The sequence below is a fragment of the Pseudoliparis swirei genome, chromosome 6, assembly GCF_029220125.1.
Source record: "Pseudoliparis swirei isolate HS2019 ecotype Mariana Trench chromosome 6, NWPU_hadal_v1, whole genome shotgun sequence".
NCBI classification, from domain to species: domain Eukaryota; kingdom Metazoa; phylum Chordata; class Actinopteri; order Perciformes; family Liparidae; genus Pseudoliparis; species Pseudoliparis swirei.
In genome coordinates, this window is record NC_079393.1 from 26,513,914 (window position 1) to 26,656,276 (window position 142,363).

General features: G+C 45.8%; 6 protein-coding genes and 1 long non-coding RNA gene across 17 annotated transcripts in view; 5 read left to right on the forward strand and 2 right to left on the reverse strand.

Moving 5' to 3' along the window:
* Positions 1-18,707: 18,707 nt before the first annotated feature.
* Positions 18,708-41,352, forward strand: LOC130194746 (aminopeptidase Ey-like). The gene is made up of 21 exons (XM_056415881.1): positions 18,708-19,008; positions 20,965-21,271; positions 22,387-22,529; positions 22,787-22,923; positions 24,037-24,163; positions 24,910-25,064; positions 25,477-25,590; positions 25,701-25,844; positions 26,004-26,069; positions 26,530-26,595; positions 26,719-26,891; positions 27,250-27,326; positions 30,220-30,353; positions 31,001-31,056; positions 32,666-32,813; positions 32,943-33,034; positions 37,294-37,401; positions 37,513-37,680; positions 37,796-37,936; positions 39,285-39,366; positions 40,716-41,352. Exons 1-21 carry the CDS (start codon positions 18,708-18,710, stop codon positions 40,863-40,865), a joined length of 2,889 nt encoding a protein of 962 aa, XP_056271856.1. The 3' UTR covers positions 40,866-41,352.
* Positions 41,353-44,362: 3,010 nt separating this feature from the next.
* On the forward strand, positions 44,363-56,135 carry dnaaf4 (dynein axonemal assembly factor 4). The gene is made up of 9 exons (XM_056415947.1): positions 44,363-44,572; positions 47,483-47,630; positions 49,526-49,656; positions 49,768-49,975; positions 50,057-50,202; positions 50,816-50,925; positions 51,009-51,162; positions 51,277-51,382; positions 55,503-56,135. Exons 1-9 carry the CDS (start codon positions 44,450-44,452, stop codon positions 55,619-55,621), a joined length of 1,245 nt encoding a protein of 414 aa, XP_056271922.1. The 5' UTR covers positions 44,363-44,449; the 3' UTR covers positions 55,622-56,135.
* Positions 56,136-57,699: 1,564 nt separating this feature from the next.
* On the forward strand, positions 57,700-59,842 carry mrps33 (mitochondrial ribosomal protein S33). The gene is made up of 3 exons (XM_056416012.1): positions 57,700-57,839; positions 58,768-59,016; positions 59,527-59,842. The coding sequence occupies exons 2-3, from the start codon at positions 58,802-58,804 to the stop codon at positions 59,630-59,632; spliced, it is 321 nt and encodes a 106-aa protein (XP_056271987.1). The 5' UTR covers positions 57,700-57,839; positions 58,768-58,801; the 3' UTR covers positions 59,633-59,842.
* A 4,275-nt stretch (positions 59,843-64,117) lies between these two features.
* Positions 64,118-96,513, forward strand: LOC130194766 (fatty acyl-CoA reductase 1-like). Of its 2 annotated transcripts, XM_056415929.1 has the most exons (14): positions 64,118-64,242; positions 71,427-71,542; positions 71,780-71,896; positions 72,431-72,606; positions 74,166-74,345; positions 75,619-75,796; positions 76,737-76,781; positions 77,155-77,282; positions 77,362-77,429; positions 79,283-79,454; positions 81,216-81,345; positions 82,296-82,423; positions 85,611-85,713; positions 96,076-96,513. In XM_056415929.1, exons 2-14 carry the CDS (start codon positions 71,471-71,473, stop codon positions 96,100-96,102), a joined length of 1,524 nt encoding a protein of 507 aa, XP_056271904.1. In that variant the 5' UTR covers positions 64,118-64,242; positions 71,427-71,470; the 3' UTR covers positions 96,103-96,513. The 2 variants fall into 2 exon arrangements, with proteins under 2 accessions (XP_056271904.1, XP_056271903.1); XM_056415928.1 differs by lacking the exon at positions 96,076-96,513 and having other exon boundaries at positions 85,611-87,364.
* LOC130194845 (uncharacterized) lies at positions 86,942-95,588 on the reverse strand. Its single transcript, XR_008831977.1, has 2 exons — positions 95,509-95,588; positions 86,942-88,156 (listed from the first exon to the last, which is right to left on the reverse strand). It is a non-coding gene; the product is annotated as an uncharacterized LOC130194845 (long non-coding RNA).
* Positions 96,514-97,060: 547 nt separating the features above from the next.
* On the forward strand, positions 97,061-101,674 carry poglut3 (protein O-glucosyltransferase 3). Its single transcript, XM_056415927.1, has 6 exons — positions 97,061-97,446; positions 97,902-98,099; positions 98,681-98,964; positions 99,041-99,245; positions 99,800-99,996; positions 100,942-101,674. Exons 1-6 carry the CDS (start codon positions 97,209-97,211, stop codon positions 101,383-101,385), a joined length of 1,566 nt encoding a protein of 521 aa, XP_056271902.1. The 5' UTR covers positions 97,061-97,208; the 3' UTR covers positions 101,386-101,674.
* Positions 101,675-103,881: 2,207 nt separating this feature from the next.
* The window catches only part of LOC130194743 (liprin-beta-2-like), a 119,448-nt gene continuing 80,966 nt past the window's right edge, over positions 103,882-142,363 (reverse strand). For 8 of the 10 annotated variants that reach the window (XM_056415871.1, XM_056415870.1, XM_056415874.1 and 5 more), the window contains 17 exons: positions 140,472-140,533; positions 140,143-140,370; positions 139,977-140,044; positions 139,185-139,250; positions 138,984-139,044; positions 136,560-136,737; positions 123,501-123,618; positions 122,952-123,062; positions 122,534-122,684; positions 121,338-121,449; positions 121,167-121,255; positions 119,933-120,064; positions 119,088-119,213; positions 118,759-118,947; positions 106,145-106,209; positions 105,465-105,822; positions 103,882-105,379 (listed from right to left, as the gene is read on the reverse strand). In XM_056415871.1, the coding sequence (XP_056271846.1) occupies positions 104,828-105,379; positions 105,465-105,822; positions 106,145-106,209; positions 118,759-118,947; positions 119,088-119,213; positions 119,933-120,064; positions 121,167-121,255; positions 121,338-121,449; positions 122,534-122,684; positions 122,952-123,062; positions 123,501-123,618; positions 136,560-136,737; positions 138,984-139,044; positions 139,185-139,250; positions 139,977-140,044; positions 140,143-140,370; positions 140,472-140,533 (2,666 nt within the window). In that variant the 3' untranslated portion in view covers positions 103,882-104,827. Of the gene's footprint in view, positions 105,380-105,464; positions 105,823-106,144; positions 106,210-118,758; positions 118,948-119,087; positions 119,214-119,932; positions 120,065-121,166; positions 121,256-121,337; positions 121,450-122,533; positions 122,685-122,951; positions 123,063-123,500; positions 123,619-132,798; positions 133,696-136,559; positions 136,738-138,983; positions 139,045-139,184; positions 139,251-139,976; positions 140,045-140,142; positions 140,371-140,471; positions 140,534-142,363 lie in introns of those variants that run through there. The other 2 variants (XM_056415873.1, XM_056415879.1) reach the window with 2 other exon arrangements.

The following is a 142,363-nucleotide window of genomic DNA, read 5'->3' on the forward strand; positions in this document are numbered from 1 at the left end:
CATTCATACACTGATGACAGTGGCCACCATGTCCACGGTGTTACCTGCGTGGTAGGGCCTGCAGGTAACTCATCATTCTCACCCCGTGGGAAGAGCCAACAGTAGCAATCTGGGGTTAAGTGTCTTGTCCAAGGAGACATTGACATGGACGACCCAATTCAATTCAGTTCATTTTGTATAGCCCATTCTCACAAATTACAAATGTTCCTCAGAGGGCTTTACCATCTGTACACATAGACATCCCTGACCTTTGACCTCACGTCGGATCAGGAACAACTCCCAAACAACCCTTCACGGAGGAAAAAAGGAAGAACCCTTCAGGAGAGAACAGAGGAGGATCCCTCTCCAGGATGGACAGGACAATAGACGTCATGTGACCAGAAGGAATCATTACAGAGCTACAACACATTCAATGAGTGTGACCGAGCGTATGAATAGTTGGTAGTCGGCATGGACCACGATCCAGACATCCACGATCCAGACCTCCACGATCCATCAGGCAGATGGAGGTAGAGAGGCGGAGTGGGCGGGGCATGGGCAGGGCCATGGCATAGTTGGTAGTCGTCATATTCCACTATCCAACCGCTGTGGGTCCGTGTAGAGCACGGTCATCTCTCAGAGGATCGCCGCCATGTTGACAAGTTCCTGGTCAAGACACTTAACCTCAAATTGCTCCCGCAGGTCCCTCCGGTGGGTAATGTCCGTGACTCTTGGTGAGCAGCTGTAGTACGCGATGGGTGAGTGATGAGATGAAGTGTTAAAGCGCTTCGAGTCGTCGAGAGACCAAAGCGCTGTACCAGTACAGTTACGATAAAGACACAGATCTTCCGATTGATACCGCTCTTTTCTCAAACGCTAGAGGGTAGAGTGTCATGTTTAGAAGTTTAGGATGACCAAGCTTCGGTATTTGCATCATTGATCCGGGACATGCAGAGTTTTAATGACGATACTTCTCTCCTCCTGTAGAGGTGGACGTGGTTCAGCCCTGAAACAAACCCTCTCAATTCCTGGGCGAACATCAAAGGAAGTGAACAGGAAACAGAACTGGTTTGACTTCACATCTAAAACGGAACACTTTTGGATGGAGTGAGCGTTGCATTTGGTCCGTCTATATTCCTGCAAGTACTTTGAAGTTATTGCATTTGTTATGATATGATATTTATTTGTCCCACAGTGGGGAAATTTCAAAAATCACAGCAGCGGTGCACATCATAGCATTAATGAAAATAAATCTAAAACACAATAGCAACACTAAACAACTAAATACTAGAACTAAATACTAAATATACAGAAAAAAAGAAAAAACCCATATATGATATGATATGTAAAGAGATTGTAAAGCACTCCAAGACAAATTTGTAATTTGTGAAATTGGGCTATACAAATAAACTGAATTGAATTGAATATGATATTCCTTTATTCGTCCCACAGTGGGGACATTTCAAAAATCACAGCAGCGGTGCACATCAGAGCATCAATGAAAATAAATATAAAACACAAAACAAAATACTAATACTAAATACTAAATATACAGGGGGGAAATTAAGTAAAGTGCTGAGTAAAGTGCAGAGTTTGCCAGGATCTCCAGCGATCTACTGCAGTTTCTTGTACAGTATATATATATCTCATATATAAATAGTATGTATATCTTCCTTATGTTTACCGTTTGTATTCCCATCAGCTGTAATATACTTAAAATCTTATTATTTTGTTGCACAATCACTCTGTTCTCTTCTTTATTGTCTTCCTCTTCGCCTCACAGTCGCTCTCGGTGGGACGGTGCTGCTCACTTCCCTGGAAAATGTGGTGAGAAGAGAAGTTAGTGGGAGAGGGTAGCCGTTGGGTTTAAGTATCCCGGCTCCTTTCAGTCCCGGAGGGAGACTATAAAAGAGGCAGTGAGGCATGTACGGCTGGATGTGCTGGCTTCTTCTACCTGAGAGGAAACACAGGACAGACACACACCAATGGGCGGTCACGTGCAGCGGAGAGAGGCTGTGAGCGGGGCGGTGACAATGGGCCCCCGGGGACACAGGGTGACCCCTGGGAGTCTATAAGTCCGAAAGGGGTTGGCCTATCATTCAGCAACTCTCTGAACAGATTTATAGGGGCAACACAGGCGGTTCATTACTGCCGAGGGAGAAAAAGGAGGAGGAGAGGGGAAATATAGGCCGTTGGCTGACAGAAGAGAAAATATAAGGAGAAGAGATGATGAACATAGATTTATATAGTTATTTAAAACAGTAAAATATGCTTCAAAAGTAAAAACCAAGGAGTTGATTGTTGATTTTAGAAGAAAGTAGAGGGAAGACACCCCTGTGTATGGCACAGGAGAGGAGGGCTCCACAGTGTATTTTCTCTAATGAACAAAACACAAACTCATTTTGCATGTCATGTGTGCAGTGTCTCTGTGGAGCCCGGAAATCAATATAATCAGCAGCAATAATACTGATTAGTTCTCAATAATACATTTCCATTTTAATTCAGTTTATTTTGTCTCGCCAAAATCACAAATTTCAAATTTGCATTTGGCTTTACAATCTGTACACATACCTTTGACCTCACATCGGATCAGGAACAAGTGTGTCCAGATGAACAGCCTCACAACACATTCAATGAAGATGAGAGAACTATGAATAATGAGTCGTAGGCATGGACCACGATCCAGATTTCCACAATCCATGAAACAGAAGGAGGAAGAGAGGAGAGGGGGGGGGGGCATCAGCAGGCCCACCAAGGAGGACAGCCTTAGAGGCAGGAGGCACAAAGAAGGAGGCAGGGCCATTGGGAAGGAGGCCTGGCCCAGGCCAGGGCAAGGAGTCAGGAGTCAGGACCAGCTTCAGACACAGCCAGGTCCAATGGACCCTATGAGACGTGAAGTCACTAAGACTCCGGGGAGGAAGCAGAGTTACTAATGTGTGATGAAGAGATGAAAAATCATCCTGAAGGAGAGAGAGGTGCTCAGTGTATCCTAAACGTCCATAAGGAGAGAGGAGAGGAGAGAGGAGCTCAGTGTATCCTAAGCGTCCATAAGGAGAGAGGAGAGGAGAGAGGAGCTCAGTGTATCCTAAACGTCCATAAGGAGAGAGGAGAGGAGAGAGGAGCTCAGTGTATCCTAAGCGTCCATAAGGAGAGAGGAGAGGAGAGAGGAGCTCAGTGTATCCTAAGCGTCCATCAGGAGAGAGGAGAGGAGAGAGGTGCTCAGTGTATCCTAAACGTCCTTAAGGAGAGAGAAAAGGAGAGAGGTGCTCAGTGTATCCTAAACGTCCATAAGGAGAGAGGAGAGAGGTGCTCAGTGTATCCTAAATGTCCATAAGGAGAGAGGAGAGGAGAGAGGTGCTCAGTGTATCCTAAGAGTCCTTAAGGAGAGAGGAGAGGAGCTCAGTGTATCCTAAGCCTCCATGAGGAGAGAGGAGAGGAGAGAGGAGCTCAGTGTATCCTAAACGTCCATAAGGAGAGAGGAGAGGAGAGAGGTGCTCAGTGTATCCTAAGAGTCCATAAGGAGAGAGGAGAGGAGAGAGGTGCTCAGTGTATCCTAAACGTCCATAAGGAGAGAGGAGAGAGGTGCTCAGTGTATCCTAAACATCCATAAGGAGAGAGGAGAGGAGAGAGGTGCTCAGTGTATCCTAAGAGTCCTTAAGGAGAGAGGAGAGGAGCTCAGTGTATCCTAAGCCTCCATAAGGAGAGAGGAGAGGAGAGAGGAGCTCAGTGTATCCTAAACGTCCATAAGGAGAGAGGAGAGGAGAGAGGTGCTCAGTGTATCCTAAGAGTCCATAAGGAGAGAGGAGAGGAGAGAGGTGCTCAGTGTATCCTAAGCGTCCATAAGGAGAGAGGAGAGGAGAGAGGAGCTCAGTGTATCCTAAACGTCCATTAGGAGAGAGGAGAGGAGAGAGGTGCTCAGTGTATCCTAAGCATCCATAAGGAGAGAGGAGAGGAGAGAGGAGCTCAGTGTATCCTAAGCCTCCATAAGGAGAGAGGAGAGGAGAGAGGAGCTCAGTGTATCCTAAACGTCCATAAGGAGAGAGGAGAGGGGTGCTCAGTGTATCCTAAGAGTCCATAAGGAGAGAGGAGAGGAGAGAGGAGCTCAGTGTATCCTAAACGTCCATAAGGAGAGAGGAGAGAGGTGCTCAGTGTATCCTAAGCATCCATAAGGAGAGAGGAGAGGAGAGAGGAGCTCAGTGTATCCTAAGCGTCCATAAGGAGAGAGGAGAGGAGAGAGGTGTATCCTAAGCGTCCATAAGGAGAGAGGAGAGGAGAGAGGTGCTCAGTGTATCCTAAGAGTCCATAAGGTGAGAGGAGAGGAGAGACGAGCTCAGTGTATCCTAAGCGTCCATAAGGAGAGAGGAGAGGAGAGAGGTGCTCAGTGTATCCTAAGCATCCATAAGGAGAGAGGAGAGAGGTGCTCAGTGTATCCTAAGCGTCCATAAGGAGAGAGGAGAGGAGAGAGGTGCTCAGTGTATCCTAAGTGTCCATAAGGAGAGAGGAGAGGAGAGAGGAGCTCAGTGTATCCTAACGTCCCCCTCAGCCTCTCATCCTCTAGCAGCATCTCTAGGTCTCTCCAGGTGAAGCTGGTTCAGGTCTCACTATCAGACCATCAAGAGGAAAGTCTTCAGTCTCCATGAGGTGACGGAGTCTCACTGAGGATGTGAAACTCCTTCTTACATTCATGTCTCTGTGAATCAGGATTCTCCATTGTGGCCACAACTATAAGACCAAAGCCAAACAGAGTCAGCGCCACACTGGAGGCCGTCCTCACGTCTCCCTCTCCACCCACGGGATCCGTGTGTGTCTGAGAGGCCGGCCCACATGTCTCATCAGGAGGTGAACGTCACAAGGGAGTAGTAGCTAGCTTGAGAATGTTTGACGAGCTACGATATGAAGAGCAACAGCTAGTTCTGTGATGTCAACATTTTGTAACACCCTGTTCCGTTTCTCCTGTGTTCCATGTCTCCTATGTCTCCTCTGTGTCTTCTCTGTCTTGATTGGTTAATTCCCTTCACCTGCCCTCAGCCACTCTTGTCTCGTTACTGTCTGATGTCGTACACCTGTGTTTCCACCCCTATATATTGTGTCAGTCTTTCCCTTGTCTGGGTTGGCTTGTTCTATCAGGTTCTTGTGACGGGGTGAGGCTCAGGCGCAGAGTGACAGGCTGGACGCAATATAAATAACAAAAAAAGCACTCTTTAATGAGGCAAAACAGTTTACAAAAAAACAAGGTCCAAAAGGGGCAGGCAGAGGATCCAGGTTCGGGGCAGGCCGGGTCAAACAGGCAGAACCAGGAACACGGACAGGACGACGGGAAAAGGACATGGAACTAGAGACGACAATCCGACCGGAGACAAGGCAAAGACTGACACAATATACAGGGGGGGAAACACAGGTGTACGACATCAGACTAACGAGACAAGAGTGGCTGAGGGCAGGTGCAGGGAATTAAACAATTAAGACAGAGAAGACACAGAGGAGACACAGAGGAGAAACAGAACAGGGTGTTACACATTTTGACGATTAGTCAAATTAATTTGAAGATTTTAAGGCTATTTTCATTTGCACTCGCTTTAAAATGCATTTACAGTTAATTTATTTTGAAACTTATTATTTTTAATGTATTTATTATGCGAGTGCCTCCTTTTTTTCTGTGGCAAGATCTACGTATTAGTTATTTGTGTGTTGAAGATTACATTGTTAATACTATAGAAGCAATTAAAATCTGTCATTGTGACTATTCATTTGTCATGCTTTGAAGAGCAACTTTGATGCCAACATATAGACTTCTGAAGAATTAGTCCAATTTGTTTTAGATTAAAAGCTTTATTTTCATTTGCACTCATTATTTTTTAATGTATTTAGTTTGTTACTTATTTTATTCATCACATTTCCATTTTATCAGTTTTCTGAGAGTCCCTAATTATTATTTATTTTCGTGGGGATAAGCCTGGCTTGAGCCTTGAGATTTGTTCTCTGTAATAATAATAAAAGAATTAAGCGTCTTTGAGTACGATGAAAAGCGCTATAGAAATTGTATGTATTATTATTATTAATAATAATAATAATAATAATAATGCATGTAATTTACTTCGCAGGGTATTCTAGACCTCTTGTTGCCCAGCAACGTTTTCCAGCTCTTCGTGGGGAACCCAAGGCGTTCCAAGCCAGACGAGATATATATTTAGTTCTATATCTCTGATTAAATAGTCTTCTGAGAATTTAAATTGAACATTTAATTTCTTACTTACCTGACAATATTTTTTTTAAATGTCATCTTCAAATGAGATACGGCTGAAAAAGATGTGGTTGTAAAAACATAACCCAAACTCCCACAGCGTGCCGTGGTAAACGTACCTGTAACTTGTAGAGTGCATTTTGTGCCTTCCGACCAATCAGAGTGCTTTAACACTAAATGTACCCGTTCACACATAAGAGCCCAAGAACACATCGACATGGACTCAGAGCCGGATCGAACTGCCGACCCACTCAATCACTGGTCATAGTAATGGAGTCAAACATGCAGAAATACACATTTTTAAATATATATATATATTTTTGTATAATGTTTTTCCTTTGGGGCCTCTGAGGTTTTTTTTTCTTTTTCCTCCTGATCAAGATACCTGTCAAAATGAAATGTACCACGGAGACGTTTTCCAGTGAATTCATGCTTCTCCACTTGCTCCAGGACAAAGACTTGCATTATTCTTTTGTCATAACACTTAAACTCTGTTTCTCGTCCGTGCTGGAATTGTGTTTATCTTTACCAAAACGGTTAGCCGAGTCACTCACTGACGACAAATCAAAGCCTCGTAATGACGCCCTTCTTTTGATGCTGAATTTCAACCATTCGTAATTCTTTTGGAAGCTTTTGGCACATTTGATTAGGAGATTAGGAAAAGCTGAACATTCGTAGAATAAGAAAATAAGAAAAGCGGGGTATTTACAGATTTCAATTGTGTCCTCTGACAGAGGGAGGGTGTGTGGTCGAGGTCCTCAAGTGCTCCTTCACCGTCACACTCACATGTGTGGCAGGATTGGAGCTTTGATCTTCTCGGATCAGTGGAATGACTCAACATCTTTTCTTTGGTTACACACTTTAATGCGTTTTTTCTAAACGACAAACTGCAGAAACGGAGACATTTATATCATGTTCAAAAGAGCGTCAACGGTACCAGGGTAGGAAGTTGGAATAGGAGAGAGGAAACTGAGACAAAAGGTTTCGGTTGGGCCAAAGAGCTCTGAACGAAACACTGAAAGTGATACCAGACAGGGTTGTGTGAAGGATGTGCAGATGAGGAATCGTTGAACAGGTAGTGGAGTTGTAAGACATTTGAGACGCATCCTGGGAGAAGGATCCTCCTCCGGAAGGTTTGTTTGCCATTTTTCCCCGTGAAGGGATTTTCTTTGGGAGTTTTTCCTGATTCGATGTGAGGTCAAAGGTCAGGGATGTCGTATGTGTACAGATTGTAAAGCTCTCTGAGGTGAATTCGTAGTTTGTGATATTGGGCTTTTAAAAAAAACTGAATTTAATTGAAGAGATAATAATTAGTGCTGTGAAAAATAACGCGTTAACTCAGTTAATTAAATTACAGGTTTAACTAGTTTTTGTTTTTTTACGCATTTAACGCATGCGCAGAATGAGCTTCCAATCCGTCTGTTGTTGGTCGTCTCTACAGCAGCATGTCATTCTGTCTCTAGTGTCGCGTTAACACGACTCCGATCTCCGTCTCGCGCGCCGCAGAGCTCGGATGCTGGCGTGTGCGCGAACATCGGGACGGAAAAAAGTCACTTGCACCCCCACCCCCCCCCCCCCCACCCTCCGTCAACAACTCTTCTCGGAGCTCTTGCCTGTCTTGAGAGCCCTGTAAATGTACAGGACTGTCTCAGAAAATTAGAATATTGTGATAAAGTTCTTTATTTTCTGTAATGCAATTAAAAAAACAAAAATGTCATGCATTCTGGATTCATTACAAATCAACTGAAATATTGCAAGCCTTTTATTCTTTTAATATTGCTGATTATGGCTTACAGCTTAAGAAAACTCTAAAATCCTATCTCATAAAATGTTAATATTTCCTCAGACCAAGTAAAAAAAAAGATGTATAACAGCTAAGTGTTTGTCAAGGCTCAGGAAACCCTTGCAGGTGTTTCGAGTTAATTAGACAATTCAAGTGATTTGTTTAATACCCTACTAGTATACTTTTTCATGATATTCTAATATTTAGAGATAGGATATTTGAGTTTTCTTAAGCTGTAAGCCATAATCAGCAATAAATCAGAATAAAAGGCTTGCAATATTTCAGTTGATTTGTAATGAATCCAGAATGCATGACATTTTTGTTTTTTTAATTGCATTACAGAAAATAAAGAACTTCATCACAATATTCTAATTTTCTGAGACAGTCCTGTATATATGTGATTAATCATGATTAATCCACAGAAACCTGTGATTAACCTGATTAAAAATTTTAATCGTTTCACAGCCCTAATAATAATCGAAAGGAATTAGGAGTACATGAATGTACACTGAAAGGAGTCCTGAGCATGGGCGAGAGCGCACATCACAAGGACTGCATTTTTTCATCAACGTAATATTTCAAATATCAGACACATCTTGTCTCAAAAAGATGCAGAAAAGCTGGTTCACGCGTTTGTTATTTCTAGACTGGATTACTGCAACTCCTTATTATCAGGCTGCTCTAATAAGTCTCTTGGGTCAACTCCTTATTATCAGGCTGCTCTATAAGTCTCTTAGGTCAACTCCTTATTATCAGGCTGCTCTAATAAGTCTCTTAGGTCAACTCCTTATTATCAGGCTGCTCTAATAAGTCTCTTAGGTCAACTCCTTATTATCAGGCTGCTCTATAAGTCTCTTAGGTCAACTCCTTATTATCAGGCTGCTCTAATAAGTCTCTTAGGTCAACTCCTTATTATCAGGCTGCTCTATAAGTCTCTTAGGTCAACTCCTTATTATCAGGCTGCTCTAATAAGTCTCTTAGGTCAACTCCTTATTATCAGGCTGCTCTAATAAGTCTCTTAGGTCAACTCCTTATGATCAGGCTGCTCTATAAGTCTCTTAGGTCAACTCCTTATTATCAGGCTGCTCTAATAAGTCTCTTAGGTCAACTCCTTATTATCAGGCTGCTCTATAAGTCTCTTAGGTCAACTCCTTATTATCAGGCTGCTCTATAAGTCTCTTAGGTCAACTCCTTATTATCAGGCTGCTCTAATAAGTCTCTTAGGTCAACTCCTTATTATCAGGCTGCTCTAATAAGTCTCTTAAGTCAACTCCTTATTATCAGGCTGCTCTAATAAGTCTCTTAAGTCAACTCCTTATTATCAGGCTGCTCTAATAAGTCTCTTAAGTCAACTCCTTATTATCAGGCTGCTCTAATAAGTCTCTTAAGTCAACTCCTTATTATCAGGCTGCTCTAATAAGTCTCTTAGGTCAACTCCTTATTATCAGGCTGCTCTATAAGTCTCTTAGGTCAACTCCTTATTATCAGGCTGCTCTATAAGTCTCTTAGGTCAACTCCTTATTATCAGGCTGCTCTAATAAGTCTCTTAGGTCAACTCCTTATTATCAGGCTGCTCTATAAGTCTCTTAGGTCAACTCCTTATTATTAGGCTGCTCTATAAGTCTCTTAGGTCAACTCCTTATTATCAGGCTGCTCTAATAAGTCTCTTAAGTCAACTCCTTATTATCAGGCTGCTCTATAAGTCTCTTAAGTCAACTCCTTATTATCAGGCTGCTCTAATAAGTCTCTTAGGTCAACTCCTTATTATCAGGCTGCTCTAATAAGTCTCTTAGGTCAACTCCTTATTATCAGGCTGCTCTAATAAGTCTCTTAGGTCAACTCCTTATTATCAGGCTGCTCTCATAAGTCTCTTAGGTCCCTCCAGTTGATCCAGAATGCTGCAGCTCGTGTTCTCACTAAAACTAAGAAAAGAGATCACATCACTCCTGCACTAGCTGCTCTGCACTGGCTCCCAGTAAAATCAAGAATCACTTTTAAAATTCTTCTCCTCGCCTACAAAGCCTTGATTGGTGATGCACCATCATATCTTAAGGAGCTTGTAGTACCATATTGAAAAGTTAATACAGCTGCTGGAAATCCATTTGACCAAAACATATTTCCAATTCAATGGAGAATATTTCCTCCAGGGTAAAGCCTTTAATTAAAAAGAGATCTGGCCTCTGCAAACATCTTAATGGCTGAATGGGAAAACTCAGCTTTAGCTGCATCTCCAAAGAAAGCCCTGATAATATTATACCATCAGGGGCAGCGGGACGCTGGTCTGAGGGGTCTGACATGTTTGAACAAGCACAATGTCCCCTTCAAACTCACACACTGGACATTAAGGGCTTCTTAACGAGACAGTAACACACACACTCTGCTCTACACAACTAGTGCTGATATAAACTCACATCACACACTGGACATGAAGGGCTTCTTAAAGAGACAGTAACACACACACTCTGCTCTACACTATCAGTGCTGATATAAACACACCTGTGCAGGCCTAATGAAGTCACAGCTGTTGAGGCTTCACAGAACAAGGAGCAAGCAGCAGTCAACATGCTGTTTGCAACTCTGGCCAGCAGAGGGCATTCTAGCTCTTTTCTTGGAGACTCAGGTCCTTCTGCAGACCAAACCTATTGTGGTGACCTCTGACCTTTCTCCCCATCTACAGTGCAGCTTGTCAGAGTGATGAGAAACAACTTCAAAAACCACAACACAGGTATGTTTGTTTGGCTTATCTTAGTTTCTTGGATAGAGAACTGTTTGGAACCCGATTTAGGGATTATGAACGGCCAGTGAGTTTATGCCAATAATCAGAATATGTCATTTATACTTATCTCATGCATATTTGACTCCGTACAGAAGCTTTAACCATGAACTAGGAAGCTTTACATACTGATTCAGATCCAGTACTTGCTCAGTCATTTGTTTTACTGGTAATGTAATCCGTCATCTGCAAAGAATTATTCATAACTGTATTTGAGTCACTCGTGAAGTGTAAATAATGAATGGCCAGGGAACGCGTCATGTATCTTCATTGACTTTACTTTCATTTACTCTGCATGTTTTCGCTCTCACTCCTATAAAATGTCCGCATGCGTCTTTCTACACTACGCCCCTTTATATTCAAGAAGGGTGCCCAATAACCCATAAATCAACTACCGCACCTTGACCAGCCCTTCATCCGGATGACTCCTCAGAAGAGCTGGAGGAGGATGGAGCTGGTCTAAAGGGACTGAAGTGGGAGGCTGTAATCACATGATGAGAGAGGAGAAACAGTACACAGGTAGATGTGATTATTTTTCAATTATAATTTACACGGACTCCGGGAATACAAGGCACTTACTAACCAGACTAACCAGACAAACCAGACTAACGATGACTAACCATGACTAAATCTTACTTATATACTTGCAGTGAACTGATGATTGAGTCCTGGTGGGCATAAAGGAGATTTCAATCAGCGTGGACATCAGTTTGAATCTATGTTGACCACAGAAAGAACCCGAGGTCAGACAACTGAAGGACTTTTAAACCAGACCGGTCGGATTAAGTGGCTGCTGAACACGCATGCACACAAGGGTGCATTTTTTTTAAAATAGAGTAAATATATTTGAATGGAATTTCTACATTAAGCTTATAATATTAGGGATGTGTTTGTAAATCAATATTAAACACTTTTGCTTTTCTAAATGCTCATTATTTAGCTTTATTAACACCATAGCTGTCATACATGTGTGTACCCTCTAGGGGGCGACATATCGAGCTTTAAATGTAACCAGTTTATTATCACATTTTTGCTGAGACCATTTAACTGAAACAGTTCAGGAGCATTTATTTACAGTAAGAGAGCAGCACTGAAACAATCTCAATGCAAAGCTTTTTTTGTGGTGCACTTTTAATGTTCATGGGACTACAGCTGTGTTGTGCATTGTGTTCTGCTGCCTGACACCACCTGATGGGCCGCTACGTTCCACATGCTCCATCGTTTCTGTTCACGTTACCTGCATTACGCAACTGTGTGTTCTCTGTGGAGAAAGACTGCATTCAATTCAATGTGTTGTGTATAGCCCAATATCACTGTGGCAGCGGGGGTGTTGAGGCTTGGCTGCAGAGTGGGTGGAGCGGGGGGGGGGGTGGTTCAGAGAACGGTGTCTGATTGTCATCAGCTGGACTGATTGGTAATCAGTCCAGCTGATGACAATCTGTGTTTGTGTATCTGCGAGGCTTTGACGGCTAGAAACGTGTCACAATCACAAAATACTAATTTGCCTCAGAGTGCTTTACAATCTGTACACGTAGACATCCCTGACCTTTGACCTCACATAGGATCAGGAACAACTCCCAAGAAATAGAAAAAAAAATTCACGAGGAAAAAAGTGAAGAACCCTTCAGGAGAGCAACAGAGGAGGACCCCTCTCCAGGATGGACAGAACAATAGATGTCATGTGACCAGAAGGAATCATGACAGTAACAACACATTCAATGAATATGACAGAGTGTATGAATAGTTGGTAGTCGGCATGGACCACGATCCAGACCTCCATGATCCATCAGGCAGATGGAGGTAGAGGAGGAGTGGGCGGGGCATCAGCAGGGCGGGATAAAAATTCATCCGTAAGTAGAGAGAGAAGAGGAGAGAGGTGCTCAGTGTATGCCATTTCAAAAAGACAAAGATCTCAAATCAATTGTTTTCCATGCATTGAACATTCTGGTTGAAATCCAGAATTCTGCAACTATATCAGGAATGTCATTCTTTGGCGAATGGATTTTTCATAACCAGCATCTAACAGGCCTGAGGGTTTCAGCATGAGCTTTATCATTCTCTGGATATTCTTACAAGTGATAGGTAACTCTCACTACAGCAATAAAGTCAATAGTCTTCAGGTCTGTGATTACATGAGTTAATAACTTGTTGAACACTAACTTAACTTCTGAAGGCTAACTAGTTGGCCATTGACCAAGCGGTAGAACGAGTTGCGAGTGAGAATGTGTGTCTTAACGCAGTGTCACCAAAAGGCATAACCAAATGTCCATGTTACACACAATATACATTACTCTCGTTTTTATTGACAAAGTTATTTAAATTGGAGCAAATGGGAGTGGAGTATAAATAAGAGAGGGACAATGATTTTTATCTCTTCTATGTTGTAATTTCTGTTTCCTGGCAGTAAAGTTACATTTCTTCTTCTTTTCTCCTAATAACACTGAATCCAAACCAAACCTTTGGTAACTAGCTTTTCTGAAGGAAGCAATAGAATAATAAAAATGAGAAAAACAGTTTCTTTTTGCCTGATATTTACCTTTTCCATATAATTCTTCATTGTTCTTTACAACTTCTACTAAAACACTTATCACTGTTGCATCGAATGACATGTTCTTGAATGCCACTAAAAATAAAAGATACTCCGCGACAAGCAATGTAGTTACTCATTCGGCCGGTGACCTGACCATCAAAGGAAGTCGTGCTTTTATTAGACTACAAAGAGCACAATAGCCAAGGTGATTTTTTTATAGACCTTTTTATTGTAACCTTCACCGACTGGATTCTATTCTCCGGAATCACATCATGCTTCCCAAGAACTTGTAAAACTATTGGAACCCTCATTGAACATATCATTCTTAGTAGGAAGTACATGATGCAGTCTTTATCAGTCTATATCAGTCTATATCAGGGAGTCGTGTGACAGAACCACGTCTTTCTCGTAGTTAAGTAAATGCTGACATGTTAGTGCATCTTAGACCCTGTTTACACGATGGGAAAACGCATATATTTTCATGCGTTTTGGCCTTTCATTTACACAAAAACGATCATTTCTAAAAACTCCGGCCAAAGTGGAGATTTCTGAAAACTCCGTTTTTGTGTTTGCGTGTGAACGAGGTCAAACGGAGTTTTAGGTTGTCAAACGTCACAGTATGCGACTAAAAATGCTTCACGTCATGTGAGCGTCCTATGTTTACAGTTAGTTTGCTTAGGTGCGCCCGAGTTATTTCCTCCTTGACATGAGGATACTCCTCGGAGGTCTCGGACGGGTACTGTTCTAAGAACAATGCCAACATATCCCTATATTTAGTTTGGCATGATTCCCAATCCACATTATCGAGTGCTTTATTTGCCTTATAATCCAAGGCGACTCGAAGCAGCAGCTCCACTTCGCTGTCTGTCCATACAAATGAACCTCGCGCCATATTTACTCTCTAAAGGAAAAGGAAGTTGGTCGTGTTTTTCGTAGTTATTGTTGGTTTTGATAATTCTGATTGGTTTGCATGTCTTTATCCTTCTCGTTCCACTGCCGACTACAGGTTTGGCATAGTTATGATGGCGCCCGGGGGCGTATTTATGCAGGTTCATATAAACAGAAACTTTTTTGAAAACGACCTTGTGTGTACAACGTTATTTTTGAAAACGGAGGGGCAGAAATATTCATTTCTGTAAATACCCGGCTATGTGTAAATGTGGCCTGAGAGTTCCTGAAAAGAGCAATGACCTCACCGCCACTTCACTAGAAGGAATGTTCGATCCATTTGAGGGTTTTACAATGCTGTCAAGGTGAAGGTAGTGAACGCTGTTGTTATTTGCCTTTCTAAGGCTCGTTTAATCAATTTATCTTATTTTAGGAAAACAATTCATCTGAGCTTTTACCAAACTGCTGAATTCCTAAAATGTACAACATGGTTCTGAGGCCTGGTTTCTGTAATAGGACATCACTTACATGTCCCCTCAACATCTCTGACCCCGAAACTATCTAGATTGATTAATAGCACGACAGATAAGAAGCTTAATATACATTTTGATTATTTTCTTTGACGATAGCATTAGCACTTTTACTGAAGGTATCATGATAAGATAAGATATTCCTTTATTGGTCCCTGAGTGCGGAAAAAGGCAGGATCACAAAACCGGGTGCACATTAGAGCAATAGTACAATAAAATACAAAATACAATAACAATATTAAATATACAGAGGAATACAAATATATATACAAGGTAGTGATTAAAGTGAATTGAACAGTCAACAGATTAAAGTGATGAAGTGATCGGGTGTTGAAGTGTTTTAGTGATCTAGAGATCTACTGCAGTGTGTCCTTCAGGCTGCTGAAGGACACACTGCAGTAGATCTCTAGTGAAGACTGAAGGACTTGTGGTTCCTCTCCTCAGACACCGGGGAGGAACCAGCCGGTGGCTGAGGGAGCTGTGCAGAGCTGTGAGAGTGTCATGCATGGGGTGGGAGGTGTGGTTCATCAGTAGTAGTAGTGTTTAGCATGCCGCACAAACAACAATGAACTAGTGGAGGCGGCGAGGTGCTCCGTGTTGCCAGATTGGAGATGGTGAAGTATCGTACCAAAGGCTCAAAATGGTCGTATTTGGAGGATAATTATCGTGTATCTGGCAACCCTGAGATCGGTCGACCAATGACTGTTCTCTATTCTGTCAGCTCACGCAAGAAGGTGGAACGTAAGGGAGATACCATTTCCAAAACTTGTAAGGGGTAAATACTAGTTTGTGAAAGACCCAGAGAAACACAAATATCCGACGGAGCAAAATCCCGGACGTTTTTGGAATCCCTGCCGGACGCATTTTGTAGGTCTCAAAAAGAGGACATGTCCGGGGAAAAGAGGACGTCTGGTCCCCCTAATTCAGTTTACCACCGGCTCCTTGGTCTTACTGGAGTTGATGTGGAGGCGGTTCCGCTGGCACCATCCCAAAAAGTTCTGGTTCAGTTTTCTGTAGCCTACTCCCTGTCATCATCGGCGTAGAATGTCTACAGATGCTGCTGTAGGCTGAGAGGCTGAGGGGGACGCTTAGGATACACTGAGCTCCTCTCTCCTCTCCTCTCTCCTTATGGACGCTTAGGATACACTGAGCTCCTCTCTCCTCTCCTCTCCTCTCTCCTTATGGACGCGTAGGATACACTGAGCTCCTCTCTCCTCTCTCCTTATGGACGCTTAGGATACACTGAGCTCCTCTCTCCTCTCTCCTTATGGACGCTTAGGATACACTGAGCTCCTCTCTCCTCTCCTCTCCTCTCTCCTTATGGACGCTTAGGATACACTGAGCACCTCTCTCCTCTCCTCTCTCCTTATGGACGCTTAGGATACACTGAGCTCCTCTCTCTCTCCTTATGGACGCTTAGGATACACTGAGCTCCTCTCTTCTCTCTCCTTATGGACGCTTAGGATACACTGAGCACCTCTCTCCTCTCTCCTTATGGACGCTTAGGATACACTGAGCTCCTCTCTCCTCTCCTCTCTCCTTATGGACGCTTAGGATACACTGAGCTCCTCTCTCCTCTCTCCTTATGGACGCTTAGGATACACTGAGCTCCTCTCTCCTCTCTCCTTATGGACGCTTAGGATACACTGAGCTCCTCTCTCCTCTCCTCTCCTCTCTCCTTATGGACGCTTAGGATACACTGAGCACCTCTCTCCTCTCCTCTCTCCTTATGGACGTTTAGGATACACTGAGCTCCTCTCCTCTCCTCTCTCCTTATGGACGCTTAGGATACACTGAGCTCCTCTCTCCTTATGGATGCTTAGGATACACTGAGCTCCTCTCTCCTCTCCTCTCTCCTTATGGACGCTTAGGATACACTGAGCACCTCTCCTCTCCTCTCTCCTTATGGACGCTTAGGATACACTGAGCTCCTCTCTCCTCTCCTCTCTCCTTATGGACGCTTAGGATACACTGAGCTCCTCTCTCCTCTCCTCTCTCTCCTTATGGACGCTTAGGATACACTGAGCACCTCTCTCCTATCCTCTCTCTCCTTATGGACGCTTAGGATACACTGAGCACCTCTCTCCTCTCCTCTCTCCTTATGGACGCTTAGGATACACTGAGCACCTCTCTCCTCTCTCCTTATGGACGCTTAGGATACACTGAGCACCTCTCCTCTCCTCTCTCCTTATGGACGCTTAGGATACACTGAGCACCTCTCTCCTCTCCTCTCTCCTTATGGACGCTTAGGATACACTGAGCTCCTCTCTCTCCTCTCTCCTTATGGACGCTTAGGATACACTGAGCACCTCTCCTCTCCTCTCTCCTTATGGACGCTTAGGATACACTGAGCTCCTCTCTCCTCTCCTCTCTCCTTATGGACGCTTAGGATACACTGAGCACCTCTCTCCTCCTCTCTCCGTATGGATGCTTAGGATACACTGAGCACCTCTCTCCTCTCCTCTCTCCTTATGGACGCTTAGGATACACTGAGCACCTCTCCTCTCCTCTCTCCTTATGGACGTTTAGGATACACTGAGCTCCTCTCTCCTCTCCTCTCTCCTTATGGACGCTTAGGATACACTAAGCACCTCTCTCCTCTCCTCTCTCCTTATGGGCGTCTAGGATACACTGAGCACCTCTCTCCTCTCCTCTCTCCTTATGGACGCTTAGGATACACTGAGCACCTCTCTCCTCTCCTCTCTCCTTATGGACGCTTAGGATACACTGAGCACCTCTCTCCTCTCCTACTTCTTCAGGTTTCTGGACAGGTAAGAACTGAAACTGTCACCTTAAATTATGTCGTTAAATCAGCAATTCAAAATTATTTTGCCTTCTTTAAAACATTTGTGAAATGATTCCAACTGAAAGGAAGTAGAGATCTATGAATGGATCTTACATAACTCTTCTTCCCTTTCGGTTGTGACAGCTTTATAGCCATGTGACCATAAAATGGTGTTCATAAAATGGAATAGGATTATGGAAGACAGCCTCTCTGTTAAAGTCTAACTACGGAATAGATCACGCGATAAACCACTTGGAAATTATGGAGGAAGAGGACAACAACATTATTATTATAAGTATAAGAAATATAAAGAACAAGACCATCTGTGTGCTAAGAATGATAATTATTCCATCTCTATTCGATTCTCATAGAGATCAGAGGCCTGTTGCACCAGCTGAGCGTAACTTTAACTTGCCTCCGTCATTCAGGCGTCAATGATAAACTTACAATGTCACACTATGACATGTCCAACTGCCAAACAATAAACTTAAATATCAAACTTTGACATGTCCAACTGCCAAACAATAAACTTAAATATCAAACTTTGACATGTCCAACTGCCAAACAATAAACTTAAATATCAAACTGACATGTCCAATTGTCAAATGATAAACTTAAATATCAAACTATGACATTTCCAATTGTCAAATAATAAATTAAATATCAAACTATGACATGTCCAATTGTCAAATGATAAACTTAAATATCAAACTATGACATGTCCAATTGTCAAATAATAAATTAAATATCAAATTATGACATGTCCAATTGTCAAATAATAAACTTAAATGTCAAACTATGACATGTCCAATTGTCAAATGATAAACTTAAATGTCAAACTAATACTTGTCCAACTGTCAATGATAAACTTAAATGTCCCATTAATGCTGGAAGAGCTTTTTAGGAGAACAACATGAACAAGTGGTACAGATATTCTTGAAAAAATCTTCTTCCTCTGGAAACTATATCTCTTCTGGGCTTTTATTTTCAAGAAGGTAAAGAGTAAAATTCAGTAGTTACCAGTGTCAAGATATCTGATGGAGCCAATTTGAAGCGACCAGGTGAGGCTCAAACACAATCACACTGTTAATGTATCACCTGGTGGGGTAAAGGTGAGGGGAGATGCTCCCCCCATGGCTACATATAGCAGTGTCACCTGCCACACTTCACGTCAACGGTATAGCGTGGGGCAGACAGCATGGGGAAAGGTTTCTACGTTAGCAAAGCCGTTGGGGTCGTGGCCGTCGTCCTGTGTGCGGGGGCCCTGGCTACGATCATCGCTCTATCCGTCGTTTACTCACAGGAAAAGACTAAATCTAATCAACAGGTCTCGCCAACGAATGGAGGAACAACATCCAACCCCCCTGTCACACCGGCTCCGTCCAACGAGCTTTGGGACAAGTACCGGCTCCCCAAGGTCTTGAAGCCGGACCACTACAATGTCACCTTGTGGCCACGTCTGACTTTAAATACGACAACTGGACTCTACATCTTTACCGGTAATGGCTTTTCACTCATCTCTGATCGTCTGGGGGGAGATCACTTTCTCCATCCAAATGAGTTGCATCCACGTGGTTTTCAGAGTCTTAATGTATCCTCCTTAGTCGACGAGGATTTAAACCAGCAGGACTTCGAGGGCATTCCTCTTGAGAGGAAACGGGAAGGCGATAAAGACTGTGGTTGTCCTACTCCAGAAGATAAGGCGGTTTGAACTATGTGATGATTAGAATCTGATGCGCAGCTAGCAACTTGTATGCCAGCTATGTTGACATGTAATGTACATTGTGTGGTTCAAATAATATTAAGACACTTGTATAATTCAATTCAATTCAGTTTATTTGTATAGCCCAATTTCACAAATTACAAATTTGTCTCGGAGTGCTTTACAATCTGTACACATAGACATCCCTGACCCAAAACCTCACATCGGACCAGGAAAAACTCCCAAATAACCCTTCAGGGGGAAAAAAAGGGAAGAAACCTTCAGGAGAGAACAGAGGAGGGTCCCTCTCCAGGATGGACAGAACAATAGATGTAATGTGTACAGAAGGACAGATTTAGAGTTAAAATACATTCAATGAATATGACAGAGTGTCTGAATAGTTCATAGTAGGCATATTCCACGATGGAGACCTCCACGATCCATCAGGCAGATGGCGGTAGAGAGGAGGAGTGGGCGGAGTCTCAACAGTGGGCGGAGTCTCAACAGGGCAGTGGCGTAGTCGGGAGCAGGAATTCCACGACCCAGACCTCGATGATCCATCAGGCAGATAGGATCTATGCCGTCTCATAGGGTCCGATGACCCCATGAGACGTGAAGTCAAAAGGACTCCGGGGAGAAAGCAGAGTTAGTAACGTGTGATTGAGAGATGAAAATTCATCCTTAAGGAGAGAAAAAGAGGAGATAGGTACTCAGTGCATCCTAAACGTCCCCCGGCAGCTATAAGCCTATAGCAGCATATCAAGGGGCTGGACCAGGTGAACCTGATTCAGCCCTAACTATAAGCTCTGTCAAAGAGGAAGGTCTTAAGTCTACTCTTAAACCAGGTGACTGTGTCTGCCTCCCGGACTGAAGGTGGAAGCTGGTTCCATAGAAGAGGAGCTTGATAACTAAAGGCTCTGATAAGGTGGATAAGTCTCAGCTTTAAGAGGGTACATGTAAAAGAGAACAAGACGTGAAGAAGAAACACACCCTGTGCTGTTTCCTGACTGCATGTCATAGTCAAGCTGTCCATAACGACGACATTTATTTGCAAATGCATTCTTAAAATGGGTCACAAATAATGGTGTGTGTATGTACAGGGGCTTTATATTTGGTGTTAGAAAACATCACCTAGACTCATGCTGTTCAAAGTATGAAATAACCATAATCTAATCTCTTTTGAAGTTCATATTTATTTTTTATTTATTTTTTAAAGGCATGACACCTTGACAGTTCAATCTTAATCTTCGATAGAGCATTGGATTACATTGTGTGGTCATATAGTGTATATATACTTTACTAGCTGTCTTGTGAAAAATTCACACTACATTAAAACTGGAAGTGTTTTTGTAATGGGTTTGTCATAGTTTATTTAGCTTAAGAAATAGTACACTTGTCCCGTTAAAGGAAAACTTCAAAAAAGTCCAAATCACCAACATTTGGAGATGATTTTCCCAGGAAAGCAACAGCAACTAGCTTTCTTGTGAACTAATATACAGGGGTCATTGTCTCGGAAGTTGCTGAGGGTTTGCAAACGGACATTGTTTTGTTTTAAAGGCTAAAAAAAGGTTGGCAACCACTCTTCAACGTGACTCAACCTGCACACAAAGGTTATATTATTACATTCAAAGCCTGGATTCTGATTTTCAAATTTCCACCAACTTGTTCAATTACATTCAGAACATTTTGAATTTGAGCCACGGGGTTTCTTACTCCTCTTAATCACAGGTGATGTTATTCCATGTTGTTTTAGGTGAGTCCAGTGTGGCGTTTACGTGCACCGAGGAGACTGACCTGATTCTCATCCACTCCAATAAGCTGAACTACACCACGTTGGAAAATAAGCACTTGGCGAGGCTCACATCAGCCTCGAGTGGAGTCAAAGCCCCCTCAATCAAGCATTCCTGGCTCCAGAGTGAGACTCAGTACCTGGTCCTACAGCTTGATGGTAAACTGTTAAAGGACCACAGCTACCACCTCGACACAGAATTCACCGGAGAGCTGGCTGATGACCTGGGAGGCTTCTACAGAAGCCAATACGAGGAGGACGGCCTCATTAAGTATGTGTATTTTGTGTCAGATGATGCACATTGAAACATGACTTGCCCCAAAGTGAGACCAAGAAGTTTAGAAACATTAACCAGCAATGATGGCTTTTTTAGAGGAATAGCCTGTCACTTATCGGGAATTATATTAGAACTGACTTCATCAATTCATGTTAGATTCAGACTTTGTGATATCAGCCTGATTAAAGTGGGGAATGAGAAGAGACTTCAGGTGCGGCAATCGGTTTTCATGGTTTTATCCCATGGAGTGTTTCGACTAATTCTAAGTTTAGCGGGGAACACGAACAGCAAGCAGATCAAAAGAAAGACAGAAGTTCAGTTCAAGGGGGTCCATTCGTGAGAACTCTCATTTCTATTGGGACAGGACCGCTCCTCTGACCTCTGTAGCAGTCCGAGCTAATAGCACTCCTCTGAGCAGTCCTTTCACTTCTGTAGCACTGGCAACTTGTGGCACCTACTGACACCTACAGTATATCGAAGCAGACGAAAAGTGAAGATGTTTGTATTTATTATGTTATCATTCGAGCATAACCACGTAACTGTCTGCTGATGCTTAGATCCTACCGAACAATGTTTTTCATTATTATCGCCGATTGTTGTAAATTACGGTAGAAGAGGTTATTTGTAAAGGCTGTTTTTCTTTTCTTTTTTAAAGTTAACGGAATCATTAGTAAATCAAATGAATGAGAAACAAAACAGTGAAAAATGGTTACTCAAGGCTGTATAAAGAGATCGGGTCGCTCGGGTAACAGAACTAAAATCCGAAAACAGATTCATGGGCCGTCTTTCAATCAGAGGATCGGCCGTTTGATCTCGGCTCTGCTCGCCCTCGTCGATGAGTCCTTGAGCAAGACACCTAACCCTCAATTGCTCGCCGCAGCTGTGTCTCGGGTGTGTGATTGTGAGTCGTTTTGGCGAAAAGCGTCAGCTAAATGTTATGTCAAACTATCCAGTTGTAACCACATTAAGTATTCTCAAGAGCTGAGCAGGCCACGCGGCTCGTAGCTTCTTGACGGGTGCCGAATACGTGACGCTTGCTCGTCTTGCCGCCTGACTGATGCTGGCCACAGACATGCCACTGTCGGTCATCACTCTGGTTCTCCTGTCAGGATTGTGGCGACCACTCAGATGGAGCCAACAGATGCCAGGAAGGCGTTTCCCTGTTTTGACGAGCCAGCTATGAAAGCTATTTTCTACATCACGCTAATCCACGACCATGGAACTGTAGCCCTGTCCAACGGCCAGATGAAAGGTAAGTTGCACTGCAATAATAATCGGACAGGATTTTCCCCACAATTTCGGACAAAATCAATGGAATAAACGATGAAACCAATGCCGGGCCGGTTTGTTTGTGGATGTGACATCATTTTTTAGGGTGTTCTAAAACAGTGGACAGCTGGGTGTGTTAAAGTCACATGTTCATAGGAAAAAGGAAATTCAAACTTAATGATAGGGACTGAAAATTCAAACAATATACATGTTCAAATCTCTTTGATTTATCTTCTACAGAATCTAGCGATGTCACCATTAACGGTCAGAAAGTGCAGAAGACAACTTTTGAGCCAACTCTGAAAATGTCCACCTACCTCTTGGCGTTCATTGTCAGTGACTTTGCCTTCATCAATGATACCCTCGATGGAGTTTTGGTAAGTGACTTTAACTTTAAATGTAACCTAATGGATCTGATCGTGTGCTCACTTTGATCTTCACAATACCTGAGCAATATATATCGAACTAGCCAGACCACCAAGATATTTACAGACTTTGCTTAGAGATTTTTCATGAAACTGGATAATAAATTGTATTTGTTGCACCCTAATAGTTGGTCTCCCTTAATTAGTAACTTTGACAAATAAAATATTTATATTTCGAGCATAAAGTGGTCCCCCCCAGTGTAATACCCCAATAATTGCAGCAACTCTCCAGCCCACCTTTTTAAAAAATTTCCCAGTCTGCGACTTGTACTAGACCTCCACATGACCAGGGCGTTTGTAGGATTTAAGGAAAGGGGGGGCTAAGCCCCATGGGGAGTGGAAAAGTTAGGGTACGTTTGCACACCCAATTTCTTTTGGGGCCCCGGGTATCCATTGTTTCATATCCATTGTTTCATATCCATTGTTTCATATCCATTGTTTCCGACAGTTCATCAGAAAGTGATGTTGCTCTGTAGTTTTGCTTCATTCAGTGTATGATAACACAAGAGACATGATTCCAGGGTCATAGTGATATGTTATGCTCATTTGGACTCTGTCACTGAGAAAAATCCTAAGAATGTAAAGAATAGAGAGATGTCAAAAGTTATTTCTTGTATTTCAAATTCACTCTTTCACACGCTCACTCACTGGAGACAGTTTCTAACAAAATAGCTAGCTAGCTTCATGATAGTCTATTGGAGATATAAATAACGTATACATGTGAGAAACAATAGTTTAATTTATTGATATCATAAAAAACATTAAAATCAAAAGAATTATCCTCACTTATTTGGGGCGGGGGGGGGGGGGCGGCTGAAGAACATGTTAGAGGGGCTGAAGCCCCCCTGACATAGGCCTAACGACACCCCTGCACATGACAATGAGGTTTTTGAGCCGAGAGAGTGCAACAATGTCCAGATCAACGAGCATTTCAGGCTCAAGGCTCTGGACATGATTGTTTGTTAAATGTGCTTTCCACAACCCATACTTGTCTCGTCGGGCTCCACAGTTCTCTCATTCTAATCCGGCAAATGGTTTATCAGAATTTCTGTGATGTGGTTTTAGATTCGTATCTTCGCCAGGAAGTCTGCTATTGCTGCTGGTCAGGGAGAGTACGCCCTGAACAAAACTGGATCCATCCTGAAGTTCTTTGAGCGGTATTACAGTTCCAAATACCCTCTGCCAAAGTCTGGTAAGTCCACCACACACGATGATGTGAGGCAATGACTGTAAAACTCCTGCATTGGTTTAGTAGTTCTTGCAATCATGTTTAGTAGAATTTATTTATGTAGCCATTGGCTGCCACTTCCAATAAAACGTCAGTGTCAATCATTCTGAACAACATGTAAAATGCTATAGCTTCATCTTTTCTTTTGGCATAGATTTCTTATAACAAGGATGTTTGTGCATTGATCTGGGAACAGATCAAACTTATTTCACCCACAGTACTTTACATTCCCTATTTGTGTTACATTGTTACACATTTGTAATTCTGGGCAATCTTCTCTCTAGATCACAGGTGTCAAACACAAGGCCCGCGGGCCAAATCCGGCCCCCCACGTTTTTAATGTGGCCCCTGACGTCTTGAAAAGACGTGATCAAATTTTTTCTTAAAGAAATTTAAAAAAGATATCCTGTGCTTTTATTTTGAAGGTTTTGAATTAAATGGATTTATGTTATAATATTAAATAAATGCTCTTTTGTAGATTATTTCTACACATTAACAATAATCAAACGCAAAGAGAGTAATTTAGTGTTTCAGTAACTGGCCCTTTAAGAGGACGGCCATTATGCTGATGTGGCCCACGGTGAAAATGAGTTTGACACCCCTGCTCTAGATCACATGTTTAAACACTGGTGCAGTGATAACTTACTTTGTCAACTGATCGCAGTAACTCCACAGGTAATCAACCACTAATAATATCTCACATAATGCAGATCAGATAGCTCTACCAGACTTTAACGCTGGAGCCATGGAGAACTGGGGTCTGATCACGTACAGAGAGACGGCACTGCTCTACGATGAAAAGTTCTCCTCCAACTCCAACAAGCAAAGGATTGCCACCGTCATCGCTCATGAGCTGGCTCACATGGTTTGGATTTAACACTGCAAACTGCATCCCTCCACAATGTCGATTGTAATCTTGCATAACATATCCTTTGCAAGGTTTGGGTACACATGCTCTTGGAAAATTGATTCCCGACTCGCAAAATAGCAGTGTAGATTTTATAAGTCTAAAAAAAATTGAGAAAAGGCGAGTTATAAATGAACTAGAACCAGTGCCATGCAGTGGGATGATTTACTTCAAACGTGGCATAAACAGGCCAATCAAAGAGTCAGTAACTGCAATTCAGTAAAATAACTAATAGACAGGTTTTCAAAACCATTTTTTGGGGATTATAATGACTCAAGTCCAACTCACAGGTCTAAGAGCTCATGTCATACTTATTTTCAGTACTTTCTTGGCATAGCAGTCTCACCTTTTCTCTCTGCTGTCCCTTTAGTGGTTTGGTAATCTGGTGACCCTGAAGTGGTGGAATGACTTGTGGCTGAATGAAGGCTTTGCATCCTATGTTGAGTACCTGGGAGCCAACGAGGCTGAACCCGACTGGAAAGTGGTATGAATTCCCCGCCCACCTCATGGCCTCAATACTTACTGTAACATAAGGTGATGGTGTCATTGATTGGTGGAGTTTGGACCTTACAGTCTTGTTTTGTCTCATTATAGAAAGACCTCATCGTGCTCAGTGACGTCCACAGGGTGTTTGCCGTCGATGCTCTGGCCTCTTCTCACCCCCTGTCCTCGAAAGAAGAGGACATCCAGAAACCAGCCCAGATCAGTGAGCTGTTTGATGCTATCTCGTACAGCAAGGTAACCTCATACACACAAACCGTAACAGCACTTTTAAGTATCGAACATCAATCCATTCAGGTTATGCATTTAATTTCTCTTTATAGAAAACCATCGATACATCTAATTTCTCAATTTCTTTCAATGATCTTTAAAAGCATTTGAACTGTGTTTGCTCAGGGAGCTTCTGTTCTGAGAATGTTGTCGGACTTCCTGACTGAAGAGGTCTTCACATTGGGACTACAGGTATTGACTAAATGGAAACATACGCTTAAATATTACCTGAAGAAATACACCATGCCACTGTGAAAAGATGTTCTTCACATGTGGCTTGAAAATAAAATAGCCATTAATTATTACATTACATTACATGTCATTTAGCAGACGCTTTTATCCAAAGCGACTTACAATAAGTGCATTTCAACCTAGTGTACAAACTAAGAACAACAAGAATACAGGAAGTAACATTTCCTCAACATAGTCAAACTACAAAAGTACCATAAGTAAGTGCTATTTAAGTGCCACTGAAGTGCAAATCTGTGTTTTAATCCAGATATAATTAATTTATCATTAATCTGCCAGTAATTGTAATTCGATAGGATTATTATCTTAATGAAGAAAATACACAATGTGTAATGCTATGTTCTCAGTAAAGCTTTTAGATAAAGCGGTCAAAATAAGTCATTTCTTTCTGTCCGCCCTGCAGACCTACCTGAACGAATTTCAGTTTGGAAACGCAGACTACAACGACCTTTGGAATCATCTGCAGATGGCATGTTCATCTCTTTCGACTCTCCATTTCTGACATTGAAGCTAATGTGTTCATCAAAAGGTTCTCCGGTACCTGCTAACCTACTCTTTGACTTCACTTGTTCTTCTTTGTCCGATTCCACAGGCTGTTAAAAATCAAAGCATTATACTTCCAGACAGTGTCCAAAATATCATGAACACATGGGTGTTGCAGATGGGTTTTCCTGTGGTTACCGTAGATACCACGACTGGGGTTGTGTCCCAGGAGCGCTTCCTCTTGGATCCAGACTCTGAAGTCACGACTGTATCTCCCTACAAGTACATACACTGCCTTTCTTTCATACTTCCTTCCCACTTGACATATTAATTCAATATTTCTAGTGTTTGTCTTGCTGCTAAATACCATTACGCCTACAGTATAGGACAACACAATTTGGCATACTTTGTAGCTACTCCTTCTCTACTAAACTAGTATTGCCACTGAATTTATAGTACTACTATCTTTAATGATATTACACATTCTAGTATTCTAGATTATGCAACAAAGATGTTTTTCTACTCATGAATTCCTAAGAATTTTTCATTTTCATATCATTATGATAGAAGTGATTGTCAACATTTTGAAAGACAAAGAAATCTGTATGTAGATGTCATAAAACGGTTGTTTGCCCTACAGCTATGAATGGATTGTTCCAATCAAGTGGATGAAACCTGGACTCATCCAGGAACCGCAATGGCTGAAGAATAAATCGGGTAGGATGTACCGACACCCTGTGTACTTGTCTTTTAATACTTTATTCCAGGATAAGATATATAAAGATTATAATGAGTTTACAAGTTATGAAGTCATAATTCAATTCAGTGTATTTTGTCGAGCCCAAAATCACAAATTTGCCTCAGAGGGCTTTACAATCTGTACACATACGGCGTTCCTGTCCGAGGACTTCATATCGGATCAGGAAAAACTCTCGAAAAAACAGAAAAGACCCTTTGAGGCTCAGAGAAGGAGGCAGGGCCATTGGGAAGGAGGCCAGGCCCAGTTTCAGACACAGTCAGGTCCAATGACTAAGAGGCGAGAAGGCACAAAGACTCCGGGGAAGAAGCAGAGTTAGTAATGTGCAATGAAGAGATGTAAATTCATCCATACGGAGAGAGGAGAGGAGAGAGGTGCTCAGTGTATCCTAAACGTCCATAAGGAGAGAGGAGAGGAGAGAGGTGCTCAGTGTATCCTAAACGTCCATAAGGAGAGAGGAGAGGAGAGAGGTGCTCAGTGTATCCTAAACGTCCATAAGGAGAGAGGAGAGGAGAGAGGAGCTCTGTATCCTAAGCGTCCATAAGGAGAGAGGAGAGGAGAGCTCAGTGTATCCTAAGCGTCCATAAGGAGAGAGGAGAGAGAGGTGCTCAGTGTATCCTACACGTCCATAAGGAGAGAGGAGAGAGAGGTGCTCAGTGTATCCTAAACGTCCATAAGGAGAGAGGAGAGGAGAGAGGTGCTCAGTGTATCCTAAGCGTCCATAAGGAGAGAGGAGAGGAGAGAGGAGCTCCGTGTATCCTAAGCATCCATAAGGAGAGAGGAGAGGAGAGAGGTGCTCAGTGTATCCTACACGTCCATAAGGAGAGAGGAGAGGAGAGAGGTGCTCAGTGTATCCTAAACGTCCATAAGGAGAGAGGAGAGGAGAGAGGTGCTCAGTGTATCCAAAACGTCCATAAGGAGAGAGGAGAGGAGAGAGGTGCTCAGTGTATCCTAAACATCCATAAGGAGAGAGGAGAGGAGAGAGGTGCTCAGTGTATCCTAAGCGTCCATAAGGAGAGAGGAGAGGAGAGAGGAGCTCAGTGTATCCTACACGTCCATAAGGAGAGAGGAGAGGAGAGAGGTGCTCAGTGTATCCTAAACGTCCATAAGGAGAGAGGAGGAGAGAGGAGCTCAGTGTATCCTAAACGTCCATAAGGAGAGAAGAGAGGTGCTCAGTGTATCATAAATGTCCATAAGGAGAGGAGAGAGAGGTGCTCAGTGTATCCTAAACGTCCATAAGAAGAGAGGAGAGGAGAGAGGTGCTCAGTGTATCCTAAGCGTCCATAAGGAGAGAGGAGAGAGGTGCTCAGTGTATCCTAAGCGTCCATAAGAAGAGAGGAGAGGAGAGAGGTGCTCAGTGTATCCTAAACGTCCATAAGGAGAGAGGAGAGGAGAGAGGTGCTCAGTGTATCCTAAACGTCCATAAGGAGAGAGGAGAGGAGAGAGGTGCTCAGTGTATCCTAAACGTCCATAAGAAGAGAGGAGAGGAGAGAGGTGCTCAGTGTATCCTAAGCGTCCATAAGGAGAGAGGAGAGGAGAGAGGTGCTCAGTGTATCCTAAACGTCCATAAGAAGAGAGGAGAGAGGTGCTCAGTGTGTCCTAAACATCCATAAGGAGAGAGGAGAGGAGAGAGGAGCTCAGTGTATCCTAAACGTCCATAAGGAGAGAGGAGAGAGGTGCTCAGTGTATCCTAAGCGTCCATAAGAAGAGAGGAGAGGAGAGAGGTGCTCAGTGTATCCTAAACGTCCATAAGGAGAGAGGAGAGGAGAGAGGTGCTCAGTGTATCCTAAACGTCCATAAGGAGAGAGGAGAGAGGTGCTCAGTGTATCCTAAACGTCCATAAGGAGAGAGGAGAGAGGTGCTCAGTGTATCCTAAGCGTCCATAAGGAGAGAGGAGAGGAGAGAGGTGCTCAGTGTATCCTAAGCGTCCATAAGGAGAGAGGAGAGGAGAGAGGTTCTCAGTGTATCCTAAGCGTCCATAAGGAGAGAGGAGAGGAGAGAGGAGCTCAGTGTATCCTAAACATCCATAAGGAGAGAGGAGAGGAGAGAGGTGCTCAGTGTATCCTAAACGTCCAAAAGGAGAGGAGAGAGGTGCTCAGTGTATCCTAAACATCCATAAGGAGAGAGGAGAGGAGAGAGGAGCTCAGTGTATCCTAAGCGTCCATAAGGAGAGAGGAGAGAGGAGCTCAGTGTATCCTAAGCGTCCATAAGGAGAGAGGAGAGGAGAGAGGTGCTCAGTGTATCCTAAGCGTCCATAAGGAGAGAGGAGAGAGGTGCTCAGTGTATCCTAAGCGTCCATAAGGAGAGAGGAGAGGAGAGAGGAGCTCAGTGTATCCTAAACGTCCATAAGGAGAGAGGAGAGGAGAGAGGAGCTCAGTGTATCCTAAGCGTCCATAAGGAGAGAGGAGAGGAGAGGAGCTCAGTGTATCCTAACGTCCCCCTCAGCCTCTCAGCCTCTAGCAGCATCTCTAGGTCTCTCCAGGTGAACCTGGTTCAGGTCTCACTATCAGACTAAGAGGAAAGTCTTCAGTCTCCTCTACATGAGGTGGCTGTTTGTCCCCCGGACTGAAGGTGTCATTCGCGTCTGTGCAATCTCGACATAAAGGTTACATCCCAAGTCTCTTAATTGTCATTTCCTCGATTGAACCTGAAAAACTGTCCGAGTTGGCAGCAGTTTTTTTTCAACGCCACCCTACTGCTGCCGCCTGCTCTCATCCACTTTGTAGGCGAGACGCTGTTCATCTTGAATGACCCTATTGTGTCCATGGACGAGGATTCTGGGAAACTGAGTTGATTTGAGCGCAGAGTGCAAACAACGATATTGACTGACTCCGACCTCTTTTTCTTCTCTAGCCACAATTATTGAAATGAAGGAACCACTGGATAACTGGGTTCTGGTCAACCTCGACGTGGTGGGTTACTACAGAGTCAACTATGACCAAGGCAACTGGAACAAACTCCTAAATGATCTGATGAATAATCATCAGGTACATTTTATATTTTTCAATATTTTACAAAACTGCTTTCTTATATACAGGACTGTCTCAGAAAATTAGAATATTGTGATGAAGTTCTTTATTTTCTGTAATGCAATTCAAAAAACAAAAATGTCATGCATTCTGGATTCATTACAAATCAACTGAAATATTGCAAGCCTTTTATTCTTTTAATATTGCTGATTATGGCTTACAGCTTAAGAAAACTCAAATATCCTATCTCTAAATATTAGAATATCATGAAAAAGTATACTAGTAGGGTATTAAACAAATCACTTGAATTGTCTAATTAACTCGAAACACCTGCAAGGGTTTCCTGAGCCTTGACAAACACTCAGCTGTTATAACTCTTTTTTTTTACTTGGTCTAAGGAAATATTAAAATTTTATGAGATAGGATTTTAGAGTTTTCTTAAGCTGTAAAAAATAATCAGCAATATTAAAAGAATAAAAGGCTTGCAATATTTCAGTTGATTTGTAATGAATCCAGAATGCATGACATTTTTGTTTTTTTAATTGCATTACAGAAAATAAAGAACTTTATCACAATATTCTAATTTTCTGAGACAGTCCTGTACATGATTCTTGATCTGAGTTGTTGTCGTGGTAGTGACAAGGATAATGCTCTTCTTTTTCAAGCGTATTCCAGTTATTAACAGAGCTCAATTGGTGGATGATGCCTTCAACTTAGCCAGGTAAGTCCTGTTAACCCTTGTGTTGCCTTCGGGTCATTTTGACCCGAATCAATATTACACCCTCCCCCCGCCTTTGGGTCATTTTGACCCGATTCAATGTTTCACCCTCCTGTTACCTTTATATTTACTAACATATTTTACCCTTTGGGTTCAATTTGACGCCAGCAATTAAAACCTCCAGAAAATTATTAGAATTAATATTGTTTTCCAAGTTTAAGTGTGAGGCACTTTATGTTTGTTTGTTGACTACCGAAAGAACACCGACATTAAACATTGAATGGGGTCAAATTAATCCGAAGGCGGGGAGAGGGTGTAATATTGATTCGGGTCAAAATGACCCGAAGGCAACACAAGGGAATGTATACATTCAATTCAATTCAATTCAGTTTATTTGTATAGCCCAATTTCACAAATTACAAATTTGTCTCGGAGTGCTTTACAATCTGTACACATAGACATCCCTGCCCCAAAACCTCACATCGGACCAGGAAAAACTCCCAAATAACCCTTCAGGGGGAAAAAAAGGGAAGAAACCTGGAGGAGAGCAACAGAGGAGGATCCCTCTCCTAGGATGGACAGATGCAATAGATGTAATGTGTACAGAAGGACAGATTTAGAGTTAAAATACATTCAATGAATATGACAGAGTGTATGAATAGTTCATAGTAGGCATATTCCACGATGGAGACCTCCACGATCCATCAGGCAGATGGCGGTGGGGAGGAGGAGTGGGCGTAGTCATGAGCAGGAATTCCACGACCCAGACGATCCATCAGGCAGATAGGATCTATGCCGTCTCATAGGGTCCGATGACCCCATGAGACGTAAAGTCAAAAGGACTTCCGGGGAGAAAGCAGAGTTAGTAACGTGTGATTGAGAGATGAAAATTCATCCTTAAGGAGAGAAAAAAGAGGAGATAGGTACTCAGTGCATCCTAAAACGTCCCCCGGCAGCTATAAGCCTATAGCAGCATATCAAGGGGCTGGACCAGGGCAAACCTGATTCAGCCCTAACTATAAGCTCTGTCAAAGAGGAAGGTCTTAAGTCTACTCTTAAACGAGGTGACTGTGTCTGCCTCCCGGACTGAAATTGGAAGCTGGTTCCATAAAAGAGGAGCTTGATAACTAAAGGCTCTGGCTCCCATTCTACTTTTTAAGACTCTAGGAACTACAAGTAGTCCCGCATTTAGTGAGCGTAGCTCTCTAGTGGGGCAATATGGTACGACAAGCTCCTTAAGATATGATGGAGCATCACCAATCAAGGCTTTGTAGGTTAAGAGAAGAATTTTAAAAGTGATTCTTGATTTTACTGGGAGCCAGTGCAGAGCAGCTAGTACATGGTGTTTGTAATGAAGAGAATGATCATCTGGACTCCTGAGATGTAGAAAAAATATATACAATTGTTTGTTACCTTCATTAGATTACATATTGTAAAACCCTCTGAGGTAAAATTTTATTTTGTCATAATGGGCTATATATAATAAACTGAATTGAATTAGAGCAGAAGTACTTTATTAAAGATGGTCCACACAGCAACACCAGTTACCGCCATCTGCGTTTTGGATATCCAATTCATTTCCCTAATTTTCTCAATTTTGTAAATCCAAAAGAGCAAAGATCATCCCTACAGTACTGGCCCTTGAGACCACCAAGTACCTGAACAAGGAGACAGACTATATGCCTTGGGAGTCGGCCCTGAGTAACCTGGACTTCTTCTCCCTCATGTTTGACCGCAGTGAGGTTTATGGTCCCATGAAGGTGTGCTTCCTTTCAGACAAACATATCAGCATTGCAAACAAAAGAGCAAAATCACAAATTAGTTATTTGATTCCAATCTTCATGGAATTATCACATTTCCTTAAATCTGTCTGGCTTGTTTTTTTATAGAATTATCTGAGGAAGCAGGTCACCCCTCTGTTCAACTACTATAAGACAATGACTATCAACTGGAGCAAAGTTCCTGATGGACACATGGATCAGTGAGTATTGGGAAACATACGTCATCAGTCGCGCAAGTGTTCCATTTCAAAATCACTTGGTAGTGATGGGAGTCCTTAGTAACTCGGTAAGGACGCAAGTCTTTAGTCACTCAGTAGTGAAGTAAGTCTTTAGTGACTCAGTAGGGTTGCAAGTATTTAGTAACTCAGTAGTGAAGTAAGTCTTTAGTGACTCAGTAGGGTTGCAAGTATTTAGTCACTCAGTAGGGTCTTTGGTCAGTTGGTAGAGATGCAAGTCTTCAATAACTCGGTAGGGACCCACGTCTTCAGTAATTCAGTAGTGTTGTGAGTCTTTAGTCTCTTGGTAGTGACGTGAGTCTTTAGTCTCTTGGTAGTGATGTGAGTCCTTAGTCACTTGGTAGTGACGTGAATCTTTAGTCTCTTGGTAGTGATGTGAGTCTTTAGTCACTTGGTAGTGACGTGAGTCTTTAGTCTCCTGGTAGTGACGTGAGTCTTTAGTCACTTGGTAGTGACGTGAGTCTTTATTCTCCTGGTAGTGATGTGAGTCTTTAGTGTCTCGGTAGTGACGTGAGTCTTTAGTCACTTGGTAGTGACGTGAGTCTTTAGTCTCTTGGTAGTTACGTGAGTCTTTAGTCTCTTGGTAGTGACGTGAGTCTTTAGTCTCCTGGTAGTGACGTGAGTCTTTAGTCACTTGGTAGTGACGTGAGTCTTTAGTCTCTTGGTAGTGATGTGAGTCTTTAGTGTCTCGGTAGTGACGTGAGTCTTTAGTCACTTGGTAGTGACGTGAATCTTTAGTCTCTTGGTAGTGATGTGAGTCTTTAGTCACTTGGTAGTGACGTGAGTCTTTAGTCTCCTGGTAGTGACGTGAGTCTTTAGTCACTTGGTAGTGACGTGAGTCTTTAGTCTCCTGGTAGTGATGTGAGTCTTTAGTGTCTCGGTAGTGACGTGAGTCTTTAGTCACTTGGTAGTGACGTGAGTCTTTAGTCTCTTGGTAGTGATGTGAGTCTTTAGTCTCTTGGTAGTGACGTGAGTCTTTAGTCACTTGGTAGTGACGTGAGTCTTTAGTCTCTTGGTAGTGACGTGAGTCTTTAGTCTCTTGGTAGTGATGTGAGTCTTTAGTCTCTTGGTAGTGACGTGAGTCTTTAGTCACTTGGTAGTGACGTGAGTCTTTAGTCTCTTGGTAGTTACGTGAGTCTTTAGTCTCTTGGTAGTGACGTGAGTCTTTAGTCTCCTGGTAGTGACGTGAGTCTTTAGTCACTTGGTAGTGACGTGAGTCTTTAGTCTCTTGGTAGTGATGTGAGTCTTTAGTGTCTCGGTAGTGACGTGAGTCTTTAGTCACTTGGTAGTGACGTGAGTCTTTAGTGTCTCGGTAGTGATGTGAGTCTTTAGTCACTTGGTAGTGATGTGAGTCTTTAGTCTCTTGGTAGTGACGTGAGTCTTTAGTCTCTTGGTAGTGATGTGAGTCTTTAGTCTCTTGGTAGTGACGTGAGTCTTTAGTCTCTTGGTAGTGACGTGAGTCTTTAGTCACTCGGTAGTGACGCGAGTCTTTAGTCTCTTGGTAGTGACGTGAGTCTTTAGTCACTTGGTAGTGACGCGAGTCTTTAGTCTCCTGGTAGTTACGTGAGTCTTTAGTCTCTTGGTAGTGATGTGAGTCTTTAGTCTCTTGGTAGTGATGTGAGTCTTTAGTCACTTGGGAGTGACGTGAGTCTTTAGTCTCCTGGTAGTGATGGGAGTCTTTAGTCTCCTGGTAGTGATGTGAGTCTTTAGTCTCTTGGTAGTGACATGAGTCTTTAGTGTCTCGGTAGTGACGTGAGTCTTTAGTCACTTGGTAGTGACGCGAGTCTTTAGTCTCCTGGTAGTGACGTGAGTCTTTAGTCTCTTGGTAGTGATGTGAGTCTTTAGTCTCTTGGTAGTGATCTGAGTCCTTAGTCTCTTGGTAGGGACGTGAGTCTTTAGTCTCTTGGTAGTGACGTGAGTCTTTAGTCTCTTGGTAGTGATGTGAGTCCTTAGTCTCTTGGTAGTGACGTGAGTCTTTAGTCTCTTTTTTCTTTCTTTTTTGTGACGTGAATCTTTAGTCTCTTGGTAGTGATGTGAGTCTTTAGTCACTTGGTAGTGACGTGAGTCTTTAGTCTCCTGGTAGTGACGTGAGTCTTTAGTCACTTGGTAGTGACGTGAGTCTTTAGTCTCTTGGTAGTGACGTGAGTCTTTAGTCTCCTGGTAGTGACGTGAGTCTTTAGTCTCTTGGTAGTGATGTGAGTCTTTAGTGTCTCGGTAGTGACGTGAGTCTTTAGTCACTTGGTAGTGACGTGAGTCTTTAGTGTCTCGGTAGTGATGTGAGTCTTTAGTCACTTGGTAGTGATGTGAGTCTTTAGTCTCTTGGTAGTGACGTGAGTCTTTAGTCTCCTGGTAGTGACGTGAGTCTTTAGTCTCTTGGTAGTGATGTGAGTCTTTAGTGTCTCGGTAGTGACGTGAGTCTTTAGTCACTTGGTAGTGACGTGAGTCTTTAGTGTCTCGGTAGTGATGTGAGTCTTTAGTCACTTGGTAGTGATGTGAGTCTTTAGTCTCTTGGTAGTGACGTGAGTCTTTAGTCTCTTGGTAGTGATGTGAGTCTTTAGTCTCTTGGTAGTGACGTGAGTCTTTAGTCTCTTGGTAGTGACGTGAGTCTTTAGACACTCGGTAGTGACGCGAGTCTTTAGTCTCTTGGTAGTGACGTGAGTCTTTAGTCACTTGGTAGTGACGTGAGTCTTTAGTCTCTTGGTAGTGATGTGAGTCTTTAGTCTCTTGGTAGTGATGTGAGTCTTTAGTCACTTGGGAGTGACGTGAGTCTTTAGTCTCCTGGTAGTGATGTGAGTCTTTAGTCTCTTGGTAGTGACGTGAGTCTTTAGTGTCTCGGTAGTGACGTGAGTCTTTAGTCACTTGGTAGTGACGTGAGTCTTTAGTCTCTTGGTAGTGACGTGAGTCTTTAGTCTCTTGGTAGTGACGTGAGTCTTTAGTGTCTCGGTAGTGACGTGAGTCTTTAGTCACTTGGTAGTGACGTGAGTCTTTAGTCTCCTGGTAGTGACGTGAGTCTTTAGTGTCTCGGTAGTGACGTGAGTCTTTAGTCACTTGGTAGTGACGTGAGTCTTTAGTCTCTTGGTAGTGACGTGAGTCTTTAGTCTCCTGGTAGTGACGTGAGTCTTTAGTGTCTCGGTAGTGACGTGAGTCTTTAGTCACTTGGTAGTGACGTAGTCTTTAGTCTCTTGGTAGTGACGTGAGTCTTTAGTCTCCTGGTAGTGACGTAGTCTTTAGTCTCTTGGTAGTGACGTGAGTCTTTAGTCACTTGGTAGTGACGTAGTCTTTAGTCTCTTGGTAGTGACGTAGTCTTTAGTCTCTTGGTAGTGACGTGAGTCTTTAGTCTCCTGGTAGTGACGTGAGTCTTTAGTCACTTGGTAGTGATGTAGTCTTTAGTCTCTTGGTAGTGACGTGAGTCTTTAGTCACTTGGTAGTGACGTGAGTCTTTAGTCTCTTGGTAGTGACGTGAGTCTTTAGTCTCTTGGTAGTGACGTGAGTCTTTAGTCTCTTGGTAGTGACGCGAGTCTTTAGTCTCTTGGTAGTGACGTGAGTCTTTAGTCACTTGGTAGTGACAGGAGTCTTTAGTAACTCGGTAGTGACGTGAGTCTTTAGTCTCTTGGTAGTGACGCGAGTCTTTAGTCTCTTGGTAGTGACGCGAGTCTTTAGTCTCTTGAGAGTAACATTAATCACTTAATTCCCTACTTTATTCACTCAGTAGGGACGCAAGTCTTTAAACACTTGGTAGTCACTTGGTAGGGAAGCAAGTCCTTCGTCACGTCGTAGTTACATGAATCCTTAGTCCCTCGGTAGTGACAGAAGCCTTTAGTCACTCTGTAGTGTAGAGAATTTCTTTCTCACTTGGTAGGGATGCAAGTGTTTAGTCACTTGGTAGTGGATGCAAGTTTTTATTTACTTGATCGGAACAGAAGTTTTTAGTCACTCTGTAATGACACGACCAAAGAGGTTTTGTTTCTAAAATCTACATTCCTGTGAAAATGGAGGGTTAATTTGAGAGGACGTATATTGACCCGCCGTCATGTTGAAATTGTACACGAGAGGGGTATCTCGTGTTTTAACCTGCAATACCAAGGGGCACTGACCAAGCCTCAGCATTTGACGAGGTGGGAGTGAGAATGTGTTACAGTTGTTGTTATTCTTGTTCCCTGTATTTAATGAAGACGTATTCTTCTGTCCATGTGCATCATCCTTCATGTTTCTCCTTCCTCCAGGTATAACCAGGTGAATGCTATCAGCACGGCTTGCATGACAGACCTTGAGGAATGCCTAACCTTGTCTAAGACGTGGTTCGATCAATGGAGGATGACTGGTGAAAACCTGTGAGTGTATCCCATCATGTGACATGTTGTAGTTTCACAGTTTTAATGACTTCACAGTATTTTGGGAGCGTCTCTCTATCCATCAACTATTTTGTACTGTCCTTGATTCAGGATCCATCCCAACCTGCGCTCCACGGTGTACTGTAATGCTATCGCAGCGGGTGGCGCTCAAGAATGGGAGTTTGCTTGGGAACAATTTCAAAAGACCACCATCGCTAGTGAAGCTGAAAAACTCCGCTATTCCCTTGCCTGCACGAAGCAACCCTGGCTGCTCAACAGGTCTGCTCACAGACAGCCTGTCAAAACTGTTATACTGTGTACAGCAGCGTATAACTGACAATGACTGACCAGTACACACATAGAAATACTCGCTGTTCTGCTGTCACCCTCTCAGGTACCTGGAGTACACTCTGATTTCAGACAAGATCCGAAAGCAGGATGCCACCTCCACCATTGTTTACATTGCCAACAATGTGGTGGGACATCCTCTGGCGTGGAATTTTGTCAGGGCTCGATGGGCATTCATTTTCTCACAGTGAGTACAACTCGATACGTTTCAGTTGCAAACATCACTTCATTCCCATGAAACATATAAAGGTACCAGATTTTTTTTGTTTAGCCTGTTCAGCGTTACAATTTTTTAAAGGTGCTAAAATAGGCTGTTGTAAGCACGGATAGGTCTCAGTGACCTATGATATGCACATGCCATACTGAAACAGTTTCATCATAAAAGATGAATTGTCACATACTCATTTAACAGCAGGTAGGCAGTTTTATGTTCCGATTTGTTATCGGTTTTATTGACCAAGCATACAGCCTCAGATGACCTTTGTCTTGACTCCTCAAGACAGGCCTCCTCCACTTGACAGCGTAATACGGGTGCTTGTGTAATTTCACTAGAGATGAATTAAGCTATAAGAGTTAGAGGTTTCAGTGGTTTGTGTGCTTTTGACAAACATAACGAGTGCCAGTTATCTTTAGTTATAAAATATACAGTATATATAAGATGTTCAAACCTGAAGAAAAATGGTCACACTGGAATTACCTTTGTTTCAGTTGGTGCCATTGAAGTTACTCCATGCAAAAATGGCAACAACAAAAAATCCCATTGCAGCATATTGCAACATTTCTCAAGACTTTTGTCTGTAAAACGACTGAAACAGAGTTTTTAAGTAGGCTTCAGTGTACCTGTGTCAAACACTGAATGTAAAAGAGAGCTATGTCATTCCCTTTTTATAATATCTGACGTGATATAAGTTTGTAATATGGTTTTGTCTTCATGTGAAACGGTGTATATTTCAGATGCAAGACAATATCCTGATTAAGTTAAATCACACTGTCAGGACAATCCATGCAATCGAGAAGTGTTCTTCTTTTTGTTGTAAAAGAGTCAATCAGAAGATCGTCTGTCCGATCCCAGGCTCCTCTCGTCCATGTCGGTGGGTCTTGGGCAAGACACTTAACCCCAAATTGCTCCTGAAGGCTGTTGCATTGGTGTATACATGCTTAGATAAGGGGTCACTAATAGGCGGACCAGTGTCTGGAATCAGATCTTTTTTTTTTTAATTGCCGGCCCTGTATTTGAACCAGCACCTCTTTTCTAAACATCACGGCACCGTCCGGCGGTCCAGGAAACACACCGACTCATCACATGCATTGTAAATCATCTCACAGCTACAATCAAATATGTGTATTCTGAGAAGTATTGACTTGAGTGAGATGAATACACATTTGAGAGATGGGGAGAGAGAGCCGGAAAAGATCAAAGACAACATTCCTATAACTGAGTTTTGATAACTAAAGTCAGTGTGGAGTGTTTCAGTAATTGTAAAATGTGTCATTTGCATGCAAAGGGTGTGATTGTGTCACGTCTCGACTCACAGGTATGGCGGTGGATCATTCTCCTTCTCCAACCTCATCAACGGAGTCACCAAACGCTTTTCCACGGAATTCGAACTTCAAGAGGTTCGATATATTCGCTGTCTATTTGTCCACATCGTTTCTGTCAAATGGATTCAGCCCAATTTCACCCAGAATCAATTACATTTTTTTTTAAACAAATTTTTAGAGATGTTTACGTTTTAGTGTCGAAATAGTGGCCTACCTGGTATATTTTTCTATATTCTACCATCATATATGTAGGTAACGTATAGGTAGGTTACGTTGCTAAAGCTATATATATATATTACGTTGCTAAAGCTATATAAATATATATATATATATATTACGTTGCTAAAGCTACATGTATATATATATATATTACGTTGCTATATACAGGACTGTCTCAGAAAATTAGAATATTGTGATAAAGTTCTTTATTTTCTGTAATGCAATTAAAAAAACAAAAATGTCATGCATTCTGGATTCATTACAAATCAACTGAAATATTGCAAGCCTTTTATTCTTTTAATATTGCTGATTATGGCTTACAGCTTAAGAAAACTCTAAAATCCTATCTCATAAAATTTTAATATTTCCTCAGACCAAGTAAAAAAAAAGATTTATAACAGCTGAGTGTTTGTCAAGGCTCAGGAAACCCTTGCAGGTGTTTCGAGTTAATTAGACAATTCAAGTGATTTGTTTAATACCCTACTAGTATACTTTTTCATGATATTCTAATATTTAGAGATAGGATATTTGAGTTTTCTTAAGCTGTAAGCCATAATCAGCAATATTAAAAGAATAAAAGGCTTGCAATATTTCAGTTGATTTGTAATGAATCCAGAATGCATGACATTTTTGTTTTTTTAATTGCATTACAGAAAATAAAGAACTTCATCACAATATTCTAATTTTCTGAGACAGTCCTGTATATATATATATTACGTTGCTAAAGCTATATATATATATATATTATGTTGCTAAAGCTACATATATATATATATTACGTTGCTAAAGCTATATATATATATATATTACGTTGCTAAAGCTACATATATATATATATTACGTTGTTAAAGCTATATATATATATATATGTATATATTAAGTTGCTAAAGCTATATATATATATATATATATATATTACATTGCTAAAGCTATATATATACAGTATATATTATATATCACCCTGGTGCAGATTAACATGTGTCAAGACCCGGATTACCAATGCCAAATTACAGATGACCTTTTTCAGATTGATTGTAAAGAAACTAAAACTTTCACACAGTCCCGAAATCAAGTCAAGGCCCGGGCACCCCGAGAGACACTGCGACTACATCTGTGTTTTCGCACTGTGTCATTTGCTGCTGCGTGACTTCTTCCGGCTGCATCCCCTCCCCAAACAACTCTCCTGTGTTGTTTTTGTGTGACAGCTGAAGCAGTTCAAGGCAGACAACAGTGAGGTGGGGTTTGGCTCTGGGACGCTGGCAGTGGAACAGTCCATTGAGAGAACCATCAGCAACATGAAATGGATCACGGAGAACAAAGAGAATGTTCTGAACTGGTTTAGCAAGCCCGAGTAGCTCTGTCTAGACTTGTACGACATGCAATTTACAGAGGTTCTTTATTTTTCTTGTAGTTTGTCTTGTACTTTTATAATCACATTTTTAAATGTATCTGCCATCCTGAAATTACACAATTACAATTTAATGATTACACAATTACAATTTTAAGATTACACATTAAAGAGTTTATTCTTTTGCGAATTCTTTCAAACCTTTTATTTTTTAATTGAGGGTTGTTTTGTATCAAATTTGTTGTGACTTTGCAATCACACAATAATGATCATAACGTGATTCATTTGTATGTATTTTTTAATCAGGATAAAAACACCTTACTATACACCTAACTTTTGTTTTTTAACTACAGCAAACCAACATATTTATGTACAAGTTTGTAAATATGTTCACCTTTTAAAGATGAAAACCTTACAATGATGTCTACATTGGTGTGCATGTGAAAGTACAACATTTTAAAGACAATGGTTTTCATCTTGTGTTTGATGTTGATATTTTTATATATTTGAAGGCTATGAAAAGAATTTATTAAAAGAAAAAACTGTTCTGCTGCTGGTCTGTATGTTTGTATTCATTATGGTTCCTGTGTCCGGCGTCGATCGGTTACCTGCCCGGCGGTTGGCTCATGATCTTCTGATTTTACGAATGTCTAAGCATTGTAAGCTTAAAGCAGCGGTTCTCAAACTGTGGGGCGCCGAGGTATTACAGGTGGGGCGCGCGGGGGGGGGGGGGGGGGGTCAGTGCAGAGAACTATACATATTACAAAAGTACGTGTAAGTGTTTACGTTACGGTTATGCCGTTCTCATTATTATGAAATAGTAAGTCGAAATAATGAGATAGTGAGTCGAAATAATGAGATAGTAAGTTGAGCGCCGCAGAGCATGTCGGGGCAAAATTATCCCAAGAACTCAAATAAACGCCCCGTCAGATATCAAAACACATTTGGGGTGAATTGATGACAGAGTAATTTTTATTCTTAAATACTTATTAATGAAGAAAAAATGTGTTTCCATCAGAAAGGGGCACTTTTCTCATCCCGGACAAAAGGGGAGGAGCTTGAGCACCACTAGGGGGCTATCTGTGCACGTGCCTGATAGTATCTCATTATTATGACATATTAAGTCATAATTATGACTTACAGGATCCTAATATTTTTTCTCAGTGGCGGAAACGGGCTTCCATACAACGGTTCTTTCAGAGGAAACTTGGTGAACACCACATGCGGGAAAATCACTTTTAAAAAGTGGCGTCAGCTGATCAGTGACAGGTAGTAAAGCCCTCTGAGGCACATTTGTAATCTGTGGTATTGGGCTATATAAAATAAACTGAAATGAATATCCTTCAGTTCTTCACATGTTGGGTATGACAAGTTGAATATGTCTGTAGTTCACTGTGCTGCTGATGTAGTGGCAGTAGTCTGGTGGCTCCTGCAGACCTGCAGGGCCCTGCAGTTCTGTTGGAGACTCAGCGTCCTCAGACTTCCCCCTGGTGGTTGTTTGGTGGAACTACCGGTTACGCCGGAGCATGTGACCTCCATCCAGTGGTGTATAAAGTACCCCTAAAGTACCACCTATGAGAATACTACTTGAGTACACGTCTTAAAGTATCTGATAATTACTGTGCTTAAGTATCAAAAGTAATTTTCTGATATTAAATGTATACTTAATTATTGAAAGCCAAAGTAAACGCTGTTAATACAAAACAAAAGAAGCGTCAGAATGTTGAGAGTTATGACGAGGGGAAGTCAACCACACGTCTCCGCCTTCACAGTATCCTGCCGACAACGCCAGAATGCGTTGAAGACTTAAGGGAGGGCGACATTAAGGGAACTGTAACAGACATTTTGTTTGTTTTGTGTTTTGTTGGACGTCCCACCCCGAGGGGGCGAAGGGCCTCTGTCAACTAAGAAGCCGTACAATTCTAGAAATAAATAACCATTTTGTCACGTCATATTTGTTGTTTTCATTCTGTTTGCCGATTTATTTAACGCTGATGTCATTTCAGACCCATTCACACCTGATTGTGTCTCATTCCCTTCACCTGGTCCTCCCGCCCTGCTCACCTGCAGCCCATCCTGTCGTTAGTGTGCCAGTATTTAGGGCCTCTCACTTGTCCTCTGCCAGGTTGTCTTGTGTTTTCGTGCCAAGTTCTCTGACTTTATGAGAGTATATTCCTGACCTCCGAGTCTCTGTCTGCCCCGTTTTGGACTTATTTGCCTCTTGGCCTGATTTCCCAAGTAATTCTGATTTTTCAAGTTAAGACATTCATGGTTGTTACCCTGTCTCTTGTGCTTTTGGGTTCCGGTTTGTTGCCCCTGGACATTTCGTCTGTTTATTGCATCCGTTGAAATTAAACCTCCACGCACCCACAGTGACCTCTTTTGATAAGCAACGGGGTCACGGCAGGAACCAACAATTACAACCCCTTAATATGTAGTTTGTTAAGCGTACACAGATTTGCTTCTGATATTTGGCTGGGGACGTGTTTAGTAAAACAAACTAGAAGTTTATCACAGGAATCAATGAAAAATATCCAAAAACAATTAAAAGCCCAAACATGCAGAACTAGTTTACAACGATCCAACGATGCGAAACAGGCAAAGTAGGAGCAGCAGCCGGTGAACCAGAGGGCCAGAAGAGAGTGAGGCGTTGACAACAGGTGCGTTTATATGCTGGCGCTGATTGGGGGAGGAGCCAGCCTGAGGGCTGCGTCCCAAACCCTACCTTTCCTTCTCTGGGGAGCGTTCCCCACTACATATAATTACAGGTTTTATATGATCACAGGCTATTGTTATTGTTGACGCTTTCCTGTAAGCCTTATGTAATGCTGCCAACCCCACATAAAATGGAGGTAGGGCCTTCTCCATTAGTGCCCCCTCCCTCTGGAACTCTCTCCCTCATGGCCTCAGACATTCTCCATCACTCGCTACTTGTTTTTATTTCTTCTTCTTCTTCTTTTTATTCCTGTTTGTTTGTATTGTTGTTGCTTATATTGTTTGTTTTTTACCATGTAAATGTCTTGAGTACCTTGTAAAGCGCTGTACAAATCAAATATATTGTATTTTTTTCATCCTATTCAATTTCCGCTGATAATTCATGAATTTCAAAGACAAACAAAAGGCATTGATGACACATGTGCTTAATTGTATTCAATAACTGAACATCCAGTCCAGAATTTGTGTCATTGTGATTCTTATTTACAGACATGCATGTGGTAAATCTGACGCTGGCGCTTTTTTATATAATAAATCATATCCATTTAAACAAACTAGACGTGGTTGTGATTGTTCTACCTCGGCTAAGGGTATCTCAACATTAAAAACTAAAGCCTTGCTTTGGGATTTGCTTCTCTACTCTTAAGGTTTAGAGCCCCTGCTGCTGTCGCTGCTTTCGTGTAACTCTGAACACGGATTTTCCCGACGAACGTGAAGGCAGCATGCTTGGTCACCATAGCAACAGAACGCCGTGAGGAAGCAGAGCCGCGTTCTGCTCTTCGAGAACCGGGCGACGTCGACGTTGTTGAGCAGCTCGTGAACCGCAGCTGGAAAAAGAACAACGAGCCGCAGGAGCGTGACGCGAAAGGAAGGAAGATGCCGCTGCTCGTGACGGACTACGCGTGGACTCAGACGGACTCCACGGTCTACTTGAGCGTTCCGCTGAAGGGAGCGACGAGTCGTCAAGTGGACATCCGGTCTACGGACCACTACCTAAAGGTAAAGTTAGTCAAGTGGACATCCGGTCTAGGGACCACTACATAAAGGTAAAGTTAGTCAAGTGGACATCCGGTCTACGGACCACTACCTAAAGGTAAAGTTAGTCAAGTGGACATCCGGTCTAGGGACCACTACATAAAGGTAAAGTTAGTCAAGTGGACATCCGGTCTACATACCACTACCTAAAGGTAAAGGTAGTCAAGTGGACATCCGGTCTAGGGACCACTACATAAAGGTAAAGTTAGTCAAGTGGACATCTGGTCTACGGACCACTACCTAAAGGTAAAGTTAGTCAAGTGGACATCCGGTCTACATACCACTACCTAAAGGTAAAGGTAGTCAAGTGGACATCCGGTCTACGGACCACTACATAAAGGTAAAGGTAGTCAAGTGGACATCTGGTCTACGGACCACTACCTAAAGGTAAAGGTAGTCAAGTGGACATCCGGTCTACGGACCACTACATAAAGGTAAAGGTAGTCAAGTGGACATCTGGTCTACGGACCACTACCTAAAGGTAAAGTTAGTCAAGTGGACATCCGGTCTAGGGACCACTACCTAAAGTTAAAGGTAGTCAAGTGGACATCCGGTCTACATACCACTACCTAAAGGTAAAGGTAGTCAAGTGGACATCCGGTCTACGGACCACTACATAAAGGTAAAGGTAGTCAAGTGGACATCCGGTCTACATACCACTACCTAAATGTAAAGGTAGTCAAGTGGACATCCGGTCTACGGACCACTACATAAAGGTAAAGTTAGTCAAGTGGACATCCGGTCTACGGACCACTACATAAAGGTAAAGGTAGTCAAGTGGACATCCGGTCTACGGACCACTACCTAAAGGTAAAGTTAGTCAAGTGGACATCCGGTCTAGGGACCACTACATAAAGGTAAAGGTAGTCAAGTGGACATCCGGTCTACGGACCACTACCTAAAGGTAAAGGTAGTCAAGTGGACATCCGGTCTACGGACCACTACATAAAGGTAAAGGTAGTCAAGTGGGCATCCGGTCTACATACCACTACCTAAAGGTAAAGGTAGTCAAGTGGACATCCGGTCTACGGACCACTACATAAAGGTAAAGGTAGTCAAGTGGACATCCGGTCTACGGACCACTACCTAAAGGTAAAGGTAGTCAAGTGGACATCCGGTCTACATACCACTACCTAAAGGTAAAGGTAGTCAAGTGGACATCCGGTCTACATACCACTACCTAAAGGTAAAGGTAGTCAAGTGGACATCCGGTCTACATACCACTACCTAAAGGTAAAGGTAGTCAAGTGGACATCCGGTCTACGGACCACTACATAAAGGTAAAGGTAGTCAAGTGGACATCCGGTCTACGGACCACTACATAAAGGTAAAGGTAGTCAAGTGGACATCCGGTCTACGGACCACTACCTAAAGGTAAAGGTAGTCAAGTGGACATCCGGTCTACGGACCACTACCTAAAGGTAAAGGTAGTGAAGTGGACATCCGGTCTACATACCACTACCTAAAGGTAAAGGTAGTCAAGTGGACATCCGGTCTACGGACCACTACATAAAGGTAAAGGTAGTCAAGTGGACATCCGGTCTACGGACCACTACATAAAGGTAAAGGTAGTCAAGTGGACATCCGGTCTACGGACCACTACATAAAGGTAAAGGTAGTCAAGTGGACATCCGGTCTACGGACCACTACCTAAAGGTAAAGGCAGTCAAGTGGACATCCGGTCTACATACCACTACCTAAAGGTAAAGGTAGTCAAGTGGACATCCGGTCTACGGACCACTACCTAAAGGTAAAGGTAGTCAAGTGGACATCCGGTCTACATCCTTGGTGTCTGGTCCAGTAGTACAAACATATATATAAATGTATATGTTTACATATATATATATGTATATTAATATTGTTTGCCCAGTGAACAATCTTTCAAAGGGAACACCGTATCTTTGAGTTTGAGGTATTACAGTGTCAATGGGAGAAAAAAAAACTTTATATTTGTTTAACAAATACATGTTATAAAGTCACAGAGAGAAATAGAGCTTAATTCTGCGTGGACTTTATTCATTTGCTTTCACTGCCAACGATGCTGGCTGACCCGTATGTTTTCATATGTGGTGAGAAATGATCAAACTACAAAAGATGTCATGTTGAAAGATTCAAGCACACCGCATTTTGTGAAAAGAGGGCAAAATGACTCTTTGGAGAGCAAAGGTTGCTGCAGCTGACCTCACATCTATTCCAAACTACTTCTCCGTGACCTCTGTGGAAAATGTCACAGGGTCAAGGAAAGATTGTAAAGAGAACTCAGGAAAAGACGACCGCGGTGTTTAGGGAACTAGGCTGCGATCGAATTGTCTTTTTTGGTTAGAAAGGATCCCACCTGAGTGAAATGACCCCGGAAGTATCTGAGTGGCCGCCATGATAAGTGCTGGTCGAATTCTTTAAATGCAAAGGAAAGGAGCTTCAATGCTTCCTTACTTAACTCTTTTAGCATAGGAAACACTGGACCTTCCTTTCTAAAAGGAAAGGAGATAATAGATTAAAGTGACGCACTATTTGGCCGTTCACAACATCATGTGAATAGGGTGTTTCATACACTATTAAATGCATATTCTGAAAATCAGGATATAATCTGGCTATCAACCATAACAACAAACAGTTATATGAGACTTTGTTAGTGGAAGATCGTATTTAATTCAGCATGTTTAAAACAATCAGACAGTTTAGTAGCTTTGTTCTTCGTGACACTTTTAAATTCTCCTTTCATTCATATTCCCACCTTGTTAATAAAGTAATTGAACACCTTTGCTGGTGCCTTTCCTCTCAAACAGCCACTTCATGCCTCCATCTTATAATTCGTCATTTCGGTGTTCCTTTAAACAGTATACCGTGTTTTCCACTTTATTTGTTTCTGCCCAGGTTCATTACCCACCGTACCTGTTTGAAGCCTTCCTCTTCGAACCTGTTGATGACGACAGAAGCACGGCAAAGATCGGAGACGGAGTTGCGGTTTTCAGTTTGCCGAAGAGGACCAATAAAGCGTGGGAACATCTGATGATAACAACGAGTAAGAGCCTCCAGCCGACCGGGGAGTCATCTCACGCACCTTCGATCTCCAATAGTCTATCAGAAGTGCATTACCTCTGTCATCCTGCATAGATAGATACGTGAGATACGGACTACATTTTCATAAACATTCATTTTCCACTATTATTCCAAATGGGACAATATTCCGAGATGGATTATCTAACAGTCACTGTCTTGTATTTATTGCAATTCATTCTTTCAGCTGATACCAATACACAAAATGTGTTGAGCCAAGACAAAATAATTAGAGGGGGGGGGGGGTGTTCAAACATTTCATGTTCGGCGCCATGTGGAGAAAAATAAAGTTCTAAGCACCATCACTATTTAGTGATGGTGCTTAGAAAAGCCATTTTCCATCCCCGCCTTGAACGTCTGAACGTTTCTCTCTGCCAGGCCATTGGTTGCTGGACGTCCTCTTGGCGAAGGTCTGGAGCTCGTCTGATGTGAATGTGGTTGTGTTGTCTGTCACAGGCAGGAGGCCAACCGCCTCCTGAGCCTGGTGGCTGTTGCCTGAGAGGCGATCTGTGACATACCGAACACCTCCAACCACTTTGCATGTGCATCGACCGCAACCATGGACATATGGTTCAGGAACGGTCCAGAATGTGTCGGCTCTTCTCGGACTCACCCGGGATCTCCCGGGGGTGTCGTGGAACCTGGCGTGGCGTCTGTTGATCCAACTGGCAGGTCTGAAATTCCTCGCCAGGCTGTTCCACTTCCAAGTCAAGGTTCGGCCACCATACCTACTTGCGAGCCACAGAAGAATAATGGGGAGAGAAAACAGATTTAGAGAGTGGTAGAGGAAGAGAAAGCATTAGTCCATGATGCTAAACTGCTGCTTCCAATATTGGAGATACGAAGGCCCAAAATAGTCAACTCCAATATTTGTAAAAGGAGCTTTGTCGGGCAAATCTGCCGTCTTCTGTTCAGCAATCTTTCAAGGTTTCATTTGGTTCAAAATGAGTTTTAAATGCAGATCTTAGCACAACATGACTGGATGTTTGGATTCTTCTGGCTTCACTCAACTGAGCACTCTGAGGACTTCATCATCCAGTTTGGGGACGTTTTTACCCTTGAGAGGCAATTCCAGCTGTGCACTTGTGTCTTTGTACTATTGAACAATTGATGCTCTGCCTCTGCTCGATCTTCAGGAGTTCAGAGTGGCCTTTAAGCTCCGAACTCTTCTGTTCACTTCATGTTCCTAAATCTTCAGATTGTCCTTTATGAGGCCTGCAGAAGCACAACACTCCGTTCTCTCCTGTCCCAACATCATGATCTTTACTTCGCCCTTCAGAAACCAAGCCGCGGATCCTTTTAGTCTAATCCAAGATGGAAATCCTTTTCCAAATCCTTGATGATAGCATTCACCATTTAGTCCCCTTTTGACCTCTGGGTCATCTGCTGAAATCACATCAAGATCCACCTCCAGTTTAGGCCACGCCTCCTTTGACTTGTATCAAAACTCTGGTCCTTCTATCCATCTGCTGCGTTTCAGAAAATCCTCGGCTCTTAATCTTCTCGATGCTTCATCTGCTGGATACATATCTCCACTGATCCTCATCGGCGGCTTCTCTGATCACAGCGGTTCCGTTTGAAATGGCCTGGTTTCACGAGAGATACTTTTAAGAACTGAAGACTGACTTCTCAAGCTTAAATTGCAACTCCTTCCCGAAGCATTTCATCAACTAGAACATCAAGAAGTGTGGCTGTGAGCTCCAGTCTGCTTTAGTGGAGCCACTCTGGCCTTTCCCAAGAGAAATGCATGTACTTTATGATCTTTTTCCAATCTCACATAGGACGCAGTTGCATTGAACTAAAAAGTCTCCAAGAGTATTCCATAAAAGGAATCCAGCATTATAACTCAATGTGTTTCAGGTGATAAGGAAAAAAGAGAGATCAGAGAAAGGGCTCTGTTGAAACACCAGGAGAAGCTCTCTGCCAAGTCCACATCCAAGGCGATGAAAAAGCATGCGGATAAAAAATATGCACTGGAGAAAATGATGAAGGTACGATACTCAGTGACCGCACCATCGACTTAGAGATCACAACCGACCAGTTGGAAATCTGCTGTGAAATCTCCAACGACTCATTCTTCATGCGTTTTTTCCTGATCTCAGCTTGAAGAAGAGAAAAGAGAAAGTATCCAGAAAACCAAGGACGAAGAGCGAGAGAGAACCACAGCGGAGCTGGCAGCATGGCAACTGAGACCGAAAGAAAAAGCAGAGGAAGAAGACCCACTGAAGATGCGCGGTCAGAGAGACGGGCAAAACGGGCAGAAAGAGAAGCAGGAAAACCGATGTTCAGATGGAGCACGTGTCCAGCTGGGTGAGTCACTTCCTGTGGGATCAGACCTGCTCCCCACGCCGCTCGGTTTTGCACTTTTAACGAACACTTTGCTGCATTTAGATCAAAGAGGCGACGGTGAAGCGAAAAGCGGGAGAAAACGAGAGGCCCCGCCTCCTCCGAGGCCCGTCGGAAACATTCGAGTCACGTTTACCCCGCGGCTTTTTCCAACAGCCCTCAGGGAATCACAAGTGCCCGACGAGGAAGAGGTGACCTGAGCTTTCTGACCTCCTTTGTGTCATTCACAGGCTTTCCTCTCGTCGTGAAGCAGCCAGGGAGCACGATGTCGAGATTCCTTTCAACGTTCACACACATTCTTTTGGATCTAAACAAACACACATTCACACGGCGACGACACGGCATTTGCGTGAGATGTTCAGATGTTTGTGGGATGTCCACACTAAGCATAAAGCAGAAATAGTGATTATTTATTCCATGGTGGATGGCGGGAATGATAACAGTCTTAATGGAGTAAAGCCATAGAGATAAGCCCCGCCCCCTCTAAGCCGCGAATGAAGTGAAAGACGAATACTCGCAACCCTTTTTGGCGTGAACGCAGCATTATGTGTTTTATGTTCACCACGTTCAAAACGTATCCCACATTCTGAACACATTAGAGGTGAAAACGGATCCGAACTCTACGCCCTCGATTATCTCCTCCATTTAAATGTCGTGTTTACAAACTAAGCCACGATTCCTGTACAGTAGGCCTTTTCAAATATGACACATTCCCAGAAAAAACACATGTCTGCAATTCAAGCTAATGTGTAAAGATTGAAGGCACCATATCTTTTGTGAGTGACATTACAGTGTTACCAACAGTGGCTCAAAAAACAAGCAGAAAGCAGGCGTTCAGTAAATGCAGATGTGGAAGAGCTGGAGGACCTGAAGGAGGAGGAGAGGAACCCTGACTGGTTGAAGGACAAAGGGGAGTAAGTGAAGTCTCATCTGTTGAAACACAGAAGGTTTGTGAACATCTGAGGTCGTGAACTTGATTCTTTCTTCTTTCCTTCAGCAAATGTTTTGTGACTGGCGACCACCAGGGGGCAGTGAACGCGTACAGCCTGGCGATCAGGCTCAACAGAAAGATCCCGGCGCTGTATTCAAACAGGGCTGCCTGCCATCTGAAGTTAAGAAACCTCCACAAGGCCATTGAGGATTCCTCTCAGGTCCGTACTGTCACAGCCCTTCACACGTGTTCATCTCTCCTCTACGTGGCAGAGGACATTGAGTTCAGCCATTGTGTAAAGCAGGAATACACATCTGTACTCCTTCCTCTGCAGGCTCTGGATCTATTGACTCCACCAGTTGCTGCCAATGCAGCTGCCAGGGCCAGAGCCCATGTCCGCCGAGGGTCTGCTTTCTGCCAGCTCCAGCTCTATGCAGAAGGTTGAACACTGTTGCTATACTTATTTGAATTTGATGTGTTGGTTTTAATTCAATTCAATGGCAGGAGGCATCAGAACCAGCCAGGTCCGATAGACCCGATGAGACGTGAAGTCACAAGGACTCAGGGGAGGAAGCAGAGTTACTAATGTGTGATGGAGAGATGTAAATTCATCCATATGGAGAGAGAGAAGAGGAGAGAGGTGCTCAGTGTATCCTAAGCGTCCATAAGGAGAGAGGAGAGGAGAGAGGAGCTCAGTGTATCCTAAGCGTCCATAAGGAGAGAGGAGAGGAGAGAGGTGCTCAGTGTAACCTAAACGTCCATAAGGAGAGAGGAGAGGAGAGAGGAGCTCAGTGTATCCTAAGCGTCCATAAGGAGAGAGGAGAGGAGAGGTGCTCAGTGTATCCAAGCGTCCATAAGGAGAGAGGAGAGGAGAGAGGAGCTCAGTGTATCCTAAGCGTCCATAAGGAGAGAGGAGGAGAGAGGAGCTCAGTGTATCCTAAGCGTCCATAAGGAGAGAGGAGAGGAGAGAGGAGCTCAGTGTATCCTAAGCATCCATAAGGAGAGAGGAGAGAGAGGAGCTCAGTGTATCCTAAGCGTCCATAAGGAGAGGAGAGGAGAGAGGTGCTCAGTGTATCCTAAGCGTCCATAAGGAGATAGGAGAGGAGAGAGGAGCTCAGTGTATCCTAAGCGTCCATAAGGAGAGAGGAGAGGTGCTCAGTGTATCCTAAACGTCCATAAGGAGAGAGGAGAGGAGAGGAGCTCAGTGTATCCTAAGCGTCCAAAAGGAGAGAGGAGAGGAGAGGTGCTCAGTGTATCCTAAGCGTCCATAAGGAGAGAGGAGAGGAGAGAGGTGCTCAGTGTATCCTAAGCGTCCATAAGGAGAGGAGAGAGGAGCTCAGTGTATCCTAAGCGTCCATAAGGAGAGAGGAGAGAGAGGAGCTCAGTGTATCCTAAGCGTCCATAAGGAGAGAGGAGAGGAGAGTGCTCAGTGTATCCTAAGCGTCCATAAGGAGAGAGGAGAGAGAGGTGCTCAGTGTATCCTAAGAGTCCATAAGGAGAGAGCAGAGAGAGGAGCTCAGTGTATCCTAAGCGTCCATAAGGAGAGAGGAGAGAGGAGCTCAGTGTATCCTAAGCGTCCATAAGGAGAGAGAGGAGAGAGGTGCTCAGTGTATCCTAAGCGTCCATAAGGAGAGAGGAGAGGTGCTCAGTGTATCCTAAGCGTCCATAAGGAGAGAGGAGAGGAGCTCAGTGTATCCTAAGCGTCCATAAGGAGAGAGGAGAGGAGAGAGGTGCTCAGTGTATCCTAAACGTCCATAAGGAGAGAGGAGAGGAGAGAGGTGCTCAGTGTATCCTAAACGTCCATAAGGAGAGGAGAGAGGAGCTCAGTGTATCCTAAACGTCCATAAGGAGAGAGGAGAGAGGAGCTCAGTGTATCCTAAGCGTCCATAAGGAGAGAGGAGAGAGGTGCTCAGTGTATCCTAAGCGTCCATAAGGAGAGAGGAGAGGAGAGGTGCTCAGTGTATCCTAAGCGTCCATAAGGAGAGAGGAGAGAGGGGCTCAGTGTATCCTAAGCGTCCATAAGGAGAGAGAGGATAGCAGAGAGGTGCTCAGTGTATCCTAAGCACCCCTAAGGAGAGAGGAGAGAGAGAGGCTCAGTGTATCCTACACGTCCATAAGTAGAGAGGAGAGGAGAGAGATACTCAGTGTATCCTAAGCGTCCATAAGGAGAGAGGAGAGAGGTGCTCAGTGTATCCTAAGCGTCCATAAGGAGAGAGGAGAGGTGCTCAGTGTATCCTAAGCGTCCATAAGGAGAGAGAGAGAGAGGAGCTCAGTGTATCCTAAGCGTCCATAAGGAGAGGAGAGAGGTGCTCAGTGTATCCTAAGCGTCCATAAGGAGAGAGGAGATGAGAGAGGAGCTCAGTGTATCCTAAGCGTCCATAAGGAGAGAGGAGAGGAGAGGAGCTCAGTGTATCCTAAGCGTCCATAAGGAGTGAGAGGAGAGAGGTGCTCAGTGTATCCTAAGCGTCCATAAGGAGAGAGGAGAGAGAGGTGCTCAGTGTATCCTAAGCGTCCATAAGGAGAGGAGAGAGGAGCTCAGTGTATCCTAAGCGTCCATAAGGAGAGAGGAGAGAGGTGCTCAGTGTATCCTAAGCGTCCATAAGGAGAGAGAGGATAGGAGAGAGGTGCTCAGTGTATCCTAAGCGTCCATAAGGAGAGAGGAGAGGAGAGAGGAGCTCAGTGTATCCTAAGCGTCCATAAGGAGAGAGGAGAGGAGCTCAGTGTATCCTAAGCGTCCATAAGGAGAGAGGAGAGAGGTGCTCAGTGTATCCTAAGCGTCCATAAGGAGAGAGGAGAAGAGAGAGGAGCTCAGTGTATCCTAAGCGTCCATAAGGAGAGAGGAGAGAGGAGCTCAGTGTATCCTAAGCGTCCATAAGGAGAGAGAGAGAGGTGCTCAGTGTATCCTAAGCGTCCATAAGGAGAGGAGAGAGGTGCTCAGTGTATCCTAAGCGTCCATAAGGAGAGAGGAGAGGAGAGAGGTGCTCAGTGTATCCTAAGCGTCCATAAGGAGAGGAGAGGTGCTCAGTGTATCCTAAGCGTCCAAAAGGAGAGAGGAGAGGAGAGGTGCTCAGTGTATCCTAAGCGTCCAAAAGGAGAGAGGAGAGAGGAGCTCAGTGTATCCTAAGCGTCCATAAGGAGAGAGGAGAGAGGAGCTCAGTGTATCCTAAGCGTCCATAAGGAGAGAGGAGAGAGGAGCTCAGTGTATCCTAAGCGTCCATAAGGAGAGAGGAGAGAGGAGCTCAGTGTATCCTAAGCGTCCATAAGGAGAGGAGAGAGGAGAGGAGCTCAGTGTATCCTAAGCGTCCATAAGGAGAGAGGAGAGGAGAGAGGAGCTCAGTGTATCCTAAGCATCCATAAGGAGAGGAGAGAGGTGCTCAGTGTATCCTAAGCGTCCAAAAGGAGAGAGGAGAGAGGAGCTCAGTGTATCCTAAGCGTCCATAAGGAGAGAGGAGAGGAGAGGGGTGTATCCTAAGCGTCCATAAGGAGAGGAGAGGAGAGAGGTGCTCAGTGTATCCTAAGCGTCCATAAGGAGAGGAGAGGAGAGAGGAGCTCAGTGTATCCTAAGCGTCCATAAGGAGAGAGGAGAGAGAGAGAGCTCAGTGTATCCTAAGCGTCCATAAGGAGAGAGAGAGAGAGAGGAGCTCAGTGTATCCTAAGCGTCCATAAGGAGAGAGGAGAGAGAGAGCTCAGTGTATCCTAAGCGTTCATAAGGAGAGAGGAGAGGAGAGAGGGCTCAGTGTATCCTAAGCATCCATAAGGAGAGAGGAGAGGAGAGAGTGCTCAGTGTATCCTAAGCGTCCATAAGGAGAGAGGAGAGGAGAGAGGAGCTCAGTGTATCCTAAGCGTCCATAAGGAGAGAGGAGAGGAGAGGTGCTCAGTGTATCCTAACCGTCCATAAGGAGAGAGGAGAGGAGAGAGGAGCTCAGTGTATCCTAAGCGTCCATAAGGAGAGAGGAGAGAGAGAGGAGCTCAGTGTATCCTAAGCGTCCATAAGGAGAGAGGAGAGGAGAGAGAAGCTCAGTGTATCCTAAGCGTCCATAAGGAGAGAGGAGAGGAGAGAGGTGCTCAGTGTATCCTAAGCATCCATAAGGAGAGGAGAGGAGAGAGGAGCTCAGTGTATCCTAAGCGTCCATAAGGAGAGAGGAGAGAGAAGCTCAGTGTATCCTAAGCATCCATAAGGAGAGAGGAGAGAGGTGCTCAGTGTATCCTAAGCGTCCATAAGGAGAGAGGAGAGGAGAGAGGAGCTCAGTGTATCCTAAGCGTCCATAAGGAGAGAGGAGAGGAGAGAGAAGCTCAGTGTATCCTAAGCGTCCATAAGGAGAGAGGAGAGGAGAGAGGTGCTCAGTGTATCCTAAGTGTCCATAAGGAGAGAGGAGAGGAGAGAGGAGCTCAGTGTATCCTAAGCGTCCCCCTCAGCCTCTCAACCTATAGCAGCATCTCTAGGTCTGGACCAAGATTATCAATAATTAAATAGTATAATACATGACGTCACTTCAGAATGATAAACGAACAGATGTCCATCTGCTCCGTCTGTCGGCTGATGGTGTTTTGTCCTCTCAGGGCTTCAGGACTACCAAGCTGCTCTGAAGACGGACCCTCACAACGAAGCGCTGCAGGCCGACACGCAGAGAGTCCGAGACACAATGCAGGGCAGTGCAGCGGCCCCCTGGACCCAGTGAGAGGCAGCCCACTGGGCGTCGCGTGTGGCTGTGTTGTGGGTGTTGTGTGTCTGTTCCCTCAACGGTTTAATAAATGACAACAAAGAACCCAAGGTGCCGCATATCTGTCCCCCTGCTGTATCCAGTGAGCGACAGGCTTCGAGTTGGAAACATCGGAGTGCGACGGACCTGTGCTTTACAGATGAAGGGATGCAGAGGGAGTGTGAGCGCCCTCGAGTGGTCCAATGTTGCATCTCCCAAAGTAAAATGTTTGTCACCATGTAAATATCGTATCATATTGTTCTTTTAGATGTCATTACCTTCGCATTGAAAATGCGGAAGGTTATGTTTTGATCGCCGTGTATTTATTTATTTATTTGTTTGCGTGTTACTCGCATAACTCAAAAAGTATTAAACCGAATCGCATGAAATTTGGTGGGATGATTGGTTGTTATCCGGGGACCATTTGATTAGATTTTGGGATCGATCGGGTCAAAGGTCAAGGTCATGAAAGGTCAAAATCTTCTTTTTACCAGTTGGCATGCAACTAATGTCAAAATGTTCAGAATTCAATGCCCAATCGTGTGATATGCGAAGGTATGCGCTCTACAGAGTGCCCGTTTTAGCTTGTATTGCTTTACCTTGAACACGAGAGACGGCTCATCCCAACCCACCAACACAAATAACAAGTGTATCGTATCGAATATTTTATTAGATTAGATTTTACTTTATTCATCAGCACGGGGAAATTATGTGAAGCAGCAGCACACATGTTTACAAATATACAATACAATCAAATAAAATAGCAGGGTGTATGACATTTAAGAATTAAAAGTAATTCGTAGGATTCTCTTTGTGAAGTAAAATGATGGCTGTTCATTTTCAACCATTAAGACGTAAGACACAACAAATGAAATGCACAGAAATGTTCATTCATTTGTATTATACATATATTATATTTCTATTAACTGTAAAAAATATATACACAGATATTTTACAAATATACAGATATTTTTCAAATGTAGAGGAATAATATAGAGTTAACATTTATTATGCACATGAAGAGATGTGGGGACTTTTAACTATGAATAAATAAGTTTGCTAAACGTAGTAAAACATTAATCGTTTGTCCAAAAACACTAAGAATATTCTCATGATGACCGACAGTATGCATTGCTGTGAGTTTTTTACTTAACCATTCCAGTAATCTGTTTCAGAACAACCGTGTCTGTGTATGAGTCGAGAGAAACATGTGTTTGTAAAACTTCTATTATTCAATCATCATTTAAAGAACCTTCAACTGCTCAAAGATCATGACTCTACGGTTGGAAAGTCACTTTATAACAAAAATGTGTAAAAGAAATTCAAGATGCATTCAGTTTCATAGATAAATGTCAAGATGTCAAATCTGCATTCTCAGATTTATTAGTGTCAGATATGTGTTTACTTGTGTTGGAGAATATATAAAACCTGGTATCCTGCTATTCTTTTTAATGTGATATTATCTTAGCTCTTAAAGTGCATCTTTATTTTTCAGTTAAAAATACAAATTGAAACACACAATTCAAACGAGTGCACTTCACACGAAGAACCGGAACGTTGTGCAACACTTGTCACACCCACGGACCTCTTAAGAGCGACGGACTTCCTGCTAATACTTAAACATAAGAACATTACACCAGACTTCATGTAGTGTTCGTGTTCTTAAAGGACACAGGGGGTTATAGTGTGTAATTGAAATGTAGGGATCAGGGTTAATTATTTATTCATTGTATTTATTTATTTATTTTTGGGTAAAAAGAGTCTACTGTCTGATTTAATACTCCAGAGCAGAGGGTGGCGGTAATGCACTAAATATATGGATGCCAACCGCCGCTAAACACCAAGAAGAAGAAGAAGAAGCAGAAGAAGAAGAAGAAGACCAGACTTCATAACATCGTCAGTCCGTATTAATTACATTTTATTGACAACTAATTGATGAATACATGGGTAATGTATCAAATATGGCTCGTGTTGGAATTTAAAATACCACTTTCCATGAAACCGGAAATGGACGCAACGAACCAATCAGCTCCACGGAACATGTGTCATGCGCAATAGAGCTTGTGATGGCAGTATGGCGCGCGTGAAGGTGAACGTAAACTAAAAACGTTCCAACACGGATTGTCGTAGCTCGTCAGTTGCTGTGTTTCCCCGGCGGTTCACAGAAGAACGGTGTGCACTTCCTCTCAGGATACAGGTAAGAACCACGTGAGCACCATGGCGGGAGGGTCGCTTTATTACACTGAATGCGAGCACGAGTCCAGACTGGCTGCGAGCTTTCCTACTCAAAGGCTCTTCTTTTAAACACGTGACCTCCAAATACATGTTCCACATGTTGGTTCATCTGCGATAATCACACGACTGTTCATTAGTTGATGGCTATCTGATCATCTGAAAGCTCAGTGCTGTTAGTCCTATATATATATATATTATATAATATATATATTATGTATATATTATATATATAATGTATATATTATATATATATTGTGTATATATTATGTATATATATAGTGTTTATATATATATGGTGTTTATATATATATTATATATATTTTATATTATATAAATATATATTATTTATATGTATTAAATATATATTTTATATTATTTATATGTATTAAATATATATTTTATATTATTTATATGTATTAAATATATAAAATATGTATATATTATATATTATTTATATATATATCATTTATATGTATGAAATATATATATAAAATATGTAGATATATTTATATATATATATATATATATTGGACCAACAGCACTGAGCTTTCCCATGTTGTTTGTCGTCCTGTGACTTAAAAACAGAAATTCAAATGTAATTGCATAAGAAGGAAGGCTGAGTCAGCACAAACGTTACGCTCTTTTAATTGAGGCTGCTGGTGCTTTAGTTATTTCTTTGGCGGTCAGGACATTTTCTCCCCTGTGAGTCGTTGCATAGTAGAACCGGTCGGCCCCCGATCTGAAATCTCAGAATATGAAAAAAAAATGACCCGAACATCTTCAACTCTAATATTACGTCTGTTTACAAAATGAATAAAAACTCAAATGTTCTCACTGTTATTTTTTCTGTCGCATTTAATGTAAGCGTTTATATGATCCACCGGTGTCAGGTTTGAAGTCCTCCCTGTGCTGCGCTCAGCGGGCATGGCCGGCCTGTCCAGCTACGCCGTGCGCATGGCCAGACTGAGCGCACAGATCTTTGGGGGTGTGGTGCGCGAGACAGACTCCAAGTCCATGAAGGTGGTCCAGCTGTTCCAGGAGACCCCCATGGCCAAGAGGAAGGAGGTGTACAACTGGTACCCAGAGCACAAGATCTACTACGCCATGACCCAGAAGCTGCGGTACATGGGGCTGTTCAGGTACGCAGAAGGAGTTCTCAATGTGAACCATCTGAACAGGAAGTGTCGAGTGTCATTACACGGTTCGTACAGTCGAATGAAAAACCTGGAAAAAGTCTTGGATTTTTAAAACTGTTATTTCCAGGCCTGGTAAAAGTCCTTGAAAAAATTTTTTGAAAACAAACGTTTTGGAAAAGTCCTTGAAATGTGTTATATTCACATGTTTATTCATACTGAGTTTGAAATGATTCATATGTTTTTAAAAGAAAGACGGTCAAAATATAAGCCGGGCATACGCTCTCATACTCGCGGCGTAATTTCCTTTTTTTCCGCGCTACGAGTGAACGCACCTTAACCGAGAGGTTCGGTGGCCATAGCAACCGTAGCTCGGGGATAATCCACGATCACGTATATGCCGAGATGTCACTAAATGGTTGGTGGTGTGAGGTCCTGGTCAGCGTGTGATGGACCCCGCTGCAGCAGTGGCTTCATATCCATCAGTTCATTGACATGTGGACTCTTCCTCCTCAGAGACGAGCACGAGGACTTCAAGGAGGAGATGCGTCGCCTGAAGAAGCTGAGAGGGAAAGGGAAACCAAAGAAAGGAGAGGGGAAGAGGGCGAGCAAGAAGAAATGAGCGGCCGTTCTTTTCTTCTTCGTTTTCCATGCAGGCAGAGCACATGACGACACTGTTCACCCCTCTGCTGTCCTGAAGGAGGGCAGGAAGCGGCTCTTCTGACCCCTGACCTCCCAGGGAGAATCAAGATGGCAGCACATGAGCTGATAATCACCAATAGTGTTCAACATCAGATCAAACATGTCAATAAAGATGGGAAAAACAAACAAGGTCCCTCCTCCTGTCTGGTTACTATCACTATGATGGCCCCTGTACTACTTTATAGTGCTACTAACAACATGTGCTCCTCAGACTGTTACTAGTAAGACTGTTACTAGTAAGACTTACTAGTAAGACTGTTACTAGTAAGACTGTTACTAGTATGACTGTTACTAGTATGACTGTTACTAGTAAGACTGTTACTTGTATGACTTACTAGTAAGACTTACTAGTATGACTTACTAGTAAGACTTACTAGTATGACTTAAAAGTAAGACTTACTAGTAAGACTGTTACTAGTAAGACTGTTACTTGTAAGGACTAGTAGGTCTACTGCTGCTGTAGTCTTTAACAGGACTACAAAATAGTCGTCAGAGATCGACTCAAAGCGTTTAAGTTTTAAGTAGCTGCAAAATGTGACAATGTTCATAATTCAATGCCCAATCTTGTGATGTGCGAAGGTATGCGCGCTACCGAGTGCCCGTTCTAGTTTGTACATGTTTTTTGTGCGTGTGTGTGAAGGCAGAGCGTTCCACGAGTTGGATGAATTCACCGAAAATGCTGATTTACTAAAAGAGCTTGACCGATGTGAGACGACACAATGACCTCTTGAAGCAGATCTGTGAGTCTGCCACAGAGCGACTTATTTAATAAAACCACTCAGCGGAGGCGGAGCCATGCCATAACACACATTATTGAATATAATGAGGGTCTCACAACTCAAAATATGGTGCATAATGAGGATATTGCAGTGATGGGGACTTTTTTTTTTTTTAATTAAGTGTTTTTAGAGCTTGTTTATAGAGAATATGGACATAATTTAATGTTACGATGCTTGTGCCCAGCTGGTAAGCAGTAGGTCCGATGGGGGACAATCATTGCATTAAAATACAGTTTCGTAGCCTGCATGGTTAGAAAGAGAATTTTAAAAGAGGATCAATGAAAAATCCTAAATATTAAAAATGTGCTACTACCAGCAGCATAAAGGTCTGGCTCCGGGGACACTGTGCACTTCTTCCTCTTTGTGAAGAACATTCAAACAGTCTTTTTAACATCCAGATGAAGGCAGGAATCTGAAAGCCATTTAGTTACATGTGTGAATGTGAGTTTAAGTGCAGCTTGTTCTTTGCGTGCACATACATCACTGTATCATTAGCGTACATTTGAATATCACACCCATTGCAGACACACGGAAAATGATTTGTGTATAAACTGAATAATAAAGGCCCTGAAACAGAACCCTGGGGTGCTCCCTTGTTAGATCTCAGAGTAGATGAAACATCGACCACTCTGATACACTGAGTTCTTCCTTCAAGGATTTCTGAGACTCTCTAAAAAAGGTCATATTTAACAGTTTATTAATCATTAACTGTGTCAAATGCCTTCTTGAGGTCAAGAAAACCCACTGCTAATCCAACCCCTTCATCCATTTTAAACTTCACATAAGTTAGTTATTTTACTCTGAGCACCTCAGAGATCAATGATCTGGAGATGTGGTTTCTGTGGATGGCATTGTTCTAGCATCAACATCACTGAAAAGAATCTCTGTTCTCTTTCATCAGGACTTGTCCTTTAACTCCCACGTGAAGAACATCTCAAGGACTGCATTCTTTCAACTCCGTAATATTTCAAAAATCAGGCACATCTTGTCTCAAAAAGATGCAGAACAATTGGTTCACGCGTTCGTTACTTCGAGATTACTGCAACTCCTTATTATCAGGCTGCTCTAATAAGTCTCTTCGGTCCCTCCAGTTGATCCAGAATGCTGCAGCTCGTGTTCTCACTAAAACTAAGAAAAGAGATCACATCACTCCTGCACTAGCTGCTCTGCACTGGCTCCCAGTAACATCAAGAATCACTTTTAAAATTCTTATCTTAACCTACAAAGTTAGGGTGAGTGGATTCTCAAAACACAGCGGTTGTCTTTTCCTCCACGTGAATTCTCCTTCCCGTCTTTCCTTGACCCCGTGACATTTTCCACAGAGGTCAAGGAAAAGTGGTTAGGAATAGACATTAGGAGGTCATTATTTGACTATTTGACCTCAGCCTTAGTCCTATACTCTTGTCTTAGACGCGCACTAGGCCTGGGTATCTCACATGGGCTTTATATATATATATTTTTTGTAAATCAGCAATAGCAGTCATGAAGCGGCCACAATGCTTCTCTCTCTGCTGCTTCCGACGCCGTCGGGGTTCCAGTGTGTGATCCCAAACCAGAGAAGGGGGAGTCCTTTGTGAGCCGACCTGCTGATGGGCACGCCGGCCTGGGACCAGGAGGGTACGACCTCCAGTGCCAACCGCATGGCTGAGAGCACACAGAGTCCACATTCACACTGATAATCCATCAGGAATGAGGATTATAGTCGTTCAGATGGTCGGTGCATGAAGGGGAATATAACCGTAAACCAAACTATGACTGCAAATGTTTAGTTTCTCCTTCTTTCTCTCACACAGGCGAGGATCTGATGGAGCTGGAGGGAGCATCGCCGTCCAGGAGCTGTGCTGAGCCTCACAGGCCGCCCGCCTGCTGACACAGCTCACAGAACAAAGGGGGCCTCGCACTGTATTATTTACATATTATGATTAAAAGAAACTACCAGCTGTCAAATACAGTGAGAATGTTGTGCGTCAAGGAGCACCTTTTTACTTTTGACTGAAAAGCATGCTGCACAGAAATGAATGGAGAGCCATGCTGGAAATATTCAGGGATGAAGGTGATCGGCACCTGGTTGTCGTGTAGACTGCTACAACAACAACAACAACAACAACAACAACCTAAAAACCTTTTTCCATGCTTTGATCAAAAAATACATTATCCTTTATTTAATTTTTTTCTTTCTAAAAAGTATTTTTGTATTTTCACATTTCAAATGTATAGGTTTCTATTTGCATTTGAAACCCTTTGCTTGTCACGTCAAATGTCAGAAACACATTTTGTCTCGCACCCTGTGCTCCTATGTGGAGGCAGTTTGTTTTAGAGAAGAATATTTCCCACTGCAAACAATGTTAAACCTGTTTAACTGTGTTCCCAAATAATGTCTGTCAGTTTAGTACTATAGTACTGAGGTTCCTCCTTCAATGGGGAATATAACAACCAGAGATATTGTGAGTTTTTCCTCGCAATCAAGAACTACATTTTTCAGCAGTCATTTAAAATGAGTAGAAAAACAAATGTGAACTCATAAAATGTAGTTGAAGTTACACAAAGCTCAGCCTGCAGCTTGGTTGAGGATACTTATTGTGTGAAACCCCCTGAGGAAAAACTCTATATCAGGTATTCTATCGCTCTGGCCCTCAATGTTGGATTACCAAGCGCTCATAGTGTGTAAGAAGCACCGGGCTCCGACCCATCGGGGCCGTCGATGTTCCCGGTACAGTGCATGTCAATACGTTTTGTATTTCAATTTGGAGGAGAAATTTGGACCATTCCGGTATTGTAGTCCAGCATCATTTGGCCAGTTTTGTCTTTTAGCACATTAATTTAGGCTGGAAGGTAATATTCCTTCCTGGAGTGTTTAGTTTCCTCTTGACTGTATACATCACACAAGGATTTAATACAATTAAATTCAGTGTATTTTATTTTGTCACAAGTAAAAAAAAGTGCCTCAGAGGGCTTTACAATCTGTACACATAGACATCCCTGACCTTTGACCTCACATCGGGTCAGGAACAACTCCCAAGAAATAGAAAAAAACCTTTCACGGTTGAGGAGGTCGTGATGAGGTCAGGGGGGCTGTGAGCAAAGGATCGATCTGGCTATGATTGCCCATATATGATTGATATCACACATGGAAGGGAGGTGGAACTGTCCCTTGCTAAATGGTAGGCCTAGGTTGGGACAAGTGCAGAAGACTCATTCTGCCATAAAGTATCAACTGCATGCATGATAATTACAGGATGACAGTCCTGCCACCACAAGCTAACAGTCATACCAACCCAGTACCACTGGAGTAGCCTAGCATAACCAGAGGCTGCACTGAACTGTGCTGTGCTGTCGAACTAACCACGTGCTAGGCCCAGGCAGTCTGGATGTTATGCGAGTTTTTGGACCCCACTAATATTATGTACATTGCACATTATTTGTCACTTAATTCGTGTTTCATGTCCACTCAGTCTTCTGAAATGGCCCCTGACACCCACACGGTGCCATGCAGTTCACCTGAAGACGTATTTTTAATATCACGAAGCGAAACACGGAGGAGTGAGACCTCTGTTTTTCTTTTTTTCCATCCCTATCTGTGGCGGACACCGCTGTCCCGCTGACGTCACATTTATCCGCCCAGGCTGCGGCTTCCTGCTGCGTCTCCACTCCCGTTGGTTACCGGCCGGAACGTTACACGCCGCTCCGCCGTCACGCGAACACTCTTCCAAGTTCAAGAACCCGGGTGGAAACGTCGACACTCTTTTTCCGGGTACGTATTGCCCTTCACGTCGCGTCCGCGAGACCGTCCGTTTCTCTGTAGTCACATTGTGCCGTTACTGGTTCTCGACTCGCTAACTGGCGGTTGGGACTGGCCGCGTCTCAACCTGTGACATCGTGTAAAATGAGATGCACCAAGACGAGGGGGGGGGGGGGGGTGAACACTACCGTATTGTTGGTGGGAGACCTACGCAGATGCTGGACCAAGCCCCCCCCCCCCCACCCCCACACATACATGTCGACCAGTCCTCCCATTCACAACGGGGCTCTTGTGTGGACCGCGAAGGCGCCATGAGAACGGGGACGGACCGCAGAGGAGGCGTTTTCAAGTCGAGGCGATGGCTCAAGCAGAGCGGCCTCGCCTCAACTTCGCCCTTCCCTCTCTGCCTAAACACACTCGTCAAGTTCCAGGCTGTCGCGGCGAGGGGTCCCGGTGGCCCCGGCGGCCCCGGCGAGGGGCCCCGGTTAACGATGCGAGGCGGCCGTGACGCCGGCGGCAGTCCGCGCTCGGAGCCCGTCTCCTGTGCCTCCATTGCGAGGGGCGAGTGATGCCTTTGAATGCAGGAATGTAACGTTCAGGGGTCGACTGGGAAATAGTGCTCTCCTCAGGTTTTAAGATACTCTGCTCCAGTTAAGTGTTGAATGTGTCGTATAATCAACCCCCCCCCCTAAAATATAGTATTATTTATTCTGAGCATGACCCATGTCATTGTTGCTGGAGCACACGCCCTCCACACACCGAGTGAGTCTCTCCTCTCGGTGTTAGATAACACAGGAGAGAGAGAAATACGAGTCTGGGGTTGTTTTGTTTGAGTGAATTCCCTTGAGACTATAACTTCCTAACTTTTAAATCCGGATTTTTACCTGAGCCTGGCAGTCTTGTAGTTTTATTCTGAAAACTATTTAACATTTTTTTTGTTAGTGTGCAGGCTGATCAGCTTTCATGGACATCCAGAAGGGAGAATGCCAGGTTAATATGAGCTTTTGTATAGTGCTGCCCCTGAATGCACCGTCGCCTCAATGGCTGGCAGCAGCTTTTGATCCCAGCCCAATAAATTGTCCAGCATCAGCTGAATTGGGGTTCAAACTGAAGCTTGGACTGGTTTCTGCCACTGTGTACATACTCACCAAATGCATGAATGATGTAAAACACAGAATACTCCCATGTTGTCGTTGTACAGCAACATCAATGAGCTCGACGCTCGGGTTGAAATGTGCCTGATTTAATCTAATCTGTTGCTCTCGTCCAGCTGAGGCTTTATTGGCTGAATCTCACGATGGAGACGGAGCCCTTCCTTTGCTTCCCACTGGGCGGGTGGATCGCTGGGGACCCGAGGGAGGGCGGAGACGCATCAGTTGCAATTACTGCTCAACTTTAAGCGAACCCAGCGCTCCGCACAGGTGGGGGCGGGGCTTCACGTGCAGCACGTTTAACCGCGGTTCACCGTCGGGTGTGTTTGACGGGGAGTCGGCATCAGGACATCGAATGAGTCAACAACGTTCAACCTTTGTTTGTAGCAAGAGGTTCAATTCAGTTTGTTTTGTAGGGCCATGGAGGCAGGTCCAGGTGGTCCAGGTGGTCCAGGTGGTCCAGGTGGTCCAGGTGGTCCAGATGGTCCAGGTGGTTCAGGTGGTCCAGGTGGTCCAGGTGGTCCAGGTGGTCCAGGTGGTTCAGGTGGTCCAGGTGGTTCAGGTGGTCCAGGTGGTTCAGGTGGTTCAGGTGGTTCAGGTGGTTCAGGTGGTTCAGGTGGTTCAGGTGGTCCAGGTGGTCCAGGTGGTTCAGGTGGTCCAGGTGGTTCAGGTGGTCCAGGTGGTTCAGGTGGTTCAGGTGGTTCAGGTGGTCCAGTTGGTCCAGGTGGTTCAGGTGGTCCAGGTGGTTCAGGTGGTCCAGGTGGTTCAGGTGGTTCAGGTGGTTCAGGTGGTCCAGGTGGTCCAGGTGGTTCAGGTGGTCCAGGTGGTCCAGGTGGTCCAGGTGGTCCAGGTGGTTCAGGTGGTCCAGGTGGTTCAGGTGGTCCAGGTGGTTCAGGTGGTCCAGGTGGTCCAGGTGGTCCAGGTGGTTCAGGTGGTTCAGGTGGTTCAGGTGGTTCAGGTGGTCCAGGTGGTCCAGGTGGTCCAGGTGGTTCAGGTGGTCCAGGTGGTCCAGGTGGTCCCTGGTCTAAAGTTGTCCGGTGGTCCCTGGTCATGGGGGGATTTACATCCCCTTTGTTTGATTACAGCAGCTGTTCTACAAGGATCATTTAAAAATTAATTGTAACTATTTATTTTTATGCAAAAGTCCCAAAAAACGTTACAACCACTCTGAATCTGTAACGCATCAATTATTCTAAATGTTATTCTTTCACCTTCTTATAGTCATCTATTTTTTTTAATGGATTAAAACAATTCTTGTCAATAGTGCTGCTGCTGATAATAATTTATAATAATAAACCGATCATAATTCACCTCTTATCTTGTGAAAACACACTGGTTTCTCATCAACACTTCATTTAACCGGATTACATTTGAACGCATCATGACAGCGTTATAATTTACCTTCACCAGTACACATGTCTATTGATCCAGAGCCTGAACGCATCATAATGCAAGTGAACCAGCCACATTACTAGCTCTCCTCCTGTCGGCCTCAGCAGAACCACAACATCCCCCCACGAAGGCCCGGTGGAGGCGGAGCCAAGAAGCCTGAGTAAAGCTACGAATGAGGGTCTTTTTCAATCCACTTGTTCTCAAAAGGACACGAATGAAGGCTCGGGCGTGACGTGGACCCCGACCGCCAGCCTCCTACTTTCTGATATAAAGCCCGGTGAATGCAGCGCATTGCACTCGTGAGGCGTCAGGAGTTTGATACTAAATGGAATATTGATTGTTTTTCATTTCGAGCATCAAGGGGCAAAAGCAGCATCTCGGATATTCAAATTATTTTTGTCTGAAGGAAAAATGAGACTCGTAAAAAATAAAAATGAGGCTTCGTACCTTGTACAGGGTTCATACGGTCATGGAAAACCTGGAAAGGTCATGGATTTTTTAAATGGTTATTTCCAGGCCTGGAAAAGTCATGGAAAAAACTTGAATCATAAAAGTTTTGGAAAAGTCATGAAAATTTGTTATAATAGAAATAATATGTTTTTTTTAAAGAAAGACGCTCAAGAAATAAGCCGGCGTACGCTCTCAATACGCAAAACTTTCTAAATTGTTCACGTTTATACCGAGATTTCATTGTTTTTCATGGAAATTTGGTGAAAAGTCCTGGAAATCCACTGGTCAACGTGTGTCAGAACCCCGCTTGTAGCTTCTAGAAGAATTGCTCAATGTACATGAGAATTGCTCAATGTACATGAGAATTGCCCGGGCGTGAAACCCACGGTCTGTTGGTCCGTGGTCTCGCCGTAGCGTCGCCTTCAGTGTTGAGAACGAGTTTGACTGGATTTGTCAGCATATAATTAAAAAATAAAATGTAATGGTGGATTCAGAGGATTGGGTCCCGAGCTGCTCCCACGTCTCGCCGCGTGGAAAGCTGAAGAACCGGTTCAACCGGCGCTCCACGAGGAGCGCCGCCACAGCGACTCTTCTTCACGCCGCTCACGCCGCTCGGTGGACTCGACAGACGGGAAAACCCATCGCGGCTTTAGCCTCGTCCATTTTTTGTATCCAGTTGAACCTAGATCATCATGGCTTATTGTAAAGGGCTGCTTTCTGATCCATCCTGCCAACTGTGGACACACACACACACACACACACACACACACACACACACACACTGGTGTTGTGTACCAGCAGACTGTAATGGCTCCTGCTCAGAGCAGTTGGATATTCCTGTATTTTAATTATATGCCAAAGACGTCTTTACATGCGTTTTAAGAGACCACACACTCCTACACCCTTCCATGATCTGTTGTTAACCCGTCTGGTTCATCACTTCAAACCTTCAGAGGACTCGGTAGAGCTTTGTTGACCGTGCCGTAACGGCATTGTTAAAAGGTTGGATGCGCTGGTATCTCTTTGAACAGCAGACGTAGATCTACATAGGAGGGATAGGTGTAATAGATACTTCACACAACTTGTTGCATCATTCCCGAGAAGACTCCTGGCTGTAGGAGCTCCGAGGGCTTCGACTCAACACCGAGCAAAGGCTCTGAATACTTCAGTGAGATTTCAGTTTTTTAAATTTTTTATAAATTAGCAAAAATTCTTTTTTTTTCTGTCAAGAAAAAGTGCTGAGAAATAAAATGAACTTTTTTGATTTTAGCAAATGGCCGCAATGAAAATGTTGACACGTCTAAATACTTTCCGTACCCACTGTACATCTCAAAAGAGGCCGGACCAATGAAGCCAGGCCCTTGAGGCAGAAAGGAGGCGGGGCCATTGGGAAGGAGGCCAGGCTAAATATTTTTAGAATATCAGAGCAGCCTGATAATACGGAGTTGCAGTAATCTAGTCGAGAAGCAACAATCGCGTGGACCAGTTCTTCTGCATCGCTTTGAGACGAGATGTGCCAGATTTTTTTTAATGTAGGTGATGATAGGTGGACATCCGGAAGGCAGCAGGTCCCGACCACATCATCCGCGGCGCGCGCCAGCATGCACAGACCAGTTGGCCAGTTGCCAGCTTCATCTTCAACCTGTCCTGTCCTGTTGTTTTGTTCCTGAGAGCAGATTGATGTCCACATTGTGTCCTGTCCCCAAACCCAAACACACCTGCCTGAATGACTGGACCCTCCCTCCTCTCACTCTCCAGATTGTCAAATGCTTCGGAGGGTTTGGTTGTCACTTTGTTGATCCATGTTGCCTGCCATGTTGCACCCCATATCGTCACAACAATATCCAAACAAATCCACGACAGATCCGACGACCACACCGCGAGGCACACCTCACCTGGAGGACCTGGAGGAGGAACTGCTGCTGCTGGTTGTGGAGCTCAGCGTTCAACACTATTGTTCCGCCAAGCTCGACACCAAGCTCAGAGGTCTAGGCCTGCACTCTACCATGTGCAGCTGGATACTGGACTTCCTGTCGGGCCGCGCCAGGTGGTGAGGATGGGCGGTACCACCTCAGAGCCGCTGACCCTCAACACGGGAGCCCCTCAGGGATGCGTGTTGAGCCCTCTCTACTCCCTGTACACCCACGACTGCACGGCCATGCACAGCTCCAACGTCATCATCAAGTTTGCTGACACAACAGTGTTGGGGCTGATCACCGACGGCGAGACAGCCTACAGGAGGAGGTTGGATCACTGGTACAGTGGGCCAGGAGAACAGCCTCGTCCTCAACGTCAAGAAGACCAAGGAGCTGATCGTGGACTACAGGAAGCGGAGAGGAGAGCACCCCATCTCCATAGCGGAGTTGCAGTAGAGGGTCAGCAGCTTCAAGTTCCTCGTCGTGCACATCTCCGAGGACCTCACATGGACCACGCACACCACTCACGTGGTGAAAAGGGCCCAACAACGCCTGTATTTCCTTAGGCGACTGAGGAAATTCAACATGGCCCCCCGCATCCTCAGAACATTCTACACCAGTACCATCGAGTGTTCTGACAGGTTGCATCACCGTCTGGTACGGGAACTGCACCGCCCTGGAGCGTAGGGCACTACAGAGGGTGGTGCGGTCGGCACAGTACATCGTTGGAGGTGAGCTTCCCTCCATCCTGGACATATACACCAAGCGGTGCGTGGCCAGGGCCACGCGGATGCTGAAAGACAATAACCACCCCGGCCACAAACTGTTCACCCTTCTACCGTCAGGCAGGCGATACCGCAGTATCAAGTGCCGCACAAACAGACTGAGGGACAGCTTCTTCAGTCAGGCCATCAGGCTGCTGAACAAGGACTGAGACCCTCATTAACACTATACACCAGAACATATTCTGTGAATATCTATGGCCATGGTGTATATTTTATTACATTGTTTATATATATATATATTGTATATATATATTGTATGTATATACATATATATATATATATAGTCTCAAAAAAGTGTATATTTTATTACATTGTTTTATATATATATATTGTCATGATGTATATTCTATTACACTGTTTTATATATATATTGTTAATACTTTCTTCTTTTTTGTGTGTGGATATTGTATAGTTTATTCTCATTCTTATTCTTTTTTTAGTCTGCTACTGCTGTCGGGTGTTTTGCACATAAGAATTTCACGAACCGATTATACTTGTATAAAAGGGGATGTGACAATAAAAACTTGAAACTTGAAACTTGAAAACTTGAAACTATTGCCTAAAGGAAGCAATTTGTTTCCACTAATCACCTGGTAGCTTATAACAGGAAATGCCCTCCGTTAACAATCAGCCGAGTTATCAGTTTAAAAACAACACCGTGGAGATAAGGCCCGATACGCCAGTAGTGCGTAGCCACCTGGTGTTTTCAAGATGCAGTCAGTTTTGCTTGTTGAACATTGAAATCCCGTATCCTCATTGGTTTGTAAATAGTGACGAGTGCTGACTTGATTGATCAATAGTTATTTGGAGCCCTTCTTTGGACAAATGATTCGACTTGGAGTGGGAAATGTCCTCCTCTGAGTTCAGTCAACAGATCCAGACTCTCTGTTAAACTTCAGGGATTCTCAATATGACCGTGAAGTATTTCCGTTTCATTAAATGATCGAGACGCGATACGCAATATTCAAATATAGAGGACGTCTAGTGATGATCACACAGGCGGGGACTCCGCCCTCCCGGCCTGTACAGTGTTGGGATGCGTGTTGACGCCTCAAAGTACAGCAGGCCTGCTCTGTTCTACTTCTGCTGCAGACCTTTACTTTACTGTGTTGACACACACACACACACACACCGAGTCAGAGGTGAGCACAATGCCAGAGTTGCTCTCACGGCTGGTAAAGAGGGAACAAGTCGACTGATCGCTCGTGGTTTGATCTTACTCCACTGAACGGGGCTTTGTAAGTAAATGGCACCTCAACTCGTACCAGATTATATTCCCTGTTCCTGGAAGTTTGTGCCACCAGTTTGTCTTTATGAAAACAACTCGGGTCATGTGATCATGTCGGGTAAAAGAGGCTTTGTGAATCCTACTTCCTGATTTCACGCGCATTCATTTTAGATTCCCACCCTCAGTCCCCACCTGGGAAACACTTGGTGGGACGAGCTGAGGCATGAAGTCGCTCTCGCAGCTGTGAACCCTGTTGCCTGTCTTCTGTCTGCAGGTGGAGTGGTGCTTCAAGGAGCTCTGAACAGGACAACAGGCATCATGGTGAACATCCCAGAATACTATACCGGGAAAACTGTGCTGATCACCGGAGCGACCGGCTTCATGGGCAAGGTACAGTAGTGGTTGGACAGGCGAGTAGCCAATGGGACGCGACCGCCATGGCTGTGAGCCACATGAGGCTCCATTGAGGCCGACTCTCCTCTCAGTCCCAACACATGGAAACCTTCTGGTTCCTCAGCTAATACAGAAATGGCTAAACATTCACACGGCTGTCCGTTCACGGCTTTGGTCTCATATCGAACACGGCAACGGTTGATTGAACGAGCTCCTCCCTCCTCGCTGTTCAAGGTGCTGCTGGAGAAGCTGCTGAGGTCCTGCCCCGGGGTCAAAGGTGTCTACGTGATGGTGAGGTCAAAGGCCGGCCAGAGCCCCGAGGCCCGCATCGCTGACATGATCAACTGCAAGGTGAGAGGAGGGCGAAGAGGGGAAGGTGAAGCCTGGTGCACCAGCTTAGTTTGATACGAGGTTCTCCCGTAGTAATACCGTGGTAACAACAGGCCACACGAGAGTTAAGATGCCACTCAACACGTAGAGTCATTGTTCGACTCTTTCCATGGTCCGACTTGATGAGTGCCCTCGTGTGATTGGCTCACGTCGGCGATCTATAAGATCTTCGTCTGAAGTCTGTTGCTGAGTGAGGAGCCCTGACGGCAGGCTAGCCGGTGATGGCCGTCGGCACGGTGATGGCAGCCCTCGCCGCTGCAGTACACCTTCTCACCACAGGAGTAACTTTGAAGACGCCACCGTGAACGGTTGACGTGTGTGTAGGTGTGGACCTCACGGTGGACGCTTCCAAACTACCGGGGCAGGAGGTCGGCTCTCGGTCGACGTGAGAGAAATAAGGCCGTCCTCCATGACGGCCACTGTCAACGGGCGGCAAGGGACGATAGAAACGTCTTCCAACGCACACTGATTTACTGCTCATCATTTCCCCCCCAGCTGTTTGAACGACTGCAGGACGAGCAGCCCGGCTTCGCCGAGAAGATCGTGGCGGTGAAAAGCGACCTGACGCAGCCGGAGCTGGACCTGAGCACAGAGGACCAGAGCGTGCTGGAGGAGCGCGTGGACATCGTGTTCCACTGCGCCGCCACCATCCGCTTCAACGAGCCGCTCAAGTGAGTCGCCGGTCTCATCCCGCTCGCTTCTTATTTCTCTCTCTCACGGCCCCTTTGTAAGTTGACCGTTACTTGACACCTGAGACTCCTCCCCTTTCCTGCAGGACATTGGCTAATCGCCTCAGGGAGCTGGCGAATGGGGTCTGGAGTTAGACGCCCGTGTGATCGTTGGTGTTAGATTGTCATCTGTTGTCATTGTTAGCTGGGTTCGTACGGTCATGGAAAACCTGGAAGAGTCCTGGAATTTTAAAGTGGTCATTTCCAGGCCTGGAAAAGTCAAGGAAAAAACTTAAATCACAAAAGTTTGGGAAAAGTCATTGAAATGTTGTTATATTCACATGTTCATTCACGCCGAGTTTGAAATAATTAATATATTTTAGAAAGAAAGACGCTCAAAATATAAGCCGGCATACGCTCTCGTGTGAACGCACCTTAACTGGAAAGTTCGCTGGTCATCTGTTTAATTTAATGTATACTGTATGCTTTGGAATGCACTTTGTTTAAATATTAAATGTTCTCACTTTTTCATGTAGAAACCGAGATTTCAGTTTGGTCATGGAAATTTGGTTTAAAGTCCTGGAAATCCACTGGTCGACATGTGTGAGACCCCTGTTGGGACGATGCACTGGTTCTGGTTGGTCCTGGTGGTTGATGGTTCCGGTGCGGGTCCAGTTCCGGCCGTGGGACCTTTTGTTGCTTGTTAAATGAAACTTTATTTCTGTCGTCTAGTGTCACAGCTGTGTCTCTCGCCCCTTCCTCCCTTTTACTGCGTTCTGTCAAATCAAAAGGCTCTCTCGTGTTGTGACTCTTTTTATCTGACCATCAGTGGGGTTTTCATGAGCAACATTGGATGCTCTAGTATGGGTCGCCCAGTTTGGTCTGTAACCAGCCTTACTATAGGTCTCTGTACAGGTGGGTTAGTACCAAATCTGGCAACCCACTGTGAAAACAAGACGTTGGGACACTGATCCACCCATCAGAAACAACATGTTGAGTCATGGACTGCTGGATCTTCAACTCTCTTCACCAGATTGGTTTCCCCCCCCAAAAAAATCACGGTTCAATGATTCCAAAGTAACGAGAATTTGTTCAAACGAATTTGAACTTCTGTGACACCAAGTCAGTTCATCTTGGGAGTCGAACCGGCGATCCTCTGAAGGACGACCCTGCTCCACCACGGAGCCACGGCGTAGTGTAAAGGCACTTTGGGGGGGGGGGGGGGGGGGGGCTCGTGAGCGGCGTGGAGCATGTCGGGGCGAAATCATCCCAAGAACTCAAATAAACGCCCCGTCAGATATCCAAACACATTTGGGGGGATTTGGTGACAGAGAGTAATTTTAGAAGTTAAGACTCGAGTAGTTTTCCATCGGGGTCTTGTGTCCATTAGCGGTCCACTCTCACATTTCATTGTCGTACACGCCGCCTGACGCTGATGGCAAATCACTGGGAGGGAACCTAAATCTCCTGCGACTCACTCGGAGCCTCTTAATCCGGTCCGTCCATTCCTCCGCTGACTGGATGACATGTAGAACTTGACGGCTTCCTCTCCTCCTCCCCAGAGACGCCATGCAGCTGAATGTCCTCGCCACCCAGAAGATGCTGGCGCTGGCCCGCCGGATGAAGCACCTGGAGGTCTTCCTCCACATCTCCACCGCCTACGCCAACTGTGACCGAGAGGTCATCGAGGAGAAGATCTACGCCCCCCGCGTCGACTACCGCCGGCTCATCGACTCCCTGGAGTAAGTCCGCCTGGCCCGGCTCCACTGAGCGGCTGCTTCAGGCAACAAGTGTGTCTGTTGCTGTCATTGGTCCACAGAGGAAGAGACTCTTGATCTCCTGAGAGGGCGAGCTGCGAGTCGGAGTGTGTGATGGAGATTAGTGTCGGCGATAGGAAGCAAACGGCGGCTCAGTGACGCTCGTGGTGGAGAAGCTCGAAGCATCGGAAGCCCGCCAAGGGAGAAGAGATGTAACTTCCGCTTGAGGGATGTCGCATCGAAACCTTTGAGGAAGGGAAGTGTGCGCTGCGGTCGACCACGTGACATCACGGCTCCACCGCCTGGTCGAGTGTCTCCCGTCTCTACGGTCAGAACCACCATGTGTTCAGACCGTAGCGGGGTCAGGGGGTCGTCCTGCAGCCCCGAGGTCGTCGGTTCGATCCCCGCTCTCCCCATTAGTTGCAAGCCGAAGTGTCCTTGAGCAAGGCACCGAACCCCCAGTTGCTCCCCGGGCGCATCACTGCAGCCCACTGCCCCCGACTAAATGCAGAGAATACATTTCGTTGCCTGTGTACCTGGACTCAACAGATTGGATCCAATGCAAAAATCCACATTAAATAATCTCCGTCCAGACGGCGACCTTTTGACTAAGCTGAGCGCTTTACAACGCGTTACACACGCCGGGCAGCGTGTGTAACGCGTTGTAAAGCGCTCAGCAGTTTGAAGAAGGCAAGTAATGCTTTAAATTCAGCATCCGTGTTGAAGTGAATCCCTGGTCGAGCTGGCGGTGGTGCTTCCTCGTGGCGTCACGTGACGAGTCGGGGAGCTCGTGACGAGACGATCCATCGAGTCGCGATCGCCGTCATCGTTTCCAAACTTCTCCATTTTCACTTCCTGTTTCTAGACATGGAGGGGTAATTCAGGTCGGTTCATTGCATCGCACACCTCGGGCAGCGTGGACGTTCACCGTACACGGGGTTCGTACGGTCATGGAGAACCTGGAGAAGTCATGGAATCTTAAAATGGTCATTTCCACGCCTGGAAAAGTCAAGGAAAAGACGGAAATCATCAAAGTTTTGGAAAAGTCACAGGAATTTGTACGCTCTCAATACGCAAAATGTTCTAAATTGTTCATGTTTATACCGAGATTTCAGTTTGGTCTTGGACATTTGGTTTAAAGTCCTGGAAATCTATTGGTCAACGTGTGTCAGAACCATGTTGCTTCCACTGGTCGACCCTGCCCGGTGCCGTGTTGGTCATGTGACGTTCACACGGCAGACCTCTCCTCTGTCTCCAGCTGGATGGACGCCGAGCTGGTGTCCGCTCTGACTCCCAAGCTGATCGGGGAGCGGCCCAACACCTACACCTACACCAAGGCCCTGGCGGAGTACCTGGTGCAGCAGGAGGCCGGAGACGTGAACGTGGCCATCGTCAGGCCCTCCATCGTCGGGGCCAGCTGGAAGGAGCCCTTCCCGGTGAGTGACCATTGGCGCTATCGCTTCTCCAACGTGGTTCCGCGAACCTCGAGTTCCTCTTGACTGGATGGAGCGTGCGGGGTTAATGTCGGCTGCTGATCTGCAGAATTCTACCGTATGACTTTTTTGTTTGTTGATGTATTTGAGTGTTTAAGGCAGTAAGGATACCTTCTTAGAAAAAGCCAAATCCCATTTAGAGTGCAGGCCCTGAAGCCACGCTCTCCGTCTGTCAGCGGGGGGCGAAGCTGAGGCGCCGTCCCCCTCTGACGGGGGTCGGCGGGTCCTGGTCTGACCCCGGCCCCTCAGAGGGTGACGGTGAGTGAGCAGGGGGATCGTGGAGGAAGGGGTTCGACTGAGAACGGACGAAGCTCCTCCCACCCGTTGCCTCTGTGGGAAGGAGAGGACCGGTTTGATCTGGGATGATATCGGCGTGGACTCGGTGCGCTCACATTGAAACTGCCTCATGTTAGATCTATTTTGTTCATATGAACTCATTGCATCTGCGTACTTGTAACCAGAACATGTATAAACTAGAACGGGCCCTCGGTAGAGCGTATACCTTCGCATATCACAAGATTGGGCATTGAATTATGAACATGTTGGCATTAGTTGCCAATTGGATAAAAAATGGCCGCGCGATGGTAAAAAGAAGATGTTGACCTTTGCATGACCTTTACCTTTGACCCGATCGATCCCAAAATCTAATCAAATGGTCCCTGGATAATAACCAATCATCCCACCAAATTTCATGCGATTCGGTTAAATACTTTTTGAGTTATGCGAGTAAAACACATACAAATAAATAAATACACGGCGATCAAAACATAATCTTCCACATTTTCAATGCGAAGGTAACTATGAGCAATAAGTCTGATCTGTAACTTGTGGAGCAGAGAGTCTGAATGCTGAATATGTGCCGACGCTCTGCTCTGTCCTCCAGGGCTGGATCGATAACTTCAACGGCCCCAGTGGGATCTTCATCGCGGTGAGTCCAGCCGGAGCCCGGCGGCCGCCGCTTTGTTTCTGACGACTCTTTCTCAGCCCGACGGCAGCCGCTTGAACCACAGTCACACTAAGGCTGCTGCAACGTGTGTGTGTGTGTGTGTGTGTGTGTGTGTGTGTGTCCCCTTTCTTGTTGGCCTCTGGTCCACATTGTGTGTGTGTGACGCACAGGGCGCTGCCTGGAGATGTTGACTCTAAGCGGTGCGGCGACCAGCAGGAGGAACAGGAAATTGCTATTTGAACATTTCAGATATTACTGCTTTCTGTGATCAAGCGTTTCCCTTTTCATGAAACTCTTGACTCTGGCTGCGTCACCGTGAGTCCTGTGATCTCAGCGTGTCCCTGAACTCCTCCAGGCCGGCAAGGGGATCCTGCGCACCATGAGGGCGTCCAACGACGCCGTGGCCGACCTGGTGCCCGTGGACGTGGTCATCAACGCCACGCTGGCCGCCGCCTGGTACTCCGGATCGCAGATGCTCCCCAGGTGCTCCGTCGCCTCGTCTCCCTGCCGGCGAGCCGCCCGCGCCTCCTCGTTTCTGAACCTTTTGCCTCCGTTGCCACAGGTCTAAGAACATCATGGTGTACAACTGCACCACCGGAGGGATCAACCCGTTCCGCTGGGGAGAAGTTGGTATGCCGCCTCTTATCTAACCTGAGCGTAGCCTCTGGAGAAGACGATAGAAGCTGTGTTTGTCACTGTAATCTGAGCCACTGCCGGCCACGCCCACACCCAGAGCTTTGTTCGCCTGCTCCTCCTGCATCCCGGTCCGTAGCGGGATCCTTGTGGATTAAAGGCACACATTGTTGCTCACCTTATTAGTGATTAATGACATTGAACCAATTGGTATGGACTCCTGAAGTCTTTAACGAAGAGGTAGACCTCGTGGTTTGATTTAAGCCGTGAAGCGTTGGGGCCCTGACTGTCACGGCAACGTGATCACGGGTCCTGTAAATTGTGGTGCAGCCGTAAATCACCTCGCTACAACTTGTCACCCGGTTTACTCAAACGTTGGCTTCAGGATGAAAACATATTTTGTTCTGATGAATGGCTTTTAAGTTGTCGTGTGAAACCGTTTTCTTTGCTCTGTTTTATAGTCAGGGATGATATGGCCCCTATCTTCTCACCTCATCTAGGTCCTTCCATAGACAGATGGCAAGATGCAGAATATGGAAGCCTATTTTCCTATACATTTTTAATGTACCTTTTTGATTTTATTAAGAACTTTATATATATAATTTATTTATATATGTTTTTTTATATATATATTTTTTTTATTATTATTTATTATTTAATTTATAATTATTATTATTGAGCCTATTTTCCTATACATTGTTATTCTTCATAAAACATTGTTTTTATGAAGAACTTTATATATATATATATATATATTTGTTTTTAATTCTTTCTCTCTATATATATATATATATATTTTATTTTATTTTATTTATATATGTTTTTTTATATATATATTTATATTTTTTAAATTTAATATTGAGCCTATTTTCCTATACATTGTATTTATGTATATATATGTATATATTATTTTTTATTTTATTTATACATGTTTTTTTATATTTATATTTTAAAAATGTAATATTGAGCCTATTTTCCTATACATTGTATTTATATATATATATGTATATATTAATTTTTATTTTATTTATATATGCACGCACACACTCAAAATCAGACATTCTTATCAATTCAGATGTTCTATTTTCCTATACATTTTTAATGTACCTTTTTGATTTTATTAAGAACTTTATATATATAATTTATTTATATATGTTTTTTTATATATATTTTTTTTATTTATTATTATTTATTATTTAATTTATTATTATTATTATTGAGCCTATTTTCCTATACATTGTTATTCTTCATAAAACATTGTTTTTATGAAGAACTTTATATATATATATATATATTTGTTTTTAATTCTTTCTCTCTATATATATATATATATTTTATTTTATTTATATATGTTTTTTTATATATATATTTATATTTTTTTAATTTAATATTGAGCCTATTTTCCTATACATTGTATTTATGTATATATATGTATATATTATTTTTTATTTTATTTATACATGTTTTTTTATATTTATATTTTAAAATTTTAATATTGAGCCTATTTTCCTATACATTGTATTTATATATATATATATATATGTATATATTAATTTTTATTTTATTTATATATGCACGCACACACTCAAAATCAGACATTCTTATCAATTCAGATGTTCTGAGTGATTTGAGTCGCTGTGTGCACACCTGCACGGCGATATCTCTTATCGGTGTGAGTCATCTGATAGAGAGACGATATTGTCGCCCTGCTGCGAGTCTCACAGGCTGCTGCTCACCGGCTGAAGTTGTGTGCGAGATTGAAATCTGTTTAATTGTCAGCCGATCACACACAACCCGAATGTTTTGATCTGCTGATGTAATGACTTGTTGAACAACCTTCTGTTTCTTAGAGTACCATGTAATATCCACGTTCAAGAGGAACCCCCTTGAGCAGGCCTTCCGTCGGCCCAATGTTAATCTCACATCCAATCACCTAATCAATCAGTACTGGATCGCCGTGAGCCACAAGGCTCCGGCCTTCCTCTATGATCTGTACCTCAGGCTGATTGGACGAGAGCCCAGGTAACCTCATCGTCACCGACTCTAAGCCGCACCTCTGCTGTTTTAACGCCCCCCTCACACACACACACATCTCTGCTGCTTTAGTCCTTTCTCTGTTAGCGTAGTGGGCTAACGTTGTAGCTGCCGTGCTAACGTGCTACGTGACGCTTGTGTGTCGTACTTTCTGGGTCTTGGCAGAATGCATAACCCAGCGGGGTCTCCGGTGGGTTCTGCACTCTCTGACATCTCGCTCACCTGCGGTGTTCGTGTTTCTCCGTCGGGTTCCCAGCGCGTCCGCGGCGCCGAGGTCGACTCGGTCCGGCGGACGAAGGTCGGCTTCGGGCCGAAGACGCCGTGGGAGCCCAACCTAGGTGTCGGCCCTCGTTAAACACTAAAAACTAATCTCTGCTAGCTGCCGAGTCGTCGGTCGCATGAGCCGGACCCCCGGGCGGCGAAGGCCCTTCAGATCGGGCCCCTGCACCGAGGGCCTGCATCTAGCCGAGTGTCGGTGGAGGAGCTTCATCTCGTCCCCTCTGTGTCCCCCTGTCCTGTGTCTCTCTCCTCCAGAGTACTGTGTAAACATGACCTTCAAGACCAATCCCTTAGAGCAGGCCTTCAGAAGGCCCAATGTCAATCTGCGCTCCAACCCCTTTACTAATCAGTGCTGGACCGCGGTCAGCCACACGCTGCCGGCTCTGCTCTATGACGGCTATCTCAGGCTGACGGGCCGCGCGCCCCGGTAAGGTTACAACTGCCCCCCCCCCCCCCCCGCCTGCCCTCCTGTGTGTCTCTCACTGTGTGGGATGGTGGGTCAGGAATGGCACAAAGAAAAGAAGCGTGTGCGTGTCTTCTCCTCGTGAAGACGGCGTGTCCTCTATGGGAGCATGTTTTGACTTGTCTTTGTGTGAACATGACATTCATCTACCCCCCCCCCCATCTCACCCAATCATGGGCGAATCCCAGGGCATCATGGGATATTTTGGTCATTTCTAAAAAAGTTGTCCAGTGGGCGGCCTCTGAGTCACTGGCGGAAAGGGGAGCCGTGAGTCCTCTGGGTTACAGACGACAGGAGGGGCCCGTCGTTGGATCGCGGCCTCCTTATTCAAAACGCATGGAAATGCTATTCAAATTGGCCCGGAGGGCCGTGTGCAGACTGAGCCACGACTCATCAGCCCTGCTGCTTTCTTTCCATTCTTACCCTGATTTCCCTCAACGCTGCTTCCTGGTTGCCAGTCAACGCTGAGTCTGCAACTAACAACGTGTGTGTGTGTGTGTGTGTGTGTGTGTGACCTGGATGCACGGTGGAGTCGGTCCCCCTGCATCCAGTTAGCCGCCGGCTGAGGCGTCGCCGCCACATGACGGACCGCCGCGTCGCTTCGACAACGTCTCGTGAAGCAGACGTCACGGCGCCGAGAGGCAGCCGAGACGCAAAAAAAAAGCGAAAAGGCGCTCTGCGGTCGTCACAACTATCGGAATCCAAAACCCCTCTTCTTCGATCCGACGGGGGGAAGTGGTGCCCACGGCGTCGTCTGTCAGGCGCGTGGTGACCTCACCAGCTTTGGGACTAAATTGGAGGTCGCGTTGTCGAACGGCTGATCCACGCCATGCGCCGTCTGTGTTCTTCTCACTGTGGCGTGTCCTGCTCTTCATCCACGGCTCCTCCTCCACCTGCCTGTCCTCTCTACACCACCACCATCGTCCTTCATCAATGTTCTCTCGTCTTCCTGACCTCATTGCTGCGTTCTTTCCCTTTTTTTCCCGTCCCCCCCCCGTGCGTCACAGGATGATGAAGACGATCACTCGCCTCCACAAAGCCATGATGGTGCTGGAGTATTTCACCAGTCACTCCTGGGTGTGGAGCAACGACAACGTGGCCATGCTGATCGGCCAGATGAGCTCGGAGGATAAGAAGGTAGGACCCTCGGTCCCACCGGTCCACGTTAGAGTTGTCCTCACAGTCTGATGACGCAACACTGTGTATTTCATTTCATTCATTTGGACACATTAATCAACCACGGGGTATAAATGTGTCCGTTGAAGCGAAGGCTACATTTGAACTGTCGTCCCTGTGGCCAGATATTGAATAAGGAAGTCTAGAACGTGGCCGTAATACTTCTGTCTGGGAAATAATGCGACCTGGACTTTGTTGTTCTTCATTTATATACATTTTTTAATTTAATATGCATGTGTGGGGTTTTCTTATATTTAGTGGATACTAAAATATTGTACTTTTTCAGGTGTCATCCATCAATGCATGTCAGAAACAGTTTTTATTCATTAACCTTGTCAAATATATAGTGCAGGGTTCGTAACGCTCATGGAAAACCTGGAAAAGTCCTGGACTTTAAAAAATGGTTATTATATTATTTCTAGGCCTGAAAAAGTTCTGGGGGAGAAAAATCCCCAAAGTTTTGAAAAGTCCTGTAAATGTGTCATTCATATTTTGCATTCATGCTGAGTTTTAAATAATGAATATGCTTTTTAAAAGAATGACGCTCAAAATATGAAGCCGGCATACGCTCTTTCATACTCGTAAGTGAACGCACCTTAACTAAAAAGACAAATGTTTTATTCTGTTAATCTAAACTATTATGTCATTCATTTGAGTCATTTAAGGTTATTCACTGTGTGCTTTAGAATTCTCATTGTTAGTTTAAATAGGACATTTACTCACTTTTTCATGTCTTCACCGAGATTGAAAACCAGTGTTTGCTCGTGGACATCTGGCTTACCGTGCTGGACCCGTTCTATATTCTGATATTGGTACCAGACGGAGAACTGCGTCATGTTACTCAGTCACATCTCTGATGACACACAGACGCTGTTGACGCAGTTCACCCAGAGCGCCGCTTGTCTCCGCAGGTGTTTAATTTCGACGTGCGTCAGCTGCACTGGGCCGAGTACTTGGAGAGCTACTGCATGGGCACCAAGAAGTACGTCCTGAACGAGGATCTGTCCGGCCTGCCCGCCGCACGCAAACACCTCAACATGTGAGCGTCTGGCCTCTCAGGGTCCTTAAGAAGTCTGAGAAATGTCTTAAATTGCTTTTCCTCAAAATAAGTAGGGATGGGTATCGTTTTGGTTTTCTTCTGATACCGGTGCTAAACCGGTACTTTTAAAATGATACCGGGGCCTCAACCGATACTTTAAACTAGAACGGGCACTCGGTGGAGCGCATACCTTCGCCGCAGCCACATGTTGGCATTAGTTGCATGTCAATTGGATAAAAATTGACCGCGCTATGGTAAAAAGAAGATTTTGACCTTTTCTTGACCTTGACCTTTGACCCGATCGATCCCAAAATCTAATCAAATGGTCTCCGGATAATAACCAATCATCCCACCAAATCTCAAGCGATTCGGTTTAAAATGTTTTGAGTTATGCGAGTAACACACACACACACACACACACACATAAATAAAAACACAGCGATCAAAACATAACCTTCCGCAGAATGCGAAGGTTAAAAAAAAGAAACCCAACGCGACGGTTGACAATGAGGACATTAAAAACGTCTTCGGCCATCTTCCCTGTAAAAGCCGTTCTCGTGGAGCACGGACAAAAACAACGGATATCAGACCGTCAGCTCGAGCTAGCTTAAACATCGTTATCATGGATAATTTATTAGTTGTTGGCCTACTTTTATGAATGCAAGACTTGCAATCAACGTTGCGGTACTAATCTGAGTTACGGCTGCTCGTCATCATCGGTCTCCACGGCGGTTTTCGAGACCCAACCCGAAAAATAAGGCCTTTAAAAAGTCTTCAGTTGTCTTAAATTCCGATTGGATTGGTCTTCCATGTGTTGTGTGTCACTGCGACTACGAGGCAATCTGTTCTGCCAGGTCCGTGTTTTGCTCCGGTGTCACCAGAGGCCACGCCCCTTCTCTTAAAGGGGCCCCGCGTATTCCGTCCCATCCCCAACAACGTGAAGCATCGGCTACTTTAAAAAACATGGAGATAATGCAAGTTCAACAACAAATGGCTAGAAAAGAACGAGTGTCTCTGGTTCCCGTGGGTGAAATGCTTCTGAAGCTGCGTTGTGTCGCTACGTCTTAAATTTCATTTAGACGTGGTCTTAAAAAGTCTTAAATGTAACTTGTTTATTCCTGTAGACGGGCTGCTAATGCTCAGACGTCCATGACCACTCGCGTCTTTAGCGTCTGTCAGGAGTACGAGTGTGAGGGGGGGGGCGGACCCTCAGTCCTGCGGGGGCGTGTCCTTTACACATTTTGTCCCCGTCTTCATCGCCCGAGTCCCAAATGGCCCGAAACATGTGGTCCTGAGTGGCGAGCCTCTGAGTGCGGTCCTCCTCCCAGCTGCGGCAAAGCTCCCGTGAACAATCGGCATGCGGACACTTCCAGGGTGAATTCTTTGATGTTCTTCAGGAGACGTGGAGCGCTCTCTTCTAGTCGGCGTCTTGGCATCGCCCCGTACCCGACATGACGACGTCTGCTCCTGTGCATCCAGTGTGGTGTTCAGGGACTCTGGGCTCAGCTGGGACTCACCCATCCGCCTGCTAGAGCATTTCACAATCTGATGGAGGGAATGTTTGTCCTTTAAAGACGGGCCTCCAAACCATGATGCCAAAGAAGAAGATTTAAGATTGAGTCCGTGAAAGTACGATTGAAATAAGGTCATCACGGTTTTGTCGGTGTGGAAATATGAAGTATGACATATGACATTTGACGGTTTCCTCGAACAGAACCACGCTGGTGCCCCTTTCTGCACACGGCTTCACAGTGTGCAGCACAAAGCCATTTGGGGTCAGTTGTCCCGAGATGGTTGTGGGGTTGGAGACGTTCCTCTGTCTGACCCTGAACGCATCACAACCTCTAAAGTCACTGATCAGGCCTTTGGTTTTATAGATGTTTGATTTTCTGACAGAAGTACAATAGATATGTCACGTCTACAGAATGATCAACACGAGGGCGACGACGACGCACACGACGGACGTGATCCACGTCGCTGGAGTAAAACCAATGATGTCGGGATTCATCGGGTTCTGTTAATTTGCTGATGACGTCATAAGTGTCTGTGGATAATAAGAGAGGAACTGAAACTGGGCAAGAAGTGTAAACGAGTGTAAACGAACAATCCAGGCTCACGATCGTGGGTTTCAAGTCACTAAACAAGTATTTTCACAATAAAAGTCCCGTCTGTTATTGTCCGCATTAAGTCACTTCACGGGCTTCGACAATCTGAAATACTGACTAACATTCACTCTCATGAATATACATTAATTTCTTGCCATTTACATTTGCATCGAGTAAACAGTCCCCCTATGCGTCATAACACATTTATAACAATATCAATGTTCTTCCTAATATTTCCTATTATAATATCTTTCTATATGTATAACTTTAAAGCTCAAGACTACAGAATCAAAATAAAGTATTACAACCTAACAATAACAAAAGGAGTGATCCATCCGTGTGAAAGGATGTGATCTTTGTGTCGAGGCGCACGCTCGCTCTTCGTTTCTTCACCCTTGAAAACCACCCGGTGTAAATCCTCCGCGTGGAAAGGATGACCTTCCTCTGAGACCACGGAGGACAAACACAGAGCAAGATGGACAGATGTGTCCGGATCAGGACACGGCAGCCGATTGGTCCTCCCTCACCTCGCCCGTTTTTGGAGTTTGTGGGCTCTCGAGCACAGGTGTCAAACACGAGGCCCGCGGGCCGAGTCCGGCCCACCACGTCATGTGTGGCCCCTGACGGCTTAAAAAACACGCGATTACCGTATGTTTATATTTTGAAGGTTTCAAATTAAATGGATTTATGTTATATTATAGAATTTTTCTTATGTATGATATTTCTACACTCAAATAAACAATAATCAAATGCAACAAGTTATTTAACAATATGTTCGGGTGTCGTTTATACAGCGTTTCAGTTACGCCGGCCCTTTAAGAGGCGGCCATGATGCTGATGTGGCCCACGGTGAAAATGAGTTTGACACCCCGCATAAGAAGACGAGCACGACCCTAAACTAATGTAACGACAGACATATCCAAGTATAGGAAACCAGACGGCGTCATTTATTCCATCCTTCCTGACTTTCAAAGGGATTTATTTTCTTGTCAAACTGTAACAAATACATATCCCCCCCAAAAACCAATAGAAGGACCCGAAGCTGGTGGAGGCTTGAACCCCGTTGTGTTTGTGCTCCGCAGGCTGAGGAACATCCGCTACACCTTCAACACCGTCCTGGTGGTGCTCTTCTGGCGCGTCTTCATCGCCCGCTCCCAGATGGCCCGCAACATCTGGTACTTCGTGGTGAGCCTGTGCTTCAAGTTCCTCTCCTACTTCCGAGCCTCCTCCACCATGAGATAGTGGTGCGGGGGGGGGAGGGGCGGGGGGCGGGGCCAGAGGCAAAACACTGGCTGAGGAGTGGGATGCAGTGGGCGAGCCCGGACGTCCACGGCGGAGCCGTCGCACCCGACCTCGAGCGGCTCGGAAAGAAAACGATTTGGGTCCATCACGCACACACGCACACGCACACACACGCACACGCACACGCACACACACACACGCCCTGGTTGTTACCGCTGCGTCCGTTACGCTCTCGCCCGCATTGGATGCCGCTCTGCTGCACTCGTCCTCCGTCTGGATTCCTGAGTCGTTCCTCCTCTTCTGTGTCCGTCACCTGATGAAGATCACTCCGTCATTTACCCGTTTGTTCCTCGAGTCCGGAGCCCAGAGGTCACGCGCTGCAGGGCGTGGCTCCTCCGGGCCGAGCCCCACCGAGAGTCCTCATTGGCCGGCTGCAGTGACTCCTCCCCTCATTTGGACCAATCACAACTGGGCCGGTGCCCACAAGCAGATTGTTCTGGCGTCGGCCATCTTGTGTTCTCCGACACATTCCTTCTGGTCTTGAAGCTATTTTTTTTTTTTTTACCCCAAATCCCTCTGGACCCGGCGGCGAGGAGGCGTGTCGTTTCTTCCCCTCCATTGATGTCCAGGATGTGGTCTGTCGGTTCTGGTGGACCCGTCTCGCGTCCTCGTTGCCCGTCATGTGACTGTAAATACACATCATGCCGGATTCGTCACGCGCTCCCGGCACCTAGAACCCGTTTGTCCAACTCGTTCCAATATCCCGACGCCGGCGTCTCGGCCGCGTTACAGAACGCTCGTCTCTGGTTTTCTATGAATGAACCCTCGTCGCCATGGCGAGGCTCCGCCTCTCACGCCCGAGGTTCCCCCGCCCACATCTGCCGCTCCGTGCTGTGCTCGCATGCGTCTGCTCGAAGCGCCTTCAAGCGGGTCGGTCCTGGTACCGTCCTGCATTCTAAGGATTGGCCCCTTCCCAGCGGGTCGTGTGACTTGGTGGAGGGAGGCACCCTTTTTTTTCTTTTTCTTTTCTCTTGGAAAAGTGTGACTTGTGCCTGAACTTTTTTTCACTATTCTAACGATGTGAAAAGAGAGCGATCAGATCTATGTTTTCTAATTATTTTGTGTACAGCTCTATTAAGGTAGACTTCAAAATACAGATGTATTTTTTATGTGATGACATTGCGTGGCTAAAAAAAAAAAGCGTACTGAACTAATTTCTATGGAGTCGGCTCGGCCTCAACCACTGCAACCGCACACAGACTCACACAACGCACACACGGAGATACACACTGCGCTCGGAACAATTCACAAATATATAAAATGCACACACAAATATAAATTATGATTAATATAAATGTAAAATCACAAATATATTTAAGCATTTCTACGTGGATTTGTCTGTTTTGTAGATGTAATATATTTGTGCGTCGTTGCGTGTGCATTGTGAGTCCTCGTGTGTTCGTGTGTGAGTCTCCGTGTGCGTCGGCAGTATCGAGGCGGATCGGACTTGGTGTGTTTCAGCTCCTGTAAATATGTAAACAAAGTGCAAGTCTGTCCACAGCTCGATTAAAAAGACTTTCCTGTGTCGTGTGAACGCGTCTCGATTCTCTTTGAGCGTAAAGGAAAGAGCTCGTTGGACACGCTCCGTACGACATCCCTGACCTTTGACCTCACATCGGATCAGCATCAACTCCCAAAAAACAGGAAGAAAAAAAACGTTCACTTGGGGGGAAAGGAGAGCAGGAGGAGGACCCCTCTCCAGGTTGGAGAGATCAATAGATGTCATGTGACCAGATGGACAGAGTTACAGAAACATTCAATGAATATGACATTATGAACAATTAGTAGTAGGTGCAGTGGCCATCTGTCTTTACAAATCAAATAAAACTATAAATCTAATGGCCTTGACGCACCGCGGGGGGTTTGGAGTTGACGCAGCCAAAAAGAAAGTAATGTCCACCATTTCCGTATGTCATTCTGATCTTTTATTTCATAAACAAAAAAAAGAAACACAATGTTGACGCTGCCTCTCTGCAGGTAAAGAACCATCGGCCACCCCAGTGCATGCTGGTCCTGAAGCTACGCACACCTACATAGAACCACAGGTGCCCAGTGTTATGCAATCAGTGAACCTACAACTAAATATATTTAAACAACAATCATGTTTTAAACTAAACTACAACTATAATAAGAAAAAACTAACATATCAAAATATAACCAAAATAAGCAACGAATAATCAATATTATACTTTACAATAAAACTACATACAAATGTCAAAATAAATATCTCCAACAGTCGGCATGGACTACGATCCAGATTTCCACAATTCAATCAAAGAGGAAGAGGAGGGACATGGAGCAGGGGCCAGGGGAACCTGATGGAGCCCTGAAGGTGGAGCTGGATCCATAAAAGAGGAGGAGCTCTACAACATTGGACATTAAAGCCATAGAAGTATTTCTATCAAACGTTCTGCTCTCTGGGGTCCTTCAGCTCAAATACTCTGAACAATGAACTCTCCACGCAGATTAAACCCATTGGCTGCTTCCAGCTTTACACCCTCATGAATCCACGGGACACGTAGTTCCTTAAACTCTCTGATCTGAGCGTTCTCGTTCCTCGACGTTAGCCGGTGACTCTGGCCGCCGGCCGGCCCCTCGGCGCTCGGAGCCCTCGGTATGTTGTGATCGCTGCTACACCTGGCAACCGCTGCATGGAAACTGTGGCCCGGCAACCACACCAAGCAGCAGCTGTGACTCCCAGAGGGGCCCCGGGCCCCGTAAACACGCTCTGCTAATGCGTGTTAATGAGAGCGCTGTTTGTTTTTGCTACTTTAAGAAAGACGACTGATTACCTGGAAAAACGGACAGAATAGTCAGTTCAGTGCATCGAAATGATATACAAAATGTATTTTCGTAATCATTTACTGATAAGTAGATGATTTTGATGTAGGTTTTAATTAGCTTCTTTATTCATATCTCTATTTTTTTAAATCTTTACCCTTTATAATTAATGTATGAAGTTGTTTGCATTAATTCTCGTATGGATTCATTATAGAATTCACTTTCAGATGTATGCTTTATTAAATGTGTTTTCTTCTTCTTTATTGCGCCAAACCATTTCTTTTGTGGTGTTTTTATTAATTTGTACATGTCTTGGCTGCAACAATAACACACAGTCCAGGATGAACACACACACACAATGCACAGTTACAGCACATTAACATTAAGAAAAACACACTATTTAAAAGTAAGTATTAAAAACCAGTCAATACATATGATATAAATAATTCATATGACTAGTTGTATGAGCAGAATAATAATTGAACAATATTTAATATATAATAACATGATAAGACTACTAATAGTATAATTTAACAAGAGAATGGCGCTCAGTGTATCCATGATCCCAGCCTATAAACTGGGAGAGAGGTGCTCAGTGTATCCTAAGCGTCCATAAGGAGAGAGGAGAGAGGTGCTCAGTGTATCCTAAGCGTCCATAAGGAGAGGAGAGAGGTGCTCAGTGTATCCTAAGCGTCCATAAGGAGAGAGGAGAGAGGAGCTCAGTGTATCCTAAGCGTCCATAAGGAGAGAGGAGAGGAGAGAGGTGCTCAGTGTATCCTAAGCGTCCATAAGGAGAGAGGAGAGGAGAGAGGTGCTCAGTGTATCCTAAGCGTCCATAAGGAGAGGAGAGAGGTGCTCAGTGTATCCTAAGCGTCCATAAGGAGAGAGGAGCTCAGTGTATCCTAAGCGTCCATAAGGAGAGAGGAGAGGAGAGGAGCTCAGTGTATCCTAACGTCCATAAGCAGAGAGGAGAGCACAGAGGAGCTCAGTGTATCCTAAACGTCCATAAGGAGAGAGGAGAGGACAGAGGTGCTCAGTGTATCCTAAGCGTCCATAAGGAGAGAGGAGAGGAGAGGTGCTCAGTGTATCCTAAGCGTCCATAAGGAGAGAGGAGAGGAGAGGAGCTCAGTGTATCCTAAGCGTCCATAAGGAGAGAGGAGAGGAGAGCTCAGTGTATCCTAAGCGTCCATAAGGAGAGGAGAGAGGAGCTCAGTGTATCCTAAGCGTCCATAAGGAGAGAGGAGAGGAGAGAGGTGCTCAGTGTATCCTAAGCGTCCATAAGGAGAGAGGAGAGGAGAGAGGAGCTCAGTGTATCCTAAACGTCCATAAGGAGAGAGGAGAGGAGAGAGGAGCTCAGTGTATCCTAAACGTCCATAAGGAGAGAGGAGAGGACAGAGGTGCTCAGTGTATCCTAAGCGTCCATAAGGAGAGAGGAGAGGAGAGAGGTGCTCAGTGTACTTTTTAGGACTCTAGAACCACGATTTGTCCTGGTCCCCTGTTTGTCCTGTGTGTGTGTGTGGGTGACTGGCTGGGCGTGGCCTTCCTCTCCACCTCCTGTTGCCAATCAACAGCACATCTCCCTCGGTTCTCCCTCGACTCCTCGTCAGCTCACATTCCCGGAACCACTAAAGCCTCTTGACTTGTTTGTATATTCTTATTGGTAAACTCGTGCTTCCCCAGCAACAGTCTCTGCTTCACCTGGAGAACCTCGAGCTCCCCAACCAGCCGCAGAGCACGCCTTCACGGAGCCACACCTCTTCCATCGCTGGCCTTGGAATAGATAGAATTGTCCATTACTCTGTGTCTTTACTTTTGGGTCCAACCCCGTACCACCGTGACACGAGTAGCCCCACACTTAGTGAGGCAGCTCTCTAGTGGGGTAATATGGTACTACAAGCTCTCTAGTGGGGTAATATGGTACTACAAGCTCTCTAGTGGGGTAATATGGTACTACAAGGTCTCTAGTGGGGTAATATGGTACTACAGGCTCTCTAGTGGGGTAATATGGTACTACAAGCTCTCTAGTGGGGTAATATGGTACTACAAGCTCTCTAGTGGGGTAACATGGTACTACAAGCCCTCTAATGGGGCAATATGGTACTACAAGGTCTCTAGTGGGGTAACATGGTACTACAAGCCCTCTAGTGCGGCAATATGGTACTACAAGCTCTCTAGTGGGGTAATATGGTACTACAAGGTCTCTAATGGGGTAACATGGTACTACAAGCCCTCTAGTGCGGCAATATGGTACTACAAGCTCTCTAGTGGGGTAATATGGTACTACAAGGTCTCTAATGGGGTAACATGGTACTACAAGCCCTCTAGTGCGGCAATATGGTACTACAAGCTCTCTAGTGGGGTAATATGGTACTACAAGGTCTCTAATGGGGTAATATGGTACTACAAGGTCTCTAGTGGGGTAATATGGTACTACAAGCTCTCTAGTGGGGTAATATGGTACTACAAGTTCTCTAGTGGGGTAATATGGTACTACAAGCTCTCTAGTGGGGTAATATGGTACTACAAGCTCTCTAGTGGGGTAACATGGTACTACAAGCTCTCTAGTGGGGTAATATGGTACTACAAGGTCTCTAATGGGGTAATATGGTACTACAAGGTCTCTAGTGGGGTAATATGGTACTACAAGCTCTCTAGTGGGGTAATATGGTACTACAAGTTCTCTAGTGGGGTAATATGGTACTACAAGCTCTCTAGTGGGGTAATATGGTACTACAAGCTCTCTAGTGGGGTAACATGGTACTACAAGCTCTCTAGTGGGGTAATATGGTACTACAAGGTCTCTAGTGGGGTAATATGGTACTACAAGCTCTCTAGTGGGGTAATATGGTACTACAAGCTCTCTAGTGGGGTAATATGGTACTACAAGCTCTCTAGTGGGGCAATATGGTACTACAAGCTCTCTAGTGGGGTAATATGGTACTACAAGCTCTCTAGTGGGGTAATATGGTACTACAAGCCCTCTACTGGGGCAATATGGTACTACAAGCTCTCTAGTGGGGTAATATGGTACTACAAGCTCTCTAGTGGGGTAATATGGTACTACAAGCTCTCTAGTGGGGTAATATGGTACTACAAGGTCTCTAGTGGGGTAATATGGTACTACAAGGTCTCTAGTGGGGTAATATGGTACTACAAGCTCTCTAGTGGGGTAATATGGTACTACAAGGTCTCTAGTGGGGTAATATGGTACTACAAGCTCTCTAGTGGGGTAATATGGCACTAGAAGCTCTCTAGTGGGGTAATATGGTACTACAAGGTCTCTAGTGGGGTAATATGGTACTACAAGCTCTCTAGTGGGGTAATATGGTACTACAAGCTCTCTAGTGGGGTAACATGGTACTACAAGCCCTCTAGTGGGGCAATATGGTACTACAAGGTCTCTAATGGGGTAATATGGTACTACAAGGTCTCTAATGGGGTAATATGGTACTACAAGGTCTCTAGTGGGGTAATATGGTACTACAAGCTCTCTAGTGGGGTAACATGGTACTACAAGCCCTCTAGTGGGGCAATATGGTACTACAAGGTCTCTAATGGGGTAATATGGTACTACAAGGTCTCTAATGGGGTAATATGGTACTACAAGCTCTCTAGTGGGGTAATATGGTACTACAAGCTCTCTAGTGGGGTAATATGATACTACAAGCTCTCTAGTGGGGTAATATGGTACTACAAGGTCTCTAGTGGGGTAATATGGTACTACAAGGTCTCTAGTGGGGTAATATGGTACTACAAGCTCTCTAGTGGTGTAATATGGTACTACAAGCCCTCTAGTGGGGTAATATTACATTACATTACATGTCATTTAGCAGACGCTTTTATCCAAAGCGACTTACAATAAGTGCATTTCAACCTAGAGTACAAACTAAGAACAACAAGAATACAGGAAGTAACATTTCCTCAACATAGTCGAACTACAAAAGTACCATAAGTAAGTGCTATCTAAGTGCCACTGAAGTGCTAATCTGTGTTTTAATCCAGATATAGTCGGAAAAGGTGTGTTTTCAGTCTCCGACGGAAGATGTAGAGACTTTCTGCTGTCCTGATGTCAGTGGGGAGCTCGTTCCACCACTGAGGAGCCAGGACAGCAAACAGTCTGGATTTCGAGTGGTTAGCTCGAGGTGCAGGAGTCACAAGTCGATTGGCTGTTGCCGGCGGAGCGAACGTGCCGGGTGTACGGTGTGACCATATCCCGGATGTAGGCGGGCCCGATCCGTCTGAGCACGATGCGCCAGGACCAGTGTTTTGAAGCGGATGCGAGCAGCCACCGGTAACCAGTGGAGAGAGCGGAGGAGCGGAGTGGTGTGGGTGAATTTCGGGAGACTGAAGACCAGTCGAGCTGCTGCATTCTGGATGAGCTGCAGAGGTCGGATGGCCTTAGCAGGTAGACCAGGTACTACAAGGTCTCTAGTGGGGTAATATGGTACTACAAGCTCTCTAGTGGGGTAATATGGTACTACAAGTTCTCTAGTGGGGTAATATGGTACTACAAGCTCTCTAGTGGGGTAATATGGTACTACAAGCTCTCTAGTGGGGTAACATGGTACTACAAGCTCTCTAGTGGGGTAATATGGTACTACAAGGTCTCTAGTGGGGTAATATGGTACTACAAGCTCTCTAGTGGGGTAATATGGTACTACAAGCTCTCTAGTGGGGTAATATGGTACTACAAGCTCTCTAGTGGGGCAATATGGTACTACAAGCTCTCTAGTGGGGTAATATGGTACTACAAGCTCTCTAGTGGGGTAATATGGTACTACAAGCCCTCTACTGGGGCAATATGGTACTACAAGCTCTCTAGTGGGGTAATATGGTACTACAAGCTCTCTAGTGGGGTAATATGGTACTACAAGCTCTCTAGTGGGGTAATATGGTACTACAAGGTCTCTAGTGGGGTAATATGGTACTACAAGGTCTCTAGTGGGGTAATATGGTACTACAAGCTCTCTAGTGGGGTAATATGGTACAAGGTCTCTAGTGGGGTAATATGGTACTACAAGCTCTCTAGTGGGGTAATATGGCACTAGAAGCTCTCTAGTGGGGTAATATGGTACTACAAGGTCTCTAGTGGGGTAATATGGTACTACAAGCTCTCTAGTGGGGTAATATGGTACTACAAGCTCTCTAGTGGGGTAACATGGTACTACAAGCCCTCTAGTGGGGCAATATGGTACCTAAGGTCTCTAATGGGGTAATATGGTACTACAAGGTCTCTAATGGGGTAATATGGTACCACAAGGTCTCTAGTGGGGTAATATGGTACTACAAGCTCTCTAGTGGGGTAACATGGTACTACAAGCCCTCTAGTGGGGCAATATGGTACTACAAGGTCTCTAATGGGGTAATATGGTACTACAAGGTCTCTAATGGGGTAATATGGTACTACAAGCTCTCTAGTGGGGTAATATGGTACTACAAGCTCTCTAGTGGGGTAATATGATACTACAAGCTCTCTAGTGGGGTAATATGGTACTACAAGGTCTCTAGTGGGGTAATATGGTACTACAAGGTCTCTAGTGGGGTAATATGGTACTACAAGCTCTCTAGTGGTGTAATATGGTACTACAAGCCCTCTAGTGGGGTAATATTACATTACATTACATGTCATTTAGCAGACGCTTTTATCCAAAGCGACTTACAATAAGTGCATTTCAACCTAGAGTACAAACTAAGAACAACAAGAATACAGGAAGTAACATTTCCTCAACATAGTCGAACTACAAAAGTACCATAAGTAAGTGCTATCTAAGTGCCACTGAAGTGCTAATCTGTGTTTTAATCCAGATATAGTCGGAAAAGGTGTGTTTTCAGTCTCCGACGGAAGATGTAGAGACTTTCTGCTGTCCTGATGTCAGTGGGGAGCTCGTTCCACCACTGAGGAGCCAGGACAGCAAACAGTCTGGATTTCGAGTGGTTAGCTCGAGGTGCAGGAGTCACAAGTCGATTGGCTGTTGCCGGCGGAGCGAACGTGCCGGCGTGTACGGTGTGACCATATCCCGGATGTAGACGGGGCCCGATCCGTCTAGAGCACGGTACGCCAGGACCAGTGTTTTGAAGCGGATGCGAGCAGCCACCGGTAACCAGTGGAGAGAGCGGAGGAGCGGAGTGGTGTGGGTGAATTTCGGGAGACTGAAGACCAGTCGAGCTGCTGCATTCTGGATGAGCTGCAGAGGTCGGATGGCCTTAGCAGGTAGACCAGGTACTACAAGGTCTCTAGTGGGGTAATATGGTACTACAAGCTCAAGGCGAGAGGAGAGGAGAGAGGTGCTCAGTGTATCCTAAGCATCCATAAGGAGAGAGGAGAGGAGAGAGGTGCTCAGTGTATCCTAAGCGTCCATAAGGAGAGAGGTGAGGAGAGAGGAGCTCAGTGTATCCTAAGCGTCCATAAGGAGAGAGGAGAGGAGAGAGGTGCTCAGTGTATCCTAAGCGTCCATAAGGAGAGAGGAGAGGGGTGCTCAGTGTATCCTAAACGTCCATAAGGAGAGAGGAGAGGAGAGAGGAGCTCAGTGTATCCTAAGCGTCCATAAGGAGAGAGGAGGAGAGGAGCTCAGTGTATCCTAAGCGTCCATAAGGAGAGAGGAGAGGATAGAGGAGCTCAGTGTATCCTAAGCGTCCATAAGGAGAGAGGAGAGGAGAGAGGAGCTCAGTGTATCCTAAGCGTCCATAAGGAGAGAGGAGAGGAGAGAGGAACTCAGTGTATCCTCACGTCCCCCTCAGCCTCTCAGCCTCTAGCAGCATCTCCAGGTCTCTCCAGGTGAACCTGGTTCAGGTCTCACTATCAGACCATCAAGAGGAAAGTCTTCAGTCTCCATGAGGTGACGGTGCCTCCAGGACTGAAGGTGGAGCTGGTTCCATAAAAGAGGAGGAGCTTGATACCTGAAGGTGGAGCTGGTTCCATAAAAGAGGAGGAGCTTGATACCTGAAGGTGGAGCTGGTTCCATAAAAGAGGAGGAGCTTGATACCTGAAGGTGGAGCTGGTTCCATAAAAGAGGAGGAGCTTGATACCTGAAGGTGGAGCTGGTTCCATAAAAGAGGAGGAGCTTGATACCTGAAGGCTCTGGCTCCCATCCTGCTTTTTAAGACTCTAGGGACCACAAGTAGCCCCGCATTCAGTGAGCGATGTATCTGAGAAGAAGATATTCTCTTTTTGGCTCTGCTCACCCTTCACCTCTCTGAACATCCCTCTGATGGGGCACAGTGGAAAGAAAGACGCAGCAACAGTGTTGGACAGTTAGGATTTAGAGATGAAGTGAACACCAGGCGTCTGGCGTCTATTATAAGCCACATAATGGCAGCGCAGAAGCAGGATGGAAGACTGTGTTCTCATTCTGATTCTAAACAAAAACTGCTGTGAGCTATTCAAATCTGTTCTCTGATGTGTGCTCTCTCTCTCTCTCTCCCTCTCTCTCCCTCTCTCTCTCTCTCTCGTCTCGACCTCTGCAGCTTGGAGCTACGGTTCAGGGTTCGTGACCGATGACATGATCAAGGAGCACCTCCCTGCTCCCTCTCCCGATGTCCTTGTTGTCCTGTGCGGTCCGCCGCCGATGATCCAGAAGGCATGTCTTCCAAATTTGGACAAGCTGGGACACAGAACTGAAAACATTTTTGCGTATTAATGTTGAGCCAAATCATCTGATCCAAAATGCACCGAGTGATTTATTGGTACGTTGTTCATCTAAACATGTGTGATGGGATGTCAATGGGAAGAGAAGTCCAATAACCTGTGCAATAAAATGTGTACAAATATCGCCATCAACATCCCCGAGAACATCACGATGACACTTTTATAGTGTTTCATAAAACGTTTGTACATTTCAGTCACTTAAAAAAAATCTTTTTGCCAAAATGGGAATTCACGTGAAATAAAGATGTAAAACATCAGTGTTGATTTAAATATTTTATTTTTATGCAAAACATAGAAAATATGATTGAAATATGTACAATATCTAACGATCTGTGTTGCATAGGAATCTGTTAAATTGACAGTATGATGCAGATTTTTACAGATGTAGCCCAACGACTTAATGTCATGCATATAGACAGATGTGGAAGTTGAACATATTGTTTGATTTGTGGTAAATAATAATAATAATAATAATATAATAATTATTATTATTATTATATAATTATTATTATAATTTACCATAATAATAATTATTATTTATTTATTATTCTTTAATTATTATTATAGACCATTACCTTACATTTTCTTAGCTGGCACATTCACTGTGGATATACAACCCAAAGATAGTGTGAATAATGCATCCAAACAACGGTGGTCCAGGATCAAAAAAGTATATGTAATGCATTATTAATAATAATAATACAAATATACTGACTTATTAATACACTAACTAAAATAATGGGTACCCGCAACAACTGACTCGCTTCACTTTGAGCTCTGAGATGCTTTTCGGGCGTCACAATCTCCAAGTAACATTTCCGACACCCCCTGAAGATATACCGGAAATGGGCGTGTCTCTCTTCACCAACATGTCGGCATAGAAGTTTTTATTAAAACTTTACTGTCTCTATTCAATACATGTAGCCGTGCAGCTGTTCGCAGTAGAAGGAACATGGTGTGTGAGCGCAGCGGAGACTTCGCGAGGCCTTTCCGGGATAGTTTAATCATTAACGCGGTAGTTGTGCTGGTCGTAATCAGCACAACGGGGCCGGTGTCTGCCCGGGAAGGAGTCCGCGCAGAGAGATGCCTCCTCTGGGGTCCGGGGCTGACGCGCGACGCGGTTCTCCCGGTCCGCTACTTCTTTATTCAGGCAGTCGGTTCCAACGGAGAAAACCTGACTGTGTCTCCAGGTAACCCGCTGGCTCCCCGCCTCCTGACCCGGACCGAACGACGTGTGACCGCTTTGCTGTGAACACTTATGAACTTATATCTGTTGTTACGGTTTAACAGGCGACCCTGTTAGCTGGCGACTTTTCACGTATAGCTGTCCTCGCGAATGCCGCTTTGCTTAATTTTGTAATTAAGTGTCAACCCCTTTCATATACATAATAATATAAACTATACACATTAAACAGTGTGGTATTCACGAGGGTAGCTACCTGTTATCTTCCTATTTTTAACAAACGTGTTTAACTATGACAACAACGGACGCGTTGGTTAAAAGTCGCCAGTTGGTTAAAAGTCGCCAGTTAACACGGTCGCTTTTTAAGCCGTAACACCGGTGGACGGGGCTCTGCTCGTTATGATGGCAGAATGTTTCTGGGCCGCTCATAAAGGTCACTGACATGTTCCGTACCTGTTTCAGGTAAAGACACATTTCAAGTGAAGATAAGTCCGCGGGACAAGCACGAGCACTTCCGTCTCCACGCCCCGCCTCCCCTGGACCGAGGGGACGGGTCCTTCCTGGTGCGGTACCGGCTCTACAGCACGGTGCTGGACGGCCTCACGGTGGAAGTCTTCCATCGGGACGCTGCTGTGGCCAAGTCGCCCTACACCATCCCAGGTGCGTGTAGTCAGAAGGTTCATTAGTATTTATGTCGTCTGACGTCACAGAAAGGGTTTACTCCATGCAGCACACGCCACCATGACGTCATCATCTCACACACTAAAGGGCTAAAGAAGCTTCTTTGAGCATCTTCATGCTTATGCAATGAATAAAGTGGTGTTGTGGTTCATTTGAAACTGTCCTTCACTTCACTGCACCCCCCCCCCCCCCCCCTCAGGGGCTTCAAACGTTTGACCCCTCGTCTATGGACCGCCCAGCTCATTTGAATATACGGACACATAAATGTCACACATAAATAAATGAAGAAATACGTGTGGACACATAAATAGAGAAATAAATAAATGAAGAAACACAGAAATGTAGAAATACATTTATTTAATGATGTCCTGTTGAGTTATAACATATTTATTAATTTCTGTATTTATACATTTATTCTTGTATTTATTTATTTATACATTTATTTAAGCATTTATTTATTTATTCAAGCATTTACTTATTTATACTGAAGTCATTTTGAGTCCTCCATACTCGTCTCCTAACACCTCGTCTCCTCGTCGGTGTCCCGTCTCGACGCTCAGGTCCGGTCTATCACGAATACTGCGACTGCCCGGAGCCCGAGGCCTCCGTGTGGAGGAGCGCCATGCGGTGTCCCGCCCAGGAGCCTCAGGTCTCGGCGGACTTCAAAGCGTTCCCGACGGTCGACCTGCAGCGGCTCAGACAGGAAGTGCCGCGCAGGTTCGCCAACCGAGGAGGCCTCGTCCACTACGCCATCATCGACAACCGGCTGCACCGCCGCACGCTGGGGAAGTACACCGACTTCAAGATGTTCTCTGATGAGATGCTGCTCTCGCTCACCAGGAAGGTAAGCGCGTCGATCTCCTCCCTTCAGTTGCGACGTGGCGTTGCTGACTGTCGGTCCCCCGTGATCTTCGATGAAGGTGAGGGTGCCCGATGTGGAGTTCTTCATCAACGTGGGCGACTGGCCGCTGGAGACCAGGAGGGCGGACGCCGTGCCCGTCCTGTCGTGGTGCGGCTCTGTCGAGACGCGGGACATCGTCCTCCCCACCTACGAGGTCACACACTCCACCCTGGAGGCCATGAGAGGCGTCACCAATGACCTGCTGTCCATCCAGGGAAACACAGGTAACACACACACTCACTCACTCACTCACTCACTCACTCACTCACTCACTCACTCACTCACACACTCACTCACACACACACACACTCACGCTCATTAGCCATGGTCAGCCCTGTGTCAGTTACCATCATCTATGAGTTCATATATTTGTCCCTAAACAAATCCAGACGGACAAGATCATGACCAGTTGATTGAGGATTTATATAATTGATTATTACTAGTTGATTATTACTAGTTGTTTGATTATATCTAATTGATTATTACTAGTTGATTGATTATATCTAATTGATTATTACTAGTTAATTATATCTAGTTGATTATTACTAGTTGATTATTACTAGTTGATGGAGTGTATCTAGTTGATTATATCTAGTTGATGGAGTGTATCTAGTTGATTATATCTAGCTGATTATTACTAGTTGATGGAGTGTATATAGTTGATTATTACTAGTTGATGGAGTGTATCTAGTTGATTATTACTAGTTGATTATTACCTTCTCTTGACCACACCCCATCAGTGTCTTTGGGGGATAACATCTGGAACATCTTCCTCCAGGGCCTCCGTGGATTAACAAAACGGACCAGGCGTTTTTCCGCGGCCGGGACAGCCGGGAGGAGCGCCTCCACCTGGCGGCTCTGTCCAAGCAGAGCCCCGAGCTGCTGGACGCCGGCATCACGGGCTGGTTCTTCTTCAGGGACCGCGAGAAACACGTCGGCAAGGCGCCGCTCGTCGGCTTCTTTGACTTCTTCAAGGTGAGGAAACAAACAAAAAAGCGGATTTGTGAAATTCACAAATTCACTTTTTTCCATCCTGTAACTGCAAAGTGTTGCTGAAGTTGAAGATCAAACTATTGTCTCTTCATTTGTGTCATTTAAGGATACCGATATTTCACAAAATGTTTAATCATGGAAAAAAATTTAAAGTCCTGGAAATCCTCTGATCAACATGTGTAAGGACCCTGGAATAGTAAAACACAGGGTTCGTACGGTCATGGAAAACCTGGAAAAGTCATGGAATTTTAAAATGGTCATTTCCAGGCCTGGAAAAGTCATGGAAAAAACTTAAATCATAAAAGTTTTGGAAAAGTCATGGAAATTAGTTCTAATCACATGTTCATTTGAGACGCTCAAAATATAAGCCGGCGTACGTTCTCAATACGCTACATTTTCTAAATTTCTCATGTTTATGCCGAGATTTCAGTTTGGTTTATGGAAATTTGGTTTAAAGTCCTGGAAATCCACTGGTCAACATGTGTACGAACCCTGAATATATTATTCATTTGTATTCATTTATTACCGTCGCATTGAAAATGTGGAAGGTTATGTTTTGATCGCCGTGTATTTATTTATTTATTTATTTGTATGCGTGTTACTCGCATAACACAACAAGTATTAAACCGAATCGCATGAAATTTGGTGGGATGATTGGTTGTTATTATTTTGGGATCGATCGGGTCAAAGGTCAAGGTCAAGGTCATGAAAAGGTCAAAATCTTCTTTTTACCATAGCACGGTCAATTTCTATCCAATTGGCAACTAATGCCAACATGTTCATAACTCAATGCCCAATCTTGTGACATGTGATGGTATGCGCTCTAGCGAGGGCCCGTTCTAGTTTTACTTGTGATCTTGACTCTTCTGCATCCCTTTAAAAAAAGAATGAAATGCACCTGCTATTCAAACCTTCTCATTGTTCCAGTACAAGTACCAGGTGAACGTGGACGGGACGGTGGCCGCCTACCGGTTCCCGTACCTGATGCTGGGGAACAGTCTGGTTCTGAAGCAGGACTCTCAGTACTACGAGTATTTCTACGGCCACCTCCAAGCCGGCACGCATTACGTCCCCGTCCAGAGGAACCTGACGGACCTTCTGGACAACATCCGCTGGGCCCGGGAGAACGACGCGGCGGCGCGGGCCATCGCCAGAGCGGGCCAGGCGGCGGCCCGCGAGCTGCTGCAGCCCGGCCGGCTGTACTGCTACTACCACGCCGTGCTGCGCGCCTACGCCGAGCGGCAGGCGGGGCGGCCCGCGCGCCACGCCCACATGGAGGCGGTGCCTCAGCCCGACGACCAATCGGCCGCGTGCGCGTGCGAGCGGAAAACCCACGAAGAAGAAGAACCCGACGTGAAGGACGAACTATGATGCGCTCGTCCGTCTCGACTTATTCCCCGCCGTGTAAAGAGAGAGAGAGAGAGAGCGCTGCTGGGCGCTCCTGACCGGCACCAGAACATGTGAACGTCGTGTTTACGATTCGTGGGACAATTCTGCTTTGTGCCTTTTTGGTTTTTAGTTTGGACGGGACGATTGAGGAGTCATCTGAAGAGATGCTGAGTGTCGACCCGCCTGAGACTCGTCTTGCTGTCCTGAACGAGTCTTCTGCCTGCCGTGTTTCTACAGGAGCCCAGAGCGGACAAACGAGGCGCTGCCGGGGGGCCTCTCAGCGGGGGGCCTCTCAGCGGGGGGGCCTCTCAGCGGGGGGGTCTCTCAGCGGGGGGCCCTCTCAGCGGGGGCCTCTCAGCGGGCGGCCCTCTCAGCGGGGGGGCCTCTCAGCGGGCGGCCCTCTCAGCGGGCGGCCCTCTCAGCCGCGGGGCCTCTCAGCGGGGGGCCGCCGCAGTGCAGACGAGCCACAGCAACACGAGCGGCCTGCTGACCTCCTCGGGTCAAGGCGGCTGCAGTCCTGTGAGTGGCCACAGGGCGGCCTGCAGCCGCGCCGCCGGACGCCACTAAAGGAGGCGCGCTGTCCCTTTAAGCTAAACACTCCTGGGCTGCAGACAGTCGGCTCTCGACAAGCTGCTTTGTTTTTAATACTGTGTGTTGAGGGTTTTCTACCTTTTTGTTTGTTTGTACCCTGGAGGATGATTTAAGGAACTGAGGATTAAAGGACTTTGTAAATATGACTGCGTTGGTTATTCTGTCAACAGTATCATCTTAAAGTAAATGTATCTGAAGTAGATTCTATTTTTTTTACTGGAAAGATCATAACCAATCCTTATCAACAGAGTCCAAGTGTGTGTGTGTGCGTGACTGGGTGTGTGCATGTGTTTGTGTGTGTGTGCGTGACTGGGTGTTTGTGTGTGTGTGTGTGCGTGACTGGGTGTGTGCATGTGTGTGTGTGCGTGTGTGTGCGTGACTGGGTGTGTGCATGTGTTTGTGTGTGTGTGTGTGCGTGACTGGGTGTGTGCATGTGTGTGTGTGCGTGCGATTGTGTGTGTGTGTGTGTGTGCGATTGGGTGTGTGTGTGTGTGTGTGAGATACTTTAACTGGTCAGAAGACTAAATGTTCTCCAGATTCTGGTCTCCCCGTGAACAGTCGTCCTCTCGGGTTTTGAGACGAGCCGTTACATGTTTATCACGACAGGTAAATGTGTCACTTCTCAATAAAACATTCCTATCAGCCTTTTGTGTTTCTGTGCGGTTTGTTCCAACATTTATCAAAGCAGACACATTTAGTTGTTGATTTATTAGCATGTTAGCATGCTAACAATGCTATACACCATGAACATCCACCGGTATAAATTGGTCATATTAGCACCAAATGAACCCCAAACAGAGCGTGGGGACGGCATCAGATACAAATTCCTACCACTCACCCATAAATGCATAAATGGACATACACCACCCCACCTACAAGAACTCATGACTCCCCAAACCTCCACCCTCAGATCCAACGGGTCCCCAACACCAAGCTCCGCCCCCTTGTGGAACAGTCTCCCCGACCAATAGGGCGACACAGACACTGGACTCGTTGAGACCGGCCTTCACACCTTTTCATTCAGAAAGGCATGCATCACCATGAGTTGACTTTAAATATTCCTTTGTTATTATATTTATAACTTTGTACTGGCTCTGTGGCACTCTGAGATTCTTGGATGAAGAGTACATTACAAATGGACTCTATTATTATTATTATTACCTTCGCATTGAAAATGCGGAAGGTTTTGTTTTGATCGCCGTGTATTTATTTATTTGTATGCGCGTTACTCGCATAACTCAAAAAGTATTAAACCGAATCGCATGAAATTTGGTGGGATGATTGGTTATTATCCAGGGACCATTTGATTAGATTTTGGGATTAATCGGCTCAAAGGTCAAGGTCAAGATCATGAAAAGGTCAAAATCTTATTTTATAGTCAATTTTTATCCAATTGGCATGCAACTAATGCCAAAATGTTCATAATTCAATGCCCAATCCTGTGATATGCGAAGGTATGCGCTCTACCGAGTGCCCATTCTAGTTATTATTAGTTTCGTTGTCGTGTTCTAAACCATTATTTTCATTTTTACTTTCATAAAATGTTTAACCATTTATTTAATTATTTTAAATGTATTTTTATTCATAGAACACCCCACAGGGCGGAGCTGTGTCTCAAATCAATCGTAAGGTTCCCCGCTTGCAGATGATGAATATCACTTCTATGTGACATGAGGTCTCCTCAGCTCCGCCCACAACAAACTCAGAAAAACAACAACAAAGACAGTAACGAGGTACTAAACAAATGAGTCGGATACACAGTGAGAACATATGTATTCATATTTAACTGATGTGTTATTTGACAATACAAGAGATGTACAATATTTGCAGATTCATCCGTTGTTTGTTTCCCCCCCCCCCCCCCCACACACACACTGTACACAGATGTAACGTTACTATGGTAACATCAACTGTATTTTAATGGGGAGAAAGAACAAAAAAGACAACAATTTGTTTTAGAATAGTTTCATCCTTTCAGAATTGACTGTGAATAAAAGGCTGAACGTTCGTTGTCGATACACATTTGAAAGAAAACAAGAATGAACCTCGAGCAGAGAAAAAATTGACTTCCGTACAAATTTGTGTTTATTGAGTAAATATGGGAGTTTGAGCTGCTCGTTATGCAAAACATCCCAGGGAAGAACGCCCTGTTCAGTCCTCTGTGTTTTCAACGGCAGCAGAATAAACCGACACAATATTATCATTCGTGATATTTAATCATTTTAATTGACCGATGGCAAATCAACATGTCTCGAACAGGTGTGTGTTTGCTGTACAGCAGCCATCATCATTGTTGTTCCTTACACTCGAGTGAACACTGTGAGAAGGTGTTTTATTTTTCTCAGTGAAGGAAAATAATACCCAAAATTGAGAATAAGTGGATTATTTTTTAGTACGAGGCACATCGTACTAAAAAATAATCCACTTATTCTCATTTTTGGGTCTCATTTTCCTTGTATCGCAGTGTAGCTCTCAGTAAAAAAGACACTTTGTCAACATATCACAGGAGAATAAAGACAACAGAGTTCCCGACTAAAAGCTTGAGCTTTGTGTTCTGCTATTTCAGAAATGCTATGATGAGACCTTTTCATAATTCGTGTTTGGCCTCATTTTTTAACGATGTGTTCTAACGTGTTTAAAAGGATTAAGTTGTGAACTGACATTCTTGTTGGAAGAAAAAAATACCACAATCTTATATATATATTTATATATATATCTACGTCTGGAGGCTGTTCCTCCAGAGATCCACCAAAATAAATCCCCAATCTCTACCCCACTAAGTCGTCCTCGTACCTCGCGGCGTCGGCGATGACATCTCTGGCCTCGCTCTGCTTCAGCTGAACTTAATCATGAGGGTCAGGGCGTCTCCATCTTTCTTGGAGACGACGGCCTGCATCATGCCTGACGGCGTGTACAGATACCTCGAGCCTTTGAAGAAGTTCTCCACGAACGCCCTGTTGATCTTGTCGCACTTCCCGATGGCCGCCTCGAAGTTGTTGCTGAGGACGCCGTAGATGTTGCCCCTGTCGCTCTTCTTCCCCACGAACAGGAAGAGGGCGTAGCAGTCCTTGCCGACGGAGGTGCAGAAGTCCACCAGCCGCTCGTACCTGGTGTTGTTGCCGGACTCGCAATGGGCGATCAGGACCGACTCGCTGAAGGCCTCCGGGCTCACGCCGTCCTCCTCGTCTTCCTCCTCCTCCTTGGCCTGCAGGTGCAGGACCTGCACGGCGATCTGGATCTGGGGGTTCTTGGAGGGCTTGTCCAGCTTGGCCCAGACCCAGTCGGCGCCCAGGAGGACGCGCTGCTCGGGCGTCATGGCCGTGCAGTTGAAGGTGTCCGTCATGTTGAGGTCGACGCTCCGAGTGATGTACGTCATCAGGAACACCTGTCGGGAGACGAGGCGGTTCAAACGACCCGCGACAACGAGAGAGATACAAACGTCTTCTTCTTCGCTGGAGAACGTTACCGACCTGAGTCAGCACCTCGGTGCTGGGGCGGAACTTGTCCTCCGGGTCTTTGAAGAGGAGGTACTCCTGAGTTCTGGACGAGGCGGCGGAGATGCAGTCGTTGAACAGGTCGATGAAGTTGTTGGGTTTGGCCCTCGGGGGCCTCAGCGTGGAGAAGATGCTCGGCCGGGGGCTCTCGGCGGCGCCGTCGGCGGCGCGCCTTTGGAAGCGCTCCTTGAAAGAAGCGACGAATTGGGAGTTCTGGAAGGAGTTCTGGAAGGGGTTCTGGAAGGGGCTCTGGGAGGGTTTGGGAGCGGGTTTGCTGCCGGATTGGCCCATGGTGGACTGACGGCGGAGGTCAAAGGTCAGTCTCCCTGGTGCACTGGAAGAGGGCAGTGGTCAAAGTTGAGTCCAGGGTTTTGAGCTTCATCTGTAGTGATGCTGTCCTGCCATATGGAAGCATTGCTCCGGGTCCGGGTCCGGGTCCGGGTCAGGGTCAGGGTTAGGGTTAGGGTTAGGGTCAGGGTCAGGGTCAGGGTTAGGGTTAGGGTCAGGGTCCGGGTCAGGGTTAGGGTCAGGATCAGGGTCCGGGTCAGGGTCCATTTAGCAGTGAATACATTGTCTCTTCATACTCTACATAACAAGCATAACAACAGTGGTCAATACCGAGGTCCGATATCTCTTAAAGAACGGAAGCTGCTCACCTGGACGGGTCTGGAGGTTTTCCGTAGGAGTTCAGAACCGTTCCTCCTCTGCCGCGGCGCCGCACCTGGAGAGATACACAGGCGTGTGTGTGTGTGTGTGTGTGTGTGTGTGTGTGGAGCCGTGTGCGAGGCTCAGGCTTCAGTCTCCTGACGTGTACAGAACCTTCTGTCGAAAAAATAATCCTAATTCCCATCCCAGCGTCCCTGCAGCGTTAACACGGGCGTGGCGTCGACACTCGTCTCATTTTTAGGTAAGTCAACACGGAACTCATCTTCCCGGTTACCGGGGGGACGCCTGAGGGGCGACGGGTAAACATGGCCGCTTCACCGGCTCAGGCAACGCGGGTCTCAAACTGTGGGGCGCGACCCTCGAGTGGGACGCCGAGGGCGCCGAGGTATTACAGGGGGGGGGGGTTCACATATTACAAAAGTACGTGTGCATATTTACGTTACGGTTACGGGGTTAACAGGTTACAAGGTCCCTGAAAGCACCACCGTGTTGACTCTGTGAGGAGACGGGAGGTCCCTGAAAGCACCACCGTGTTGACTCTGTGAGGAGACGGGAGGTCCCTGAAAGCCCCACCGTGTTGACTCTGTGAGGAGACGGGAGGTCCCTGAAAGCACCACCGTGTTGACTCTGTGAGGAAACGGGAGGCCCCTGAAAGCTCCTCACAGTCAACACAGTGGTGCTTTCAGGGACCTTGTAACCTGTTAACCCCGTAACCGTAACGTAAATACGCACACGTACCATTTGAACTTGTTTAGTTGAGTTTTCCACATTGTTATGACCTTGAAAAGATATCCCGTGTCAAACATGTTGATTGCAGCCACAATAAGCCACTTGCCAAATATGAGTTCTGTTTGTTTCCAACCTTTATTGACATTGTTAATAATAATAATAATCATTTATTTTATATAGCGTCGTTGTTCTCGTCTGATGGAGCCGTCCGGTTCAATTAGAAGTGAACGCAATTGTCTTTGTTCTATCATTTGAAAGCAGACGGAGGAGTCACACGACGTTGTTATTTCAATACAAATTCAGCGTGAACTTTGTTCCTTGACAGAAGGAGCGTGAGAGCCGCCGCTCTGCTGTGGAGTCACTGATGAAGAGGAGAGGGCCTTCATCAGACACGTGTCACTCACGGCCAATGGGAACCTCGTCCTTCTGGAAGCTGCGGGACCGTCCAATGGCTGAGCTCCGCACCGCGTCCCTGAGTGTGTGCAGTAGCCTGAGGCGACCTCGCCCACAGCGTCTTCTGTCCTCCTCCGGAGACTCAAACCCCAAAACAAACACCTCGTGCGTGTACTTTGTAGAGCGGCTCGTCTTTCCGGTTAGACGGAGCTGAGGAACAGCGCTGGGGGGGGGGGGGGGGGTCACATGATCCGTAGTGTCGTGATGCCAGACACAATAGTTCCCGAAAACAACAATTCAAATGAATTCAGTTTATTTTGTGCAGCCCAATATCACAAATTCCCCTCAGAGGGCTTTACAAGCTGTACACAGACATCCCTGACCTTTGACCTTTGACCTCACATCGGATCAACAACTCCCAATGAGTCTGACAGAGTGTAGGAATAGTTGGTAGTCGGCATGGACCACGATCCAGACCTCCATCATCCATCAGGCAGATGGAGGGAGAGAGGAGGGTGGGGGGGGCGGGGCCTCAGACTCATCCGGTCCAATGAGACGTGAAGTCACGACTCGGATCCTTTGACGACGCGTGTGGCGACATTTTTCATTTATTTCTCGACACAAACACGACAACATAAATAACAACGCCCAGAGGAGGCGAGGCGCTCTCCCGCGGTCGCCAGCTCGTCGGGTTGATGAGAGAACGCAGCGTGAGCCCCATCGCCATGGCAACTAAACACAGAGCAGCCGATGGGAAGAACCCTCCACGTGGGGGGGGGGGGGGGGGTAGTTCTAAAGACTAACGGCCGCTGCAGAACCTTTATTTACTCAGACGTGAAGCTGTCAGTGAACTGATGATGTCATGGTGTCACTGCCCCGATATGGGGTGTTGATCAAATATAGCTGAAGGAGGAGGTAGAGGAGGAGAAGGAGGAGGAGGAAGAGAAGGAGGAGGAAGAGAAGGAGGATGAAGAAGAGGAGGAGATAGAGGAGCAGGAGGAGGAAGAGGAGGAGGAGGAGGACCAACCAACACCTGGTTGGGCTTGGTTGGAAGTGATCCTGTGTTTTCCTCGTCCCCAAACCAGGAGAGCAGCGTGTTCACAGTGAGGTCATCTGAGGTCACAGTGAGGTCATCTGAGTTCAGAGTGAGGTCATCTGAGTTCAGAGTGAGGTCATCTGAGGTCACAGTGAGGTCATCTGAGTTCACAGTGAGGTCATCTGAGGTCACAGTGAGGTCATCTGAGTTCAGAGTGAGGTCACCTGAGTTCAGAGTGAGGTCACCTGAGGTCACAGTGAGGTCATCTGAGGTCACAGTGAGGTCATCTGAGTTCACAGTGAGGTCACCTGAGGTCACAGTGAGGTCATCTGAGGTCACAGTGAGGTCATCTGAGGTCACAGTGAGGTCATCTGAGGTCACAGTGAGGTCATCTGAGGTCACAGTGAGGTCATCTGAGTTCACAGTGAGGTCATCTGAGTTCAGAGTGAGGTCACCTGAGTTCAGAGTGAGGTCACCTGAGGTCACAGTGAGGTCATCTGAGGTCACAGTGAGGTCACCTGAGGTCACAGTGAGGTCATCTGAGGTCACAGTGAGGTCATCTGAGGTCACAGTGAGGTCATCTGAGGTCACAGTGAGGTCATCTGAGTTCAGAGTGAGGTCATCTGAGGTCACAGTGAGGTCATCTGAGTTCAGAGTGAGGTCATCTGAGTTCAGAGTGAGGTCATCTGAGGTCACAGTGAGGTCATCTGAGTTCACAGTGAGGTCATCTGAGGTCACAGTGAGGTCATCTGAGGTCACAGTGAGGTCATCTGAGTTCACAGTGAGGTCATCTGAGGTCACAGTGAGGTCATCTGAGGTCACAGTGAGGTCATCTGAGTTCACAGTGAGGTCATCTGAGTTCAGAGTGAGGTCATCTGAGGTCACAGTGAGGTCATCTGAGTTCAGAGTGAGGTCATCTGAGGTCACATTGAGGTCATCTGAGTTCACAGTGAGGTCATCTGAGTTCAGAGTGAGGTCATCTGAGTTCAGAGTGAGGTCATCTGAGGTCACAGTGAGGTCATCTGAGGTCATGTTGCAGATCAACAAGGATATCACAGGCTCTGTGTTCGCTCTACGGCACAGAGTGAAGACGAAGAGTGAAGACGAAGAGCGAAGACACTGAAGTGGTTTGACATGTTTGTGAAGCGGAGCCGGAGGCGAGGCGACTGAGATGACTTCAGCACACAGAACCACAAGAACCACGAGAACCACCAGAACCACAAGAACCACAAGAACCACGAGAATCAACAAAACCACGAGAACCACCAGAACCACGAGAACCACAAGAACCACGAGAATCACCAAAACCACGAGAACCACCAGACCAACGAGTACCACAAGAACCACCAGAACCACCAGAACCACGAGTATCACGAGAACCACAAGTACCACGAGAACCACCCGAACCACAAGAACCACGAGAACCACATGAATCACCAAAACCATGAGAACCACCAGAACCACCAGAACCGCGAGAACCACCAGAACCATGAGTACCACAAGAACCACGAGAATCACCAGAACTACCAGAACCACGAGAACCACAAGAACCAAGAGAACCTTCAGAACCACGAGAACCACGAGAACCTGAGGACCACGAGAACCACGAGAACCACGAGAACCTGAGGACCACGAGAACCTGAGGACCACGAGAACCACGAGAACCTGAGGACCAGGAGAACCACGAGAACCACGAGAACCTGAGGACCACGAGAACCACGAGAACCACGAGAAACAAGAGAACCTTGAGAACCTTGAGAACCACAAGAACCTTCAGAACCACGAGAACCAAGAGAACCTCGAGAACCACAAGAACCTTGAGAACCACAAGAACCTCAAGAACCACAAGAACCTTGAGAACCACAAGAATCACGAGAACCAAGAGAACCTTGAGAACCTCGAGAACCACGAGAAACAAGAGAACCTTGAGAACCACAAGAACCAAGAGAACCACAAGAACCTTCAGAACCAAGAGAACCTTGAGAACCTTGAGAACCACAAGAACCTCGAGAACCAGAGAACCACAAGGACCTGAGAACCACGAGAACCACGAGAACCTGAGAACCAGGAGAACTACGAGAACCAAGAGAACCACGAGAACCACGAGAACCTTGAGAACCGTAAGAACCAAGAGAACCACAAGAACCATGAGAACCTTGAGAACCACAAGAATCACGAGAACCACGAGAACCAAGAGAACCTTCAGAACCATGAGAAACAAGAGAACCTTGAGAACCAAGAGAACCTTGAGAACCAAGAGAAGCACGAGAACCTTGAGAACCACAAGAACCTTGAGAACCAAGAGAACCACAGGAACCTTGAGAACCACAAGAATCACGAGAACCAAGAGAACCTTGAGAACCAAGAGAACCTTCAGAACCATGAGAAACAAGAGAACCTTGAGAACCAAGAGAACCTTGAGAACCAAGAGAAGCACGAGAACCAAGAGAACCTTGAGAACCAAGAGAACCACAAGAACCTTGAGAACCAAGAGGACCTTGAGAACCAAGAGAACCACAGGAACCTTGAGAACCACAAGAATCACGAGAACCTTGAGAACCAAGAGAACCACAAGAACCAAGAGCACCTTGAGAACCAAGAGAACCTTCAGAACCATGAGAAACAAGAGAACCTTGAGAACCAAGAGAAGCACGAGAACCAAGAGAACCACGATAACCTTGAGAACCAAGAGAACCTTCAGAACCATGAGAAACAAGAGAACCTTGAGAACCAAGAGAAGCACGAGAACCAAGAGAACCTTGAGAACCACGAGAACCTTGAGAACCACGAGAACCACAAGAATCACGAGAACCTTGAGAACCATAAGAACCTTCAGAACCATGAGAAACAAGAGAACCTTGAGAACCAAGAGATGCTTGAGAACCAAGAGAACCACCAGAACCAACAGAACCACAATAACCACGAGAACCACAAGAACCACGACCGGTTGTCATGGTTCCTCCCTCTCACTCAAACTTCTGTTCAGAGCGATGAAGAGCATCTTGTGATGAAGAGCATCTTGTGTGTGAGTGAGCTGCACGAGTCATTACCAGCAGCTGGTGTGTGTGTGTCTGTGTGTGACTGTGTGTGTGTGAGAGTGTGTGTGTCTGTGTGTGAGTGTGTGTGTCTGTGTGTGTGTGACTTTGTGTGTGTGTGTGGTTGTTGATGCTTTCAGAGCTTCCATTTGTAACATGGTACCCTCTGTGATCGCCATCTGCAACGCACAGACACACACACACACACACACACGGACATGCACACACACACACGGACACACACAGACTCACACACACACACGGACACGCACACACACACGGACACACGAACGGGGACACACGCACACTCGGATAACACGCACACACACTCACACATACACACAAACTTACTGACACACACACATTCACACTCACACACACACACACACACACACACAGCTGGTGTGGTTTGTGTCGTTCCCATGAATCAGAACATCCAAACTAAAGAAGAAGAATCGGACCCGCCTGACGTGTGATTCTGTTTATTAAAGATTCGGTCAAACATTGGACATTCGTGACGTCTCCATGACAACAGACGAGCGTTCTTTTCTTTCCTATAAAAATATTATGACAGCAAATATGAAAATAAGAGTAGAAAACGACGCCCCGTGTTTTACATGCCGCTTCTAAATTATCTCTGCGATCACATAAATATGAAATTAAACGCCCAGTAATATTATGCAAATATTGCACAAGTTCATCTCCACGAACAAGAAGGGTGTTAAAAGTGATAAATAGTAACGGGTGGGGTGAGCTCCTCCACTGGCGGTGCACACGGTGGAGTAACGGCTGCACACGGAGCCTGGGACAGGAAGTGATGTCAGAGCTGTCCGTGCATCCTGGGACAGGAAGTGATGTCAGAGCTCCGCCAGGCTGGAGCCGGAGGTCTGGAAACGAGTCTCTGCAGCGGTGGTGTCAGTCGCATCTCTTCACTCGTAAGGCACAGGGGGGGGGGGGGGGGTATTATGCAAGCACAGGAATCAGAGTCGTAGCAGTGGGACGTTGTCGTCATGGAGACGGGTCAGCTCTGAGAGGGGGCGGGCTCTCTGTCCAGGATGGGGCTGAGGCCCCTGAAGCCGGCGTAGGGCCGCACCGGCTCCACGGGACAGACGTAGTCCGAGGACGCCTCGGGCCGCCGGCTCCGCCTCCTCCTCAGGTGGGTCAAGGTGGAGAGGCCCAACTTCTTCAGCTGCAATGACAACACAACATGAAATAACTTCTGTTCAACCAAACGGATCTTTGGAAGTTTTGTTCATTCTTCATTATTTGTACGACTTTATATAGAAACCCAAAGAGCCTCTCTACCTCCACCTGATGGGTGATGGAGGTCTGGATCATGGAGGTCTGGATTGTGGAGGTCTGGATTGTGGAGGTCTGGATCGTGGAGGTCTGGATCGTGGAGGTCTGGATCGTGGAGGTCTGGATTGTGGAGGTCTGGATCGTGGAGGTCTGGATTGTGGAGGTCTGGATCGTGGAGGTCTGGATCATGGAGGTCTGGATCGTGGAGGTCTGGATCATGGAGGTCTGGATCGTGGAGGTCTGGATTGTGGAGGTCTGGATTGTGGAGGTCTGGATTGTGGAGGTCTGGATTGTGGAGGTCTGGATCATGGAGGTCTGGATTGTGGAGGTCTGGATCGTGGAGGTCTGGATTGTGGAGGTCTGGATTGTGGAGGTCTGGATTGTGGAGGTCTGGATCGTGGAGGTCTGGATCGTGGAGGTCTGGATTGTGGAGGTCTGGATTGTGGAGGTCTGGATCATGGAGGTCTGGATCATGGAGGTCTGGATTGTGCGCCAATTCCGACTACCAACTATTCATACACTCTGTCACATTCCAGACCTCCACAATGCAACCAGTGAGTCTGATTTTCCCAGCTGCTCCTGAACGCATCATCTCACTCTTCCGGTAAGCTTTGGTTGCCAGCTCAACAGCGAGCATGACTTCTTCTTCTCTCCCTCCCGCTCCCTCTTGCTCAGTGTGTCTCATGTATAGTTATCCCCCTGCCTCCCTTAATGATAACGATACATGCAACAAGTGTAGTTTATTTGCTAGGTTGGAGGCAGGTCTAAGTGGGTTAGATGCACGGCTCCGCGCTATCGAAGCTCAGACAGCTATGCTAGTTAGCCCGCCCTCTCCCGTAGTCGGCGCGGAGCTACAGTCAGCTGTTAGCTGTGCCCCGGCGGTAACCGTGCAGCCGGATGGTTGGGTAACTGTTCGCAGGAGTAGTAAGTCTACACAGAAGCCCGCTGTGCACCAACCACTTCACGTTTGCAACCAGTTTTCCTGCTCAGCGACACACCGCTGAGGAACACACCCTGGTTATCGGGAGCTCTATAGTCAGGAACGTGAAAATAGCGAAGCCACGGACCAGAGTCGTGTGCCTCCCGGGGCCAGAGCGGGCGTGGAGTCTTGTTTGAAGCTGCTGGCTAAGGATAAGCGGAGATACAGTCAGATTGTAATACACGCGGTGGTAATGACGCCGAGCCCGTGGTCGGAAGTCACTAAAATTAATGTGGAATCGGTGTGTGCTTATGCCAAGGCGTTGTCGGACACCGTAATTTTCTCTGGCCCTCTCCCAAATTTGCAGACAGACGAATTGTATAGCCGAATGTCGTCTTTCAACCGCTGGCTGTCGAGGTGGTGCCCAGCGAATAATGTGGGCTACGTAGACAACTGGAAGACTTTCTGGGAACAGCCTGATCTGATGAGGAGGCGGCATTCATCCCACGTTGGACGGAGCGCGTCTCATTTCTGCGAATATGACCAAGTTGATCACCGGACTTAATCTATGACAACCCAGGGTTCAGATCAGGAACCGGGAGCAGAGTTGTAGTTTAACACCCTTCTCTGCTCTTCCATTCGAGCAGTTACCCACCCTTGACTTTAGAGTAGAGACTGTGTCTGTCCCACGGCCACTTCAATTAAATAAATCAAAAGTAAGCAGAAGAGGAGTCGTACACAATAACCTTATACAAGTTAACACAATTATTTCAGCAGTGCAACAAAATAGGTCTATTAAATGTGGTCTCCTAAATATTCGATCTCTGTCATCTAAAGCTGTGTTACTGAATGATTTAATATCAGATAATCACATTGATTTATGTTGCCTAACTGAAACCTGGCTGAGCCATGAAGAATATGTCTGCCTGAATGAATCGACTCCTCCAAGTCATATTAATACTCACATTCCTCGAGGCACCGGTCGAGGAGGTGGAGTAGCAGCCATCTTTGAATCGAGCCTATTAATTAATCCTCAACCAAAATTACACTACACCTCATTTGAAAGCCTTGTTCTTAGTCTTTCACATCCAACCTGGAAAACACTACAGCCAATTCGATTTGTGATTCTGTACCGCCACCAGGTCCATATTCAGAGTTTATATCTGAATTCTCAGAATTTATATCAAGTTTGGTTCTTAAAACCGATAAAGTTATTATTGTTGGAGATTTTAATATCCATGTGGATGTTGATAATGATTGCCTTAGTGCTGCATTCATCTCCTTGTTGGACTCGATTGGCTTCTGTCAGAGTACAGAAACCCACTCACAGCTTTGGCCACACGCTTGATCTTGTTCTTACTTATGGCGTTGACATTGAGCATTTGAACGTCTTCCCACAGAATCCTCTTCTGTCAGACCACAACCTCATAACTTTTGAATTTATGCTGCCGGAGTGTACTCCGTTAGTCAAAAGTTTCTACACTAGATGTCTAACTGATAGTGCTGTAGCTAAATTTAAAGAAGCGATTCCTTCTGTATTTGATTCGATACCACGTCTCAATATAACAGAGGACTCCTGGTCTAACTTTAGTCCGTCCCAGATTGATCATCTTGTTGACAGTGCCATAGGCTCTCTGAGAATGACACTGGACTCGATAGCCCCTCTGAAGAAGAAGACAGTGAGGAAGAGGAGGTTTGCTCCTGGTATAACCCTCAGACCCGCAAACTGAAGCAAACGTCACGAAAGCTTGAACGCATATGGCGTTCAACTAATCTCGAAGAATCCCGCTTAGTTTGGCGAGATAGTCTTAAAACATATAAGAAGGCCCTCCGTAATGCCAGAGCAGCCTATTACTCATCAATAATAGAAAAATAAAAACAACCCTAGGTTTCTCTTCAGCACTGTAGCCAGGCTGACAGAGTCACAGCTCTGTGGAGCCGAGCATTCCTATAAACCTTAGTGGTAATGACTTTATGAACTTCTTTAATGAAAAGATTTTAACTATTAGGGACAAGATTAATAATCTCTTGCCCATAACCAGTGCCAATCTGTCCTCAAGTGGAATGGCCTTGGAAACCGCTGTATGCCCTGGTGTATATTTGGAGGGATTTTCTCCTATCAACCGTGACCAATTATTTTCAACGGTTTCTACTTGAACACGTCTACCTGTCTCTTGGACCCCATCCCGCGAGGCTGCTTAAAGGCGTTTTGCCTTTAATTGGCGGCTCTCTATTAGATATTATCAATGTGTCTCTGCTAACAGGCCACGTACCACACTCCTTCAAGGTGGCTGTTATTAAACCTCTCCTGAAGAAGCCCACTCTGGATCCAGAGGTATTGGCTAACTACAGACCGATCTCTAACCTCCCCTTCCTCTCCAAGATCCTTGAGAAAGTGGTCGCAAATCAGTTGTGCGACTTTCTACATCATAATAGTTTATTTGAGAAATTTCAATCAGGATTTAGAAAACACCACAGCACCGAGACGGCACTGGTGAAAATTACAAATGACCTCTTAATGGCAGCAGATAAAGGACTCCTCTCTGTCCTGGTCTTGTTAGACCTTAGTGCTGCATTCGACACCATTGACCATGACATCCTATTTCAGAGACTGGAGCAGTCGATTGGCATTTCAGGCACGGCACTAATTTGGTTTAAATCCTATTTATCAGATCGATCTCAGTTTGTATTTGTAAACGATGACGCCTCGATAACCACCAACGTTAATCACGGAGTTCCACAATGTTCTGTGCTTGGACCAATTTTATTTACCTTATACATGCTTCCTTTGGGCAATATTATCAGGAAACACTCCATAAACTTTCATTGTTATGCAGATGACACTCAACTATATTTATCGATAAAACCAGAGGAGAGCAACCAACTCTGTAAAATTCAAGCATGTCTTAAAGACATAAAAACATGGATGACCTGCAACTTCTTGATGTTAAACTCAGACAAAACCGAAGTAATTTTAATCGGCCCTGAGCACCTCAGAGATCAATTATCTGGTGATGTGGATTCTGTAGACGGCATTGCCCTGGCATCCAACACCACTGTAAAGAATCTTGGCGTTATCTTTGATCGGGACTTGTCCTTTAACTCCCACGTAAAGCAAATCTCAAGGACTGCATTCTTTCATCTACGTAATATTTCAAAATCAGGCACATCTTGTCTCAAAAGATGCAGAAAAATTGGTTCACGTTCGTTACTTCGAGACTGGATTACTGCAACTCCTTATTATCAGCCTGCTCTAATAAATCTCTTAGGTCCCTCCAGTTGATCCAGAATGCTGCAGCTCGTGTTCTCACTAAAACTAAGAAAAGAGATCACATCACTCCTGCACTAGCTGCTCTGCACTGGCTCCCAGTAAAATCAAGAATCACTTTTAAAATTCTTCTCTTAACCTACAAAGCCTTGATTGGTGATGCTCCATCATATCTTAAGGAGCTTGTAGTACCATATTGCCCCACTAGAGAGCTACGCTCACTAAATGCGGGACTACTTGTAGTTCCTAGAGTCTTAAAAAGTAGAATGGGAGCCAGAGCCTTTAGTTATCAAGCTCCTCTTTTATGGAACCAGCTTCCAATTTCAGTCCGGGAGGCAGACACAGTCACCTCGTTTAAGAGTAGACTGAAGACTTTCCTCTTTGACAGAGCTTATAGTTAGGGCTGAATCAGGTTCACCTGGTCCAGCCCCTTGATATGCTGCTATAGGCTTATAGCTGCCGGGGGACGTTTAGGATGCACTGAGTACCTATCTCCTTTTTTTTTCTCTCCTTAAGGATGAATTTTCATCTCTCAATCACACGTTACTAACTCTGCTTTCTCCCCGGAGTCCTTTTGACTTTCGTCTCATGGGGTCATCGGACCCTATGAGACGGCATAGATCCTATCTGCCTGATGGATCGTCTGGGTCGTGGAATTCCTGCTCATGACTACGCCACTGTCCTGTTGAGACTCCGCCCACTCCTCCTCCCCACCGCCATCTGCCTGATGGATCGTGGAGGTCTCCATCGTGGAATATGCCTACTATGAACTATTCATACACTCTGTCATATTCATTGAATGTATTTTAACTCTAAATCTGTCCTTCTGTACACATTACATCTATTGCATCTGTCCATCCTAGGAGAGGGATCCTCCTCTGTTGCTCTCCTGCAGGTTTCTTCCCTTTTTTTCCCCCCTGAAGGGTTATTTGGGAGTTTTTCCTGGTCCGATGTGAGGTTTTGGGGCAGGGATGTCTATGTGTACAGATTGTAAAGCACTCCGAGACAAATTTGTAATTTGTGAAATTGGGCTATACAAATAAACTGAATTGAATTGAATTGTTACTGTGTTATGACTCCTTCTGGTCACATGACATCTATTGTTCTGTCCATCCTGGAGAGGGATCCTCCTCTGCTCTCTCCTGAAGGGTTCTTACCTTTTCCCTTTGAGGGTTTTTATTCTATTTCTTTGGAGTTGTTCCTGACCCGATGTGAGGTCAAAGGTCAAAGGTCAGGGATGTCTATGTGTACAGGTAGTACAGCCCTCTGAGGGGGATTTCTGATATTGGGCTGTACAAAATAAACTGAATTGAATTGAAAAAGATGAATGAGGAGGTCGCTCTGCAGACTGTGATAGATATCGACAACGCAGAGTTCACTTCCTGTCTGAGGCCGGAGGGTTCCCAGATCCCAGCTGACAGAGGCCCCCACGGTGAGTTAGTGGCCCTCAGCAGAGGAGCTCCATGCGGTATGCAGCCTGCCAGACTCCAATTGGCAGGCAGAGCTGTGACGTAGCAGACATGAAGGAAGAGAGTGCTTCAGGCGTGGCACGGCGGTGCTGGATGGGTTCAAGTCCCATGCAGAACGTAGTTATTCGTTGGTGTTGAGGAAAGGTAACGCCGACCACGTTCTTTTCCTAAACCTTAACATGTTGGTTTTTGTTGCCTAAACCATACTTTTTGTGTGTGTGTGTGTGTGTGAGTGTGAGTGTGTGTGTGGAGTGAAGAGCTCATTGTGAACCGTGACCCCCGCGGGACACCGGACACACACTCTACGGAAACCCCTGAGGGACTAGAGGACACAGTTCCAGAGCGTCTCGCTGCACTGAGCACCTCTCTGTGGTCAGGGGGGCGGAGCTTAGTGCTGGGGACCCAGAGGAGCTGTTTGTGGGTCTGAGGTGTGGGGAGCAGAGTTCTTCCTCTCACCTTGACCCTGGCCGTGATGCCCAGCGGGCTGTAGCCCGGCGCCTCGGCGTGCTCCCTCTTCTCGCGGTGCGCCTGCGCCCCCACCAGGCGGCTGAAGTTGGTGTTGAGGTGGCGCCGCAGCAGCGTCTTGTGAGGAGGGATGCTGAGCAGCAGCGCCATCGTGTCCCAGTTGAAGCGCGGCTCCAGCATCTGAGGGCGGAGACGTGTGGAGGCTGAGTGTGTCCTCTGTGCGTGTGTGTGTCCTGTGTGTGTGTGTGTGTGTCCTGTGTGTGTGTGTGTGCGTGTGTGTGTGTGTGCATGTGTGTGTGTGTGTGTGTGTGTGTCCTCACCAGCAGCCCTCCGTGCACGCCGCTGCCCCGCAGGTTGGGGGCGTACTCTGCCAGATCCACAGATCTCAGCCACTCCATGACCCGGTGGTTGGACCACTGGACCACCTCACTGGGCGTGAACTGGTTCTGAAACACACACACACGCACACACACACAGACGCACGCACACACATACGCACACACACACATGAAGGAGTGCATGATTCATATTCGACCATTTCTCAAACCATGAAAACGAGTTTCAGAAAATCTTTCATATTTAGAATGTTTTCTTTTCTAAAACATACATAAAGAAACGGTTTAACTTCACGTTCTCTGGTCAGAGACACCGTCACCACGGGGGGGGGGGGGGGGGGGGGTATTATATAAACACACGGCATCCACACAAGGGATCAAAGAAACAGGGCGATATAGAAATGGACGTATGATTAAAAGATGAATTACATAGGAGAGGAAAAAACCAATAGAGACGGAGAGTAAAGGTCACAACGCCAGATATTAAATCTGTTGTTATTGTCGTCTCTCTCGCCTCTCTCGTCTCTCTCGCCTCTCTCGTCTCTCTCGTCTCTCTCGCCTCTCTCGCCTCTCTCGCCTCTCTCGCCTCTCTCGCCTCTCGTCTCTCGCCTCTCGCCTCTCTCGTCTCTCGCCTCTCGTCTCTCTCGCCTCTCTCCTCTCGCCTCTCGTCTCTCTCGCCTCTCGTCTCTCCCGCCTCTCGTCTCTCGCCTCTTCTCTCTCGTCTCTCGCCTCTCTCGTCTCTCTCGTCTCTCGTCTCTCTCTCTCGCCTCTCTCGCCTCTCTCGCCTCTCTCGCCTCTCTCGTCTCTCTCGTCTCTCTCGTCTCTCTCGCCTCTCTCGCCTCGTGGCCGGGTCGGCGCTTGAGGCAGTTGGAGCTGAACTTGTTGACGTGGAGAACGTGAATGGCACACTTGATGCTGAGGTGATGCAGCTGACTGGTCACTTTGAGGAATAACAAGTCGTTCTGAGAGGGAGAGAGAGAGAGAGAGAGAGAGAGAGAGAGAGAGAGAGGGAGGGAGGAGGGAGAGAGAGAGGGAGGAGGGAGAGAGAGAGAGAGAGAGAGAGAGGGAGAGAGAGAGAGAGAAATGGAGAGAGAGAGAGGGAGAGAGAGAGGGAGAAATGGAGAGAGAGAGGGAGAGCAAGAGAGAGAGGGAGAGGGAGAGATGGCGAGAGAGAGGGAGAAATGGAGAGAGAGAGAGGGAGAGCAAGAGAGAGAGAGAGGGAGAGGGAGAGATGGCGAGAGAGAGAGAGTGTTTTTAATGTGTCAATTTAATTTGTTATTTTTTCCCATTCTTTTTTAAAATTGAAAGTAGGCATCAATGGGAGATTGTAGAGAAGTCTTTCAGACAGTTGACGTCACATGTGCAGATTTTTAGATGATGCTCATTTTAGTGATACATATTTCGAGCAAGAATTATAAAACATAAGACATAACAACAAAAAGAGACAGAATGAAACAAAAAACTAAAAGAAAACAATGTATAACTCGATGTATTCTCTATTCGTACATTCATAGATTTATGAAAATATAATCAGGTCTATGAGGTGTTTTGCGTATGGATCCCATTTTTCCCCAATATGCCAAAGTGTTCCGGTTTGATGCCGTTATCGTCTCCGTGTTGGGAATGTCCATCCGGAGGATTCAGAGGACGACTTTCTGGTGTAACACCCTGTTCCATGTCTCCTCTGTGTCTCCTCTGTGTCTTCTCTGTCTTAATTGTTTAATTCCCTGCACCTGCCCTCAGCCACTCTTGTCTCGTTACTGTCTGATGTCGTACACCTGTGTTTCCCCCCCTATATATTTTGTCAGTCTTTCCCTTGTCTGCTGTCGGATTGTCGTCTCTAGTTCCGTGTCCTTTTCCCGTCGTCCTGTCCGTGTTCCTGGTTCTGTTTGACCCGGCCTGCCCTGAACCTGGATTCTCTGCCTGCCCCTTTTGGACCTTGTTGTTTTGCCTCATTAAAGAGCGCCTTTTAAAAATTCATATTGCGTCCAGCCTGTCTCTGCGTCCGAGCCTCACCCCGTGACAAGAACCTGACACTCTCAGCTGTTATCGGACCAAACTCACCACAGCGAGGTACTGCAGCATCTGCCCATCCACCCGGCCTTCATTAAACTGGTCTTTGTATTGAGGGAGTCCGATGTCATCGAGCCACCCTGTGGAACACAGACGCACAGTTAGAATGCAAGGCGACCTCCGAAGTCATTTCAGCGTGGGCCTTCTGTTGTCGTTGCGTACGAGTGACCCAGATGTAGTCGAGCTCCGAAGACTTCTCCGGCTGCCCGTTGCCGAGCGTCTTGATGGCCAACTGGAGCTTCTTCCTGTGGAGCGGGTTCTTCATCGCCAGTTCCTGGAGACACCGTGAGAGAGGGAACTCATTTCACGTGGTCACAATCTGACCGATGAGCCCCCTTCAAGGGATCCGAGCTAAAGGATCCTGATGACTCATCACAGATCTTTACTTCACATTTAGAATCCGAGGGAAACGGGACAAGATATCTGTTGGTTCTAGTTCAAGTGTTATTTAGCAATAACATAGGAGCAGGTTTTGCTTTGATGCAGGTAAGAAGTCCTTGTGAAGAGCGAAAGAGGCGCAACTCAACATCAACTGATGATGATTTAGCTATTTAAATGAGCTTGAAAACATTTAACACTAAAGTCTCAAGTTGCTAATCGGACTGTAAACAATGAGCCGCTCACGGAGAAGGAAGTCTGGGTCTGGATATCTGCTGAAATATAGACCCTCAACCCCAGAGACTCATCACCGGACTGATAGACAATGGTTAAGAGACTGATGAGAGAGGCAGAGAGGGGGAGGTGGTCTGAGGAGGTCTATGGTGGTCTGAGGTAGTCTGAGGAGTTCTTAGGAGGTCTGAGGTGGTCTGAGGTGACGTACTACGTTGGTTTAAATCCTATTTATCAGATCGATCTCAGTTTGTATTTGTAAACGATGACGCCTCGATAACCACCAACGTTAGTCAGGGAGTTCCACAAGGTTCTGTGCTTGGACCCATTTTATTTACCTTATATATGCTTCCTTCAGGCAATATTATCAGGAAAACCACCATCAACTTTCATCGTTATGCAGATGATACTCAATTATATCTATCGATCAAGCCAGACGAAAAAACAAGCCGAAAAAGCAAATCTCAAGGACTACATTTTTCACTTACGTACCATTTAAAAAATAAGGCACATCTTGTCTCAAAGCCATGAAGAAAAATAAATTCACGCATTCGTTACGTCTAGACTAGATTACTGCAACTCCTTATTATCAGGCTGCTCTAATAAGTTTGATCTGAGGTGGTCAATGTGACAGTGTTGAAGGCGAAACTAACAAGCGCGGAGACAGGCAGCGCTAAACGCCAAGCAGACAGGCAGAACTGTAACACATGCGGCTGGGTGGGAGACCCTTTGAGGACAGGAGGTGGTACCTTCTCCAGGTCTTGCTGGGTGGCCGACAGCAGAGTGTCACCGCCGGTGACCCAGTGCTGAGCAAAGACGCCATACTGGCCCAGTCCAATGTCCTCGAGCCACCAACACACCTGCTCTGTGCTCCACTTGGAAAAAGGCAACTTCAGGTCTCTGACATGGAGAAGAGAAACATATCAACACGTGCAGTTCATGATAGCGTCGGGCTCCAGATCATTCCACAGGCTGCTGGGGGGAGCTTAGGATACACTGAGCACCTCTCTCCTCTTCTCTCTCTCCTTATGGATGAATGTACATCTCTCCATCACACATTACTAACTCTGCTTCCTCCCTGGAGTCTTAGTGACTTCACGTCTCGTCGGGTCCATTGGGTCCATCTCTTGACTTATTCACACACACATGCGTCGGGGTTTTTCCTACCGTGTGTTCCCGAGTCTCGGTCCAGCTGTCGCTCTGAGGCCTCCCCTCCGAAACTCTCCCAGCTCGGGGTCATGGACCTGGGCAGGATTACCTGACTGGCTGCGACGGATCCTGTGGAACAACAGAAACACCACGTTTAAGAGTCGACTGAGACTTTCCTCTCGATGGTCTGATAGTGAGACCTGAACCAGGTTCACCTGGAGAGACCTAGAGATGCTGCTAGAGGCTGAGAGGCTGAGGGGGACGTGAGGATACACTGAGCTCCTCTCTCCTCTCCTCTCTCCTTATGGACGCTTAGGATACACTGAGCTCCTCTCCTCTCCTCTCTCTACTTATGGATGCATTTCCATCTCTCCATCACACATCATTAACTCTGCTTCCTCCCCAGAGTCTTTGAGACTTCACGTCTCTTCGGGTCCATTGGACCTGGCTGGGTCTGATGCCTCCTCCCTGGTGAGCCGGCCTCCGGTCTCGGCCCTGCTGATGCCAACCAGAGGATGCTGCTAATGTGTAACTACATATACAGTAAATGTAATCTTCAAAACTTACTTCCCCCAGAATTTCTTCATGCCTCTGTGAGTCTTCCTGTTTTCTGGTGAGACGGGGGACTGCTGTCCGGAGTCCACTCCAGAGGACCGGGGGGACTGGTCCAGCTTCTCTGGAAGTCCTGCACAGACACACAAGAAAGAACTGACTGGGAGTACATCTGGGATCCAGAATAAATTCGATGTTCTTTTGGCTCGGCAGAGACCACCGCTGTATGGTTCTTTCATTGGAAGCCTAATACACAAGGTGTTCACCACTGTTTAACCACATGGAAACTACTAGAGCACAAAAGATGCACATCAATATTAATCATCGTGGCAGCGGGGTGTGTTTGGGCTCGGCTACAGAGTGGGTGGAGCAGGGGTGTGGTTCAGGGAACGGTGTCGGAACCAGGTCTAATTGGCCTCAGCTGGTGGCTGAGTGTTAATCAGTCACCAGCTGAGACCAATCTTGTGTGTGTGTGTGTGCATTTGTCTCCCTAAAGGAGCAGTAGGGAGGAAACCTACCGGTGACAGCCACAAACCTGTTACATTCAATTCAATTCAGTTTATTTGTATAGCCCATTTTCACAAATTACAAATTTGTCTCGGAGTGCTTTACAATCTGTACACATAGACATCCCTGCCCCAAAACCTCGCATCGGACCAGGAAAAACTCCCAAATAACCCTTCAGGGGGAAAAAAAGGGAAGAAACCTGCAGGAGAGCAACAGAGGAGGATCCCTCTCCAGGATGGACGGAACAGCCTTTAGTTATCAAGCTCCTCTTTTATGGAACCAGCTTCCAATTTCAGTCCGGGAGGCAGACACAGTCACCTCGTTTAAGAGTAGACTTAAGACCTTCCTCTTTGACAGAGCTTATAGTTAGGGCTGAATCAGGTTCACCTGGTCCAGCCCCTTGATATGCTGCTATAGGCTTATAGCTGCCGGGGGACGTTTTAGGATGCACTGAGTACCTATCTCCTCTTTTTTCTCTCCTTAAGGATGAATTTTCATCTCTCAATCACACGTTACTAACTCTGCTTTCTCCCCGGAGTCCTTTTGACTTCACGTCTCATGGGGTCATCGGACCCTATGAGACGGCATAGATCCTATCTGCTGATGGATCATCGACGTCTGGGTCGTGGAATTCCTGCTCCTGACTGCGCCACTGTCCTGTTGAGACTCCGCCCACTGTTGAGACTCCGCCCACTCCTCCTCCCCACCGCCATCTGCCTGATGGATCGTGGAGGTCTCCATCGTGGAATATGCCTACTATGAACTATTCATACACTGTCATATTCATTGAATGTATTTTAACTCTAAATCTGTCCTTCTGTACACATTACATCTATTGTTCTGTCCATCCTGGAGAGGGATCCTCCTCTGTTGCTCTCCTGAAGGGTTCTTCCCTTTTTCCCCCTGAAGGGTTATTTGGGAGTTTTTCCTGGTCCGATGTGAGGTTTTGGGGCAGGGATGTCTATGTGTACAGATTGTAAAGCACTCCGAGACAAATTTGTAATTTGTGAAATTGGGCTATACAAATAAACTGAATTGAATTGAATTGAACAATAGATGTCATGTGACCAGAAGGACAGATTTAGAGTTTAAATACACATTCATCTGAACAAAAACAACACAGCACCGAGACAGCACTGGTGAAAATTACAAATGACCTCCTAATGGCATCTGATAGAGGACTCATCTCTGTTCTGGTCTTGTTAGACCTTAGTCCTGATAGAGGACTCATCTCTGTTCTGGTCTTGTTAGACCTTAGAGCTGATAAAGGACTCATCTCTGTACTGGTCTTGTTAGACCTTAGTCCTGATAGAGGACTCATCTCTGTTCTGGTCTTGTTAGACCTTAGTGCTGATAGAGGACTCATCTCTGTACTGGTCTTGTTAGACCTTAGTCCTGATAGAGGACTCATCTCTGTACTGGTCTTGTTAGACCTTAGTGCTGATAGAGGACTCATCTCTGTACTGGTCTTGTTAGACCTTAGTGCTGATAGAGGACTCATCTCTGTCCTGGTCTTGTTAGACCTTAGTGCTGATAGAGGACTCATCTCTGTACTGGTCTTGTTAGACCTTAGTGCTGATAGAGGACTCATCTCTGTACTGGTCTTGTTAGACCTGAGTGCTGATAGAGGACTCATCTCTGTACTGGTCTTGTTAGACCTTAGTCCTGATAGAGGACTCATCTCTGTACTGGTCTTGTTAGACCTTAGTGCTGATAGAGGACTCATCTCTGTACTGGTCTTGTTAGACCTTAGTGCTGATAAAGGACTCATCTCTGTACTGGTCTTGTTAGACCTTAGTCCTGATAGAGGACTCATCTCTGTACTGGTCTTGTTAGACCTTAGTCCTGATAGAGGACTCATCTCTGTACTGGTCTTGTTAGACCTGAGTGCTGATAGAGGACTCATCTCTGTACTGGTCTTGTTAGACCTTAGTGCTGATAGAGGACTCATCTCTGTACTGGTCTTGTTAGACCTTAGTGCTGATAGAGGACTCATCTCTGTTCTGGTCTTGTTAGACCTTAGTGCTGATAGAGGACTCATCTCTGTTCTGGTCTTGTTAGACCTTAGTGCTGATAGAGGACTCATCTCTGTACTGGTCTTGTTAGACCTTAGTGCTGATAGAGGACTCATCTCTGTACTGGTCTTGTTAGACCTTAGTGCTGATAGAGGACTCATCTCTGTACTGGTCTTGTTAGACCTTAGTGCTGATAGAGGACTCATCTCTGTTCTGGTCTTGTTAGACCTTAGTGCTGATAGAGGACTCATCTCTGTACTGGTCTTGTTAGACCTTAGTCCTGATAGTGGACTCATCTCTGTACTGGTCTTGTTAGACCTTAGTCCTGATAGAGGACTCATCTCTGTACTGGTCTTGTTAGACCTTAGTGCTGATAGAGGACTCATCTCTGTACTGGTCTTGTTAGACCTTAGTCCTGATAGAGGACTCATCTCTGTACTGGTCTTGTTAGACCTTGGTGCTGATAGAGGACTCATCTCTGTACTGGTCTTGTTAGACCTTAGTGCTGATAGAGGACTCATCTCTGTACTGGTCTTGTTAGACCTTAGTGCTGATAGAGGACTCATCTCTGTACTGGTCTTGTTAGACCTTAGTGCTGATAGAGGACTCATCTCTGTACTGGTCTTGTTAGACCTTAGTGCTGATAGAGGACTCATCTCTGTACTGGTCTTGTTAGACCTTAGTGCTGATAGAGGACTCATCTCTGTACTGGTCTTGTTAGACCTTAGTGCTGATAGAGGACTCATCTCTGTACTGGTCTTGTTAGACCTTAGTGCTGATAGAGGACTCATCTCTGTACTGGTCTTGTTAGACCTTAGTCCTGATAGAGGACTCATCTCTGTACTGGTCTTGTTAGACCTTAGTGCTGATAGAGGACTCATCTCTGTCCTGGTCTTGTTAGACCTTAGTGCTGATAGAGGACTCATCTCTGTACTGGTCTTGTTAGACCTTAGTCCTGATAGAGGACTCATCTCTGTTCTGGTCTTGTTAGACCTTAGTCCTGATAGAGGACTCATCTCTGTACTGGTCTTGTTAGACCTTAGTGCTGATAGAGGACTCATCTCTGTACTGGTCTTGTTTGACCTTAGTGCTGATAGAGGACTCATCTCTGTACTGGTCTTGTTAGACCTGAGTGCTGATAGAGGACTCATCTCTGTACTGGTCTTGTTTGACCTTAGTGCTGATAGAGGACTCATCTCTGTCCTGGTCTTGTTAGACCTTAGTGCTGATAGAGGACTCATCTCTGTACTGGTCTTGTTAGACCTTAGTGCTGATAGAGGACTCATCTCTGTACTGGTCTTGTTAGACCTTAGTGCTGATAGAGGACTCATCTCTGTACTGGTCTTGTTAGACCTTAGTGCTGATAGAGGACTCATCTCTGTACTGGTCTTGTTAGACCTGAGTGCTGATAGAGGACTCATCTCTGTACTGGTCTTGTTTGACCTTAGTGCTGATAGAGGACTCATCTCTGTACTGGTCTTGTTAGACCTTAGTCCTGATAGAGGACTCATCTCTGTACTGGTCTTGTTAGACCTTAGTGCTGATAGAGGACTCATCTCTGTACTGGTCTTGTTAGACCTTAGTGCTGATAGAGGACTCATCTCTGTACTGGTCTTCTTGACACCATTGACCATGACATCCTGTTACAGAGACTGGATCAGTCGATTGGCATTTCAGGCACCGCACTAAATTTGTTTAAATCCTATTTATCAGATGGATCTCAGTTTGTATTTGTAAACGATGACGCCTCGATAACCACCAACGTTAGTCATGGAGTTCCACAAGGCTCTGTGCTTGGACCCATTTTATTTACCATTTAATTTACCTTATATATGCTTCCTTAAGGCAATATTATCAGGAAAACCACCATCAACTTTCATTGTTATGCAGATGATACTCAATTATATCATTGTACCATTTAAAAAATCAGGCACATCTTGTCTCAAAGCGATGAAGAAAAATAAGTTCACGCATTCGTTACTTCTAGACTAGATTACTGCAACTCCTTATTATCAGGCAGCTCTAATAAGTCTCTTAGGTCCCTCCAGTTGATCCAGAATGCTGCAGCTCTTGTACTCACTTAAACTAAGAAAAGAAATCACATGACCCCAGTATTAGCTTCTCTGAGCTGGCTTCCTGTAAAATCAAGAATTACATTTCAAATCCTGTATTGCTGACGCACCATGATATCCTAAGGAGCTTATAGTATCATATTACCCCATTAGAGAGCTTATACATTACATTACATTTCATTCAGCTGACGCTTTCATCCAAAGCGACTTACAATCATGTTACATTCACACACCGTAGACACAGCTACAGGGAGCAATTCAGGGTTAAGTGTCTTGCTCAAGGGCACATCGAATAGGGCGGGGCTTGAACTGCCAATCCCCTGATTGAAAGATGGCCCTGCGAACCGCTGACCCATATAGAGAGCTCAGAGAGAGCATCCCCCCACCATACCCCTCATAGAGCCATATTAATATTACCCCAGACCTAGAGAGAGAGTCTATAGACCCCCGATAGAGCTCATAGTACCATATTACCCCACAAAAGAGTCTATGGTACATATTACCCAAATAGAGAGCTCTTGGTACCATATTACCCCACTAGAGTCTATAGTACCATATTACCCCAATAGAGAGCTCTTGGTACCATATTACCCCACTAGAGTCTATAGTACCATATTACCCCACTAGAGAGTCTATAGTACCATATTACCCCACTAGAGAGTCTATAGTACCTTACCCCACTAGAGAGTCTATAGTACCATATTACCCCACAAAAGTCTATTGTACCATATTACCCCACAAGAGAGTCTATAGTACCATATCCACCCCACCACCCCCGATAGAGTTCATAGTTCCATATTACCCCACAAAAGAGTCTATAGTCCAATATTACCCCGATATAGAGCTCTTGGTACCATATTAACCCACGAGAGAGTCTATAGTACCATATTAACCCACGAGAGTCTATAGTACTCTGTAAAAGTCTCTGGAAAATAAGATGGATGATGTTAGGGCAAGGATCAGATTCCAACGGGACATGAGGGACTGTAACATCTTTTGTCTGACGGAAACATGGCTGACCCCGCTGGTGCCGGATCGAGTCATATGCCCAACCGAGTCCTTCTCTGTTTTCCGTGCAGACAGAACGGAAGAGTCTGGTAAATCTAAGGGTGGAGGGGTCTGCTTCATGACAAACAACATGTGGTGCGACCCCAAGAACATTAAGACTCTTTCTCGTTCCTGCTCGGCGAACCTGGAACATCTGACGATCTCATGCCGTCCATTCTACCTTCCCGGGAGTTCAGCTCGGTCATCACCACAGCCGTCTACATTCCACCACAAGCTGACACCGGCGGAGCACTATCGGGCCTACATGATGTGTTAAGTCGGCATCAGAACAAGTATCCCAGCGGCTGTGGTGGTGGCTGGGGACTTTAACAGGGCAAACCTAAAAAGTAATGCGAACTTTCACCAGCACATTACGTGTGCTACCAGAGGAAAGAACGTTGGACCACTGCTATACGCCATTCAAGAGAGGCTACAAGGCTGTCTCTCTCCCTCCGTTCGCAAATCAGACCATGCCGCCATTTTCTGCTTCCGGAGTACCGACAAAGATCGCGGGAAGCGGTAGTGACGAGGAACGAACGCGGTGGTCTGACCAATCAGAGGCTGAGCTACAGGGCGCTCTGCGTGTCGTCGACTGGGACATGATCCAATCCAGTTCCAGTGACGTCAGCGAGTTCTTGAGTAGCAATGAGCCTCATAACGCTAAGCGGACACCATCGTCCCCACGGTAAAAGTTAGGGTCTTTCCTAACCAAAAGCCGTGGGTTGATAGATCCATCCGTGAAGCTGTGAACGCCCGTACTGCTGCCTATAACTCCGGTCTTGTATCCGGCAACATGGACGAGTACAAGGCAGCGGTCTATGGACTGAGGAGGGCGGTGAAGGAAGCCAAGAGGAGGTACCGAGACAGAGTGGAATCACAGATGGAGCAGCACGACACCAGGCGCCTATGGCAGGGGCTACGGACTATCACAGACTACCAGAGCAGACCCCGCGCTATGGTGAGTGCCGACGCATCCCTAGCGGACGACCTGAACTCATTTTATGCACGGTTTGAGGCTAGCAACAACAGCGCTAGCTCGCGGCTAACAACAACACCGTTAAGCGTAGCGGTGAGTTCTACCGCTGGGGATGAACACACACTCTCTGTGACCGAGCACAGTGTGAGGAGGGCTCTGTTGAGGGTGAACACCAGGAAAGCTGCAGGTCCAGATGGCATATCTGGGCGAGTACTGAAGACCTGTGCTAACCAGCTAGCTCCAGTGTTCACCACAATATTCAACCTCTCCTGGCTGAGTCCGTGGTCCCGCCTGCTTCAAGAGATCCACTATTGTCCCTGTGCCCAAGAATGCTTCTCCAGCATGTATGAATGACTACCGACCGGTGGCCCTCACCTCGGTGGTCATGAAATGCTTTGAGAGGCTGATAAAGGACTACATCTGCGCCTTCCTCCCTTCCTCCATGGACCCGCTGCAGTTTGCTTATCGCCCAAACAGATCCACAGATGATGCTGTCTCCCAGGTACTGCACACCACACTCTCTCATCTGGACAGCCAGAGGGGGCTATGTGAGACTGCTGTTCATTGATTATAGTTCAGCTTTCAACACCATAGTCCCCTCAGACTGGCGGCAAGCTGATTGAGCTGGGACTGAACACCCCCTGTGTGCTTGGATCCTGGACTTCCTGACCGCCAGGCCACAGGTGGTCAGGGTGGGCAGACACACCTCCAAATCCCTCACCCTGAACACAGGATCCCCCAGGGTTGCGTCCTCAGCCCCTACTGTACTCCCTGTACACACATGACTGTGTGGCCAGGTTCAGCTCAACACCATCATCAAGTTTGCGGATGACACAGTGGTGGTGGGCCTGATCTCCGACAACGAGAAGGCCTACCTGGAGGAAGTTGCTGATCTGTCACTCTGGTGCCAGGACAACAGCCTCATCATGAATGTCACCAAAACTAAGGAGCTGATTGTGGACTTTAGGAGGGTACATCAACAGAGGACGTACTCACCACTGGGGATTAACGGGACTACTGTGGAGAGGGTGAGCGGGTATAAATACCTGGGAGTCCACATCACCGAGGATCTGGCATGGTCACCAAGCACAGACACTCTGGTGAGAAAGGCAAGGCAGCGCCTCTACCACCTCAGGCAGCTGAGGAAATTTAAAGTTTCCCAGAGGATCCTTCAGTCCTTCTACTCTGGAGCTGTAGAGGCGTCCTGACAGGAAGCATCACAGCCTGGTTTGGCAACTGCTCCGCTCAGGACAGGAAGGCTCTGCAGAGAGTAGTGCGTTCGGCTGAGCGCACTATTGGAACTACACTCCCACCCTGCAGGACTTGTACACCAGGAGGTGCAGAACCAGAGCCGGCAGGATCATGAAGGATCCTCACCACCCCAACAACAGACTGTTTCAGCTGCTGCGGTCAGGCAGGCGCCTCCGTAGTCACGCTGCAAGAACAGAGAGACTGAGACGGAGTTTCTTTCCTCAGGCCATCAGGATTGTGAACTCCGACCTCACCAGGACCCCCACATAGACCCACACAACTGCCCCTCTTAGGCACACACACACACACACACACACACACACACTTACTGTAAATATTGTGTTGTTTTTTATTGTAAATAGTGTGTACTTGTTGCCCTTGCACATTCCTGCTGAGCATTGCCACTTTCATTTCACTGCACACCCTGTGTGTGTATGTGACAAATAAAACATCTTGAATCTTGAATCTCTTGAGTACCATATTAACCCACGAGAGTCTATAGTACCATATTAACCCACGAGAGAGTCTATAGTACCATATTAACCCACGAGAGTCTATAGTACCATATTACCCCACTAGAGAGCTCATTGGAGCATTACCCAACTAGAGATCTCATTGGAGCATTACCCAACTAGAGATCTCATAGTAACATATTACCCCACTCGAGAGCTTGTAGTACCATATTGCCCCACTAGAGAGCTGCCTCACTAAATGTGGGGCTACTTGTGGTTCTTAGAGTCTTAAAAAGTAGGATGTGAGCCAGAGCCTTAAGGTATCAAGCTCCTCTTCTATTGAACCAGCTTCCACTTTCAGTCACCAGCTTTAAGAGTAGACGTACAACTTTCCTCTGTGATAGCACTTATAGTTAGAGCTGAATCAGGTTGGCCTCGTTATGCTGCTCCCACCGCAGCCTGGGACATCTGAGGAGACACTGAGCTCCTCTCTCTTCTTCTCCATCTCATTTTGGATGAACTCATGTTACCATTTATGCACATTACTAACGTTGCTCCTTTTCCAGAGTCTGTGCTTTCTCGAAGGTTTATCTGGATCGTGGTCCTGCCTGACACCACCTGCTGTTATCATTATTATTAGTTGCATTAGTATTGCCAATACCATTAATGCTTTTATTATTATTAATATTCAACTACATCCACTGTTGCTGTTGTCTTTGGGAGTTGTAACTTTTTCATCATGTCTATTACTCTCATTAGATGAATAAGTCATATGCATCTGTCATGTTGTTCGTTGTGTACACATGACATATATTGTGCTTCTGTCCATCCTGACAGGTTTTTAAAAAAAATAATTCCGGAACCGATGTGAGGGCCCAGGACAAATGACGTCATTGTGTACAGATTGTAAAGCCCTCTGAGGATCATTTGTAATTTGTGATTCTGGGCTGTACAACATGAATTGAATGGAATCGGTTGAGACACAATACCCACCAACTTCATACAGGCTAGGTGTGCTTGGAGATCCTGAGGCAGATGAGGTTAGTAGTGAGGAGAAAGCCAGCAGAAATAAAGCAGAACCAGGATTAGTCACACATACGTACATCTCAAATAAATGCTGTATCCATGTAAATGTACACGCCTCACACAGGTGAGCTCTGACAGGTATGTCTGTAAACATGAGAGTGTGGCTGAGCCGACAGCACGAGAGGAATGAGCTCATCTCATTTCCTTCTTCTCAACCTGAATCCTCCCACCGGAGGCTGAAAACACGACTCCCTCCTCCAGGAGCTTAACCAAGGCGTACTCCATGTGTAGAAGTGGTTGATGGGGAAGTCTCTTATTCGAAAGCCGTTTACTTTAAGCAACCTGCTCCACCTGTTCTCTCTCGGCATCTTTGTTTGGTTACACTTAAGGGGCGTCGTCAGGCATATTTTCGGGGGGCTTCTAACATGCTATGTGCGTGTGCGTTCTGGCTTGTATGTTTTATCCCCCTTCAAATTACAATCCAGTAGCCCATCATCATACTTAACGATTAATCCCCGGGCACTAGGACCGTGGGCTGGCTTTCTCACTCTGCCAAGTATACCGCGTCTCATCAGCGACAGCCAGGAGGACAGCCAATGAGGTGAGCTCAGAGTAAATGAGCACAGAGTGACCTGTAGGTCCAGGTAGTTACAGAAAGTGTGTGTGGCTCGTTGTTAATTAGCTTTAAATGAAAGGGAACCTTAGAAACGGTCTCCAGGGAGCGAGAGTGTGAACGGGCTGTCGACATCTCTCTATTCTTTGCATGAATAGATATTATTATCATATTTATTTTCCATTGAATGGTATATTTGACACTGAACTAGTTCATCTTTATCTCAGTGATCGTGAGCATAACATATCACTATGAACTTGAAGTTCGGCCTCTAACGACTTCCTGCTCCCCTTTGGGCTCCGCCCCCCCCCCCCCCCTTCTTTAAATCCTACTAACGCCCTTGGTTACACTCGGCCCCCCATGACTACCTCCCTATTTCAAGCTGTGTGCAGCACCATCTCGGGCCGCGAGTCGTAACGAAGGCGGCGTTTAAAGTCGCTTCACTCTCCGTGAAAACTGATTCTGCTTCCTGAGATTACTGACAGAAAAAACCTGGTTGATGCCCTCCGAGCCAGAGCGACAACACGACTTAGCTCTCCCGGAGGTGCATCCTCAGTGCTGACGTCTGAATGAGCGCACGGTACCTAGAGCCGGAGCGCTGGCACTCCGGCAGCGAACTGCAGCAGCCGGAGCACAAAGACAGAGAGGAGGGAGGAGACAGGGAGCGAGGACACACAGCAGGGAGCGAGGACACACAGCAGGGAGCAGACGGAGCAAAGTTAGTTGAGTTGAAGAGTTCATTGACTGTTCTGTTTGCTACGTAAAGGTTCCGGCACACCTCACCACGGCGGTGTGTTCATGTGTTTCTCATCCTCCACACAGCTCCATGCAGAGGGAGATCGTTGGTGCGTGCGGTAGTGAAAGATGACTTTTGAATAAAAGCAACTTTTAACTAGAACGGGCCCTCGGTAGAGCGCATACCCTCACATATCACAAGATTGGGCATTGAATTATGAACATTTTGGCATTTGTTGCATGCCAATTGGATACAAATTGACCGTGCTTTGGGAAAAAGAAGATTTTGACCTTTTCATGACCTTGACCTCGACCTTTGAACTGATCGATCCCAAAATCCAATCAAATGGTCCCCGGATAATAACCAATCATCCCACCGAATTTGATGCGATTCGGTTTAATACTTTTTGAGTTATGCGAGGAACACGCATACAAATAAATAAATAAATACACGGCGGTAATAAGCACTGGGCCTCTTGCAAGAATCAAATGTAATTGTGGTGGCGGGGGCGTGGTTGGGCTCAGCTGCAAGAGGGAGATGGGGTGGGGAGTCGGTCAGGGGACGATGTCGGGAAGAGGCCTTATTGGCCTCAGCTGGACATATTTGAGTCTCCCTGATATAAGCGGCAGGAGGGAACTCGCGGTGGTAACCGTAGCTTGTCACACTGTGACCAACGTGGTGCCACTTGAGGAGAAAGAAGAGCATGGAACAGAACCCGGGTCTGCCGGCACCGCCAGTTACTGCAGGCCGGCCCACACTAGGGCTCCTGGCGCGGCCCACACCGGCGCCCCGCGGTCGGCGCCCCACCCTCAGTTCCCCGATCCTCCGACCCCAGCGAACGGCGGCACCCTTCCCAACCCACAGGGGGCGCTGACGGCGGTTGGATGCGTTCCCGATGCCGCGGGTCAACGGACTCCTGGACCGACTGGGCATCAGTGGCTGTCCGAGTCGTAGGAGTTATGAAACGAGCTTCATGGGGAGTTAAAATGAGATGGAGGGACATGATGAAGGGCATCAGAAACATCCACGAATTGTGTGTCCGTCAATATTTTGTGTGAAACTAACCGATGAACACTTCGGACGAATGCTGCGGTTTTCAGCCAGTAAATAGTTGTTTTTAATATATTGGACATATTCTAAACTTATTCGGAAAACTGTTTCTGGGAAACAGACTCACATGTTTAGTACGGTTGTAATGTTCATTTTGTCTCTGCATACCACGATGCTTCATCTTAAGTCATTTCTCAGTCCCATTTGATCTCAGTCTCTCTCACATTCGGTGAAAGTGTCCGACAGCACTTCTACTCCAAACACACAATATTACAAAATGTGGTTTTAGACGTTAATTTTGTGTATCTACTATTTTATTCATATATTCCATCTCTATTGTGAGCCTACGGCTTCGGTAAACCACTCTCCATAACCCAAAAACAGTTAGTCGACATGAGTGAGGGTTTGTTTTCACAAGGGAGTTGAAGAACTTTAATGAATCGGACTTCAACCTTTAAAGGTGCGTTCACACCAAAAGCAAAACTATTTTTTCGAACGACCGAATCCCATGAAAGTCAACATACAGATGCGTGTGGCTGCGAGAGACGCGACATTTTCCCGGGCGACGCGTTTACAGCGGCGCATTTTTCGCCTTGAGTTGAAATATTTCAACTTTGAGGCGGTCATCTCGCTACTCGGTCCAATCAGCTCTTGAGTTCCGCTCTCGTAGCGCTGGAAGCGGAAGTCTTTCAGGCGTAAAAGTAACTTCATCGGTGAAAGTGACCGAGCCGAGTGAGCCTACGGGTGATGTCATGAACCCAAACACGAGGGCGTTAGTGTGTGAGACGTCCACAACAAATATAAAGCAGAACTAGTGGTTAGTTATTCTGGTGGATGAAGGAGATGATAACGGTCTTTACGGAGACGAGACACGGAGATAAGCCCCGCCCCTCGCGGAGCGTCTCGACGCTTATGGCGAGAACACGGTGAACGGTCGAGCGTTTTGGGCGACGCGAAAAATTGCTTTTCTTTTGGTGTGAACGCCCCTCTTCGCTTACGGGAGCATCACCTCTTCACACGACGCCTGAAGCCAGCGGTGCTTCGTGAGACTGAGAGCTGAGCTCCTTCTGCAACACATGGGTCTGTGTCAGAGGCAAGTGGCTTTTAAAACGGGAATTTAAGAAAATATGTAAAGACCTTGGACCCCAAAAAAGGTTTATTTGTCAAATTACAAAACCAAACATCTGAAATGAGGTGAATGCGACTAATGCTCTGAAAGAACCTGGATGTGTTTGTTTTGACAGACGGTTCTTGCATGAGGCCCAATGTCCCACCCCGAGATGTCGCTGTCGTTCATTAAAACAGGGAGGAATGATGTATGAGACTCACTGAGACGGTAGTCCTGGTCTGGGGCCGGGTCCTGGTCCGGGTCCTGGTCCTGGTCCGGGTCCTGGCTGTGGACGGGAGATACATTCTCTCCATCTCGCTGTTGGTTCGGCTCGGCTCTCTTTTTGCCTTTCAGTTTCCCCGGCAGAGTCCGGTACTGGCTCGGCTCCATGTGACCGTTCTGCAGGTCACAGACACAACAAGGAGGATTAGTCAGCGGGACTCTGGACCCATGAGGAGAGAGGGGCCAGAGGTCAGACATGAGGCCCAGCTCTACCGGCTACACTCTGGGCTAGGGTTCCCTCTGTAGCGCTCAGCCTTAGAGGTAAGGCAAGGAGATGAATGTCCTTCATAGGGCTCATCCTTAGAGGTAAGGTAAGGACGTCAGGAGGGAACTTCAGCTGAGCTAGTTCAGGCATCGGGATTCCTCCTGCATGCCTCCTGGATTCCTCCTGCATGCCTCCTGGATTCCTCCTGCATGCCTCCTGCATGCCTCCTGGATTCCTGGATGCCTCCTGCATGCCTCCTGCATGCCTCCTGGATGCCTCCTGCATGCCTCCTGGATTCCTCCTGCATGCCTCCTGGATTCCTCCTGCATGCCTCCTGGATTCCTCCTGCATGCCTCCTGGATGCCTCCTGGATTCCTCCTGGATGCCTCCTGGATTCCTCCTGGATGCCTCCTGGATTCCTCCTGCATGCCTCCTGGATGCCTTCTGGATGACTCCTGCATGCCTCCTGGATGCCTCCTAGATGCCTCCTGGATTCCTCCTGCATGCCTCCTGCATGCCTCCTAGATGCCTCCTGCATGCCTCCAGGATTCCTCCTAGATGCCTCCTGCATGCCTCCTGCATGCCTCCAGGATTCCTCCTGGATGACTCCTCGATGCCTCCTGCATGCCTCCTAGATGCCTCCTGCATGCCTCCTGGATTCCTCCTGCATGCCTTCTGGATGACTCCTGCATGCCTCCTGGATTCCTCCTAGATGCCTCCTGGATGCCTCCTGGATGCTTCCTAGATGCCTCCAGGATTCCTCCTGGATGACTCCTCGATGCCTCCTGCATGCCTCCTGCATGCCTCCTGGATGACTCCTGCATGCCTCCTGGATGACTCCTGCGTGCCTCCTACTGGAGACCCCAGGGAAGACCCAGGACTCACTGGAGGGATCATATCTCCCAGCTGGCCTGGGAACACCTCGGGATCCCCCCGAATGAGCCGGCGAGCCGCCCCCAGAGAAGGGGATGAAGATGGCCGCCTGGACGGATGAAGGATGTCCGTGAACCCCCCCCACAGATGTCAGAGCGGCGCTCACATGGCTGAGGCGATGAGGCGTCACTGCGTGGCGGAACAAAGACAGACGCCTCGTCTGCGTGCCAAACACCCACCAGGTGTTACAAATCTCACCTGATTGCGGGTGTTATTATTAATATAATAAAGGTATTATTAAAAATAATTAATTTTTTACACGTGCTGCTGACCAAACCCACTCCTGCAGAGCCCAACACGGGTCTCATCTTGTTTCACAGCGGTCTGTAACACGGCACATACAGGATGAGGATGATGATGATGATGAAACGTGCTCAGCGGTGTGAAGTTGTCACGGTGTCATCGACAGGCCTCATGAGGTCATGCAAACAGGTGTGTTTCTACATGAGGCGATGGGAGCCAGTGGAGGAGGAGACGAGGCTCGCTTTCACAATCATGGAGATTATTGATTCACGAAACAGAAGCAAACGTGAGTCTGAGGAGAAGAGCGCCTCCTCCTGGAGACATGTACATATGGAGTGAAGGGAAAATAGAACACCTTTGGAGATCATTTCTGGAGTTTCTGGAGGGGGATGATGTTGGTGTAACTCTGTAACACATCCTTTTAATTAATTACATTTTTTTGTTTCATCTTTATTCTCATTGGTCACATCTGGGAATGTGGGAATATTCTATTTAGGCGGTATAATATCTATCTATTCCTGCATGTATGTATCTGTCACCCTCTACTGTTATTTTAATTTGAGTTATTATAAAAAAATAACCATGCCACTGAGATCTCTGTTTTATATTTCCAAGTGCCTTTATGTACTTTTGATGTGTCTTGTTATGATTTGTGTTTGTGTAATGTGGGGGGAAAAATAAATTTAAAAAAAGAGTGCGTACATTCAGTTTTAGTCGTATCCATTTGGCCCTCTGGTGAACTACTGACATTATGTGGTCATGATTGAATAGGTCAGTAATGTTAGGTCCTCTCCCCCTGCTTCACACACACAGTGCTGGTGGGACGGGGCAGTGCGGCGGCATGCAGCAGGTCAGTACCTCTGCCCTTGTGTCTGATTCAGTTTCAAGTGGCTGGGTCTCTACAGCCTGGAGCCCGCCCCCCCCCCCACACCCACACCCACACACAACATAATGTTAGGTCCACTGCAGGAAGCGGCCTGACCTTTTGAAAGGATCCGCTCTGCAGCTCCTCCAGGCTGCTGGACAGCAGCTTGCACCGAGGCCTGGGGAAGAGGGTCAAGCACACGTCACAAGATTCAATGATGAGCAAATGTAATGATCACTCAAGTCTGATTCATGATGACTGCTTATATTTGGGACAATGTTCAACGGACGGTACCACAAACCCAAAGCTTGGACCTACCAAAAGCCGATGAAGGAGTTCATGTCCCCCGGAGACAGCAGAGAACTGTCCATCAAGTTGTGGATGCTACGACACAGGGCACAACGGGTTAAAAACAAGCTCAGCGTGTGTGTGTGTGTGTGTGTCTCTAGAGCAGTGGTGTCAAACTCATTTTCCACCGTGGGCCGCCTCTTAAAGGGCCGGTGTAACTTAAACACTGTATAAACTAGAACGGGCACTCGGTAGAGCGCATACCTTCGCATATCACAAGATTGGGCATTGACTTATGAACATGTTGGCATTAGTTGCATGCCAATTGGATAGAAGTTGACCGCGCTATGGTAAAAAGAAGATGTTGACCTTTTCATGACCTTGACCTTTGACCCAATTGATCCCAAAATCTAATCAAATGGTCCCTGGATAATAACCAATCATCCCACCAAATTTCATGCGATTCGGTTTAATACTTTCTGAGTTATGCGAGTAACACGCATACAAATAAATAAATAAATACACAGCGATCAAAACATAACCTTCCGCATTTTCAATGCGAAGGTAACTACACCCGAACATATTGTTAAATAACTCTTTGCATTTTATTATTGTTTATTTCAGTGTAGACATATTTCTCTAATATTATGACATAAATCATGGATTTGAAACCTTCAAAATAAAAGCATAGGATATTTTTCTTAAATGTCTTGAAGAAAAGGGGATCTCGTGTCTTTTCAAGCCGTCAGGGGCCGCATAAAATGACGCGGTGGGCCGGAGTCGGCCCTCGTGTTTGACACCTGTGCTCGAGAGTGATCGTACCTGGAGTCCAGTTCTCTCTGGTAGGGAGACGACGAAAGCATCAGTGGAGAAGACCCTCGGGAGGACATCTACGTAGAGACACAACACTGTTCACTTCCGCCGGTTTGTGAGGAGTGGTGCGAGTCGTGTTTTCACCTCCTCCTCCTCCTCCTCCTCCTCCTCTCACCTCGGACCGGACGGAATCGGACTTTGCTTTGTGTGTGATGTCTCTGAGTCTCAGACTGCCGCTCAGCTCCTCCTCACTGCTCCCTGTCGACGCCACACGGTTAACACACAGAGAGGACGGCGTCTCCGCCGCTCCACCTCCAGCCTTCTTACCTTGCGTGAGAGCCAGAACTTCCCTCATCCTTCTGTACTGTCTCAGCAGAACGGTCAGCTCCTCTATATGTCGGTCCTGTGATGGTAATCGGTGAGATCAGGGCACCCTCAGATCTCCAACTGGACATCAGAGACACCCGTCACCACGGCGGTGGGGTAATGAACGGGTTTCCCTACCTTCTCCTCGTTCGACGCCAACAGGGACTCCATCCCCACCTTCAGCCTCTGGTATTCCTGGTCTAACCAAAGACAAGCCGGCGATCACAATGTTATTCTGGACCGGCGGTGACCGCGTGTCTTCTTCATTTAGGGCCTCCGATTGGTGGCTGAAGCGACGTTAGCGACAGCCGTGCGTAATGTGACGTGAACAAGCACACCGAATCCACACTGACGGCAGCGCCGGCCCACGAATACCAACGAAGAAAAGAGATGTCGGCACAATACGGACACACAGAACCCTGAGCCACTCGTGTTAAAGGGGAACTCCAGCAACACACACACGGTGAGCTTACTAGCACGACTCAGCAGTGACGTAATGCTCTGATGTCCCATTGATGCACATTACTTCTTCCTCTGAGTCTGTTTTTAGGAGGTCTGAAAGGTCTGGGAGAATGACCATCATGATGTCACGGTGATGTCATCAGGGTGGCTACCCCTTGAGAAGAGAAACAGACATACAGCTGGTGCAGTGTTTATCCATGGAGGGGTAAAGACAACGGCACTGGAGGCTCCGGTCATTCTTCACACAGATCTTCACCACTTCCTCGTCCCTTAGCCCCGCCTCCCAGACCTCATTTGAACTCTTCTTTCCCTCTTTGTCTCTGAGGAGTCTCCACATTGCTAAAAACTAGACTGGATGAGTCCTTTAAAGATATGTGGCTGAGGCAAACCAAAAGAGACTGAAGATGAAACGCGAGAGGTGCATTGAGGTTTACGCACGCTGATACCACGGCCACCGGGGGTGCTTGATTCTGATTGGCTCGTAGGTGGGGGTAACCAGACAGCATATGACCTACTGTATGACGCCGTGGGTAACAGCTGGAGCGTGTACGCATGTGTGTGCATGCTTGTCATATTCATGGTGTGTGTTGTAACTCTGTCATGTTGTTCCTTCTGGTCACATGACATCTAGTGTACTCATCCTGATAGAGCACAGGTGTCAAACACGAGGCCCGCGGGCCGAATCCGGCCCTCCACACCATTTTATGTGGCCCCTGACGGCTTGAAAGACACGTGATCCCCTTCTCTTCAAGAAATTTAAGAAAAATATCCTGTGCTTTTATTTTGAAGGTTTCAAATTAAATGGATTCATGTTATAATATTTGAGAAATGTTCTTATATACAATATTTCTACACTCAATCAAATGCAAAGAGATTTATTTAACAATGTTTGAGAGTAGTTTATATATTTAAATGTTTCAGTTACGCCGGCCCTTTAAGAGGCGGCCATGTGATGTGGCCCACGGTGAAAATGAGTTTGACACCCCTGTGATAGAGGGAGCCTCCTGTTTTACTCCCTAGTTTAAGTCATTTTTTTGGGACGGGAGTTTTCCCTGTTCTGATGCAAGGGGTCAAAGGTCAGCGGATGTCGTATGTGTACAGATCATTTATAATTTGTGATTTTTGGACCATCCAAAATCAATGTAATTGTCAATCTGATGTCGAAGGGCCGTGGTATTCGTTTGAGCCTCTGTGCTACGACGACCAGCACCCTGAAGCTCGGCTGTGGGCCGATTCCAAGCCAAACCCTCTGCCACCGGGCGCCCGGTGACTAACAGCCTCTCACACTTCAACCTTCTAAGCGGTCGACGGCTGTCAGTGTGTTTTGGACTGATTGAGGTTTGAGCCAAAATCACTGCAGCACCCGCAACTAGGGTTGGGTACCGAAGACACAACCGGTGCCACCCGCACCGAAACGCAACGCACATTTCGGTGCCTGAGCCGATTGAAATATAATAAATTTTTGATTTAGAACTTCTCTGGTGACTCCGCCCTGTCAGCAGGTTACGATGGCCTATCATATTTTACTTTGAAAGCGGAGGCGTGCACCGTGTGTGACTGCGTGAGCC

Excerpts from the sequence above, each read along its gene's own strand:
- LOC130194746 (XM_056415881.1), top strand. The coding sequence starts at position 18,708 with ATGGGGAAAGGTTTCTACGTTAGCAAAGCCGTTGGGGTCGTGGCCGTC. Across the intron at positions 19,009-20,964 it reads TGGACTCTACATCTTTACCG|GTGAGTCCAGTGTGGCGTTT; the intron begins GTAATGGCTTTT and ends ATGTTGTTTTAG. Across the intron at positions 25,065-25,476 it reads CTCATGAGCTGGCTCACATG|TGGTTTGGTAATCTGGTGAC; the intron begins GTTTGGATTTAA and ends CTGTCCCTTTAG.
- dnaaf4 (XM_056415947.1), top strand. The coding sequence starts at position 44,450 with ATGCCGCTGCTCGTGACGGACTACGCGTGGACTCAGACGGACTCCACG. Across the intron at positions 49,976-50,056 it reads TGGAGCACGTGTCCAGCTGG|ATCAAAGAGGCGACGGTGAA; the intron begins GTGAGTCACTTC and ends TGCTGCATTTAG. Across the intron at positions 50,926-51,008 it reads TGGTTGAAGGACAAAGGGGA|CAAATGTTTTGTGACTGGCG; the intron begins GTAAGTGAAGTC and ends TCTTTCCTTCAG.
- mrps33 (XM_056416012.1), top strand. The coding sequence starts at position 58,802 with ATGGCCGGCCTGTCCAGCTACGCCGTGCGCATGGCCAGACTGAGCGCA. Across the intron at positions 59,017-59,526 it reads CGGTACATGGGGCTGTTCAG|AGACGAGCACGAGGACTTCA; the intron begins GTACGCAGAAGG and ends CTTCCTCCTCAG.
- LOC130194766 (XM_056415928.1), top strand. The coding sequence starts at position 71,471 with ATGGTGAACATCCCAGAATACTATACCGGGAAAACTGTGCTGATCACC. Across the intron at positions 75,797-76,736 it reads GCTGGAAGGAGCCCTTCCCG|GGCTGGATCGATAACTTCAA; the intron begins GTGAGTGACCAT and ends TCTGTCCTCCAG. Across the intron at positions 81,346-82,295 it reads TGAGCTCGGAGGATAAGAAG|GTGTTTAATTTCGACGTGCG; the intron begins GTAGGACCCTCG and ends TTGTCTCCGCAG.
- poglut3 (XM_056415927.1), top strand. The coding sequence starts at position 97,209 with ATGGTGTGTGAGCGCAGCGGAGACTTCGCGAGGCCTTTCCGGGATAGT. Across the intron at positions 98,965-99,040 it reads TGCTCTCGCTCACCAGGAAG|GTGAGGGTGCCCGATGTGGA; the intron begins GTAAGCGCGTCG and ends TCTTCGATGAAG. Across the intron at positions 99,246-99,799 it reads GTCCATCCAGGGAAACACAG|GGCCTCCGTGGATTAACAAA; the intron begins GTAACACACACA and ends ATCTTCCTCCAG.